At 41.6% G+C, this 121,896-nt stretch overlaps 5 protein-coding genes across 6 annotated transcripts in view; 4 read left to right on the top strand and 1 right to left on the bottom strand.

The window, feature by feature from the left end:
* The first annotated feature begins 960 nt into the window (after window positions 1–960).
* Window positions 961–33,741, top strand: LOC308114516 (growth factor receptor-bound protein 10-like). The gene is made up of 4 exons (XM_080471445.1): window positions 961–1,257; window positions 14,741–14,848; window positions 22,633–22,729; window positions 32,075–33,741. Exons 2-4 carry the CDS (start codon window positions 14,798–14,800, stop codon window positions 32,395–32,397), a joined length of 471 nt encoding a protein of 156 aa, XP_080327571.1. The 5' UTR covers window positions 961–1,257; window positions 14,741–14,797; the 3' UTR covers window positions 32,398–33,741.
* Window positions 33,742–51,008: 17,267 nt separating this feature from the next.
* LOC308114515 (growth factor receptor-bound protein 10-like) lies at window positions 51,009–65,416 on the top strand. The gene is made up of 13 exons (XM_080471444.1): window positions 51,009–51,492; window positions 53,178–53,334; window positions 58,670–58,785; window positions 59,269–59,343; window positions 60,935–61,072; window positions 61,220–61,330; window positions 61,580–61,678; window positions 62,232–62,309; window positions 62,503–62,619; window positions 63,286–63,352; window positions 63,482–63,569; window positions 63,663–63,756; window positions 64,250–65,416. The coding sequence occupies exons 1-13, from the start codon at window positions 51,448–51,450 to the stop codon at window positions 64,394–64,396; spliced, it is 1,332 nt and encodes a 443-aa protein (XP_080327570.1). The 5' UTR covers window positions 51,009–51,447; the 3' UTR covers window positions 64,397–65,416.
* Window positions 65,417–80,574: 15,158 nt separating this feature from the next.
* On the top strand, window positions 80,575–96,949 carry ddc (dopa decarboxylase). Its single transcript, XM_080472388.1, has 14 exons — window positions 80,575–80,719; window positions 83,293–83,500; window positions 83,669–83,782; window positions 83,861–83,980; window positions 86,618–86,752; window positions 87,392–87,535; window positions 87,915–87,981; window positions 88,509–88,603; window positions 89,970–90,037; window positions 91,182–91,258; window positions 92,081–92,100; window positions 92,196–92,294; window positions 95,040–95,141; window positions 95,791–96,949. The coding sequence occupies exons 2-14, from the start codon at window positions 83,300–83,302 to the stop codon at window positions 95,989–95,991; spliced, it is 1,443 nt and encodes a 480-aa protein (XP_080328514.1). The 5' UTR covers window positions 80,575–80,719; window positions 83,293–83,299; the 3' UTR covers window positions 95,992–96,949.
* A 7,546-nt stretch (window positions 96,950–104,495) lies between these two features.
* entpd3 (ectonucleoside triphosphate diphosphohydrolase 3) lies at window positions 104,496–116,830 on the top strand. The gene is made up of 11 exons (XM_080470776.1): window positions 104,496–104,698; window positions 108,864–108,928; window positions 109,310–109,447; window positions 110,358–110,475; window positions 110,561–110,720; window positions 111,405–111,564; window positions 112,341–112,568; window positions 113,040–113,303; window positions 113,380–113,490; window positions 114,007–114,144; window positions 114,923–116,830. The coding sequence occupies exons 3-11, from the start codon at window positions 109,313–109,315 to the stop codon at window positions 115,109–115,111; spliced, it is 1,503 nt and encodes a 500-aa protein (XP_080326902.1). The 5' UTR covers window positions 104,496–104,698; window positions 108,864–108,928; window positions 109,310–109,312; the 3' UTR covers window positions 115,112–116,830.
* Window positions 116,831–119,622: 2,792 nt separating this feature from the next.
* The window catches only part of LOC308114564 (RNA-binding motif, single-stranded-interacting protein 3-like), a 120,752-nt gene continuing 118,478 nt past the window's right edge, over window positions 119,623–121,896 (bottom strand). For both annotated transcript variants that reach the window (XM_080471554.1, XM_080471555.1), the window contains one exon: window positions 119,623–120,641. In XM_080471554.1, coding sequence (XP_080327680.1) covers window positions 120,638–120,641 — 4 coding nt within the window. In that variant the 3' untranslated portion in view covers window positions 119,623–120,637. The remainder of the gene's footprint in view (window positions 120,642–121,896) is intronic.

Below are 121,896 nucleotides of genomic sequence, written 5' to 3'. Positions count from 1 at the left end.
TTTTCCCCCCATCTGCTGTGATCTCTGGCAGCCCCCTACCTTTAAAACCATAAAGGGTGATATGATGAAATGATTGTTTTTCCTTTTGCTTTTGTGCATCTATCCCTATCTATAATGAAACATATCTTAGGTTTTTTCCAAAACAACCAACTTCAACCCGTACTTAATCTTTTAGAATTATGCAACACAACAGGCTAATTGTATTGACTTTGGAGAATCTTGAATGTTGTAACAGCAATCCTAAACTTGCCATTGACTATATTGGGTAACTCCTATATTTCTTCTTGTTTTGTTTATTTTTTTTCCGAAAAAACTTGCACTAATTTAGAGACGGTCCCAGAATACAGGGAGGAAATAAATGAACTGCGGCGATGGCTGCTTCTGGGTCGCTGGTACTTGTGAGTTCTAAGAATTGTAGTATGTGAGAGTTCTTGGATGTTTCACAATCCTGAATTATGTCACAATTCCAGAGTCAGAGTTTGAAGATGTGTCAGTGTTGCAGAATGTGAGAGTCCTACAATATATCAGAGTGGTACAATGTACTGTATGAGAGTTCTCGGGGACTACCTGTTCAAATTCTAGAAAGTGCAACAGTCCTAGAATGTCTGACTTCTCGAATGTGTCAGAATTGTAGAATGCCTGAGAGTTTCAGAGACTTCTGGGACATGCTACAGTGCTACAATAACTGGGTGTACTAGAATGATTCAGAGATCTGGAAAGAAACTAATTGAAACAAAACCCCAGAACAGAAATGCTCATCCTCAGACCATTAGATGAGTACCCCGATCAAGACATTACTTAATCTATTTTTTTACAGGAAGAAAGAAAGCAAGAAAACCAGCAGAATCTTCTCTGAACACGCCCTTTCCCCATAAGGCCTGAAGGGCGCATTAATCGGGCCCCTCGTGTGGGCGTGGCCTCCTCAAAAGGGGAGGAGTCGTTCCGCGTGTGTTTGCATGCGCGCGTGTGTGTATGTGTGTGTCCTCCACAGCCGCATGAGATGAGCTGCCTGCAGTCTTTGCAGCCACTGTTTTCGCCTCACCCTCCTCCTCCTCCTCCTTCTCCTCCTCCTCCTCTTTCTCCTTCACCTCCTCTCTTCGCCTCTATCTTGCTTCTGTCCAGTTCGGGAATGTTGACCACCGCGTCCTGATCCAGACGCTGCAGAGCGCCGCTTCGTCTCCAGCCTGCCACGCTTCCCCCTTCTTTTTGTTTTCTTTATTCTGAGAGAGTCCACACTCTGCCTGATCGGGCTGAAAGGTGAGTGCATGTTACCGGGATGAAGAGGGTGCTCCTCTATGTGCTGCCCGTGAAAGTGTGTGGAGGTGGAGAGAGAGAGAGCGAGAGAGAAAGAGAGAGAGAGAGAGGGAGAGAGAGAGAGAGCTATTAAAGGGAAAAAGAAGTCGGTGCGCGCGGCGGCAGTAAAAGTTTAACGCGCTGCTGTTGATGGCACATGCTGCGTGCGGGACCTGCCGCCCTTCCTGACAACGTCCAAACGTCCAGTCATTGAACTTTAGGAACAAGTTTCTCCACCGCGGCGGGGCTGTTGCACGCAGCTATATTTATCTTGACTGTATTCCTACTGGCGGAGAGCTTCCGCTGGAGAGGAGACACCCTCCTCTCTGTTCCGGGGTCTGGACGCATGCCGATAAGCTGTGTGCGCCTTTCTGCACCCTCCTCAACATATACCGTGGCTCGAGCCTCTCCCGGGACTATTTTAATCCCAATGCCCTGCTTTGTTTACAGTTGTTTCACAGCAGTCCACAGTGGCCCCGGAGCTTACTTTCTTCGTGTTGCGCCCCCCCCGTTCCTCCTCCTCCTCCTCCTCCTCCCCGCACCTCGATTCTGTGAGAGTTTCGCCAGTCTCGCCTTATCGCCTTATCCTTTTGGCAGCATTTGCTTTGGGGGTGGGGAAGGGGGAGAGCCAAGCGGGGTTTTTAACCCCCCCAGGAATACTCGGTAGCCTCTGCTGCAGTGGTTCCCAAAGCGGGCTCCGGGGACCCACAGCAGGCCTTTGGGTGGCTTCCCCCACCCCCAATAAATCGAGGTGTACTGTTGAAATTGAATTGGCTCTTGAGCCTCCACAGTCAACAAACTAGAAATGGTTTTTATCACTGTTGTGCAAAAACAGAAATAGTGTAAAAGTCGTATCATCCATAAAATGAGTGAGTCCACGTGAGCATCCTTAAAGACAAGCTGATCCTGAATGCTCCCATCTTTATGACACAGTACTTTCTGAGTTTGGTGTTTAGAAGTCTATTGTAACACAGGTATCACCAAGTCAATAGTTTGTGGTACAATTCTTCCTGAATGTGCTTACTCATGGTAAAACCAGGAGCTCGGCCATTAACTAATTTAAATTTATGTGCAAACATCTTGACAGAGCAAGTCTTCATAGATCATCTAATCTGTCCTGTCATTTGGGCACTCCTCCAAATCAATTTCTTTATTGGCTACATGTGGCCTCTGCAGAAAGTTGCATAGCCACGCAAATGTATGATTCTAATTGCATTTATCATATCATATGGCGACTGGCTTATGTCACATTTATTACCAATAAACGCATTCGATTGCCTGAAGTGTAACTTCAGCTTTTGAATATAGGCAAGCAGAGCAAAGTCAGCAACTCATGAGTCATGCTTAACCAGTGCTGTTTCTCCCAGCTTTCTCGCACCGAGCACATCTGCACCTTTCTCTCTCTGTGCCTGGTGGAATATGAAGTAGTTTGATCTCGTGCTCGCAGCCACACCAACAGGCTGTATTTGTTTCTCTTCAAGCACATGCTTGTTGTTGAGACTCTCCCATTCCTCACCAAAGAGGGCTTCTCCTTCCCCTGCCCCTGCCTATTATTTCCTGCTTTCTCTCATTTAATTATGTTGTGGTCACATCACTGTGCACATGACAACCGCTCGGGCTGCAGTCTCCTCCACCCCCACCCCGCCCCTCCAGTCCTGCTATTTCAAGTCCATGCTAAGTAAGCACAGGCATGATGGGGCATGAACTCTGCAAGACTACAGGTTGCCAAAAGGGGTGCTGACTGCACATATTGCAGACAATTGTACGATAAACTGTACTCGCTCTACGATTCAGACACGTGTCACTTGGGAATGTGAAGTATGCTCACTCTGCTGCATTTGGCCCTCAAATATTGTATGCTCACCTGGAATCTCTCCGAGAATTGGCTCCACAAACAAAACCTGAACCTTGTTTTCAATGATATTAGTTGTTATCTATACTTATTTGCGTATGTCCACTTGTCCTGTTTGTCTGCGTATAGTTTCAGCTGCTATCCACGGGGAAATGTGGCCGAGATATCCTATTAGCTGGTATTGGTGGTATAAGAGCTTGTGGTCGTGCTCGAGGCAGCATTCCATCGGGTCTTGCGTCAGCCAGCAGTCATTCAGCACTGGTTAGTCTAGGCTTATACACTGTTAATACCCTCTCCCTAATGTCATGACACCATTAACCCAAGCCTGCCGGGGGACCGCAGCACAGTTCATGTCATTTCACGGACTCTGCCTGGACGGAAAAGCAAGAGTAAATTCACTTCCCTGAAGTTATACGTTGTAGGGGAATGAATTTCTGAAAGTCAGATACGAAAGAAATTCTCTCAGGTTAAAATTGGCTGGGTTTCCATTTACCTGAGCTTAAAAAAAACAAAACCATTCTAATTCCTAGAACTTGTGCTTTCAGGTTAGCAGCTCCTAAGGCATGTTGTTGACATTAGAGCTCAACTGAAGTGTTATGTGTTTCACATCGCAATTGAAGCTGCCGAGTAATCATGATGGGCTTCGTGAAAAGTCATTTCTAAGAATCCAAACTCTTGCCCAAATGAAAAAAAAAAAAAAAAAAGTAGTATTATTCCTCCCCTTTCTCCTTGTCCATATTGAAAATATAGGCTTATACAACTTGATTCTCACCACTTTCCACTTGTGACCTAAGCCGATTTAATTCTTGTTTGTCTGAGGACAGTGGATTAAGTTTCTCGCTGTCTGGTGTTGGTCCAAATGTTGGTGAGAGCCTACGTGAGAGGCAAGAATGTTGCTTTTATTCTGAAGGTAACTGAACACCTGAGGGAGCGCAGGATCGGGTGGGTATAGGTAATGTGGCGTGGATGCACAGTGACGATAAAATGATCTCCCATATGCAGAAGTACACTGTATCCCCCCCCCCCCCCCCCCCCCCCTTGTCTCCCAGTGGTCCTTTTGAGGAAAAAGACAGACGAACAGACAGCGCCTCTCTCCTGGTTTCGCCATCTATATCAGTGTCTCTCTCCAGTGAGCTGTGTCACACTGCACCAGATCAAATCTGCATTGCAAAATCAAAACAAACCACGGTTTGTTGACTTTGCTCGATGTTCCATACGATTTTTTGTATTTTGTCTTTTTCTTTTTCTTTTTTAACTAGTATGAAATCTCGGAGCAGTACAAGTATTTTCTTTGTTCTTGAGCTATCAGGCCTTTCTCTCTCGCTCATGACTGTTGAGCATTTTTGCCTTTGTTTCTTCTGTTTATGATGACATTTTCTGCTTCAGGTCAACTGGCATTATCCTCAAACTTAGAGGCAAATGGGGATTAATGTTAGTGTACGTAGTTATTTATGACAAGTCCTTGTTAATATGATGTTTGTTAGCATTCCTAAGCGAAAGTAGGTTTAATAAATCTTGTTCCCTTTCACCCTCAATTAGTCACAATACTGGAGCGCCACTCTTGACAGGAATGAGTTGTTTTGTTTTAAAGGTCAGTTTTATTTTGGGTTTCCGTTTGCACAAGGTTGATAAATGGTTTAATCAGCATTTACATTTGGTTTCTAATGTGACAGTTCTGAGTATTTTCCACCATTTCGCAAGAAAAGATGTTATGCGCTTCCAGATAAGACAGTGTCATGAGACAGCGACTCTATCTAATGTCCCTCCCCGGGAACCAACAGCCAACTGGTGCTGAAGCATCACTGCTCCCAAGCCTCGGACCATTCATCTGAGCCATTGCATGAGACCAGTTCTCCCAAGCAGCCAAATGAAATCCTCATCCAATTAGGCACTGTCCACGTTTCCAAAAGGCCTTTCTCTCATGGACTGGTGCTATTCAGCCTCCCCCGGCATGACATCAGGCCCTCTCTTATAGCCCCACTTTACGCTGCTGCTCACAAATAATGAAAGCTGCCAATTAATGACTAATCAACATGTGCAACAAGCACATCCAGTGAGTGACTACCATCTAATCTGCTGATTAAAACAGAAGACAGAGATGCTCTGTTCGAATCTAGCTTCCCGTCTTTCAGTGGTGGATCGCTGCAGAAACGACCAAGTGCTGACGACCCGACTGGAGATGTTTTCAAAGTCGACCATTGAGTGTTATTGCACTTTTAATTTAGAATTTTTGGTCGGGGTAAAGCAAAACCTTTTAACAGTTTTTGGTGTTCATGTGAGATCGTTAATCCCTGCAGGAGATTGGAATTGCTTAACTCATTTCAAAATTTGTTGTAAAATAAGTTACTATATATATATATATATATATATCATTTTTTTTAATATATATATATTTTTTTTAAATGCATAGATTTTTCAGAGTTGCAGAGATATTGAGTGGTGAGAACCAGAGGGGGAATCTCCAGCTTACGTCAGTACACTACAGTAGCAGTGGACCACTGGGCTCCCGTCCTGTACCACCCTCTGTCTGGCAAACAGCACATTTTTATGAGTTGCTCCATTGCTGGAAGTTTTGATAACACTCAGCGTCAGGCTAAATATTAGCCCTTCAGGTGCCTGGCTAGTTTAAACATATACAGTGGAATAATTGACCTCCTCTCTGTAGGGGATGGGTCACTGTCAGTACATTCACAATAATGTCTCCTCCGCAAGTCCCCAGACACAGAGTTGGAGCTGTGCCATTTCTTGAATTAAGACGCTGTTTATGTTCTGGACTGGAGCGCAGCAGGTTAAGAGGAGGGGTTTGGTGGTGTGTGATTGGGGCGGAGGGCTGGGGCTCTGGCTGGAGGGGAGTCTGGAGGAAGGGGGAGGTTGCTGGTGCGTCACAGTGCAGCATTGGTTGATAGAGGGGGACAGGGTGAATAGTAGGCTTGGCTGCGTTTGGTGGGTGTGGCACTTGTAAAAAAGGGTGGGACGAGGGTTTTTCGGCTTCATTTCTGAATGTCAGGGACCTTCCACATTTCTTTGTCCCTCCAGTGTTCATTTAGAAATCTGAGTTTAACATAAAGCATTCGGTGTCAAGATCTGAAAGTGTGAAGGAAATTATATTCTACAGGGAAATGGACATTAGTATTAGCACCAACAAATGCATTCATGTTCTGGTTTTGATTTCTATATTTTTGGCATATCCTTGTCCAAACATAAAAATCTCATTCTGGTGTCTGGTACCTGCACAATGACTTGTGGGTGGAGGCAATGCGGCATACAAATGATATCTGGGAGATGATCTAAAGCTGCTCAACATGATATACAGTAAGTTACCTCATTGCATGATCCTATTGAGTCACTACTGACTTAGATCATTGTTTAGAGCAAGGGAGGGTAATAAATATTTGCAGAGGAAGCCACATGAAAGCTAGGATTGCTTACGGTTACATTTTGAAGATATCTCCGGTTAAAAAGCAGATTGTTACAATCTATGTGGTGTTGCTGCTCCGCTTCTGTCAAGTTCTTCAAAATCTTTGGCATGTAATGCTCGTTCACATTTAAAAAGGTTCAGATTTTACACCACAGTGTGGGTAAAGCTAGTCTCACAAGCATGAACAATATTCATTATATAAATCAGGCTGCCACAGTCAAAATGAAAGCAAATCAGTTGGATTTCATGCGTCATGTGTACTTCTTGTTATTGGATTTAACAATGTTTAGTCAGGGACAACCAAAGGACCACACGATGCTGAGGTTTGGAGCAATGGCTGGTGTTACGAGAAACAACACAACGGTTAAAAAGGGAGAAGTTGACAAACACTGCTCTGTTCTGTCACAAGACAGTGCTGAACCATACTTTACATCTCGTTCCTCCCTTTGACTGGTCTGTCAAGATTTTAGGACAGAGTGTGTGTATGTTTGCACATGCGAGTGTGTGCGTGTGTCTAAAAAAATATAATCTAATTCGTAGTTAAGAGTCGCTGTGCACCTAAAGCGCCAGCTGCCAGCCAAATCGCCATCTGCCTAATTGCGATACATTTACCTCGGCCCCTGTAAATCAAAACAACCTTCTCTTTTTTTGTGAAGTTTTGCAGTTGAACTCCGTCATTACAATCTCTCCGAGCTTCTCCTTGTTATTTCTCTTGAGCTCTACTTTTTGCCACAGGCGTTCTTTAACCAGCTACTTTTCTCTGTGCACCGGGTGCAGTAAGCTGCGTCTGTTCAGGCCCCTAACACTGATTTAAATTTAAGTCATGTCAAGCTTATACCAGCCGTGCAGTCTGTGTTGGTGATGCCCCGGGGCTGCTGCAGGACTCCCCAGATCACGAGGGACACTAACATAAGAGCTGAGGCTGCGAGACATTACAGTGAATATTCTTGTACAGCTTCATAATCACAAGATTAATCATCATATGGTAAATTAGGAGGAGCAGTTTTTTTTTTTTTAAAGGAACATTGGTTTCACCTTGCATGATAATTCAGTGGCGGACAGACTGCACGCAGCCTTTTGTCTTCAAACATCCTAATATGTTTCATAAGGTGGTGTGATTTTTTTTTTTTCATTACTTTTATCTTAGGAAACTGAAATGTGTCAGTGAGTTCATTCATCTATCCATCTTTCATCCCGCTTATGATCCCCAGAAGCTGGAGGTGATCCGAGAAGGCTCTGAGCAAAAGACTTGGGGGGGGGGGGGGGGGGGGGGGGGGTGCAGGTAAACTCCTCACAAAAAAGTCAAATCAAACTATGGGATGGGCGGCGAGAGAGTTAACCACTATATTGCTGTGCAGCCCTAATTTGTTTTCTATATCATTTATATCTTGCTATTTACAATAATGCCATCCAACACTTTTCGCCCAGTCGTAGCAACTATTCTTATGGGCAACACAAATGTTCCCAGAATGACCAAGCAGAGAAATATTTTTGCCGCACAGCGCGATCAAGGAGTGGTCGATGACTGACCGGATTCTTTACAGCGGCTGCTGTAATGGCGAGTGAGAGGTGACGGTCGGAAAATCTGCAGGAACAGTTTGGTGTCTGATGGACAAAGAGGTCCTGTGCAGACCTCTGCACCACAGTGTTGAAAATAAAGCACTTTGTTCCTTGACACTTCGTGACCCCTGAAAGCATAAAATCTCCCCTTTTGACCTCATGATACCTAAGAAGGAAGCTTACTGTGTGCGTGCGTGTGTGTGTGTGTGTGTGTATGTGTGTGTGCGTGCGTGGGGCGGTGCTTTATGTATGTGTTTTCTCATTCTTCACATTTTTCGTAGCCGTTCACTCGTGTCCCGAGCTGGCCCACAAATCAGTGTGCACTGTTTGGTGGGTTCAGAGTTCACTGTATTGCATGTGTTTTTTCACTCACTAGTCTATATGGAAAGAATGTGCTCTCTGCGTTCCAAAGATGACTGAGCGCAGCTAAACAGCGTCCTGTTAAGCTGTGTCCAGTCCAATCAGCTGAAAGCAAGCTGACTGAGGTGAACACATTTTACAATTATATACACAGGAAGAAGTAGTTGACACAGCTGAACGCACAGATCCCAAAACTGAACACTCTGCTTTTGGTCTATGTCTCTTGGACAACGTGGCGTTGCGGGTCCATTTGTGGGAGAGACGTAATTAATTCCAAACGTTAAACCTGGAAGGCTGTTTGCTGGCTTGTTGGTTTGATGTTTGATAATTAATGAGTTTTCCTTTAGCTGTTTTTGCCAAAAGGCTGAGAAGGAGGACTGGTGCTGTGATTTAGCATATGCTACAGTGTATTTGAAGCCCTCATTTGTTAATTACTTTTACTAGTATTCCACTGGCATGATGTAGATAATGCAATCCAGCCTTTCTATGGCCTCTGGGGAATATTCTTCGTTAGTTCAGTAGTTCAGTTTATATACTGCTTTTCATTTGCCTTCGATATTGAGGATTAATCATTTAGAAGGATGTCACTTCCTTGGAAAAGCGTGGTTGTAGCATCCAGGTTAGGGCGTTACACGTCCAGTCAAACTGTTTTTGTGCAAGCTCTTCCCGAAGTATCAGTATAAATGTTATATTGTATTTCAGAAAAATGTAGCTTCACGCACACACAAGCAACACTGTAGCAGAGCCATTTATATATACGAGTCATTAAAATGGGTGAAGGACTACCATAAGCTGTAAAAACAACATTCAACTGGTCACACTAGTATTTTGTTACTCTGGAAATGTTTTGGAATTATGAACCCTTCTGCAACTCTAAAGCAGCATTGGCTTTAACATGGCCAAAAAACACTGAAACAATCCTACAACCTCAGTGTTGTCATGTATTAGATATCTATTCTATTTATATGATAACCTGGTCCTCTGTAGGAGGTATGATTAATAATCCTCAACAGGCAGAATGTATGTCAATTTGTCTATTTTATGTCCATGTGTAGCTATGAGCAGCCAGCCAAATATGCTCCCATGGGACATCTTTCCAGCCCATCGTGCTCTGTTGAGTGTGAGGTACGAGTAAAGCTGGTCCAGAACAGTGACCATGATTGGCTGTGACCAGCCAGGACAGTTGAGAGACACATTAATGCGACACATCTATGAGTTGCGGCTGCTGCTGATATACCATGGATCTATTTCATACAGACGTGCCCTAAAGGATGGCATTTAACTAGTTTGAGTATTTATTTTGGTTGCTTTTATGAATGATGTGCAATTTCTCCCCATAAGACAATGATTTGCTATTTTCCACTCTCATCATTCCAACTGTTATCATCGCAGAGGAAGCATCAGGAAGGCTTCGACCAGACGAGTGAAAGAGATGGAGCACGTAGGCAGAGATGCTGACAAAGAGCCAAGCAGGAAAGGCAGCAAAGCAGGAACACAACCTGCACAGACAGTTTGACAGTTATTATAGACAAAACAGACCAACTGACAGGAAGGCAGGTTTGTAGTAGAAAAAGAAAAAAAAACAAGCTGTCTTAGTATTTAACAAGGCAGGTTTAGTGGTTTTGACTCATTCATTGGACATCAATATACTTTTATTTCTGTTTGGGTTTTTCTTCCGCAGTTGCATTTCAAATGTTCTGTAACATCCGACATATATAACATATATAGGTTCTCACACTAATCCAGGTAAAAAAAAAACTAACTTTCGAGTTAAGCGCATTGACGTATAACATCGAGCGTCAAACCTCATTAGCAATAAATCACATACTTGCTGCACTGCTGCTGTTTATCTAAAACATACACTGCGATGTTGGAGTATTTTCTGTAATAACTAACTTAAGACACTGGCTACTGCACAGTCATAGTAAATCATTCTGCACGTGCACAAGTAGATCGATCACAACAGTGAAGGAATCCAGGCGCTGTCTGTGCTGAATATAATGGCGCCTTTCCAGTAACGGTTCCATTTACCAATTTGTCATCTGGATTGCATGTGGAGACACATTTCTTTCATACAACAGATACTGTGAGGGTCTATACGACGAAGAAAGCCAGTTTAAAGGAGCTTGAATATTTAGTGTGACATGCCAACTACAGCAGTTCTGTACAGTTATCGTTTCAAAATTGTTGCACTCATAAACTATTGTATATAGCCGATACAATGCTCCCTGGGACTTCCATTGTTTGACTGTTTAATTCCAGACAGTATTCGTAACATTAGCTTTTGAGTACCGTCAAAAACACACAGCAATAGTGAAGAACAATCAGACCACAGCACATCACACACACACTTGTTTTCCTGAGAGGTCTTGCAAAAGACAGATGTAGGATTCACAATAGGTATTATGGGATCCATTTGTTTAAAGTCCATCAGCTGACAATCTCCCTCAAGTTGGAGCGAAAATCTCTTTAATTAATCCAGATGTGGTGACCTCACTGCTGGGTACAGCAGCAGCACCCGATTATAATGCACCCGATCCCCCATTTTAATGCAATGGTAATTGTGCATCAGGGTCCTGGATGGTTAGGTTTCAGTTCACTGTTCAAGTGGAAGGAATTGAATCAAAGGGCTCTGAGAGGGTCTAATCCCTGCACTGGAATGGCTTTGATTATGTCAAGGGGCAATTAAGCCTAGGTGCATGTATGTTTAGTCAATATATCAGTCACAGAGAGTCGACGTGTCACATATGAGCACTTTGATACTTGGTTTGTGAGGTATTTTAATGCTACATGGAACGCCTGAGCTTTTTCCCATGTTTTATCACGCACAGCTGAAACAGAAGTCACAGGCTATACCTGCGACTTTGTAAGGCAGAGTGTGGCTTTAATGAAGTGGGATTAAATATTTAATATTTAAGCCTCACCAAATCAAAGTGGCTGTTTTGATTAGGGTTTAAGCATCCACGGGGCACATCCACTTTGTTTAGAGTTGAAGGCAGGTAGCTGAGGCTCACACCACCTTTGTTGCGCCATAGAAAAATATGAATCACACAGTTTGGCCACTGAAAGTCAGAAGGATTGTGGCGCTTAATGAGGGGCCGCTCGGAGGGTTTAGACCAATGTTAATTTGTTTTGTTTTTGTTGTAAACTGTGTATCTGTAAATAATGTGTAAATGACGAGTTGCCCTTGCATGCCAGCTGGCCGGGCCACACACATGGACTAACACAGCCATATGCACGCACGCACACACGCATGCATGCACGCATATAGACACTCGCTTACAAGGAAGCCCTCTCAGCGGTCCGAGTGATGGCGGTGCCAAGCTCTTTGTTTAGAGCGCATTCACAGTGCGGTCATTATTTGCAAGCCCAATTTTGGTGGGACAGAAAAACCTCTTTCATTTTTAGTTCTTCAATAAATTCTGGACCGGCAGGCCGTTTGAGTGACAGCTCTGAGTCTCCTCAGCTGATGTGGTTTCAAAATAACCCATTGTGGTGAAGGAGAACAGCAAAATAATATTACAGGAGTTGTGTGATTCTGACTCGTTTCCCAGAATTCGCTTTTGTTTTTACTATTACACAACAGTATATTTAAATTTAGTAGTAATGTGTGGTAGAAATGACAGTCATCCGTTGTTAATAAATCACAAAGTGTGCTGTGAAACAACAGTATTCACTGTGAGTAGGCAGGTTTGACCAGGTTGGGGTTTCATCTGAATTTAAAGGCAGTCAAGGAGTCAATGCTTATGTTTGCTCTGCTTTTAGCAGTGTCACGATGCTTCACAGTGTCAGTCTCCCATCCACATACGCATTAACACATCAACCATGCCACATAAGGTGCCCGAGGTCAAAACACCAATCACAGGATCGGAGGACAACCTGCTCCACCATCTGAGCCACAGCTGCTCATGAATATAAACCTTTAAGTTTTCCGAGTGCTTCACCAAGTTTGGTTGGCTCAAGGGGATCAAAGTGAACCATTAGCAAAGATTTTATTATCTTTCTTATGTCTATTTTATTATTAGTTCCAAACTGCTTTCTTGAGCTAACAACCCTGTAAAATAGCACAACTATTTCCCAAGACTGTCTGATTTATTATATCTCATTTTTTATTTGCTATGGCAAATGGCCTTTTGCTGTGAATTCACATTCAGCGTCCTGGAACTACTATATGTACTCTTACCTCCTGACCTGTTTGGACAACCACCTCATAAGAATCTAATCTTTTTAGGATTAACTCAGGCCCCATTTAATACGAATACAAATGTAACTTTCTTCACTTTTGGGGGGTCCGTTTACACGACACCAGTGTGCGAATCCACTGTATCCGCAAATTTTCTATCCTGGCTCCCAAGGTGGAAAGATTCTTTCATGGTTGCTATTCCCTCCTGCAGAGACTGCCGGAGGCTATGAGCGCTCTTGCTGCGCATGCACATTTCTCCCGCTCCCTCCCCTTCTTTTTGCTTGTCCACTTGTAAACAAACATTTGCGGACCCGTAGTGGTATGACTCGCGGGCCATGTTCTAGTCATCAGTCAATACGGATGTCGGGTTCGCTCCATTTTCTCCACGTTTATAGCGTATTGTTCTCTGCACACGTCGGTGTGGTTTCATTACAAAATCAAGCAACAGCGCCCTCCTGTGGCCCGACATACAAACTGCACCGTTGTCGGTGTGTCCGCTGCTGCAGTGTAAACACACTCGGATTAGGTGTTGTCACGTGACACGTTGGCGTGTAAACGGGGCCTCAGACAGTCCATGCCATTCCGTTATTTGAGAAAAATGTATTCATCTTACATCTGCAACCCTTCTAGTCAACAGTTTGTCTTTGATGGAGTCAGTTATCACCCAGAGTTCTTACATGTCTGTATGGCAGTTGTTCCAAGACAGCAAAATACACAACTACAGCTTCTTAGAGACCCTGAAAACCTCTAAAAACAAAGTTACCACACACCTACGCATAACCACACGTGCTGCATACTGTATGTAAACATCCACACATAGCCACATGCAGTACACGTATGCATGCAAAAGCACATGTACAAGCAGAAACGGTCACATGTAAACACTGAACAGCCACAAGGGCAGCCGTCTCTCCACCGCCAATGCAAACATGAGATAATATTAGCTGTCCATAAAATGGCAAGGCATATTTTTAAAGCACACACTGGGGGTCATGAACTGCTGCATTAAAGACCATCATAGAAGTGAGCCGAGCTGCCTGACTCCAAATATACCTCAGGGGCTATCTTTGGACCTGGATTTGTGCCTGTGGGGTATTTTTGGGGTCGATGTTTACAGGTGTTTGTTCAGCAGCAGCGGTGCCAAGAGGTTAGTAGGATACCCACTTTAAGAAGTTCAAATAGACTGAAGTCCATGTTGTTGAAGTTATGGTTATTCTGACCAAGGGTGGCCGTGAGGGACGCTTGCTAAAACAGAACATCTATTGCCGTTCAGCCTCACCACATTGTTCAGTCACTTCTTCGCGTGAAGCATTGCAAGCTTGCTAGTTGACGCATGTGCACACAGCCAGAATAAACAAAAACAGTAGTCAAGATGACAAGGCCTGCAAAATGATGCACCTTCATAATTGAGACTTGCATACTGTGAGGTGCAAATCCTCATGGCAGTCCACTGTGTACTGTTTAGTGTATTGCAGTGATCACAGGTTTTAATCATTCATATAAAAGATATAAGGGTTTACTGGCTCCAGTTAATGCACTTTTACTCTCAACAATGAATCAAACACTATCAATCAGAGCACAACCTTTCGAATGTGGGATTTTTGCAAATGTAAACCTTGGAATTCCAAAGATTGGTCTACAATTTTTGTCAAGAATTAACAAAGATGTTTAAATTGTACAAATTTGTACTGCTCAAATGAACTAATCTTGGCTCAATGTGGATTTTTCAGAATTGAAAAGTTACCTTCCAACCAACATTACGGGATCGTGGCAGCTACCGGAGTACTACAGTAGATTTTGAACAATATGCAGTTTTCTTACTTTTAGATTTTTTAACCAACCCTGATGGTTCCCTGTCCCATGTAGTTTGTGACGTTGTTTACTGCTGGCCTATGTGGCTTAAGGAGTGCCCTTTGCTATATCTCTCCTCTCAGAAGTCGACTTCATCTTCCGACAGTCATCCTCCTCCCTTTCCTCCAGCCTCCCTTCTTGGAAGTTTTCACCATTTTCTTCTTCCTTTTGTAGTTGCTGATTAATCACCATTTGTTTTCTCTTTCCTGATTCTCATTGACAGGTTCTGCCACCCGTCTCATACTGAAGCAGACCCCAAAAAAGCTGAGAAACTCAAGCCATGGCTGTGGCCGGGTGTCCGGATTATTTCCTGCATCATCCAAATTATCAGGTAGATGGGAGTTTATTATGTGTGATATTCAAACATGTCCAATGCACTTTAATAACATTTTACCAGCGTGTAGGGTTTGTAGTGGTTGGAGTGTAGAGCTGAACTTTGAAGTCAAGTCTGAAGTATTTAAATTGAGTCAGACATGCAGGATATAAACTTCAGATTTCAAACCTAGAGTAATTTAGGAGCTATGCCTTTGTGTGCCTATGAAGTACTAGTTAGAGTGAATTTCATAGGTTTTAGTCAATCCATGTCATACTGGAGACATTGAATTTTAACTGTGTTCTTGTGCAAATTAAAGTTCTTCAATAATTATTTAGAATAAATCACTAATAGTCAATCATACAAGAAATACCGTAAAATGTGCTTCCAAGACTTTGAAATAACAGTTTGGGAATGTGTTCATGTGGCTACGTCTACCATCGACTCTTCTTACTCAGCTTGTCAACCTTTTCATTATGCATTTGATTTATCAGTTTTTATGCTATCTAAAGTGCAGTGACTGAGACGTGTATAGAAACACATTGTTCTGTTTTTCCCGGCTTGTGAATTCTGTCAATGAATGGTTGACTTCACAAAGAGCTGCATAGGGATGCACGGTTGTGCCATTATCGGAACAAATGTGTCCACATTTGGCTGAAACACATCAACGTACTGGTTGCTTAGATTTTAAGAACAGGTGAACATGAATCCTTTGTACTGAATATATAAAGTGTGACCATAATGTTTAAGATATAAAGGATATTAAAAAAAAAAACAAGCCACTAAGTCGTCACCTTGTGCAACAATCGGCGGCTCCCGGTGCTTCTGTGACACATAACACACTTCCTCCAAGTCACCTTGCTCAAGGATGTCAACCACCATCTGCCGTGTACACTGTGCCAAAACAGCAACACTTAAACATGGAGTTCATTTGTGAATAGCAAAATAATTACTAATGGAGAAAGAGAGTGCTATGGGGATCCGTGATCATCAACAGACCAAACAGCCTCATGAGTGGCACTCAGTTGGAATCTTGCCGAAACACAGGTTTGTGAACTGAGTGATCCTTCTCAGATCCTTTAGAAAACCTGGTGTTGACAGTTTGATGCCGGGGGGCAAATTCACTCCTCACAATCCTGCAAACACAGTGCTTTGGGGTGCACCCCTGACCCGACGCAACTTCAGTTGGCTTTGAGAGTGGAGGCTCTTCTGCTGCAAACAACTCCTGTGTGGTCTCCAGGCCCTCATCGCCAATGCATTTTGAGGTTAATAGTAAAATCTTAAATCTGCACAAGTGGTCCCAAAAACACGTTTGACTCAGGTTCAGTGACATGTCAAAGTTCTTTGCATTCAGTTTTAATGGTTGAAATGAAAAAAATTATAGAATTAACATCTGTTTCTCTCATGATACAAACTATATTTGAGTTGTTTGAGATTTGATTTATCTTGTGTAGTTACGTTCACACTCGCCTCCACGGCACAAAGGTAACTCTGTCCAAATATTTGGACTAGTGCCGTGGCACCATCAGCCCCAACCAAATCTATCCTGCTGTCAGCTCGTCAGCTGGGTCGTAGCTTTATCTTTGACCTTTGAACTGAGAACTTGAGGATTGGGAGTTCAGCCTACTGGGCTCACCTCAAGTTCCACAACAAGACAGAAATTATTAGCCCGAGAGTTTTAACCCTCTTATGATTCAGGGACAATTATTTGTTTTGACTCTAATGGTGTAGGATTGTAAAATGTGCAATAGGTGTGTGCTTTCATCTTTTTTTAGAGATAAATAATATCTGGCTCTTATTCCAAATAATTAGGATTAAGTTGAGTTCTGTGTGTTACTACAATGGTGAATCTAGTCTGTGATTGGACGGTACTGACTACTGTTGAAGCGGGAGTTGCAGGGTTGATTGGCTTTTTGGGTCCAGGACTGATATTTGATATACCGGAGAGTACTCTTATCTATTGTTTCCAATGAAAGGGGTTGTTCAGATATCTTTATGCCCTTATGTAATTCCAACCTATGTTTGTCAAGTGTACAACAGATTCCTGTCGAACACCTCCTCAATGTTGACTGAAAAAAATGAAAAAACGAAAAGAGACTGTAAGCATCTCATGCTGGGAGAGACGCCAGCACACATGCACACACACGCACGTGCACACACAAAGCTGCACTTGTACAGATACTCTCACCCAGCTGTTTGCAAACCATTGAGTTATCACAGATGTACCTTGACTTGCTGAATGAGAAAACCCATTCACTGTGAAATTCCAGGGCTATGGAAGATTTTCCCTGATAAACCTGGAGCTGCGATTCAAAACGGATTCAACTGAAGATAACATTCATCCTAAACTTGCAGGATCATATTACCACTTAAATCAGGTTTCAGCTATATAATCATGACTCGTGGGTAAATGACGTCTATGTACAGTGCGAGGCCACGCTGATAAAGAGAAAAAAACCCTGCCGGAGCAGTGGTTAGCACTCTCGCCTCACAGCAAGAAGGTCTGGGTTCAAATAGCGAGGCCTTTCTGTGTGGACCTTGCATGTTCTCCTCTTGTGTGCTCAGGTTTCCTCTCACAGTCCAAAAACATACACGTGGGGTTAATTGGTGACTCTAAATTGCCCTTAAGTGCTCCTTGAATGTGAGTGTGTGTGTGTGTGGTTGTCTGTCTCTCTGTGTTTGCCCTGTGCTGGACTGGTGACCTATCCAGGGTGTATCCTGCCCTCACTCTTAGTAAGCTGGGATTGGCTTTAGTGCCCTGCGACCCTGCACAGGATTAAATTGTATGGAAGGTGGATGGAGGACGTTTTGTATTGAGGTCCAATTACTCTGTGTTGTATGTTATTGTTGTTATTCTGAAAGAGTAAATAACCAGGGATCATTTCTATTCAGAAACCAATCCGATAGTGCCCTTAATGTTTATGGATACGTTAAATAATGGCGGCATTGTCATGAAAAGCTTACAATAATAACAAGATTAATTGTAGTAATCTTGAAAGTGTTCATTTGACACAAATATGGCATAACCCAGCTTGTTAGGGTCTTTTCTGGCTTTGACCACAGCTGAGTTTCCCCAGTATAAACAAATGGTTAAACAAAGCGCTGGAGCAGACACTGTGTGACCCCCTGATCTCATTCTGGCTAATTATGTAAGAAGGGATTTCCACTGGCTACTGAGTGCTCATGTATTTTGTAACAGGACTATTTCAGTTCATGCTATTGCTGTCAGTAGGTGTGATCACACCTGAAGCTTTGATGTCCCCATTTCTAAGCTTTCTGAGAATATTGAGTCACAGCTAAATGTATCACAGAAAGTGAAAGGTTATACAGTCAGACGTGTGAGTCCTGCAGTGGGCCAGAGTGCTTTTCTCACTTGGTTATTTGGAAGTCAGACACACCTGGTATCCCTGTGGCACATTTTATTTTTTTTCCTGAAAATGTTCATTCAGCCAGTTGTGGCATATAACATATTAGTCTACTGACGTATGTTTGTCTGGAGTTTCAAAGCAGTTAATAAAGTAGCTGCTGTGACTTTACATCACTGGACTCAAATGTAGGACTCAAAAGTTTCCACTAGTGTATTGCATGGCAGTGATGTGTGCTGAGTTTTCGTCAGATGAGGAACGACTCTCTTCAAAGACAGATTTATAAATATACGACCCCAAATAAAGAAGCTTAAAATTTTCAATTAAATTCCCAGCTTGCACACCTAGTTTTGGTTGAGTGGTTGAGCTACTATTGCTGTATGAACAACACACACACACACACACACACACACACGGTAATAACAAAACACATGAAAACATGCCGCTACAGTTTTCAGCAGTTTTAATGCAGCCTCCCAGACAAGTGCATCACAAGTCACTAGGGATGGGTACCTTTCATATTTGAACTGACATGGTACCAATGTCCGGTACTTGGGAATCAGTACCGGTGCTCAATGGTACCATTTTGCGTCGTAATAAATTTGTGGTAATAAATCTTAATTTGTTTAATAATAATGAAAAATAAAAAAATTTGACATTTATTTCTCAATATATAAATTTCAACAATCATATCAAAACAACATCCTACTGGTTTCATTCTAACATTGCAGTTGTTTTACACATTTCTTCAACATGACAACCCTTAACTGCAACTATGCAGTTTTTTTTTTTAATAGTGCACAAACTAAAATCCAGCTCCCCGTGCTCCTATTCCTTTCCTTTCCCCTATGGGAAATGTGTGATAAGGTCCATAGAGGACAAATAAGTTTAAAACAATTGAGCAAAAGAGGATGGAGTGAAAATAAAAAAAGGTATAATATTTTACAAAATTAAAGTAAATTTATTTACTCTCTGGTGTCACAAAGCCGGGGCGACGTTTGCTCTCATGGAACCAACACGGAGGTTGCAGCTGCAGCTCTGTGGCTGCAAAAAATAAAAATAAAATAACTAAAAGCGGAGTATGGAAACAACGACAGAGGATTCATAAGGTCCAGATCAGCCACTCTGGCTGAGATTACTGCTGCAACGTCACACATATGCGGAGCTCTAAACCCCGCGGCTGTGTTGTCGCTCCTCCTCACAAACCCGTTCCTCGGTACTAGGTACCTCAACGGAGGGGTAGCGGAAAATCGTAGACGCTGGTTGCGGTTTCTTTCCATACCATCCACAACTTTTTCAGTGGGGCCACGTGAAAACCCGCGACGCCCCGGCACAGAAAGTGCTCTGGAACCGCAGCTTTGATTTTACGTGAAATGTTACTCGGTGGTTTCTACAGAATTCAATCGGTACCTATAAAAGTACCGAATTCGATACCCATCCCTACAACTCACAGAGAAAGCGCCACACACGGTATTCCACTGTAAAATACCAATTTTCTAACATTGCATTCTCAGCTCTGCCTGAAGTATTGTTATAGTCCCCATTCACCTGTTCCTGCTTAGCCTCTGAGCAAGTCTAATATTGATCCATATCCAATATCTGAACAGAACATTTAACTTTCTTCTGACCTCTCACGGTGAAGCTCTGACATGCATCTCAGCCATTTTTTGCTCCCGTTGTTTCAGCCCTGACCTCCAGCCCTTTGTGTCTGTCCTTCTTTCAGTGCCTTAACCTTGTGTCTGGCCTTCCACTGACCCCTTTTAAAAGGCTGAACCCTGAACCCTGTAACTCCCTGTTTGGAGCTCCTTCAAACTTCATCATTATGAAAAGGCTCTTATACGCTCCTTGTCAAAACTTGGCCTGCCCGCAGTCCCGTTTTGACCCCTCTTTAAGGACCTAAGCAACACGTGTGTGTGTGTGTGTGTGTGTGTGTGTGTGTGTGTGTGTGTGTGTGTGTGTGTGTGTGTGTGTGTGTGTGTGTGTGTGTGTGTGTGTGTGTGTGTGTGTGTGTGTGTGTGTGTGTGTGTGTGTGTGTGTGTGTGTGTGTGTGTGTGTGTGTGTGTGTGTCTTCACCAGTGCTTTTGTGCTTGAGTGTGAAAAGAGAAGTAGGAGAGAGACTGAGGAGTAGGATGACACAATGCCAGGGAACTAACTGCATTTTTTTCTCCTAAGTATACCAAAAAAAAAGAAAAGAGTGGTAGCTTTTAAGAGTTACCCTATTCTGTCTGTACTTTTTCAGTCTCGCCTTATAGGCTAAATGCTAAATGGTCACCATCTATAGGATTAAATTCACGAGTTACCATTCTGTCAATTGTCTATCGAAAAATCAAAGGCTGCCTGGGTTTTGGCTTTTTGTTGGTGAGGACCACTAGAGAGATCAATTTGTGCTCTTTAGTAGCCCATGTGTGTGTGTGTGTGTGTGCGCGCGCGCGCGCGTGCGTGCGTGTGCACACACACACACACACACAGGCTTGCGAACCATGCAAAGGAGCATGTAAGGCTTGAAATATGAAAGGCTTGAAATATGGTTTGAAAGAATCCTTATGGTTTTGGTCAGTAGAGCGCAACCATGACCATCCTGTCCGAAACACACACACACACACACACACACACACACACACACACACACACACACACACACACACACACACACACACACACACACACACGCACGAACCTTCTGCTGTACCATCCCACTAACCAAACAGTGTCCCAGTGCTGTTTGGGTGACTGGGTAGGGATCAGTCACAGTCTGGTAGCTGGACTCCCAGACGGTGTGGGTTGATGACAAGGTTCGCTATGTCACAGGAACAAATAGAGTGATGGTTAATTTAACTTTTTTTTTCTTTCGTTTTTTTTCTCTTCTTCTTCTTCTTCTTCTTTTTTTTTTAAATTCGCGAGCAGGTTAGTCCCGTTAAAAGCCAAAATCTCCTTATTGGTTCACAGAGACAGCTGGAATTCAAGACAATACAAAGACGGAACAATGCAACATAATGATTGGATGCGGTTGGGTTAGTTGGTATAGAAGAGGGGTGAGAGGGTGGTGGTGGTGGACTGGGCAATATACTGACGTGCATCCAGTTATACTCAGTTTAGCCGGACCATAGCTATCAGTACACCAGTGAGGAGCACAGGCTTTCTTTCCGCTGAGGACCAGGAACTACACCTTTTGTGTTTACTTGATTGGAACGGATGGAGACAGGGTGGAACTGTACGTCAAGCTTTATTCCCACAGTGAGTCGCCTTTCGTTGATCTGCTCATTATTATTAAATGTTGTTTTGTAACTTAAAATGTCTCATTTGCTACTGAGAGTTTGAACATTTGTCCTGAAAGTGGATAATTCAGGACGATTGTTTAGCAGCTTGTGGGCAGGAAATATAAAATTGGAAAAAAGTTCTAAATGTCTGATTTGAGCTAAAAGTCTTCTCTTCATGAACATTTCTTCGGTTGTTGTGTAAATGGTGATAAAATTAGTGCTTGGGCAACTTTGCGAATGTCCAAATACAAAGTGCATTTCCAGAATAACATGATGGGTTTCCCTGGTGTTCAAGTGTTCAGGAGTGCTTTATTATCCCACAAGGGGCAACATTTTGTGCAGCAAATTTGAAAGAATAGTTCATATCGGTCGCAACTATATTGAAAGGAAAAAGAAAAAGAAGAGAACAAAAAAATCCAGTTCTTCCTGTGTCACTGCTATAAATGAGGCAGAACAAGTAACGGCTTTTATTACAGCATCAGAGGACGTCTGCTGTGTGAGACACAGAGACGGAGTCAGTGGTGATGTTGTTCTGAACACAGTGGTCCGCCAGAGTACGTCCTGTTCCCACTCTAGCTGTCCCGCGCGGGATGCCAGTCACACGCACACGCACACACACACACACACACACACACACACACACACACACACACACACACACACACACACACACACACACACACACACACACACACACACACACACAATGATAAGTAGTCAGCAGTGCCAGAGCAAATTAAGGTTAGATATGATTATACGTGTATATAAACATGCTTAGTTGTTTGCAGTGATTTCTCTCTTTTGGAGCAGTTTTGCCGTGACTGGAATGTGCTGAGGCTGCACTGCACAGGTCAAATCAGGACATCCCCGCCCTTCCTGCTGCTTCTCATCCTCTCCCCTCAAACACACCTGATCATGTTCACACTCTGTTCATGTTTAGCGTTGCTTTTGTATCAGCACTGTAGAAAGAGTGAAGTTCATAAGTTGTATTTAGGATTTTGTATTTTTTTATTTAAATCATGCAGATTCTGATGTTCGCTCTGTTGATTTTAAATGGTACAATAAAGCAATTTTTATCATGAGCAAAAAAATGTTTTAGATAACCTCTGGTAAGTAATGTGTTGCTTCATTTTTTTTCTTATTTGTTTTCCTTTTTTTGTTTTTCTTTTCTACTCTTCAGCAGGACAATATAGACCGAGCCTCCAGTCATAGGCAGACTGACCTCATTGGGCCAAGCTTCCAGCAATCAGCCAATCAGAGCTCTCCCAACCATCAAGGTCGGCCTTCACATACTTAATGTACGTGTGAGTGTGAGTGTGTGTGTGCGTGCATGTGTGCGTGGGTGCGTGTGTGTGTTCGACGTCTAAATTATGTATGTCTTTCCATTTGTTGTGGAACTAAGTGTTTTTTTTTTTTTTTAAATATATTTTCTGTATATTTCTATTCTCACTTTAATTTATAAGCAAATAATTAACAGAAGTAAGTAAGTAATAGAAACTAATGTAGTAGCGAGAGATTTGTGCGTTTGTATCTTGTTTTATGGCAGCGTGAAGGGCAGCTTGCTTTCCATTCTCCTCTATTGGGCAAGGGGTGGGTTACAGGGTATGATATATATTTGGGTCTCTTCCGCTGTAAACACTTCAGCTGTTCAAAGGGTGATCTGCACGGACACAGGGTGCCATTATAATTACGCTGTCTATCTAATTGTGCCATACAGGGTTCATCCATGACAATCGGAGCATGAGATTTAAGCACAATATTGGCTCAGCATGGGAGGTGAGGGTGGGGAGTTCGCCAGGACTCAACCAGTGAATAAAATGCTTGGCCCTGGCATGGGAAATAAATGGAGCAGAAATTACATTGTCATTTTTCAGGATCAGTCAGGGTGGAGGGAAATCAGGAGGACTCCAGAGCCACATGAATTAAGATGACTTTGACCAAGCAACACTTTGTCCCCCTTGCCTGAATAAATTGCATTTTAAATGGATACTGAGATTTGTTTTGGTTTTTTCCTCCATTCTTTTTTGGGTTTTTTTTAGACGCATGTTGTGTGGCTGAGTTATGAGCACTGACTCCATCACACCAGAATTCCTACGCTTTGGTCTTACTCCAGCTTGTTTAATAATCTATTAAGCAGTTACTAACATTTTGCAGCCAGCATGTCATCACTTTAATACATTTTGCCAGTTCAGCAGATCTCTTCGTCCATATGAGATTTTCTGCTCAGTCTGCATCTCCCTGCTAGATGTTGTGAATGTACTTCTGTACCCCGGGTGCCATTAGTGGGATGATCATCGAGCGGGACATTAACTTGTGATGATTAAAGAAAAGAATTACACACCTTCAACATGTAGTCCATCAAATATTTATCCATATTATACTGCATTATAATGTTTACTTCTAAATATGTACAACAAAGTTTAAAGCATACTGATGTTTCTTTGTCTTCTTTTTTTTTAAACTGCTTGATTGTCCCATGCATTCGCATCAACTTTCATATAGATGATTTATTGTGGATTTTTACTTGGCAGAACTTTCCTCCTCATTATGCCTCCCATCCAACTGCATGCAAAAGAGTAAATTCTGCAAGTATTTGAGCTACATCTCATTGAGTTATAAAAGTTATATTATCCACAATCATCATATAAAGTTGAAATATTCAGACTTCATTTGAGTACCTTTATTTAGTACCTTTTGAGTCCTTTTTTTCAGGAAACAAACTTTTTTTTCTGCCATGTTTTGAGAAAAAATAAAGACAACAAATGGCATTGAAGATGGTTTGAGTCTGAGTTTTAGCTGCTCCACCATCTCCGACTTCAATGATAAGATATCCAGGCTCTGTCTCTGCTAAAGAAGTACAGTACTCACACGTGATTGGCTTGCTGAACGTGCAGTTATGGCGTCACCGAGATTTGAGCGTCATACAGTGTCAGTGGTGACTTCATTGCCAAAATCTCTGAATGTGGTGTACCGTGATATCAGAAGTCCCGGCCTGTTCCAAACTGTAACAGAGCCAATAATAATACAGCATCACAGAGGAGTAGGTTCAGACTCCGTTTGTGATCTATAGGTGAACAGTGTGGCAAAACCTCAATTTACCAGCTTGTTTTAAAACTGTTCACTCTCTAACAAGCAGCGTTATGTACTTGCAGGGCAGAGTAAGTCCACCAACATGCCTCACACCCTCACTTGTAACATGGATGGGGCCATTGTTCCTGGAGAGCGTTTTAGGGTAGAGTGGAGCATCTCAGAATGATATGCAGCTGCTAGGCAACAAATCCCATCAATGGTACCAATGCAGTGGGGTAACCTAATGGCGTGGCTCTAGAGGGGTTATCCAGTCACGATCTCAAGCCTGGAAATGATGCCTTTCGACGAGAGAGTGGCAAACGCAAGGGCCCACATGTTCAGGTGCATTACAGGCACAATCCCCACAAACATGAAATGGCATTGCTGTGGTCAATTACTGAACGAAAGTGTGTATATACGCATGTGAGAGATGTGGGGAATCTGAAACTCGGATAAGGAGAGTGTTCAACTCAGCACCAACAGGTGTCATTTTTATGCTGCTGATGAATTGCTTCACGGGGACAGGTCAGGTGACTGAATTGAGCCTGGTTCTGCAGAAGTTTCTTCCTGTTAAAGTGGAGGGTTTTTTTCCTTTCCACAGTCGCTTATGCTTGCTCATGTGGAATGTGTTTCTTTTCTCTGTAAAAGTGCCTAGAAATTATTGTTGTGTTTGGCACAATATAGATAAAGTTGAATTGACTTGAATATAATTGAATATTGGAGGTTACAGAGGAGAAGGTGGAAATTCTTGCCTCATAGTGGGATCGTAGTTTGAATCTGGGTTGGGCCAAGGGGCCTTTTTGTGGGGATTTTGTTTGTTCTCGCTGTGTGTGCATAGGTTTGCTCTAGGTACTCAGCTATCCTCCCACAGTCGAAAGCCTGCATCTGAGGCTAATTGCTGACTCTAACTTGCCCCTGGGTGTTCATGTGATGGTCTGTCTCTGTGTTTACCCTGTGATGGAAGTGCAGCCTGTACAGGATGTAGCTGTATAAAGGTTCAAAAGTGCCTCTGTTTGTGTATATTTTTAAAACATACTTCCAGTTTGGGCATAAAGCAGTGCATCAGACAGACTTCAGACCAAGATCTGGACTAGGAAAATATTCGCCCACTCTTTCTTTTACCCTTCACGAGCTCTTTCGTTTGCTGCCCATGTGTCTCCCGCCCTCTCGCCTCCCATTTCCCCCTGTCCCTCCCTATCAGGAGGCTCGGCCCTCGGTGGGTGTGTGCCCTGTCACCAGAGGTATTGTACTCCCCAGTGCAGGGCCACGCTTTACTGTTTAGACTTGCTCTGTCTACACTCACACTGATCCCTTTGAATGGAAACCCCTCTGCTCGGCCTGTATTCAGAGGCACTTTATCCCCCGTGTGTGTCTTTTGCGTGTGTATTTTGTGTTCGGTCCATGTACTGTATATGTGTGCCCCTTACAGGAGGGTAGCCCCTCCTATGTGTTTTTTCCTAGCAGAAATGAATAAAAATGCATAGACTACATTCCTGGGTTAAGAGGAGCCATATGGATTTGTCATGAGTACAATAGTCTTGTTTTTGCCTCGTCTCGCTCACTAATGATGAGAAACAACCAAAACAGCTTTTATGCAGATTCTTACCAGACTTTGCATGTTTACAGATTGTTATCAGCGTATTTAACGTGGCTCAGACAATAGAAGCAGCTTAGTCTATTTTTAACCCTAATTCAACCGGTGGTATGTTTTTCGAAGAGGAGGGAGGGGGGCAAACATGTCACAGGAGAAGAACAACAAATGAATGACACTTCATGGGAGGCATGAAACAATAAAGTCAGTGTTGTATTATGACCCATTGGGATTTTATAATGGAGACTGACTTCTATAGTTTGGTTGTAACTGGCCTTTAATGAACAGAATGAAGGCTTCTTTCTTTAAAGATATTTGTATTTGTTCTTTTATTTTTCTGTCAGCTGTTTACTTTTAGTTGCTACACTTGAACACACATATCTGTACTTCGACCCTGTTCATATATTAAAAAAAACCCAAAAAACTGCACCATTACATCTTTTAACATTGCTTTGTTTCTGTAAAAGTAAAAGTATTTTCAAATTACAATTTTGGAATTCATTGTGTTCTATGCAAAGCTCAGACCTTTTTTCATTCAGTAAATTATGTAGTTTCTGTCTCCAATGATCATTTCTCATGATTGAGTTGGTGTATTCACACCGATATGCATGGTTTTACACCACAGCCACCAAAAAAGTTTTTTTACATCAACTCAAACTGTATTCATACTTTTGCAAATCAGTATTATTACAGACTGCACCTTTTTTTTTACTTTTGCTTGAGCAAAGAATTTGAATCAGTATTTTCTAGTATCGTTACTTATTTGTAACTGAAGAATGGGAATACTTTTTCTACCTCTGAGTCTTAAAGGGTATCACAGGTTTTGATTTTCATCTGCTGAAGCTTTAACAGAGTTCATAGATATTGTTGTCACTGTTGGCACCTTGTCAACCACCATTTTCCTCCTCTCTTATCTGTTGAGGCCTGACGCCAGGTTGGTTTACTTGCTGTAAGGCCAAAGCCTGCTCTTCCAAGTTGAACATACCCCACCATGTCGTTGTGCTCAGACACTGTTGGTTTTGGGTCGTCGCCAATATAGTACTTCACATTTGAACTATTGAGATGCATCATGACTTGTTCAGCTTGACTGTCATCCTGGCCCATTTGATGTTCTCCTGCAGTTTTGCCAGGAGCTGCCTGGTGCATATTGCGGTAGCGGTCAGAGTGGTCATGTCATCCATGTATGCTCAAATAGGTCGAAGCCGGATCTCATTCTTAGTTCGCTCATACTTCACCACTCATTTTGAGGCCCTGTTGATGACCTTCATGGTCATTGTGAAGGCCAATGAGATCGTCCAGTCTGCCACGATGCCTATTTCTACATGGTGCCACGATGTTGCAAAGTCTGCTGTTGTAAAGCAGTAGAGAAGCAGGTCTTCGAAATAGGCTTCCACTAGCGTGGTGAGGGATAGTGGAACATGGAACAATGTGAAGGATCCCCAGAGGAGGCTATGGAAAACTGATCCAAAGGCTTTGGCAAGGTCGGGGAAGATAACCTGGAGGTCTCTTTTATCCTTCTTTGCCGCTTGGATTTGGTGCCAGATCATAGTGGTAAGGTCCAAGCAATCAGAGAATCCAGGAATCTCCAGGTCGGTTTGACAACCTTTGTGCTATCACACTGAAAAAGATGTTCCCTCAACATTGAGAAGACAGATTGGCCGGAATTGGCTGATCGGTGATTGGTTGTCATATCCTTCTGCTTAGGAATTGGCACACCTCCAGCACTTTGTCACACTTTAGGTATTACTCTCTTCTGCCACACTATCCTCATGAGCCATCACAAAGTAGAACATCTGGTTCATTCTTGTAGAGCTTATACGTTACTTCATTTGGCCCATGGGCCGAATGGACACCTGCAACGTGACGCCGGCTGATTTGCCGGAGCCAGATTGTGCTCCGGTGGTGTGCATTCAGGTGTCACATCGTGACATCACAAAATTTTTTTATAAAAAATGGGCTAACAAAACAACCACTGCAAAGCCGAGTATGTAAATAACAGAGGATTCATACAGCCTATGAGATATTTAGATATCGCAGGCGTGTTGAGAGGGATGTAAATCACTGACCAATCAGCTGACGGCTTCTCATAATCGGAGCCCTTCAGTTGTGCTGGGTACCCTAATGGAAGCGTGACGAAAAAGCGTAACCCTTTGTTATGGTTATTTTGGTACCATCCACAACTTTTGCAGTGGAAAGGCATGAAAACCCGAAGCGTCCTGCTCCATCATGGCACATTTTGTGCAGTGGAAATGGGCCTTAAATATCTTACAGAAACAACAGCAACAATAATTAAAACAAAAGAAAAAAAGAAAACGCATGAAAAGTAATAAACTGTGTAAATAATACAGAAAAAAGTAACATGAACTAAAAGAGTAAATAAAATTGAAACTGAACCACTCAAAGTCCACTCGTTGCCAACTTTATGAATGATTAAAGACCACATATAACTGTGTATCTGAAAAACCTGGTATTGTTAATACTGATTGATTGCGGTAAGAAACATGTATTTAAACATCCAAAAATATTGTCAGTTTAATTTATGATTATATTGTAAATATCTTACTTGAGGGATTTTAAATAAATTGGAGACTTTGTTCAAAATCACACCCGTTACACTTTTATATATAATTCATTGCTTAGGTAATATTTTTGCAGGAAGTCAATAACAATACTTTATACAAATCTTGTTGTTTGTGAATATCTCTGTTCTTAGAGAATATGACCAACAGGTGAATGTTGGCACCGGTTTGCCACTCTTGATTTGGAAATTTGGAATTGTGTACGTGCCTGCATGCAATCTGTGTCATCAACCTGCCAGCCTGACTCATAACTGTGTTTGCCCGATTGCAACATGCATTGGTGGTAGCGATCCTGTGACTGACAGTGACGCACAAATCCGCCGCGTATGCGTGAGTTCATGTGTTGTGTTTCTTTGTATTTCAAACGGCCCTGCCAATCCCTATTCAAAGGCCAAACTAGGTCACATTTCCTTGGAAACTTATTTTCTCTCACTTGCTTCAGGCTGCATGGCTCACCGAGTGAGAATGACAAATGATTGGAGGTAAACATAATATTTAAGTTGAATCACTTTTGATGCAGCTTTGAAAGGCATCCTTTTATCCCTCATCTTCCATTTATTAATCACAGTTGCTTCTTGCTGGTTACTCGGCTTATTTTTATTTTATTTTTTTACAATTGCAGTTGTCTTCCTCCGTCTTAGCCTTGCGTTTGGACTTTACCCTGTGTCCTACTGTACAGTATATAGCTCTTTAGCTCTCCGGGCTATCTATAAGTAGCTGCTCCAGCTTAACTCTCACTATTAATACCTACAGATTAACCACCCGTGATTCACAGGCACCTGTGATACAGGTACCTGACACGTTTTCCGGAAACGCTTCTCAAAGGTGACAATCTACTGACCTGTGGTGGCTGTGGCTAATGCCATTGTTCAAGCAAGATACTTTTCTTTTCTTTTTCTTTTTTTTGTCTTGGAAACATAAAACTTCCACAGGAAGCTGATTCTTTTCCAAGCCGAGGGGCTCTCTTTTGAAGCCAGCTCTTTTAAAAGTTCCCATCAATCAGCTCGCTGTTTTCCAGTACCAGCTTTCTGCTGAGCCGCAGGACTTTTAGCCACTTTAGACACCCGCATCACCTCACATGATCCAGCTGTCAGCTGTCCTGCACCCTGAGCTCGGCGGGGACGCTGCGGGAAGCATATGTGGCACACTCTCAGCAGGGGAGATCTGACAGCAAAGCCTACATAAGACAAGTGGACCAGGTCGTGTCTGATAAGTCATCTGCATGCCGTCCAGTAAAAAAAACTTTCCGTAGATGTGCAGAGGATCATAAAATAGAACATTTTCATTTTATAAAGCAATCAAATCCTAGTTTTACTGCACAGACTGCAATTGTTAATCTATTGGAGTTATTTGGCACTTGACTACAATGGTCATCAAATTGTCTAAAATAAAATTAATGGAAACTAGGATGTATTTATTTCATTACTGAATGAACGTTATATAAATAGGTTCTTCGAGAGAGGCGTATTAAAAAAAGAAAGAGGGAAAGTGTTTTATAATTATAATATCAAGAGCACAATACATCAGTTATTTAAATGAAGCATGGGTGTGTATCTATATCTATCTAAATAATATCCACACTCTGATTAAATTGCACCAAATTACAATTAAAAGAACTGTTTAAAGAGATAGTCAAGTAACCTCATTTGATGGCATTGTTACTAGCAGCCATTTGTTAGTTTTACCTTTATCGGATATTTCGGTTCAAACACATATGTCAGACAAATGTAAAGTATGTAGAAGTATATGTAATGTCATGCTGTCAATCTTTGCCGTTGGATTATACTAACCTGCTTGAAAAATGCTGGAAAAATAACGTTTGATTGCTGAAATACACGATGGTAAACAACAAATGAAAGCAGCACTTTTTTCTATTAGTAGAATAAACATGTTGAATACAAACATGCAGATCAAAATTCTTGGCTTACTCAAGTAGTAACTTCAGATTTTGAAATTAGCAGAGTAGATTACATGATGTGAATTGTACATAAGGAAAAAAGTAAGATTTACAAAATGCTATTTGAAATAGAATTTTCTAAAATATTCAATGTAATATACTGTATCTGCAAACTATAATTTCCTTTCTTGGTATTATTTTGTATACTTTATATTATGAAGGCTTTATATTACATTGCTTTTTTTTATTGCTGTTAAGATTGCTAATTAAAAACACTCACAAGGTTGAATTTTATTTTATTCAATCATCAATGTCATGTCATTCTACTAATCATGAATTACTAATTTATTTAACTAATACTATAACCATAGTTCACATTGCACATGGCAATATTTCTAACACATTTCTACATTAACTGGGTAGGATTCAAAGTTGTACTTGATCAAAAAAATTAATAAATAAGCTAAATTGAGTTTCAAAGCAGCAGTAATGGTGATGTCTTAAGATCTGGTCTAGGTTTCTTCACTTGAGACTTCATATAATTAGACATTGTCTCCCCCTGGTGGTTCACTTGTACACAACAGTGTAGTTGTGAACTCCAGAATATAGGCATCTGATGTTGAATTCATGAAATGAATTTCACTTTCATAATGAAGAATTATTAACCATAAGCAGAGTCTCCACTGCAGATCATAATTTAAAAAGGCCAAGTGAGGCATCTGGTCCACCCACATGATAAAACTTTCACAGCATCAAGCAATTAGACCAGAGTTTCTCCTCAGTTGGGCTCAGTTCAGACTTTGATACAACACGCTCCTGGAGTCAGTCGATAAAACTCACTTCATGAATTTAAAGGCGCTCAGAAGTTTTCACAAAGGCTTTGAGGCATGGGTGCCTCCACATCTCGCTTTTTAAGACATTTAAAAGCTGAATGTTGGAAAGCATGCAGTGGATGTGGTGCAGATGCTGCTTACAGAGAGGCTGCTGAGAGCTGAAAAGTGTTGCGGGCAGGTTCATGCTTGTACCTGATATCCCTGAAGATTTGGCTCTCTTGGCTGCACAGCTTATGTAGCCAAGATAGTCGTGCTGATTGAGCGTTCTGGTTAAAACTGGTTATTAATCCATATCTGAGCTTGTTGTATGTTGTCCAGTCACTGTTTTTGTCTGCATTACTTTGATTTTAAAGTACAGTGAAGTGAGGTGAAGGGTTCAAATCCTGGCCATGATAAAATGAGAGGAAAACTGAAACAGGACAGAAGAGTCCCTGAATAACCAGGGATTTCACCTCTTTATTTGTGTGACTTAACTATGTCCAACCACATCAGATTGCCCGCATGGCTTAATTTTATTTATTTTTTTTGTGATTTATTGCAAATAGTTATTCTCTTCAGCTTTCTTAAAACCATCTGATTGTTTTCTCCTCCTCAAAGAAAGTATCTGCACCATGTTTCTCTCTCCATCTTAATTTGTTCTCCCTCTGTTTCAGAGGATGACGTCGACTTAGAGGCCCTAGTGAATGATATGAACTCTTCGCTGGAGAGCCTGTACTCCTCCTGCAGTGGTCAGCAGAACGAGTCCACGCCACTACTCCACAACGGACAGACCTCCTCCTCACACCACCACCACCACCTCCTCCACCATCATCACCACCATCATAACCACACACAACACAACCAGCCACGGCAGGGTCAGCACGCACACGTGCTAAGCCACGTCTCTCCAGAGCCTCCCTCCTCCTCCTTGTCTACGGATTTGCCCCAAACCAGCCTCAGACGGTCTCAGCCCATGCACATCCTCGCTGTCCGGTAGGAATTTTCACTGGTTCGTTGTTGGAAAGTGTACTGAAGTTTGAATCTTGAAATTTTGTTCACCATTTACCCATCAAACACAGAACTGCCACTTGGTGGATTAACCAATAATCTGTTAATGATGACAGCCATTTGATTAACCATCATCAAAGGGAATACACGTATGTGTGCTGTCACCACTTCCCTCATACATGCCGACAAATAAAATACAGATATCTGCCGGCCAATAAATCAAACTTCATTCATATAGCACCTTTGAACAAGGTTGGTGCAATTCAAAGTGCTTCACAAATAATTGACAGTGATAAGGCAAGGCAAATAAGGGCAAACATGGGCAGGGAGACGGCAAATGGTAAGAATTTGTTATCCTAACAGTCAATATTTAAATTATTGAATTAAAATGAAAATGAATTTGCTTTTTAGAAGGAAAAACAGAAGAGAAACTGATAATAAAACATATCACACACAAATGACAAAGCATCGATGTGAAAAACCGAAAAAGCAACAAATGTAATGAAGGTACGGTGGTGTCGCGGTTTGCACTGAAGATGAAATAAAATCAGGATCCTATTCCAGGAGTGGGATTACAAACTTATTAAATCCCACCTCTTCTAAATCAGCAAGTAATATGGTCTGAATTCATGTCATTTACAATTGGTCCCATATTTAAGCTTAACAATGTTTTCAATATATTCCATAATTGCACACAGCCTCACAACAAGAATATCCCTGGTTCGATTCCAGGATGTTGAGTGTTTTTGTGTAGAATGTACATATTCTCTTGCAATTGATTTGTTCATTGTTCATTCTGTTTTGTCCCTGACCGTATAGATGTGATTATGGATGTTTCCCCCTCCCTACCCACAGTCAGCTGTGATTACCTCCAGCCCCCACGGCACTGAGTTCAATAGTACAGGAGATCGGCTGTAAAATATATTTGAACGTGAATATAAATGAAGTAAAGTATAGGGTGCTTCCACCAAAAGTTAAATAAAAGAGATTAAACCTAAAAAAAAAAAAAAGATTAGATTTGGACTTCAGCTGTACCTGTGCAGTCACACAGCGGGGACAAAAGCATGGCACCGCACCTTGAGCACGTCGTTCATTAGAATTCTGTGAACTCACACTTCTATAGCCATGCGCCTGTGTGGAGCTCAACCCTCTTTTTTTTTTTTTCCTCTCCACATTTGAAAAGGAACCTTTTTCTGCACACATCATCCCTCCACACCCTTTCGATAATTGGGCATAACGTTTTCTTGCTGTTCCCAGCCCGTAGCCCTTCAATGACCCGCACCTCCTTGTCACTCCTCCTTTGCTTCAGACAGCACCAGCAGGGGGAAAGAGTAAAAAAAAAAAAATCTGATTTTTCTGCTGCATACGTCTCTCCCAATTTAAAGCATACTAAACCATATCCTCCTAGGGCTGCATTGGGGAAAAAGTGGGTGTGCTCGTTCCCTAATACACACTCAGGCAACAGTGGAGCTGCACACATGCAGCGCGCACACGTTCAAAGCGGAGCTGGTGTCAGCTCCCATTATTTGCCTTTGCACCGCATGACAGAAACAGAAGCTGGATGAGCAGGTTATGGAGTATTCTGTCTTATGAGCCCTCTCGAACACACACTCACACAGACACGGGCCCTGAAGTTCTTATTATTCAGGACTGACCTCTGGATAACCCTGTTCTCCGGCTCAGATGGGATGACATCAAAAGGCCCGCTCCCTTTTGAACTCGCCGGGTTCTACACAGAGGCTGAGTTTTGACAGAGAAAAAGAGACTAAGAGAAAGAGCCTTCCAACATTGACGCCGTTGAGCTAGAATTTCGCAAACTGACCCGCACATATTTTTTTTCTCATGATAAAAATCCCTGAAAGGTTTATGATCTGCTGTCAAATCAAGATTTGAGACTTCGGCTGCATGCGGCTCATTCAGAAACTGCTTTAAAGTAATGTCTTGATTTAATATTGATGCTTGATAAATATTGCAAAAAATTTGCCAGTATGCTGTGGGTTGTGTGATTTCCACTTCCTGAGAGACTTTTCATTATGGGCAGATCAGACAGAAACAGACATGAGCCCGAGCTTTATTAATCTCGTTTTCCCTGCACATATTTCACATATGTCAGCAGCTCCCAATTTAAAGTTCGCTCATTTCACTTTTTAAGAGGCTTCCCCGGGTCACAATGTTTGATTTAACTTCACTTTTCAGCAAGAATAACAAGTAAATAAAACCTAGCGAGCAGGCTGAGTTCTTCCCGTGGGTCAATTTCTAATTGCAGGGTTTGCAGCTGGAGCCATAAGCCAGCACCCGTGTGACTTTTTCTGCATTGTCTATTTTCAGGAGATTGCAGGAGGAGGAGCAGCAGCTGAGGACATCTTCTCTCCCGGCCATCCCAAATCCCTTTCCTGAGCTCTGCAGTCCAGCCGGCTCACCTGTCCTCAGTCCAGGGTCTCTACCTCCTGAAGAGTCCTCTTCAGGCATATATGTGAGTGATAACCCCACAGACTGTGACCCTACTTTGTAATTCAGTCCGGTTGCATTACCTGCAAAACATTTTCTGCATTTGGTTTGCCTTATGTCAGATGCTTGATCCCCTTTTCAAAATCAGGGTACGAGGCACTGGCTAATTTAGATTTATTTACATGTTGAAGAAGTGTGACTCATCTTGGTTCTTTTGAAGGAGGCAGAGGTTGAGCATTGTAAATCAGCTGAATGGAGCAGTCAGCTGTAAGTTGAACATGTGGGAATTTTTCCTGCCTTAAATCTGCTCCGAGTTACTCTCATGTGAGGCATGTTGATTGCTTACATATGATAGCAGCATATTGCACAGTGCCCATGTGAGTTTTTTTTTTTTTTTTTTAGAGCGAAAAAGAAAAAAAACTAAGTGAAGAGTAGATAAGCTGCGTGCGTGTTTGTGTGTGTGTGTGTGTGCGTGCGCGCATTTTGTGTAACCGCACACGTGACCACATTTTCTGTGCGCCTATTTGTATTTGTGTGCTGACAAAGATTCAGAGACTGGTCTGTCGATTCCTGGAAGTCAAAGTCCTTCCATCATCACTCTTAATGGTCTTCATATGGAACCAGCCAATACTGGTTACAGTAACATACCAGTTTACAGTAATGTGAGGGCGGACTATTTCTCATAAATACTCTCCCTGGCTACGGTCCTGGTCTGTTGGGGTCGTGGCTCCTATGGTGCGGGATCATAGACTACGGTTCCAGTTAGATCATTTCGAATGAAAACACACGGGTCCGACTTTCAAGTGACCTGCTTTGCTTCTCGAAAGTCCCATGAGTCACTTAATTAATTGATAAACCAGTAAATGCTTAAAAAGTTTGCAAGTTTTGGCTTTGAATTGCCATCTGGGACATAAAGCTTTAAATGGATAATGTTTTGATAAGCCTGAAAAGCTCAAGTTTCTTCCCACTCAGCACAAGGAGGAGACTTGTTTCTTTCTCTGTGGGAATGATGCTGGCTTGAATTACTCGCTGTTGGCATGAATTCAAACTGCATGGTAAATAATTTGGTAAAAAGGTCAAGGATTGAGACTATGGCATTGAATCACTGGTTTTTAGTCGTGTTCAAGGAAAGCAGGCATTTCCTGCTAAATCTTGCGCAATATATTTATTAGAGTGGGATAGACAGGCTGCTGCCTTTTTGAATTCCCAGACGGGCTATTGAGGCTGCACTGAACACCAGAAAGTGGAGCTGGGGACTGAAGGAGGTTCAGAGAGGCTGAGATTAGTCAGAGAGGTTTATTATGACTATGGTATTACTGTAACTACAAAATGAAAGTGAGATTTGATGATTTATTCACACTGACTCAGGTCTGACCACCATTGCTGTTTGGGGCCACTCCACTGAATCTGGCACCACTATCGCATCATGTCACAAAGAGCCTCTTTCAGATTCTTTATTTTTTGTGTGTGTGTGGTGACAAGAAAAGAGAGGGAATATGGATTTTTTTTTTGATGCAACACCAAGAAGTGTCTGCAGTGACATTAAACTTTTATTTAATCGTTCACTGAGATGTTTTCTTTCAGGTCATTCAGAAAAGACATAGAAAAAAAGGGGTTTATTCAAGCATGAACCCTGTTTTTTCATTTGAAAATGTTTACTATTTCTGATAGTTTCCAGTGAGTTTAATGAAATCATGCACACTTTACAACTGTGTATCATTTGATACGAAGCAAATCCAAGTGGATCACATGTCGAAGTGTTGCCACACATGCATAGAAAATGTACAAAGGCGAAGTGTTCCTAAAAATATGTTTTTACTGGTTTTTATTATGCATAGATTAACAAACATCTGTGGAGCACAATGCTGAGTAAGCCACAGGAAATTGCTGTGTGTGTGTGTGTCTGTGTGTGTGTGCGTGCGTGCGTGCGTGCGTGCGTGCATACGAGTCTCTCCTTCTCCTTCACATGCATGTGTGTTTGTGTGTTTGTGCACGTGTCTGCATGTTTGTTTTTGTGAGTTCTGTAAACTATTTACCTCATTGGCAGTGTGTGTGTGCATTGTTGATGGCAGTGGAAAGTATGTCTCATTGTACTTGTTCCTCAGTGGAAATTCTATTCAGCACATTTCCTCCGAAAAAAAACTCTCCCATGGAGCCATCGCATCGCTCACATGTGCCTCTGGGGTCCGACTTTGGAGGCATAAGGAACAGCAGTAACACGACTTTCCTGCAAACATGCATTGTGTTGTTGAGTGGTTCAAATCAATAAAGGAGTAGGTGATTTGTTCTTGGTTGGACAAGTGGGATGCAAGGCACGTAAATTGTTGCACCCACTCTCTGTGACCTCTAACCTTTATCATTTGAACCACATGTGCTCAGTTTTGTGCCATTTTTTTTTCTTTTTTTTCCTCCCACTGACTTTTTCTCTACTGCAGCGTTGTGCAGTGTTGTCAGTGTTTTCTCTATCTGCCCGTCTGCCTACCCTCCAAATATCCCGTACAGGCAGCCAGCCTGCTGCGGAGAAGTTTCTCTGTTTAGTTTACTGAATTTTCCATCCTCCAGGCACTTTCTAAAAGACTCTCATCGTGCCTCTTTTTCTTTGCGCCTCCTTTACCTCATTCCCTGGCCTCTTTGCAGGAGGCAGGAGGCAGAGCTGTCAGAAATCACCGGCCAAACTGTTTGACATGGCTATATGATTTTCTGTTACCTCACTTTATTCCACCACCCCCCACCCACTGCAATTTTCCTCCTTTTGTCCAATTTCAGCTAGTCTTTCCATGCATGAACCGACAGTCGTGAGTGATTTTAAATGAATAGACATGAAAGGTCAATTGCAACGTACTCTAGTTCTGGGAGCATTTCCAGCAAACTTATGTATTGATATTAAGGTTTAAAGTTTGACTTTGTTCTCCAAGAAGCAATGAAATATAGGAAGACAACATCCAAGTGGTTTCATTTGGTTAGTTGGACACAGGGGGCGGAGCTTTGGGGGAGCAGTCATCCCCCCTGGTCTGGGGCTGCTGGAGGCCCCGGTCGGATTGCACGGGGGCTGGACTCTTTCGTTATTACAGACCTTGATGCTGCTAAACATGTGTTTAGTGACAATCAGTGTTGCACACGCAAACTACCATTGTTTAGCTGACCTGTTTCAACAGCCGTTGTCCTAGTCGGTGGTAACTTGAGTTATTGATTGACAAAACATTAACAAACGCCAGAATAGCTTGTTTGGAGGGTTTGTTGAAGGGCTGCCTGGCCTGGCCTGACCTTAACTCGCTCTGCTAATGGCTTGTTTAAGAGATGAGAACTGTTTGAGAACATTCAATGACATTACATGCAGCGAATAACACATGACTACGTGTGATGGCGCTGCAGTGGTTATTTGTTCCTAGGATGAAAAAAGGTGCATAAGTTCTTTTGTTGAACATAGAACTGGAGAGTTGTAGAACTGCAGAGTTCTTTTGTCGGCCACGGCAAGCAGCTATGTTACTAGTTCATCGAGCTCCTGTTTGCTGAAGGAGAACTTATCTAATCCTGATCTAACTCTGTCTGCCATGGAGGATGTTTGACTAAAAGTCAGGTGACTCTCACAGAAATTGTGACATATAGGCAGTCTCCAGTATCTTCCTCCAATTAGCTAATCTGACTTGAGGTGAACTTAATGAACGAATCTTAAAATCACACTTGACCCGCACTATGCTGACAACACACAGATGTATCACAGCAGCTGCTCTGTGCACATTATTAAGACTATTGATGCAACTCTTTCAAAAACTTTCATAACAGCAAAGAGCATTAACTTCCTAATAGTGTGTGAAAACATGTGCGTTTGTGTGTGCACATAATAATAAAACCTGGAATTTCTGTACATCCTTCTCACAGACAACCAAGCGGTCATAAAGCAAGTATTGCAACCACGCTACTCCTTCCATGAGCTTGGCCTGCAAAATCTAGAATGTGTAATGGAAAAAGCTTATAAGAAGCCTCAAGTGCAACACACTTATCTGAGATATCTGTACATTTTTATTAGTTTGCATTCTCAACAGTGTGTTCTCAGCGGTTCCACAGAGAGTGATATTTTTTACTTTCTTGGACACTGTGTTCCCAGTGCTGCCCCACTCATTCTACGGTGGGAACACTGTTTTGATCACTGGGTTACTAGATTTTGTTGGATTTAGTGTACTCGGACTGGATGTCCTGTAGCCAGCTTTGCGCTATGGTATGGCAGAATCCCCATGCCCTGCCCCTGCCTCTGTAGTCTGTGTTTCATTATCTCTGTAATGGCCAGACTATCTCTGTGTCTTAGACTCAGTGTTTATCTTTCTCAGCTTCTCTGTCATCGCTACATGTTGTGGGCTTCTACTCCAAAGTTTCAGTCCTTTCAAATTTAACTGGTCTGGAGAACCGTCCCTTTAACAATCTCATTTTCTAGAAACATGATTATTTACACATGATGAAGTAAGATACCTAAAATAGATGAGGGTGCCAGACAAGCCTGGGTTGGCAATAATAATTTTAGCAAACGGGCTTTTGGTGCACTTTGCCAGCGCCATAGTCCTGTTGAAACACTTTCTAATAAAATAGTCGTGCTACTTTCTGAGTGTTCGGCAGGTTTATTGGAATATTTTTAGCATTGTCAGGAATGCTTTTACACATTCCCAAAATAATAACCCATTCAAACTAGTGCAGATATCAGGAATTGAGGATACCAAATGTGCTTTTCAACCATTCCTGAGAGAACGTTTTTAGCATTATCAACTTAGTGTTGCAGTGCATTTGTTGCATTTAGTGTGCTCATTCAGTCGTCAGTGTTTCTCAAATATATATTTTCAAAATGTGTTTTGTTTTGTTTTTAGGCTATGCGTGAGAGGTGTGAGAGATGTGCTGTGTCCTCAGTTTTCTTTTCTGTCTTTCTTGTATCTAAATTGGCAACTGCAGCATTACAGTGTCCCAGAAGGGATCATTAACATTTGCTCTGATGATGGTGGTACTGATCACATTTCCACAGCCCTCTCTGTCTTTGCTCTTTATGTCTCTCTTTCTCTTTCTCTTTCTCATTTTGTTTTTCTCTCTCTTTCTTTAATTCGCTTTACATACTTTCTCTTCCTCACTCATTTTCCTTTTTGGATCTTTGCTTTCTTCTTTTACTTTCTCTTATTTGATAAGTTACAGAACTTGTGAACTGTTCTGAAAGGACAGAAAATATTAGGTTTGCTATAGATTAAACACTCAGGCTCACTAATGTAATTGAATGAATGAGGATTATTAGGACTACATAGCAATGTGAGTTTGGTATGTGAGTCTGCCAGATTTCAACTACTTCACCTCTGATGTGCGTGGATATTGTATTTGTCATGGTCTCCACTCTGAAGTCATGTCACATTCTCCTACTTGCTGGAAGTACAACATTCAAACCTTTCAGCTCTGTTTTGCACTCCACCATAACAAACAAGTCTCTTTTTGCAAGTAGTCATTTTTCCTATTGGTAACCCTTTCGTTTCTATCCTGTCACAACTGACAGGATTTTGCAGGCATATTGTTTATAAGTGTAACTTGTAGACCATTTGTGATATCCAGAAAACAAATAAATAGTGCTTTGAATTCACATATTATTCATATACATTATGGTCGCCCCCTGGACTTCTGCAGTCTGTCCGTGCAATCAAAGATATTTGCCAGCATGTCACACAGTTGGACATGCACAGCCAGAAACACTCGGTGGGAACTGCCGGATCTCGGAAAAATGTGCAACAGTATTGACTCAATGAAGACTTTTGACAGTTCCACAGCCCTAAAATAAAGTAAATCCAAACTATTGATCAAAGCGTCTCTCAAACTATAAAGTGACTCTGTTGCCCATTAATGTCTGTCTAAGTGCAAATGGATTGCCAATGTGGCAGAGCAGCTTTTACACAGTGAATCCTTACAGCATCCATTGTGCAGTTGCTACAGCATGCAGAGCAGCCTTTAATTAGAAACACCACATATATAAATAATGGGCATTGATCCATCTCTTGTCTCACTCTCTTAGCAGTGAAACATGGCATTCCCTGGCTGCTGCTTTCCTGAATGTTGGAAATACTCTGGGTCAGAGGGCAGATTTTTCCACTGTAAAAGCAGAGTGGAATGCTGTTGATGCCCAAACTGTTGGCCTCAACATGTGGGAATGTCTGTGGCCATGTGCAGAACTGTGTGCATTTAAAAGTAAGTGTGTGTGTGTGTGTGTGTGTGTGTGTGTGTGTGTGTGTGTGTGTGTGTGTGTGTGTGTGTGTGTGTGTGTGTGTGTGTGTGTGTGTGTGTGTGTGTGTGTGTGTGTGTGTGTGTGTGTGTGTGTGTGTGTGTGTGTGTGTGTGTGTGTGTGTGTGTGCGCGCGTGCGTGTGGGCTCGGTTTTTGTGTGCGGGGCGTGTGTCTAATGTATGTATGCTTGCCTTTACGAGTGGTATTACTTGTGCATCTGCAGGAGTGTTCGGCGGTATGTTTATGTGTGTTGCTCTGCTGCTCTGGCGTTGATGTGTTCTGCAAGCTGCACTGTGCAGAGCTCAAAGGTGACACAGCGCCAGAAATCTGCTGGTTCACTCTTCCAGCAGCTGACCTGTTTTTAAATGGATCTTAAATTGGATCAAGGAACACACACACACACACATGCGGACACCCATTTATATATTTCTGATGTACGTGTGTGTTATTTGTATATAATTTGTATTATCTTCTGTATTCAAATTGGATACTTACATCAAGTTTATGCATGCATGTATTATTGTGTGTGTATTTAACCTGCTGTCATTATTCCTAACATAACATCAAGTCTCTGAGCTCGAGTCGTACACGCACGCTCAAACCACAGTTGTCTGTTAACTGATGCTCTTTATGGCAGAGGTAAAGAGAGCATGCAGGCAGTACAGTAACCCTTTGTCAGCACAGATATCGCTGCTCTCTCTCTCTCAAGTAGACACACACACAAACACACACACACACGCACGCACACACGATCCAACATATATACAAAGCATTGAGTGACTGAGTGGATTTGCAGCAGTCAGTGCTGTGAAATACAAATTGTTTGGCTGCTGTTGAACAAATGCAACCTGGAGGAGAGCCAGGCAGGTTGTGATTTGACTCTGGAACATCTCATGTGTCGGCTCCATATTTATCCCAAGCTGCTAAATGGAAACGTGCCTCAACCTGCTAGCTAGCCCCGCTACTGCCACAATGCCAAAGACACACACAAACACAAACAGGCACACAGATACTCGTGGCCTGTTGTAATGGGATGATTAGTCGGAGTAATGGTTTAGCCGAAAGAAATCCAACTACAGGATTGGCTTTCAATAAATCTAAGTAAGACCAGAGTAATAGCATTTTATAGCTTGTGCACCTTGAGCGAAACTCATCCCGATCACAAAAATCCCACCTGGAGTACCGAGAGTTAAAGTTTATAGCACCTGAAAGTCATAAAAACAATGACTCCTACTGATGCCTGCCTCTCTTTACAAATTATGCTACTAAGTGAAAAAAAACACATTTTAATTGTTTAGTTAGTGTGTTTATTTCTTGATCTCGCTTGTTGTTGATAAGTCAATTCATTCTGTGCATTTCCACTGCAGATGACTTATGCATTCTTCACTGTCAGCGAGGAACCCTATCATCAGTCTAGTGTAAATTTCATCCCCATAGGATGGATCAAGATGTCAAACCATTAAAATCAGTGTAGATAAACACCCCCATTTACCACATTTAGATAATACTGTACTTTCCGGACTATTGCGCGTGCCGGAGTATAAGCCACACCCATCAAATTTTAAAAGAAAAACAGATTCACAAAAACAAATGACGGAGTTACATAATGCACCTGAACGCATCACACATGCTCGTTTACCCGCATCATAGTTTTAGCCTCAGGGTTCAAATTATGTAAAAAGAAATAGCAGCCTATAGTTCGGAAGTTGAAAACTTGTCCATGGATATCTGTATAAGATTAGTTACGTAGCTTTACATAGAAGAAACAGAAACAAATTTAATCAAAGTAATCATCAAACTGTTCCTTAGCTTTGTCCCTTATCACATAATGTTAGCCCCACACTTCCTCACGAGGTTCGGTTCAGCTTTGAGTTGTATTTCTTTTTTACAGTATGAATATGGTGGCAGTATCATATAATGATTAACATCACTTTAAACAGATGAAACTCGGGGTGGGTGGGGGCGCTTGTGGGGTTGCCAGGGTTGCTGTCATTTCTATTAAATTGCCTCCATTGCAGTAAAAAGCTGCATGAGTATTTGATGAAATAGACACTGCTGATGCTCTAAATAACTAATAGGAGTCTGAAATGGATTTTATCTGCAGACCGCAGTCATACAGATAAGAACTAACAGTGGAGACGTTGTTCTTTCAGTTCACTGTTTCGACAAAATATGCAGTTTATCAGTGGTCAAACTTGGGCGTCTCAACAAACCAGTGTAAATGTGTGCACTGTGCACTTTGTGACGGAAGTAAATACAACACCTCTGGTCTCCTGCCCATGTGCACACTGCAATTTTAACCTCGTCCAAAAAAACCAGTAAGAGCAATAAAGAGACCTGAGCAAGCACTAATAATGCCATGCATGCAATCAATTCACAGACTGCAAACTTACTTAGATCCCTTTCATCTGAGCATTAAAGCATATTAGCTCAGTTAGGTTGCAGTGTTTTAACGCCTGAGGAGATTCAGGATTTTTGTAGTTCATTGATGGAATGGTGCAAAGGACTTAAACATTAAACAATGGTGAACAATTAAAGCGGTCTTTAATCTTATATCTTCTTACTGTATTTAATTGAGAAAGATGTCTTTCCACAGGAGCGTAACGGGACCACCCAGGCGCAGGGGGATGATGCACCTTTAATGGTCCATCCTTCACTCCTTGTCCCAGAAGGCAGGCTGTGTAAGATTAGAAGCCACAAATTTCTCCCAGCTAAAAGGGCAAGATCACATTACTTGCACAACTAATGGGAATCCCTGAAAGTGTTTGCTCTCTGCTCCGCTGCTGACTCTGTATTCTATCGTTAGTATCAGATGTGTGTGTGCAAATACTCCTTCACTCATTAATCCGTGATGAGACACTTGTAACCTTTTAGTTTATGACACTTACACTGTGCAGTTTCATGACGTGTGGCCTTTGTTCGTGCGAGATTTTTCGGAGTACTCTCTTTTCTAAAGATTTGGAATACAGGTGTGTATATGCATGTGGCTGCATTTGTTTGTGTCCATGTGTTGCATAGAGAGAGCTATGTGTTGCTGCCTGCAGGCATTTCATCTGGCCGAAGCTGAACAGCGTTGTTTGGACTCATGTAGGTCATGGAGACTGCATTTCCCTCTCTCTTTGCCTTCCGCGTGTTCTCTCTCTCACTCTCTCTCTCTCTCTCTCTCTCTCTTTCTGTCTGGGGAAAGTAGGACAGCTCAGATTTCCGAAGCTGCTGCTGAAAAGGAGGGGAAGAAACGGGGGCTATGCAGAAGCGGGTGAAATTAAAAGGTGCTACAAACAGGGAGGATTTAACCAAGTACTGTTGTAAAAGTTTTTGTTTTTTTTAAGCAGCTGTTCATTACACCGTGGAATTCTATTAGAATATTTTGGTCCGACATTATGTATTTAGAGGGCAGGAAACCGTTTATTATCTCCATAAGCTGTAATATATTAATGAGATTACTAGAGAAATAATCACATCAGCCATTACAGGATGTCACATCAAGGAGACAGCTGAGTCTAAAAAGCCATGAGACGAGTAGAAATGAATGCCAGCAATTTGTACGTCTACCTAGTTTATCTAATTGAATAGTCATAATATTTAAGCACTGTCTTTTTTTTCAAAGGAAAAAAAATGTATTTCTGTTGAAATAGAGTCTGTGACCCTTACACTTCAGGTTTTATTTTGTGGACCAAGTTTCATGTCTGAGAGGTTCCCCATCAAAGATATTAAACAGAGAAGGGCCCCTCTCAAAGAGCTGGCAATGGGATTTGTGTCAGCAGATTGAGAGAGAAAGAGAAGACAGAGAGAGAAAGAGAGACTGGCACACAGAAGACACTATGATCTTGACGTCTCCAGAGAAAACTCCACGTTATTGAGGACAGTTTGTACAGAACTGACTAAAGCACATGCTGTGATTCATCTGAATGAGAAATGATTGTTTGTGCTCGCCTGTGATGCTGTTAGTCCTTTTGTTATCACACCGCGTAAAAACCTGCCGATATTCTCCTCTCATGCTCCCCCTTTTGAGTAGCACAGTGATCACAACTGCTATTTGTTTTGTCGATTCGGAATGAATTTGAACAGGAAAATATATGGTCATGGTGGATGATGGTTAAAAATGTCCACTTGTCCGATAGTGGACAAACTTGCAATACAACGAACAGACCATTTCCATTTTCCTGCTAGAATCACGCCAGTGATGTCAGCCTTTGTTTTCAGAATTACAATTTCGCTGTCACCACTACCCCCTTCTTTTGCCCTCCTGCTGTAATTGGACAATAGCTCCAAATCAGCCGTGGTCTGAAAGTACACTTGCGGTCCAGGGTTTGCTGGCAATCATCCTCAGTGCACAATTAGGCATCCGCTCCCACTGTGGCTCCTGTTGGTAAAATATTTTGCTTCCTGCCGGGCGCTTCCCACCAGGTAGTCACAGTGAGTGACATAACTTTGTCGAAATTAAGTTTAAAAGACAGATGATAGAGAGATAAACACTACGTTGATCCTGAAGTAAATTCAAATTTCCAGCTGCTTCACAAAAATAAATACAACAAAATACAAAGATGTGTTTACAAATATGCTAAATAACTCCTTCGAAAGTTTAAAACACAAAAACGTAACCCCAACTGACACATATAACCTAACTACTTACAAATGATTAGGAACAAATGAAAGAAGGGATCGAGAGATGGGTGGATGAAAGTATTTGATGATGACATGTATATTATTTATTCATTTAATTCAGTTTTCTTTGCATAGCACCAATTGTAGTATAGCCACCAGTGTGCAATACGGTGTCCCAGCAGTCTAAACCTATAGCAGCTTAACTAGAAAATGTTCCAGGGTGACGTAAGCTAGCCCTAACTAAACTGTATCAAATCGGGAAAGAAAGATGATTATACTTGAAAAGTATTGTTGTTGGATGAACGAAAACTTGTTACATGGTATGCCTGGGACTAACTGTATTCTTCAAAATGCATACAATTGGATATGTGCGCACCCAGAGGTCCTACTGTTTTTTGGGATTTTATTCTGTGTTTTCTATGTCCTCTTGTCTGATCATCAGCCTGGAGATTGCTAATCTCTTCCTATTGTGATAAATACATTGACATGATGTTCATATGGCTTGTCCAAATGTGTGACCTAAATTCAGCAATGTGACCTGTGTCGTCTTTTTTAAATTTGACTAGGCACAGTTCCCAAATCTGCTAAGCTCTAAGTTTATGGGTCTGAGTGGGTATTAAGACTCCATTATGTGCAGACAGACCCGCCTCTGTGGCCTAACGAACTACCCAATACCTAGTGTACAGTCAGATTCATGGCTGCACAGTGGCAGAGATGGCGACCGGCCACCTTACATGACTCTATTGTCAGAGTGCACTGGGAGTCTTTTCCTCCAGCGTTTCTCTCCATACATTTTCTTTATATATCATCATCCCTCTTTCTCTCCCTTTCCTACCCCTCCAACCACCCTCCACCCTCCCTTCGTTCAGTCCCCTACCCACTAAATCCCTTTCTGCCTTCTTTTGCTTCGCTGAGCCCATATCTTGGGTCTTAATTTGATGCGGTAATTAGATGACAAGGGACAGTTCACTGTCCCTTCTTCATGAGTCAGCAGAGTTTTCTTGGCTGCTGCCTCCCACTCCTGCTGACTACGGGCGCTGAGCGTAGGACAGCCAATTGTCCGAGGCTCATTCAGATTTTTGTGTCTCCATCTCATCAACGGACGTCAGTTTCCAGAATCAGCCCAGACCACACACAGCACCGCATTACAGTCAGAGGGCCTTTATAGAGGGTACTTGTTAGTGGGAATATGGGTGGGTTGTGTGAGCCAAATCAGTCTATCAATGGCTCCAGTTCTTTTCTGGAGACCTGTAGGGCTTTTATAAAACTAAGACTGCAGATAAAGCCTTGATAGTCTGACACTGGATTTCACTATTGCAAAAAATACGTTTGCGAAAGCAATAATTGTCCCTCGCCTGAAGAGTTATTTCAATGCTACAAAGTTTCTGAGCATGGAAATCATAAAAACTTTTCTTCTTAAGTCAGTACTCTGGGTAGATCTGACATGGGAAATGGCAACCGGGTTGAATTTGCAGTTGCCTGTGTGACATGACAGCATAAAGTATCAAGACAAAGTATGGATTTCTTTAGTTTAATTGGAAACAGAAAGGGTTTGCATTGCTGAGTCTCAAACACACACACACACACACACACACACACACACACACACACACACACACACACACACACACACACGCACACACACACACAAAGTGCTTAACCTAATACCGCACAGATACTGCCGCCCTATTTTATGGAACATATCCATGCACACTGCTGGTGGAAAAAAGAAAGTGAAATTATTAGGTGGAAGTGGTCACAAAGCCCTCTCAAAGATTTTCGATATTCACAGCTACATCTCAACGTGTCTATGCTTGTGGCTGAGATGTAGCTCGGATCACATTTTATGGCCAATTAATGCAGAAAACTAGCAATTTCCAAAAGGTTTCACTTACTTTTTCTTACCACTGTATTTACGAACATCCATTGCAGTGGCTTGAATTTTTTCATGATACTTCCATCTGTTATTTAAGCAAGCCAGCCCCACTGTGTTGTGGGCTGCCCATTTATTTCTGAGGCTTCACAATGCCACCTGTATGTAATCTACCCTAATGTATACAGGCTTATATGCCTCATAGCTGTTAGTCTTTTAGAAACTCCTGTCTGATGTAATGGCCTGTAATGTGTACGTAATACCAGTGGAGCTATTTATAGCAGAGCAGCCAATTCTCAAACAGATTGATGTGTGTATTAGCCACTGGGCGTGCACACACAAGTCTGTGTACACACAGTTTCTCTTTGTGTGCGTGCGTGTATTTACATAGGCACACATATCTGGGTGCTTGCATTGTGTGTGTGTGTGTGTGTGTGTGTGTGTGTGTGTGTGTGTGTGTGTGTGTGTGTGTGTGTGTGTGTGTGTGTGTGTGTGTGTGTGTGTGTGTGTGTGTGTGTGTGTGTGTGTGTGTGTGTGTGTGTGTGTGTGTGTGTGTGTGTGTGTGTGTGTGTGTGTGTGTGTGTGTGCGTGTGTGTGTGTTGCCTGAAGCTTTCAGTCTTTCCCTGAAGGATTACGTCACAGAGCAGCTATCAGAGCTGAGTCATCAGAGAGGTTGGGAGGCCCTGCTCTCTTATTCCATTTGAATGAGTACTTATGTAAAAGTATTAAAGGATTTCTTTTTCTTTCTTTCACTCTCTCTTTGCCTGATTTCTTACTTGACAGCTTCATTATCCATCCCTGCTTCACAGTTCTAGTTGTTCTTCTACGATCCAACAGAAGTACAGATGGTTACTTGTAACATTCCAATTTTTATATAGTTTGAATAAATATTAATTAAAAGATTAATATGTTGGAAATATTTTCTTCAGTGGTAATGCAGCTTGAAGTCATTCTCTACTCTGCCTGTTCAAGTAACTAAGAGATGTCCAAGACGTCTGACCAAGTGCCTGATTATCACTTGTAGTGCTCATTCTTCTAAAATGCTTACTATCTGAATAACCTCTGTGTTAGGTTTTTTTTATTTTTTTTGCTTTGTTGATTCGCCCCACATTGCAGTGGAACTAGATTTTGAACTAAGCTTTTCTAGCATGTGAAGGTCTATGGGTTTAAAAGGACTGTGCATTTGTCACCTCTTGCATATCCTCTTGGAGCTGTTGACTATGATGATGGTGATTCACTGAGGAAGAACACACAGGTCAATATCTGACATGGTAGCATTTGAGCAATGGGTATTAGAAACAGTCATTTAAAAACCTTCAAAGATCTGTGTGAAGTGTATGACTTGGATCTTGAATGAGGCATTAGTTGTCATGTAATCTGATAGAAGGCCTTTTAATTTAATGCAGAAACGCTGCCGGTCAGCCTCCCATGCATCCTTCTGTTGAATCTGTGCAGCCTTGGCTGAAACAATATATTTTGTGGATTTACGATCACGTCATTGATGCTTGTAATACTAAAGGGGCACCTTGCAGAATCTGAACTGCAGTGAGTGGCAGTGTTTAGTCTTTTTTTTTTTTTTTTTTACAGTTTTTGCCCTTCATTTTGGTTCTTAGGTACAGTGGTGCAGATTAGGTGTTTTAAGTCTTATGTATCTGCTCATTATCATCCAATGTTGAATTACCTAATCCTTCTGCTTCTTCCTTGACTCAGCCCACCATGGTTCATCAAAACTGTTTCATTTACTGCACCATTTTTGTGCTGGCTTGAGTAAGAACTACTGGTTGGTGGTAATACAGTTGCCTTTAATGGAGACCTAATGTTTCAAATTGGGGCTTTATCTTTGGATTTGTCTGCTAACACATCAATCTTTGTATTGGCAAAACAAAGCCCTGATGCCACCTCTGTATTAGGCTAATCTTGTTGTTATAACGTTGGAAGGGACCCATGTTAAACCTGTTTAACTAATCTAACCAAACCAGGTCAATGTATTACGTTGTCCCAGTTCATTGTTCTGAAATGATGAAGACAGAGACCAAGCTGGTAGAATATTTTTTATAACTAGGTGACTTATTTATATAGTTATGGCATCATATGTTTTAAAAAAAAAACCTCCACTGCGCAGTGACTTATGTGTGAAGCCTTCTTGGGGCTTTCCCCTTTGGCTGACAAACCGTGACGTAAGCATGGGAGTGTGTCTTGCTCTGTGCAAATGGGTGGGTGGGAAAGACAGCTGTGCAGGCTAGATATGTAGTTAACAGTAGAAAGCATTCATACTCCACATTCTGCTGCAGTGTGTCACCAGACAGTGTCTCTCGCTCTTGCTCTCTCACTTCCTTCTGCTTCCCACTCTTTTTCCTTCACTTCTCACATCCGTCTGTCTCCAGTTTCTCCCAATCCTACACACACCCACATACAGTGCATGTGCAATCACGCATGCACTCTCTCTCTCTCTCTCTCTCTCTCTCTCTCTCTGTCTTTCCCAGTGTAGTAAATGAAGTTGTATCTCATTTACTGCTACCACTTTTACCACGCTTTCTTCCCATGTTCTGTAGAGCTATGCTTTTCCCTGGATTACTTTTCACCCACACACCTACAATTGCACACACACACACCTACACACACGCACATGCGCATGCACACACACAAACGTCTGCTCAGAAGTAGAGAAGAAGTTGCATCAGGGACAATGTAAAGCTCCCCTTGTCTCTCCCAGACAGGGTGTGTCAAAGCCTTTGTTCATCTCATGCTATATTAAATATCATAGTCAAAAGAACGAGTGGGGGGCTGTGTCTACAAATCTGTGTATGTGTGCAAGAATCTCAAGGTTTTTCAGGCTGTTTTTTTGTTGTTGTTTTTTTTTGAGAAAGGATGTTGGCACTAAGCTCACCGCCAGGAGAGAAGTCGAAGGTTTGATTGTTCAAATGCGGCTCCAGGTTTGTTTCATTTCGTTTGCTCTGTAATGAGTCTTGTTACTGCTGAATGAGGCTGAGAAATCTGACTGGGAGTTCAAAGTTAAGCCACAGGAAGGGAATATGGGGGGAGGAAGAGACGATGGGGGGGAGGGCGGTAGTCCCATTCCAGCCAATGTACCCTTTCTTCTAAACCCCTCGTAGCTTTTTGGAGGCAGTAGAAACAAACTTTCTTCCTCCTTGCTTTATTTTCTCTCTCTCTTTGCTCCACACCCTTGTTAAACCTTCTCACATCGGGCTCTGACGAGAAACTGAAGCAGGGAGCTTTGAGAGGTCTGAAAAAGTTGGCTGTGTCTGTGCATGACTGTGCGTCTGTGTGTCGACTGGAGTGCGTGTGTGTGCGTCTGTGTGTGCGCTTAGGTCTGTGTGGGAATGATTACATCAGCCCTCTGCAGCTTTATGATTGGTTGGTGAGCGTGTGGTTTGATTCAGTGTGCCTCGGAGCCGTAGCTGAGGCTGTAACCCTTTGTGAGAGCGAGAGAGAGAGAGAGAGAGAGAGAGAGAGAGAGAGAGAGAGAGAGAGAGAAGGATAGTTGTCAGACTCAGCCGGCACTGGAAGCACTGTACTGTACCTGCTGCCATCTGATCGCTGCCTGTGTCTCTGTCCTGTGTGCTGTTATACACACATCGACTTCAGGTCACATAGACAGTTCTCGACTGTCCTTTTTTCTTTTTCGGTTTGCCTTTTTTTTTTTTTTTTTTTTTCCTTTGAAAGACACGGTGGCCTACAGATAGACTGAAGGATTATTCCTATGACAGGTAGAACAACTGCAACTGTCAGCGGTTGGCATTCAAATTTGTATCTTTCTTCCTGGAGGGTGACAGGACAGCGAGGTTTTCTGTCTAAGGGACTGTGTGCAAGTGAGTGTGTATATGTGAGTGCTAGGAAGAACCAGACTCTCTCCAAAAATGCCTTCGTGTTCCCCGGACTGTTGCCTATTGCCGGCCGTGGAGGTAAGACAGCTCTCTTTCTGTGCCTCTTATCTCCCCTTGTGTGTGTGTCTGCTTCACTGTGCCTCCTTCACTCTTTCTCTGTTTTACAATTTAGTACTGTTCCTCTTTGAAGTGCTGCCATATTTAACCAGAGGCAAGAAATGGAACGTGTAAATACCTTGAAGGCCAAAGACAATTTGTCTTTTTCAAGATGTCAGCAGAGCAAAGAGGGGGGGGAAAAAAAGAGTCAAATACGTCAGCAGCTTTGAATGACTGAGGCTTCCTTTGCGTTTTTGTCTCGGACGTTTTTGAATTGTGGGGAGCTTCAGGCCTGGTTTGTCCAAACTGTGATATTGTAAGATGGGTCTTTTCTTCGCTCGAGAACAGCATTTCTTTGTCGTGATATATGATGTGGGAAGCATGCATACATTACATGTGAAAGCTTACTCGGCTGGATTCTTCTGAAGGCTAAGTAGGCTGCTCTAGTTTTTCTGAGTCCTTACAAACGTGTGTATCCCCTGCTTGTTCGAGCATTACATCCTGTGGAAATCAACCTGTGGACATTTAGTAGAAGGAAATTTAAAGCAATCAAGCTCAATCAGCTTGGCAGTGTTATTCCCTGGAAGGGGGGGGGGATATGCAGCACCTTATTGAGTATTATTGTTATACAGCATATTCATCTGTGGAGTACCTGTCAGAAATTATTGTCAATGGAAGCAAAGTGAAACTGGACTTTTCCCAAATCATACTTTAAACAACCAGTCTAAGACATTTTAAAGAGAGTGTGTTTGTAAAACTGTGTTTGGAAGTGTGGTCCACAGTCACTTCATATCTCCGGATACTTGCGTAATTTTCCTTGAGAAGCCATAGTTGGAAAAAAAAAATCTGTCTTGTTTCCCTTTATAGTATAGTATATTCCCATTTGTGTAAACAAGAGTGGAGTCTTGTCATCCCCTGCAGAATATTTGCTTATATATCACACCAACAAGTTGCTTTAAGAAACGCTTGTCTGTGATTTTTAACACCACAATTACTAGATGCTCTTGAATGTCTTCTTCCTCTTCTTCTTCTTCTTCTTCTTCTTCTTCTTCTTCTTCTTCTCCTTCTTCTTCTTCTTCTTCTTCTTCTTCTTCTTCTTCTTCTTCTTCTTCTTCTTCTTCTTCTTCTTCTTCTTCTTCTTCTTCTTCTTCTTCTTCTTCTTCTTCTTCTTCTTCTTCTTCTTCTTCTTCTTCTTCTTCTTCTTCTTCTTCTTCTTCTTCTTCTTCTTCTTCTTCTTCTTCTTCTTCTTCTTCTTCTCCTTCTTCTTCTCCTTCTTCTTCTTCTTCTCCTTCTTCTTCTTCTTCTTCTTCTTCTTCTTCTATTGTGAGTGCTATAATTACAGGCCGGTATATGCTATAGTGCATGTATAGCCATATGATAAATACTGTGCGAGTGTTTGAAGAAAATTGCTGGCTTCACCCACTTATTAAGCTGAGTTTTGTAAAAGGATTTGTCCTAAATGACTTGATTACAAGTAGCATTCATGTTTAAGCTGTCATATTATCTTCAGTTAAAATTGTGCAAATGTCTTTCTAAGGTAAAAAAAAAAAAAAGCCGGGCGTAACCTTTTTTGTCTATTCCCGACTTCTTTTATTGATACTTCGAAATGGGCTCTCTTTGTTTTAACCTTGGTTTTTTATGTTGTTGTTTTTTTCCCTCTCTTCCAGATTGTGAAGATCTTCAGTGAAGACGGCATGGGTAAAGTTGTGGAGATCCCAGCCGACATGACTGCCAGGGACCTGTGCCAGCTCCTGGTTTATAAAAGCCATTGTGTGGATGACAACAGTTGGGCACTTGTTGAACACCACCCGCTGCTAGGACTAGGTAAGGGACAAAGCCGTGCAGGCACACATGCACACACACGTGCACACACTTGCTCACTGAAACAATCCAAACACACATGACTCACATATGCTCATTTTGCCCACACAGAAACTTACTGGCTTTTGGGTGGGCTGAGACATGCAATACAATCACTCACTTACACAGGTGCATTCACATGTATGCATGCATGCATGCATACATGTGATGATATGCATGCGTGCCTGAATTCTTGGGCAGGCATTCGAGGCACATATTCTCACGCAGCCATGTTTTCAAGCATGAGAGCATGCACATACTACACATCATATGAGTGCACAGAGCCATGATGTCCAGTGATCTAATCAGGTAGAACACAGTCGCTGTGTGATGGGTTGCAGCAGCACACAGTGGAGTTACTTTCAGGTCGAATATTTTCTGATTCAATAGTGAAGAGACAATTGAAAGAAGATTTCATCTTGGAGAGATGGAGTAATATCTACTATAATTAACTATGTTTAGTTTGAATTGCTATGGAGCTGATTTTATTTCATTTTTGTGTATGGGCATTATGAAAAAAAACGATCAAATTTAAGTTCAGGTTTTTTTCCTAAAGTCTTTCTTAATGCTGTTCAATACTTCTTAACCGTTTCAGGACCTGTACTTGCAGAAACTCCCTTCTGTCTTATTTTGTTTAAATGAAACAAACACTAATGTGCTACATTTTACAGTTTGATGTCTCCATGCCTGGGTTCATTTGAGCATTTCTGAGCAAATTAACATACTGTTGCATATCTAAGTTGAGATCTTGATATTCTGTAACTCTGGGAGGTTGACTCAAGGTTACTGTTGGACATTTCTATAACTCAAAATCAGATAAAAATTCATCATAATTATGGACAAAGAATCCAGGACAGTTCCACCCTTCATTAAAATATACCCTGAGCAACTTGTTAAGGAAGATTTTCCGCAGTCGTTACTGAAAAGGGAATTGCATGAGGGGTTTCCGAGTGGATGTTAGAGGATGAGACGCTAAATGAAGAGAGGATGATTAATGACGCTTACGGATTAGGAGATGTAGTGATGTAAGTGATGAACTCAGGAACAAAATCGTTTTCAACTTTCTCTCGTCTCAGCATATCAGAGCTGCTGCAACATCACATGAATCCAAAGCTGTGACTGTGGCATGATGTCAGAGAAGTGGTGGCGATGATTGATGCAGGGTTTTCTTTCAGGTTAGAGGTTCTGATGTTCAGTAATGCAGACCCCACCGCCACCACCCCTCTGAAAAATACAACCACTCACTGAACCAGAAACCTACAACCAGCATTGTGTGAAAAGGTCAAAATGATGACTGCAATCAAAAAATGTGGAAGGAGTAGTTTTTCTTGTGGAACACCGATTCCAATGGTGATGATGTAAATCATGTTGGTTTTCAAACGGTTGATCATTGGCAGTTGGAGCAGGGATGTCTCACTTTCAGCCCAGCAGAGGGTCCACTGCTCTTTCTGGATTATTTCCCTGGGCTGACGTGGTTTTAAAGAAAAGTCTCAGTTATAAAAACTGTCTCTCCTATTGCACACAACGGAGCATCAGTGTACTGTTAGTGTGAAAATCAACAACAATAACAACAACAAAAACATGTCTTGCCGATCGTGAGAAGCTTCAGATTTTTGTCAACATTAGCCCTATTTTTTTTTTTTTTTTTTTACATTTCTAAAGAAACAAACATTTGGAGTTGTGCCCGTCTATAGATTTATATGTTTTCATTTCCTTCATTCAAAAGATCAGCTTGCTACATACAGTAGTTCAGGGATTGCAAAGTGTACAGATATGTTAATATGACTCTTCTCACCGAACTACAACCAGATTTTGACTTCTTGATGTTTCTCAAATTATTTTATTCTGAAAGGATCCGAATGCAGTAAGAAGTACAACACTTCTTGTGCTAGTTAGAGACTTTTGATTACAAATATCAACCAGACTGCAACGGTCATAACTGTTTTCAAGCTTATTTTATAAAATTAATTCATCTGTATTATTTTGGGGGGCTAAAATTATATTTTTTTCACTTCCACTTATGTCTTTTTTTCTAGAAGGTCTTCTTCCAAAATTAAATGAAAGAAAAGCCAACCCCCCCACCACATATTTTTCCTTCTGCTGCACAAAGCTCTCTGGTGCCCCTACATGGGAGGACCACCCCAGAAAGTTATACATGGATTATTGATCAACATTTGAGAAAAGGTATTACTCTGAAAATAAGGTGCCATAAAAGGGCCACTTTGAAAACTGTAAATGGTGGAAAACCAGAAGCTAATCAAGGTGTTTTTTCCCTTATATTAAAAAAGAAAAAAAGTCAAAGCCGTGTATCTTTGTTGAGGTGATTTTGTGTTAAGACTTGGAAGTGTAACAGTAGCTTTGGAAAGTTGTGGCCAGCTGAGCGGTGAAAAGCTCAGCCTCCCCCTCAGGAAACCGCGATTATAAAGCACTTATGGAAGACAAGTTGAGCCTTTGCTCTCTGCTCATGTCAGTATAGTTAAACAGATGTGGGAGAGAAGTGGGTGTAATTTCATATAGAGCTGTGGTACTGAAACAAACTGCAGAAAGAGACATGCTGAGAAACACATGTAAAAACATTTAGTTTCTGCTGTTTTAACTGACAACCTGTGTGTGTAATTAGGTTTTCTGCTGGCTGTTAGGCTGTCAGGTGAGGAAACTTTTTGGAAATACTTTATTATTCTAAGTTCTGGTCCCATGGCTCTAATCTAATATTTCACCATCCATCTTGGTCTGCTTGCATTTCTCATCACTGCTGCCAACGCAATGCTGCCAAATACAGTTAGGCTCTCTCATTGTGAATGACATCATTTTTGGCCTGGAGTAGCTGTACGACTATTATAGCCCATCTTCTATTTTGGTGCACCTGACCTGCAACTGTACTCTTTTCAGGTCTGGAATAACTATTTTCACTTATTTAATGTTTGGAGAGCCCAGTAAATGAGATGTCATGAAGCAGCAGCTTTCAGAAAAGTAACCCTCTCATGAAGTGTGTGTGGATGTGTGCCCTTAAGCTTGTTTTACTGTCTTTGTGAGGCTGTAACCTGGGAGCTCACGACACTCAAGGGGTCCTGTTTAGCTGTTTTTTAATGTTTTACCCATTTATGAAATCTGATTTGATTAAATTATGTTAAGATCACAGTCCTGAGTCAAGATCAGGGGGAGTGGAGTTAGGAAATGATTTTGATGGTTGAGGTTTGCGTTTGTACAGAGTTGTTTATTTTTTTCCTACCGACTTGAAAGCTGAGAACGGCAAGAGTTTTTGGATCAAAACGACAACATTTTACATATATTCAGACGTGGTTTCAGGTTTCGGGTTCCAGCTACGTTGTATAGTTAAAGTTCAGTTAAGATAAGGGAATGCAATATGTTAATGACTATGCGCCACAAGCAATGCTGTAATAATGTGTGCACGTACTGCAGTTTGCAGTAGAAAACTTCAAGTTTGGTCATGATCACACAGCAATAAACAATAATCTAAATTTAATTGTGTTATCCCTCTATGCTCTGTATACATCCTCTGATATTTTATATTACAGTAATTAGGATATCATTGAGTTGTGTAATTTAACTAAGCTTTTCCTGCTCTGTTGTTGACATTGCTTCTTTTTTCTTTTGTAATTGCTTTTCAATCACAGGCTGTTATAAAAATTGTGTTTAAACCACTTTTGACTTTATTTCTCGTAGTCTTTCATCGATGTTTGATTAAACAGAAACCCATACTTGTGTGCTTCGCGAGTCATTTGAAACAAGTTGGCAAACCCAATTTGACTCTACAGGTACATTTTGTATCATGTCAGGAGTAAAAAACCTGAAATGTATATTTAAAAAAAAAAAAAAAAAAAAAAAACATTTATTAAGAGCGCTGTGTTCGTGTGTATGTGTGACGCCGCACATACATGCCCCATAATCCTTCATGTGTGCACATGCGGTTGAGTGGGAGACGAGAATAGAAGTCTCAGAGAGTCCAGAACAATAGTGTGTTTGAACAGAGAGGCCTATTCCTGTACGGCTGTCCCACTCCTGGTGCACTGCTGAATGGGATGAAATAGCCCTTTGAGATAAGTACCATTGACCTCTACTTGTAAGCCCCAAACTGTTAACAGCTCTGGGACAGTGCGGTGGTGCTGCCGGGGTGAGTCATGGTCACGGACGTGAGTGACTCATCAGGCAGGCGACGGGATGAAACGGAGAGAGAAAGATGAGTCGTGACAGTGTGAAGAGATTGTGACGGAGGGGGATAAAGGGGGGAGGGGGACACATGAAGTGAGATAATGATGTGAGATAAAGTTAGATTTTTATTTCCACGTCAAATCATCCTCTGGTTTTGGAAACAACAGGCAACGTAATAAAGTCTAATAGGAATAAAAAGGAGGGTTTTAATTAAGTGCTTGACAGGACCTGTTCGGCTTTACCTCTGACTCGGGTCTGGTTTCACTTTCACAATCAAAAGTATAAATCACAGCTACGTCTGACCGCACTCACACGCTAAACACTTTTTTTTTTTCCCCTTCCAAGGCCTGTGTTTCATCATCAAGCACAGCTGTTTTTGAGGCTAAACCGATGAAACTGTAGCCGTCGTGCTTGCCGTTGTACTGTGCCACAAGTAAACCAGAATCAGTCCAAAGTTTTATAAATCTTTGTTTATGCTTCTTTTTTCAAAATGTATCATACAAATATTTAAAGTGAAGGGTGAGCTCACACTATACTTTCAATGATGCTGTGCTGGAGCAGCACAACGAAGTGTGAGCCTCATCTTGCTCTAAAATTCAGGGCTGCGGGTCACTAGATCAGTGAGCGAGTGCAGGGTACACCCTGAACAAACCACCAGTCCATTACAGGACAAATAAAGTGACACGGACAATCACACACACTCACAGTCACACCTACGCACGGTATGAAATGTCTTAACTGCTGTGGGAGGGTGGAGAACTAACTCCGCAGAGAGAGACCCCCAAGTCTGGACTGGGACAGCTATCAGGCGGGAGTGTTAACCTTCACAGCACATTGTGGTGAACTTCATTGTATTACTGGTACTTAGGACCTGTAAAAGGAACATTTCTGACTTAAAATAGCTTCTTGAATTGTCAATTTGTATTTTCATTGCATTGGTAAGCTGTCATGACTGTAACCTCAAAAATTACTTTTACAAGTTATCCTCAAAATTTTCTTTTGCCTTATTATGTTGCATGTTATTGAGATTTTGTTTTAAAAATCAACCTACAACAAGTGTTTTTGATGGGAATTGTGTAATAATATGAAATGCACAAACCTCTCTCCCTATTTACTTGTGTCCTTTCAGAGCGTTGTCTAGAAGACCATGAGCTGGTGGTTCAGGTGCAAGCCTCCATGAACAGCGACAGTAGATTCCTCTTCAGGAAGAACTATGCCAAATATGAGTTCTTCAGAAACCCCCTGGTAATTGTTTTTTCCCCAACAATTCTTAACCTGCCGCGTCACTCTTGACATGCTCTTGTTGAAATATGTTATAGCCAGTACAAGACAAACCTGGGGGCAATTGTGCTTGCAAGTTTTCTTTTTACAGTTTTGTGACGTATTCCTCATCATAGTTCCTTTTTTCTTTTCTTTTTTAGTTTGTCAATTTACAGCTGCTGAAAGGATAGCTATGTTACGTCACGTTCTATTTAATATAATTAATTAATATATCAAAGTTTTTGCAGTATTTAAGTATATGAAATCCCCATATTGTGTGACGACTGTTTTGACGAGCACGTCCCGTGACAAGGTGTCTATTTACATTTTATGTTCTTGTGAAATATTATGACAGCTGACTGCACTAATGAAATTTGCGTGACCTCTCTTTCTGTCACACACTCCCACCCTATAATTATTGTCAGAGTTGCTGACATTCTCTGTCTCACCACGTTCTTCCTCTACCAGACATTTTTCCCCGAGCACATGGTCGCGTGGTGCCAGGAGGCCAATCACACAATCCCACCATCTCAACTCCTGCAGGTACGCTCGACGCACATTCGTTTTGTCTTTCATTGTCACTGCCGTTGCTGACACGCACACAGTTTAGTTTATGTTGGAGTCAGCACCTGCTGCATACTGTACAATCAGGCTGGCATACCTCACCTCTGACCCTGAGACAGTGTGTCTCGTCAGAGCCTGCAGTAATGACTACTGTTGATCCTCTGTTGACACATAACTGTCTCGGTGCACGCACCGCATGCCCAACTCTTGTGGGTGGTTGGAATTAGGCAATATCAGAAATAGAACATAGAGTTCCTAATTTTTTTTTTCCTTAAAATTTGCACAGGGCAAATTCATGCACTTTTGTCACATGTGTACATAAATGTCCCTTACAGGCTCCTCCAGGGGCCATATGATCTTCAAGAATGAGGAAAAGAAAAAAATGTGCCAGGAAACATACAAAAAGATTCTTGGGATTTACAGGTTGTTGTTTTTTTCCCTATTGGATGGAGGGTTTACATGCAGTCTGGTTCTCTTCTGTATTAGTGCTGTCAGAGACGGGACCACAAGTGGAATCCATCCCTTCATCCTCTCCACTCACAAAAAGCTTTTAACTCCCCTGCTGATCATGGAGACGTTATGCTCGGTTATGCTCGGTTATGCTCTACATGCTGTAGGAATCAATAAATGAAAGGGGATCGGCTGAGCTCGGTGTCGTGTCAGGAATTCCCAGTGTTTGACTTCTTTTAAACACAAATTCTTCGCACTCAATTGGAGTGCTGTCCAGACTTTGGCACCTCCCAAGCCCGGATCATCCAGGTGTTTGCAATATTCAGGCATGATCCAAGAAGCGTATGTCAACACAAAGCAGTGAGGTGTAGCGCCTCAGAGAGAGAGCTTTTTGAATTAACTTTGCGTGTCGATGTGCGCTCCACAAATGTTGGAAAAATGTTCATGCATGAGGCCCATTGTGAGATGTTTCCAAAACACTGGGAAACATGTGCTTTGAATATTGAAGAGTCCTCTGGAACAGTTACTCTTTCAGCCACAAGCCGCAGATTCCAAAAAGGCCTCAATGACTTAACCTGCCACTTCATGGTGTGATATTTTAGTAAAACATGAAAACCACAAGCTAAAAATATTCCAAATATCTATAAGACAGTATAGGCTTTAAGAGTACCAAAACAGAATGTACTCTATATGTAGTGTATGCTCATTGAACTGTATTTGTCAAAGTAGGAACATTACTTAACATGACACTTTCTGTTCTGATGTTTTTATGCTCTTACTAAAAATGGCAATAAAAGCTAATTACAGAGCTGGAAACATGAATAAACTCCACCATTCACATGTATCCGCACACAGTAGTGTACTGTCTGGCCCTGTCACGCCTGCTCTTCAGGCAAGATACCCAGATGACACAGTTCCTTGACAAAAAGCAATTGCCTCCTGTCTTTAAAGTCTCTCCAGACTGTGTCTGCTGCAGCTCTCAGTGTCTGGCTGTGGCAGTGACGGAGCGCTTAAAAGCTACAGATGTCACCCAGTGCTGTCTTCTGAGACAGAGCGTCCTTGGCGGAAGACATCACAGAGCAAATAAATTCAGCGTTGTTTGTCCCGTGTCTCCTTTCAGAACTTCCTTGCAACCAGTAGTTGTCCAGAAATCCAGGGGCATCTGTACATGAAGGACGTGGGCAGGAAGTCGTGGAAAAAAGTTTATATGTTCCTGCGGCGCTCAGGACTCTACTGTTCTACAAAAGGAACCTCAAAGGTAACCGCAACTCAAGAGGCAATATATATACGGTGGTTTAAAAGTAGATATCTTCAAAGAATGTGCCTGTCTGTCTCTGTCTGGCGGTCTACCTCCAGGCCGTGTCTCTTTGTGATGCATTGACACGTTCATTCTTTCTGTCTCCAGGAGCCCAGACATCTACAGTTACTAGCAGACCTAGAGGACAGCAACGTCTTTATGGTCATCACAGGCAGAAAACAGCACTCCGCACCCACAGACTACGAATTCTGTATCAAGGTGAGTCTCCGATGGCAGATGAAACACTGAATTAATGGGATACTATATATAATGATTCACATCCGGTGCAGTTTTCCATGTCAGCAGAGGAATGTTTGAACCCTAATGCATAGTCACATTTTTAGTTTAGCGGTGTATTGGTAAGATAAGAAACATTTCAATAATTCCTTTTAGTGATGATCCTAAGTGATAACAGCAGTCAAGCAGCACCCTGTATTATCTGTGTTGTGACACTGTGTTGATTGGCAGCCCAATAAAGGACGAGGGGAGATGAAGGAGTTGAGGATGCTTTGTGCTGAGGATGAGCAGAGCAGGACCTGTTGGATGACCGCCTTCCGACTCTTTAAGGTAAAACCGCAAATGAATACATCGACCAGCGTAACATTCCCTAATGGTATATCTCCTTCAGCAAGTGAGCCTTTTGTACTCCGAGGTGATGCGTTAGAAGCAGAAAAAATGAGCACGCCGAACGTTTTGAGTGAGTTTGACAAGAGCAAATAGTGATGACATGATGACTGGATCAGAGCATCTCCAAAACCGCAGCTCCAGTCTGCTGCGGTCAGTATTTATCAGAAGTGGATAAAGGAAGAACAAATTGTGATGACAGAGTCAGGAGGAGTGACGGCTGGCCTGTGGTCCTAACAGACGAGCCACTGTAGCTCGAACTGCGGTAGAAGTCAAAGGTGGTTCTTATCGAAGAGTCAGAATACCCAATGCATTACAGTTTGCTGTATATGAAGAGCTAAAGGTTGACAGGAAAGGACATCATTTCTAGACAGTCATCAAGAATGTGTCATAAGATTGATGAAGTTGTGAGGCACTGTATGGGAAACCATCAGTGTCCACTACACACGCTTTGTTTGAAATCGTTGACTGACCAGCGTGTCCTTTCTCTTCACAGTATGGGATTGTATTGTACCAGAACTATAAGATTCCTCAACAAAGAAAAACCTTACTGTCACACTTTTCAGCTCCGGTGGTAAGTTTAGTTTGTCATTTAAAACCCGACAAATTCAAGTGTCACCTTCACAACATGTTCACTTTTTGAAAAGAAAACTTGATTGTGCAGGAGCATCAATGTGATCTGCGTGTCTGTATTCAAGTACAATCGTAGACGACAGTTTGTTTTCTGTGGCGACATTTTGACAATCGTGTGTCTCGTCTCCTCCCAGCGGAGTGTATCGGAGAACTCCCTCGTGGCAATGGATTTCTCAGGGAGGATAGGCAGGGTGATCGATAACCCCGTCGAAGCTCAGAGTGCTGCCATGGAGGAGGGCCTCGCGTGGAGGGTGAGACATCAGCTCGGGTTTTACGTCGTCACTGTCAACTCTGCAAAGAACACACCTCCAAACATCTTGTCAGATTGATACATTTCTAAGTCGCTCCAGAAGCTCTAACATCATGCGCCAAAAACTTTGATTATTGTGAGCGCCCCAAAAACCTCTTCCACCATCAGGAGGCCAAACTGTGGCTGAGCACCTCAAAAACAGAAATATATGGAAACCGTGGCTACAAATGTACTTAGAAGACCGAACAAGCACTAACTCTATGTTCCTAAATCAAGTTCAACAAATCAACATGCTTGTATGTTTCACCAAACATTCCACTCAGTAAGTACAGATTGACAAATGAGGTTCGTCTAAATGTAGTTAAAATGCTCTTCTTAGTCCCATTGGCTGTAAATCCATTTTTTTAAAAATAAGTTATTAGGCTGTAAATAATGGAAAGGGACCTCGCGTGCCACCGGTTGCCAAGATCAGAGCTGTATATTTAAAAACAATAGTCAACGTATAATTCGGTTCCCATTCTCTTCATGTTTTGGATTATAGCTTTTTGTTTCCATTACTGTCAAAACATACAAAAATACAGAGCTAAAAATGTTGACTTTGATCGGTCACGTGACTAAATCATGAACTAATCCCCATTGTGTTGTTTCTTTGTGGCATCTCTCTCAGAAGAGGAGTCAACGAATGACCATATTAGGTTCCCACAGTCCACTACACCACTCCTCACTAAACTCAGGTAAACTACAGCTTAGACAAATCTTGTTGTTGATTTTGAATTTTTTTATTTTTTTGCATAGTTTATATAATAATTTTTTATTCAAGTATATTTGCATGACTGTATGCTGTTTGTTTGTTTTTTCCCCAGTCATCCACATAACTCAGCTGTGGTTCCATGGCAGGATAACGAGAGAAGAGTCTCATCGCATTATCCAACAGCAGGGACAAGTAGACGGGTACGTGCAGGATAGCAGCCTTCTATTTCTGTCAAGTATTATGAGATAAAGTCCACAGTTCCTCACGGGCATCTTTCCTCTCATGTCGTCCAGTTTGTTTCTCCTGCGAGTCAGTCAGAGTAACCCCAAGGCGTTTGTGCTCACGTTATGCCATCACCAGAAAATCAAACATTTCCAGATACTACCGGTGAGTAATGTGTGATACTTGACATGCTTGGCGTCGAAGTTCCTAGATATTCAAAATGATATTGTGCAGGTTGTATTTGTTGTATATTTTAGTCCATTACTTCACATTTTTGCTGACCTTCATTGAATTTTACATTTTCTAGCCTTCTAAGGATAAAGCACATGAACAGATGCAGTAAATCTGGTCTTACATGTTTATATTCTTTTTATCATTTAAAGTTACCAAAATGATCACCAGTAATAAGGAATATGTTTGTTGTGTATTGTTGTCCACACAATATTTATTAGTCCTTAAAGAGAAAGTTCACTGTGGTCTCTCTTTTTCTTTATTTTTTTCCTCTCTCTCCTTTGCCGTGCACGTGTGTGTGTGTGTGTGTGTGTGTGTGTGTGTGTGTGTGTGTGTGTGTGTGTGTGTGTGTGTGTGTGTGTGTGTGTGTGTGTGTGTGTGTGTGTGTGTGTGTGCGTGTGTCACCCGGATACTTCGATGCCTCCAGTGTGAAGAGGACGGACAAATCTTCTTCAGCCTTGATGACGGCGCCACCAAATTCACTGACCTGATTCAGCTGGTGGAGTTTTACCAGCTAAACAGAGGAGTGCTGCCTTGTAAACTCAAACACCCGTGCACCGTCGTGGCCTTATGACATCTGCGGATCATGTGACCCTGTGACCCCCTAACACTTGACCTGACTGCCTAAAAACCAACAAAAGGAATCTCTCTGTTGGATGGTTCTTTTTGTTGTTTTGTTTTGTTTTTGTTTTAAGAAGCTGGTGAATTGACTGATGTTTTATTGTTGTTCTCTTTTCCTTTTTTTTTTTTAACTGTTGTAAGTCTGCTGGAGACTGCTGACTTGTTTGATATCTTCTGGCTTGCATGGAGGTCTGTGGAGTCGGATGCACAACAGCTCACGAGGTTCCTCGTCTGAGGGAAGATAATAGAAATGAACACTGCCACTTTGTGTCAATGCTGTTGCAAACTCTTTCACACTCCTGCTCTCTATAGTCATCAATAAGCATGGACCCCTCCCACAGTCAAGTGAAGACTGTCTCTTTAACTGGACAATCGGTGGTACAATTCAAGCCTGTTTGTGGACCGCTCGGCTTTCTGTGAACAAACTCAGTGAAACGTTTCGATCACACATCCTCAAAGGGTCGACAAAAGATGGAGAGTGTTTTGTCTCGCAATTTTGTGCTCAGTCAAGTGGGTGTGCCCTTTGTTGGTGCATGACCTCTCCGCCACCATAAATGTGAGAGACCTCTACTGCCCTCTAGTGTCACGAGAGCGCATGGACATGTCCGACTTCAGCGTGGATGAGATTTAAAAGCACCGAAATGTTTTGATTTCTAATCCGTTTGAGGTCTCGGGGAGGGAAAAAATTACACCTGAAGCTTTATAAAAAGAAGTATTTTCATCTCTTACCACACAGGATTTCTTTTCGCAGTGCGCCTTCAGGTGCTGTTATGTATTGTTCTGCAATTCTGTTATTTTGTGTCCACATTGTGCATTTTGATCATTTGCTATTTTTAATCCTTCAAATAAGCTACAAAAAGGTTATTCTGTACTTGTTACTCGGTTACTCACTGCAGTTTTTAATGTAAACCTGAATGAAATGCCACAAAAAAAACAAACCGAAAGAATGGAATCAAAAAGTTTGCGCACCATTCATGGCGAATTATGCTCACTGATTGAAATATTAGATCCAGCGCAGGACATTGGCTAACGGAATAACTGATACAGGCCGGGACGACTGAGTATATTGGTTTATATGCCTGAGTCACATGGTTGAGGTACAGAAAGATAACCACGAGCGTTTCCTTCAAGAGCTTTATTTGCCAGGGTAGCCGTCATCAAACTAAGCAACGCTGTTTATTGGAATAGATCTTGTGTTGGAGCAGTATTCAGCGGCGCCGTCTCAGATGTTCCACAACTTATCACTCAACTGTTGTAAATCACTGACATGATGTCCATTATAGTTGTGGCAAGGCGAACGGCCTGGTGTGCTCTGGCTGAAACAGCAGACTGTGTGCATTACATTCCAAAGGCAGTGAGGCCATCAGGGTTTGATACTGTTTTTCTTAAACTTACCTTTGAATGTGGAGCTCCAGCTCTAACGCACTCACTGTTTAATCAGGTCTACGTCATCCCGCTCGTTTCTTCCTGATGTCTTCCTTAAAGGTTGAGATGAAATTCTTAATATTTAGAAACACGTTGGGAACTTGACGAGCGTCGGCTCATCTCACCGTCCTTTGAGAGTTTTTTTTTTTTTTAGCTTTTGATTGAATCAGAGCAGATTTCATCCTACTGTTTCTGTCAACAGCAACTTCACAGTATGAACTATTATGGTGTCACACTGGTTTCATATTTCCAGAGGAATTAGTTCCAGAACAAGCACATTTTTTTGTCTTAATTCTTCCCAGACATAGCTCACTTTTTTTTCTTTTTTTTTTTTTTTTAATTCCCCATTTTAAATTCAAAAACCAGATTATTTCAACACGTGTGAAATAACTCATTGATTAACAACGCGGTTGTTTTGAGCCTACAATATATGACACAAAATGTATTGTAAATTCAACCATACGTAGAATTATAAAAACTGGGGACAATGTCACCTGTGTGTACAGAGAAACTGTCCACAAAAGACAGAGCAAACTCCCGATGCCCTTCTTCCTTATTAATTTCCCTAGGGTAAATAGAAACACCCATCACGGGCGACAGAAGCCTGGAAACTGGAGAACACAAACACATCTTTGTTCCTTCGTTTAGGTTTGCAGGTTTGAGTGAGAATAATAGGAGCTACAGACTGAGAACAGGCAGCAAACAAGCAACTGAATGTGACGTTTGTCCCAGACGGTGCAGTTTGAGCATAAATCTAATGTTTTGTTACTGGGGAAGAAAAAAAAAAGTCTTTTTCTGTAAGTACATAGCAGAGTTCCTGTAATTAACTATAGAATGGAGGGTTTCACTGCAGTATCTCTGGGCCGGCTTTCTCTTTGAATAAGAAGGGACACTGTTTTACTCACAGATGTTAGTCGATGCCGGGTTGGATTGTTATCCTCCTTTGCCACCTCACACAAGCAACCTATAGTGAATTAGACTCAGGGTCACCTCCTGCAGCACAAACAGCAACATTTTTATTTTTATTTTTTTACTTCCTTTGTTCCTTTGCTTGTTCCATATGTACACCTGAAAGTTCTCTTAGGGGGGTAGCTTTGTTTAGTGTACAAATGTGCATCAGCAGCCATGTTTTCTTTGCCAGCCAGGTTGTCTTAAAACATCCAAGATGCAGAATAAGCGGCACTATGACGACACTCTGTGCATGGTCACCATTATTTATCTAAGATGCAATGACTTTTTTTTTTTTGTCTGTTTTTATTGTTGCAGCAAAATGTATTTATTTATCTGGATGAGACTGATTACTTGAAAATTTTAGATTTCTTTTTTCTGTGCTGTTCTGTACTGGTTTTTTTTTTGTTGTTTTTTTTTATTTGTCATTACCATGAAATGATTGACCAGTGTGATTATTATTATAATTCTAATGGCATAGCCTTTATTGATTTTTTTTTATTTTTTTTTTATTTTTTTAGTTTGGATTATTCCAAAACAATTTTTTGTCATCCAACATATATCCTGAAGTGATGTTTAAAGCACACTGGTAGATTTAACTCCAGTAGTCATTCCAGTAATCGACAAATGGAATGTTGTGAAATTGGAATATACCAGTCTCCCAAAACATTGGTAACTCCTATTTCTTTTTTGTTTGTTTGTTTGTTTAACTCTGTAGAGACAGCCTGGCAGTCTCACAACGAAAAACGGGCTCGTAATTCAATCTTTATTGACATATTTTGATCAATTTGTTTACAAAAATGTAGACATGAACTTCATTAAAGTTGCCAGTGTTTTGGGAAAAACTGTCAAGAAAGCAGAAATTTGACCACGATTCACTGTTTAATTGCCTTGCCTTGGAAAAAAAAAAAAAAAAGAATTGTAGAAGTTTAGATTAGCACAAAACCCTCACATTCGAGATGAATCAGTAAAACAAAAATCGTAAATGCATAGATTAGATAGTTATTCAAATGTGTAACAATAGTTTTGGTAAAGCATTCTACTCATTATTAATTTTCATCCTTGAATCAAAAAGCAAATATCTCCAGTTTTCTTTAATTCAAAGCATATCAGAGTATTGGTGGAGGAGTTAAGATCAAACATGGATACAAAGTTTACCATGTAGGATTTATTTCACTAATATTAACAGTGCAGATATTTTATACAGCAATACACATATTAAGCTACAGGTGCTGAAATTCATGTCGAAAATCAGCGAAACATCGGTGACGTGTTGATGCCGGATGTTTCGAAATATTCGTCAAAGTCCCACTGAGATTCAGTCTCATGCACTCATCCACAAAACTACCTACATTATCTTTTTTCTGAGTCGTGTGTAAAGTTGCAGACGTTCTCCACATGAGGGATTAGTCAGGTTGCCTTGCAAGGTGTGAAGTATGTATTCGCATAAGATCTTGCTTAGTTGTACACGCTGCGATGCAAAAGGCAGGATTCCGTAAGTGTCCACATGTTTTACACTTAATAGACATGAATGTAACTGGTTGCTCAGGGCTGACTTGGAGCATATTGGAAAAAAACTACTGGTCCATCAAAACACTTCAAGTACGGGATGATGGTGGTAATGATGATGATGATTTTGATGATGATGATGATGGACTCCATGTACAGGACGATACTATTTTAGTTTTTATGAAGCTGGGACTTGTAAACGTTTCTCAATTAAATGTGCACCAATCGTCTTCTAGTTGTGATTACTTGAAAAGAATACATAAAGAAAATTGAGTAGACCAGGTACTATTTAAAAGAAACATCGAGTTTATTAGCGGTTTTAATGTAATTCTTTAGGATTTTTTTTTTATTTATTTTTTTTAAACATGATTAAAAACAACGCTCACCTGGCTACCTGAGTTGATTCAAAGCTCTGACGCTGATGCTTCCTAATGAAGTAACCTAATCTCATTCTTTATTTTGTGTGTGCTATAGTTTTAAGCTTTGTTCATTTTAAGCAGGTAGACACTCCGATGTGTAAATAAAAGGACAGACAGTGGAGCACAGCGTCAGTTTTTGTAGCCAGGTCACTTGCAACCGCAGACGGTGCCTCTGTTGATCCCTTTTCCCCGTGCACAACGCAGGAGCAACATGGAACCGGATGGCAAAGCTATGCCGTTGCAATTTAACAAATACTTGATCAATTTAAGTCAATAGTGTAAGAAGGAAAAAAAACTGCACTCTTGCAGTATGGCTGAAGCTGTTTGGAATGAATGCTTGTCTTGTTTCAGTAGACGTTTGGAGCTCAAAGTGAATCGGCCCAGATCCTGCAAAGATGAAATGATCTGTTCTCCTCTGATCCTTGTGCATTTTCATAACATTGTCAACATACAAGATACCATGGCTGTACAAATGAGTAATGAAAAAAAAAAATCTCTATATAAGAATATATACTATTATGTATTTCAGGGAATGCAAAAAAGAAAACAGGAACTTATCTCTTATTGTAAGAGAGCGCTCCTGTATTCATAATGTGCTTTGCTTCAATCTGTATATAGTTGAATGGCGTTATAAATCTTACTTGTAACCTTTTCAGGTATTTTTGTACAAATAAGGGACTGATATATTCTGTTTATTGTAATTAGAATAAAACATAAAACATTGTTATAAAAGGAAAAAAAAAAAACCTCCTGTGTTTGTCTTTATAGAGAAACCTTCCTTGGAAGATCTTCTCTACACAAACGTTCTGCATTCACAGTTGTCATTAAGTCAATAAGTTAATAATCACAATTCCCCTATTCCCAAAAATAGTCACCCCATTCCCCCCCCCCACTAGATGGCGCAGTGTCACAAAGACAAAAATGTAGCTGAAATACTTCCAAACAATTGGTTTAGCCACATCCAGATCAAACATCACACGCACAGTAGATGCGAAACCATTTGATTCGCTTTTCAAAGCGTTCTACGGTGCATGCACGCTGACACAATGAAGAAAGCCAGATTAACTTGCGATCTATAACAAAAACACCGAGATCTGAGCGTCTGACGCCATCTGCCCGTCACACACTTGGGATTATCAGTCATGCAAAAGTAGTGAGACTTCGAGGATTAAAGTTTTGTTGTGGGCACAGAAACAGATTAACATGTCTGCAGCTTTGCCGTCAACTGCCAAAGTGACTTTTGTTCAAGCTTTTGCACAAACATCCCCAATCAAATACAGTTCATCACTTTCACCCTGAATGCTGCACTTCACACTGCAAGGCATAAAATGGTGACGTTAAAATGATTTTTGCTATTTTGTTCGATATTTTTTCTTTCTTTTTTTTTCCCCCAATTTCTCATTATATGGATATCTGTATGCTGGGAGTTTGCACTTTAAACTTCCGACACTGATCTCATCTCATGCACACATTTCTATCACAACGAAGCATATTTCTTTTCAGTGCAATCTGGTGAGGGAATAGCAATAAATTCACCCTACATTAGTCACCTGAGTGTTGTCCATACGTAAATATAACTACAAAATGCTTTGAAAAAAAAAAGTCAACTTCAATAATTGAAGTAATTCCAAAATTAAAATGTATTGTGTATTTTGTATGAAATTATAACAGTCATTAATCTCAACAGGATCAAAGAATATTAACAAAAATACCTTTAATTCTTACAGTACTTAAACATAATTACTACTTGACAATGATGATCATAACAGAAAAATCTAAATCACAAGTGACTTTTAAACAATAAAAACAAGACACTAAAAATAATGTAAAATTGATTTAAACTACAGTGTGTCTAAAGATAAACAAGGTGGCTGTGGATGATTTCTTAAAGTGGGCCGATGAATCTGATGTGGAAAGTGGATGGATAAACGTACATGTGTTGGTCCAGAGATGACATTAAACAATGACAAAGTGTATTAATGGACTTAAGGATAATCCTCTAAAGCAGGGATGTGATTCAAATGAAAGGAAATCAAGCAGGAAACTACTCGGTATCAGAGGTGAGCAACCACATTTTTAATTTGAATCGAGTTGCTGAGTCAACTAAAGCACATTATGCAATATATCACTTAAACACATACCCACACACACTTTATCAGACAAGAGCGAGTTTTTAAGAAATGTGCCTTCTTTCTAATATCACAAATAAAAACAGGCAATATTTTCATGGATACTCATCAGCTGTTTACACCATAAGCAAACCATCATGTTTTCCTGTTTATGCAGCTCCAATATGACACAAGTTCAACAATAATGATCATTATGTTCAATGCATCTACACTGTTTGATGCAAGTTATCACTCACTGGCTGTGATAATTGCTAAGTCCGTTTAATAAGAAGAGCTTCAAGGCCCTTATCAACTTAACATCTATCGTTTCAGGATCTTGTCTTCATGAGGATATTTATTTTGGTTTGACTGTTACACTTGCTCGGCAGTGTGTGAAGGAAGTCATTTGCTGTCACCATAAATCAAAAGTAAAGGTCCTGTATTCAACCGTTCATTTTGTACTAAGTATACTGTGTGCACGGTTCCGGATCCAGCTACTGAAATACAAATGGACTAAATCATTATTAAAAACAAACAAGCCTCTAAAGAAGACAGTGAAGTTTCTTTGTCTATTCATTCTGACTTCTTAACACAGCATACACCTTGAATCCTCAGCAAATAAGGCACATGGAACCCTCTCAATAATTTCACAGTAAAACTTTGCTTGCAATCTGGTTAAGCCACGTCAACAGTTTTAAACAAACTCTCTGTCATTCAATATTGACCTGCCGAGTCTGTCCGGCCTCCTTCCCCTCCAGCGCATCCAACTCACCACAGGGTGATGATCAGTTGACAGCTCTGCCCCTCTCTTCACCCGAGTGTCCAAGACACGTGGCCGGAGAGCGGATGACGTGCCCACAAAGTCTATCATCTACCTCCGGCCTAGGGTGTCCTGGTGCCACGTGCTCTTATGGACACCCCTGTGCTGGTGGTGTTTGTTATGGCCAAACTGTGACGAGCATTGAAGGCCAATAACAGAACACTGCTCAGGTTCATATCGGGGAGGCCGTTCCTCCCAATCACCACCTTCCAAGTCTCACTGTTGCTGCCCACGTGAGCGTTAAAGTCCCCCAGTAGAACAACGGAGTCCCCAGTTGGAGCACTATCCAGCACCCCTCCCAGGGACTCCAACAAGGTCGGGTACTGCGTACTGCTGTTCGGTCTATATGCCAAGACAACAGTCAGAGACCTGTCCCCTACCCAAAGGCGTAGGGACGCGACCCTCTCGTTCACCGGGGTGAACTCCAACACATGGCGGCAAGCCCATGCCAGCCCGCCCGCCTCTCACCGCGGGCAACTCCAGAAAAGTGGAGTATCCAGCCCCTGTTGAGGAGCTGGGTTCCAGAGTCCAAGCTGTGCGTTGGACGTGAGCCCGACTATATCCAGACGTTATCTCTCAACCTCCCGCACAAGCCCAGCGAGGTCACGTTCCATGCCCCAAAAGCCAGATTCTGTGTCTGGGGATCGGGTCGTTGAGGCCCGTGCCGTCGACTGCCACCCAATCCACACTGCACCCGACCCCTACGGTGGCCTCTGTGGGTGGTGGGCTCACAGGAGGAAGAAGAGGGGCCCGTGTCATCCCTTTGGGCTGGGCCCAGCCGGGCCCCGCGGGCAAAGGCCCGGCCACCAGGCGCTCGCATACGAGCCCCAACCCCGGGCCTGGGTCCAGGCCGGGGCCCCGGCTGCTCCTTACTGGGCAACATCACGCTTCTCTTTGGTTTATCCATGGGGGCTTTTTGAACTGCTTCCAGTCTGACTCGTCACCTTAGAGTGTGTGTGTGTGTGTGTGTGTGTGTGTGTGTGTGTGTGTGTGTGTGTGTGTGTGTGTGTGTGTGTGTGTGTGTGTGCGTGTGCGTATGCGTGTGCGTGTGTGTGTGTGTGCGTGTGCGTGTTTCTCCTTTATTCTCTTTTCCCAGTGTGGAATGGCATTTACGTATGATCCCTCAGCAATGCACAATGGGTAGGTGGATAAAAAAATTCAAATTTTCAAAAATGTCAACAATTTAAAACATCTGAAATCTGCAGAATATTTTTTGTAACATGGAATCCTATCTCAGTGTTTTAAGCAATCGTTTTTAGTCCTGCCCCACCAAATAAAAGTGCATAGGATCAATTGCATGTTACAAAAGTGTCACAAGACCTGGTTAATAAAAATAAACCACTAAAATGCTATAAAGGGGTCCACAGCGTTCATACACATAATGCATGCTTGGTACAGAAGACGATTTCTGACGGAGATAGTCCATCCATCCTTTAAGTTCCTTTTTTCCGCCCCTCAATGTAGAGAAGACCGGGTATGGTTGTAACACTTTTTGCTTCAGCACTTGTAACTCACTGAATGTTTGAACTAGAGTTCTCAAACGTTCATACAAAGTACCCACATTTGTTTGCTGCAAATGGCACCAATTCAAACCTCTGCAAGAATATCACAGACAGCCTGAGTTGATGTCAAATACACGGTGTTCCTTTGTTACAACCTACCCCACTACCGGGGTAGGTTGTAAAATATGCTGGGGTAAGTTGTAACAATTAGACAAAAGAAGCAAAAACAGAAGACAGGCCATGTAATAAGCTTCAAAAAGGAGGTTTATTGAAATACAAGAACAATCCAGAACAATGTCTCTCTCTCTCTCTCTCTCTGTAACTGACAATAACTCAGTCACTCAAATCCACCTTGTTTGACAGAGTGTGTGCATGTGTGTGGAAATTAGTGACATTAGTGACATGTCAGAACAAACATTTACTGTCTGTCTGTGTGTGTGTGTGTGTGTGTGTGTGTGTGTGTGTGTGTGTGTGTGTGTGTGTGTGTGTGTGTGTGTGTGTGTGTGTGTGTGGGTGTGGGTGTGGGTGTGGGTGTGGGTGTGTGTGCGTGTGCGTGTGCGTGTGCGTGTGCGGGTGTGTGTGTGTGTGTGTGTGTGTGTGTGTGTGTGTGCGTGTGTGTGTGTTCTAATTAAGGCAACAGCAACAATACCGTGTCACATTTTTAAAAAAAGAGATAGAATCTAAAAACTAGTTTAATAAGTACAATATTAAATGAGGATAAACTTTTACAAGTTGACTAAAACACAGAAAAGAGATTGATGAACAACAGTGGAGAACAACCTGTTCCTTTTCTTGGCGATAGCATGGATGGAAAAACACCTCAAGACACTTTACAACACCAGCACAAACACAATATCACAATACAAGCTGTACAAAGGTAGTGCGGAGCTGAGAAAGCAACCATTTCCTCCTGTTCTGGGACTGTCCATCCATTGGCAGCTGCAGCTGAGGTCAGTGATGGCAAACGGAGATCTGCGGCATCTGCACGTACCTGTTTCCAGACAATCATGATGTGGGATCCGGGAGGAAGTGAGTAAACACTGATATCGTCATATGACTCCTATCTTATCCCTGTTTGGTGGAAGTGGTGGTGTTACAACTCTCCCCATGTAACAACCATACCCGGTCTCCCCTATTTAAAAAAAAAAAAAAATAAAATAAAAATAAAAATAATATAAAAAAAAAAAAAAATAAAAAAAAATAAAAAAATATATATATATATATATTGTGGCGAGCCGAGAAGAAGAAGGACGATTCAGGCTTCCTTCCGCACGCTGTACAGACAGGCGCTTTTATTGTGAAAAATCAGAACGAACACATTTGAAGAAAACGGACCAGAGCACATCAAACACAGTACAACTCTCGTACTTGGTGCTAAAATAACAATAAATTAAATTGGGTCAACTGATAAAACAGTAAAAGCATGACAACACAAACACCAACACTACAGCCAAAACTAATTAGAACAACATTAATTGAAGTTTAAAGCCCATATTCCCCAAACACCCAAGATGCATTGCTGCATACACAGCGATCAGCTCCCTGATCGCTACACAGCCCCCACCTGAGGGGTCAGTCGTCCTCGGCGACCCCATCACCCAGGACAAAGTCTCTCAAGCGTCCAGGCCGCCTCCGCTGGCGATCAGGCCGTCCAGAGCAGCCAGCAGCCGGACCTGGCGGAGTGTCAGTCTGGTTGGAGCCTGGGGGGTTGCCATCACCCCCTCCGACAACTGCTGGTGGAGCAAGGGGGCGATATGGTGAAAGTCTGTCCTGGTGCAGCACCACAATGCGGCGTTTACCAGGCATCCGCACCCGATACACCACTTCAGACAGACGGCCCACCACCTCGCCAGGCCCCTGCCAGTGGCTGCAAAGCTTGGGGGAGATCCCCTTTTTGCGGACAGGGCAGTATATCCACACCAGGTCCCCTGGCCCAAAAGCTTGTCCTCTGCACCGGGTGTCGTATGCCCTCTTCTGCCGAACGTTGGAATTAGCTTGGGCCTGACGGGTGTAGTCATGCACAACCTGCAGTCGCTCTTTCAGTCTGCGGAGGTAATCCATCTCCTTTCCTCCGGCAATCTCCGGTTCTGGCGGAGCACCAAACACCAACTCCACCGGTGTCCGGAGCTCTCTCCCAAACATGAGAGCTGCAGGTGTGCATTGGCTGGACTCCTGCACAGCCGATCGGTAGGACCACAGAACCAGTGGAAGGTGGCGGTCCCAGTCCCTCTGATGCTGGCTGGTGAGGATGGCAAGCTGGGTAGCCAGAGTGCGATTGAATCGCTCCACCAAACCATCACTCTGAGGATGAAGGGGGGTTGTCCTCGTCTTACTCACCCCCAACCGGCGGCAGATCTCACCAAAGACCTGGGATTCAAAGTTCCGCCCTTGGTCGCTATGGAGCTCCTCAGGAACCCCGAAACGGGCGAACATCTCCTCCACCAACCTCTCTGCTGTGGTAGCGGCGGTCTGATCTGGGACTGCATAGGCCTCTGGCCACTTTGTGAAGTAGTCCATAGCCACCAGCACATAGCGGTTGCCAGAGTCTGTGATCGGGAAGGGCCCGAGGATGTCCACCCCTATCCTCTCCATCGGGGCCCCCACCAGATACTGCTGCAGAGGAGCGTGGGAGCGCTGAGTTGGACCCTTCTGGGCGGTGCAGCTGTCGCAGCAGTGCACATGCAACTCCACATCTTGCCGACAGCCAGGCCAGTAGAAGCGTCCCCGCAGGCGACGAAGGGTCTTCGCAACCCCGTAGTGCCCCGCCCCTGCTGAGCCATGGACAACCTGTAGGACTTGGGGACGCAGAGCATGGGGCACCAGCAGCTGCAAGAGGTCACTCCCTCGTCCGGGCGCCAGCCACCTACGGTACACCACCCCATCACGGGCCTCCAGATTGCCCCACTGGGAATGAAAGGCCTTGACCTCAGGTCCCAGGGCCGACACCTCAGCCCACTTAGGGCGCTGCCCCGCGTCCATCCAGCCTCTCACCACTGACAGGGTTATGTCAGCCTCTTGCTGCTGCTTCAGTTGCTCAGTGGTGAGGGGGAGCCATCCCTCAGTGTCGTAAGTCGGGCAGGCGGCCGCCACCTGCTCTGTCTCCTGACTCCGCTCTTCTTGTCGCCAGCAGTAGCGACACTCCTCTGCCTCACACGGACGACGTGAGAGGGCATCGGCATTGCAATGAAGCCGCCCTGCCCGATGCTGGATCTCAAAGTCGTACCCTTGAAGAGCCTCCAACCAGCGAGCCACCTGGCCTTCAGGGTTCTTGAAGTTCAGGAGCCAGGTCAGTGAGGCGTGGTCGGTGCGGAGGAGGAAGCGACTCCCATGCAGGTATGGCCGGAACTGCCGGAGGGCCAGGATAACCGCCAACAGCTCACGGCGGGTGACGCAGTAGTTCCTCTCTGCTCTGCTTAAACCTCGACTGAAGTAGGCCACCACATGTTCCCCATCTTTTCCTTGCTGTGAGAGGACGGCACCAACGCCCACGTTGCTGGCATCGGTGTCCACGATGAAGGGCTGTTGCGGATTGGGGTACGCCAGGACAGGGGCTTCAGTGAGGGCTGTCTTGAGCTGAGCATAGGCCGCCGCACAGTTGTCGTCCCAGTTGAATGGTTTACCCTTGTCAGTGAGGCGATGCAGTGGACTGGCGGTGGTGGCGAAGCCACGGACGAAGCGCCGGTAGTAGGAAGCCAGTCCCAGGAAGCTCCGCAGTTCACTGACGTTTGCAGGGGTTGGCCAATCTCGAACTGCAGCCACCTTTGCCGGGTTAGTAGCAACACCCTGAGCACTGACGACATGGCCCAGGAACTCCGTCTCCCTGGACAGTAGGCGACACTTGGCAGGGTTCAGCCGCAGCCCTGCTCGGCGGATGGCTGCAAAAACCTCACTCAGATTGGACAGAGCCCTGTCAAAGTTATTGGCGTGCACCAACAGGTCGTCAAGATACACCACGCAGTGGCTCCGGGGAACGTTGGCCAGCACCCTCTCCATCAGTCGCTCGAACGTAGCTGGGGCATTGCAGAGTCCGAATGGCATGACCCGGAACTGCCACAGTCCCTGGCCAAGGGTAAAAGCGGTCTTTGGTCTTGCCTCGGGGGCCAGCTCCACCTGCCAGTAGCCACTGCGGAGGTCAAGGGAGCTGAACCAGCTGGACCCAGCAATGTGGTCTAGGGCGTCATCGATGCGTGGGAGAGGGTAAGAGTCTTTCCTGGTGACTGCATTGAGGCGACGGTAATCCACACAAAACCGCCAGGTGGCATTTTTCTTCTTCACCAAAACGACTGGGGCGGCCCATGGGCTGTCTGAGGGCTCAATCACCCCAGCTGCGAGCATCTCGTGGATCTTTTCCTCTGCCGCCTGCCGCTTGGAGAGGGCCAGCCGATGGGGGCGTAGACGAATTGGTTGGGCATTCCCAGTGTCAATGGTGTGCTGGACTAGGGAAGTCTGCTTACAGTCCTCATCTCTGGCAGCAAAAATGTCCCTGTAGTCATCGAGGAGGCATTTCAACTTGTGGCACTGCTGAGAGTCGAGACCGCTGCTACTGCTGCGCTGCCAGAGTTGATGTATAGCTTCAGCTGTCTCAGCAGATGGAATGACTGTTAGCCCTATGGGTGGTGCTCCAACAGATTGTGGTGGTGTGTTGCTAGTGTTGGGTGTTGGCACCTGCTCCGCTGCGGCTGCTCGACGGTGCTCTCTCCCCTGGTTCTTTCCTTCCCGACCAGACTGGAGCCTTACTATCTCATCACGGAGGGTGACAGTCTTACTCACCACATCAATTTGAGCTCCCCAACGGCTCAGCAGGTCTAGCCCGATGATACATGGGTCCTGGATATTGGCAAGCCAGAATTCGTGCACCACCTCCTGGTCTCCCGCTCGGACTGTCAGCAGCCTCTTCCCCTCCATTCCAACCTTTTCCCCAGTCACTGTCATCAGTTGCGTATCAGTTGGAGCCCACGCCATGGAAGGGGTGCCTGTGGTGTCAGGGAGAGTACCCGGTCGTACTAAGGAGATTGTGGATCCTGTGTCTACCAGAGCACGGCAGTGATGACTATCAAGTTGGCAATTCAGATAGAGTCCTTTAGAGTGGCCGCAACGGCCCACCAACGTGCATCTGCCTTGGAGGGGGAGTGGAGGTTGGAGTGGCGGTCCCCTCATTGAGCCACTCCTCTGTCGTTTCCCTCTGTCTTGATAATCGGGGCAGGAGCTGGGCAGTTGCGTGCCATGTGACCAGGCTCATCACACCGGTAGCAGCGGCCAGGTGAACGGGATGGTTTGCTGAAGCGCGCCGGCCTCTCCTGGGATGACAGCACTTGGCGTGGCGTGGCTTGGCGGGTCTCTTCAGCCTCCTCTTCCTCACCGTAGTCAGCCATCCTGACAAGTGGTCGTGGAGCAGGGGCCATTTGCCGCATTGGCTGAGAAGAGAGCACTACTTCAGCCCGTTCAGCTTCATACAGCGCCTCGGAGAGGGATTGAGGCAAGGCTAGGCGGACATGTTGCCGCAGCCTCTCAGGCGCGAGGCCCCGTAGGAAGGCGTGAAGGGCGAGCTCTTCTTGGGCAGCAGCGTCAAAATGTGGGTAGCCTTGCTGGGCATATAACTGTACATCTGCTGCAAAGGTACCCAAGTTCTCCCCCTCCTTCCGACGCCGATCAGCTAACTGCTCCCTACTGTGGTCGGTGAATCGCCGTAGTCCAAACCGCCTCTGCAGTGCTGTAGTCAGGCTGGAAAGGTCTCGCTGTTCTGCTGGAGCAAGGTCAAGAAGCACTTGCACCGCCTCCCCCTCTAATGCAAGGGCCAGATGTGTGGCAGTAACCTCATCACTCCAGCCGCTGTGCTGTGCTGCTAGTTGGACTTGGGCTAGGTATGGTGTTAATGGCGTTGCGCCATTGTATTTAGGCAGTTTGACTGGCAATCTGGGCATCATCATTGGTTGTGGGTTTGACAAAACCATCAGTGGCAAAGAGTTATCTGAGGCAGCAGCAGGAACGCTCTCTGATGAACTGTGGCCGACAGCTCCAACGGCATCTGCTGTAGTAATCCTCTCGGCATCCAGGGGGCGATGAAGCCGCGGTGCACTGGAGCCGTCTGCTGCAGTACCTCTCCCGGCCTCCAGGGGGCGATGAAGCCACGGTGCACTGGAGCCATCTGCTGCAGTACCTCTCCCGGCCTCCAGGGGGCGATGAAAACGCGGTGCACTGGAGCCGTCTGCTGCAGTACCCCTCCCGGCCTCCAGGGGGCAATGAAGCCGCGGTGCACTGGAGCCGTCTGCTGTAGTACCCCTCCCGGCCTCCAGGGGGCGATGAGGTTGTGGCGAGCTGAGGCCGTCTTGCCGATCACCGGCCTCCAGGGGACGTCGAGGTCTCGACGCTTCGCTCCCCTCTCCGCTGGGCTCTTTCGTCTGTTTCATCATCTCCCGTAGGGAAGCCATGCATTCTTCGACAGCTCGCTCGAGTTCGTGGACCTCCATCTCCATTCTTCTGACGGAAGATCCCACTTCTGACACCAATGTGGCGAGCCGAGAAGAAGAAGGACGATTCAGGCTTCCTTCCGCACGCTGTACAGACAGGCGCTTTTATTGTGAAAAATCAGAACGAACACATTTGAAGAAAACGGACCAGAGCACATCAAACACAGTACAACTCTCGTACTTGGTGCTAAAATAACAATAAATTAAATTGGGTCAACTGATAAAACAGTAAAAGCATGACAACACAAACACCAACACTACAGCCAAAACTAATTAGAACAACATTAATTGAAGTTTAAAGCCCATATTCCCCAAACACCCAAGATGCATTGCTGCATACACAGCGATCAGCTCCCTGATCGCTACAATATATATATATATATATATATATATATATATATATATATATATTTGGATTCTGTTTGGATAGTAGTCAAAACATTTCCGTCATCTATTTTTTTTCTCACATCAGAAACACAAAAATAGTTGAAACTCTGAAACATAATCTGACACACTACATTGCCTACCTCTGAAAATGTATCTTTACGCCAATGCATTAAAATCTTCTTCATGGCATGATGAATAAACCACTTCCAAATTCCAACTTTTTAAATGATGAAAAATAAACGCAATCCAGTAAAAAAAAAACAAAAGCGCCGCTTCTTTTTCCCTCTACAAATATATATATATATTTTTTTACATTTTGGGTTATTTTTTGCTCGTTTCTTTTTTAACCTTGTCTTTATTTGTGTGCACCTCGAGCACAAAAGGTCTATTCATTCACATCTTAAAGTGCGTGTGATTTAAAGGTCGCAGCTTCGGGAACTTCTCGTGAATCCTTCTTTATTGCGTTGGCTGTGCGCCCTGCTCCCATTGGCTGGGCCGGTGGGACGGGAGGTGTGAGTGGCAAGATAAAAGGAGCAAATTTCTCTTGTACAGAATACACGCACACATACACACGCACAAACACACTCCCCACGTGCCTGACCGCGTCTGGTCCCTGTGCAGGGTGAGAGAGGAACGAGGAGGAGGAAGATCTCTGTGCAAACACCGCTGCGAGGAGCGCTCACCTGAAACTGTGAGTATCCACATGCACACACATCCATACAGCATGTCTAATCCTATTTGAGATGAGGATAAGGATAAGGGCTCTGCTTCTTAACAAAGGAAAGGGATCTGTAGGGTGAAACACTTGTTGAATGATTAGGTGTTGGTGCAGAGCAAGGGGGCAATGTTCATGGACTGTCACTCTTTGAGCAAATAATACTCTCTTCAGCTGCTACAAATCATTTATTTTGTGTGGTGGGTTATTTTTCATTTTTTCATTTAATTGTTTTCGTCCATCCTTTCATTTCAGCAACAGATTATGGCTGAATAGAAAGAGTCAGTTCATGCTGTGTGTCAACCAGATTTCAACCACTGTCAAAGCGTCAGACAAAGTTTTTTCTCAGCATATGCATGCATTCTGTCACCTTTCCTCTAGCCCTCAGCAAACCAGTCACTAAAGAGCAAACTGAACCACTCAGTGGATTTAAATAATTGTGACTGATCTAACATGATCCATGCAGCCACCTGAGGTCAGATGAGATTTACCGACACATTTATTTCTCCCTCATAAAGCCCGCAGAGATATTGGATGCTATAAATTCAAACACTTATTAACTCATATCCTCTGACTTTTCCACCTTCAAACAAAATAACCTTTTACATACGTAAAGGCCAGATGCTGCCGGTAAGCTGTTTGCTTCTTCATCAAACCCGCCGCACCCACCTGCTCTCCTCCATGTATGTGTGGTATTCCTGTCAGGCCAGAGTGTACACCTCACATATACCATATTATTTCAGCTTAAAAGGGTCAGGCTGTCTGGAAATGCGTTAGAATTATTTTAGTCTTATCTTAAAGATAGTGTCTTGTCAGTGGAGCGGAACATTTTTCTGATAAATATATTGCACTTTATGGGAGGGGTGTAAAATCCCATTCCTGGAGGGGCCGCCATGCATCATCCTGCATGTTTTAGGTCTCTCCCAGTTGCAGCACACCTGGTGGCAATGAGAGGCTCCTTATTGGACTTTTAAAAAAACTTGATATATTACTTAGACATTCGATTCTGGTGTGCTGAAGCAGGGAAACGTCTAAAACATTTAGGACGGCAGCCCTCCAGGACTGGGTGTGGTTTTTCTTAAAGCTCTATATGCAGTCCATCACTGTTTTCATTGTGCATGCTTCCTCCTGGCCACGCTTACCCCGACGGCACTCGGTTCTATAGAATAGAGTGATACAGATGTAATAAATAAATATGTCTGGGTGACATAATGGACTGGATGGGTTATGGAGGTGACAGAAAAAGGTCTAGATCAAATTTTGAGTTACACATGCACATCACCAAAATGGCATTTGTTCACCTAAGAAACCCGAATCAGACCATGTTTGAACCAGCGACAAACTGGCTTTTGCTCTTACTTGATGAGGGTTTACTCGCTGGATTATCTTAAACCACAATTGAAAGTCAAGTTGTTCAAAATTATGTAGCTCAGGTTCTCACACGTATGAACGAATCATAATGATACCCATATATTCATCTCGACAGAAACCGCCTGTCTTTTTAGAATATTTTTAATCACTTTATGCATCAGCACCTTCATCCATTCCTGACGGACAGAAAATGTTCTAAAACTTGCATTCTACTAATGCAGCTATTCTATTCTTTATTAAATATTCTTACCATGAAACGTATACAAACTAGGGAAGCTGCTTTCTGTTTTTATGCAACAAAAATGTGCAATTCTTTATCAATTATATTCCCCAGAGAAGATCAATTGTCAGCTTTATTAAAAAAAAACTGCTTTAGACTTTTTTATTTAGACTTGCATTCTCATAAACTGTTATCTTGACTTTTTATATTGTTTTGAACCCTTTTAAATCTCAATCTTAACTTATTCTGGATATTATCGTATGTTTGATAATGCCATTTGTTTTAGTCCACTTTTTAAAAAATTTTTTTATTGAACTTTATTACAGACTTGGGTATACAATGGATTTATTTGTTTTGTTTCCAAAGTGTTAAGCAAATCAAAAGTTAGATCTTTGACGAAGATATCACTGTCTGTATATTCCTTCATCCCTTTCGCTCCCATTTACTTCTGATGATAATATATATATATGCATACTAATATATCATACACGCCCCTATTCATACATGTCCAGACACTCAAATGCTCCCCCACTCTCAAGTACATATACTGTATGTACACACACCTCTACATACCTGCACTTTCATATAGCCTTCAACACACACACACACACACACACACACACACACACACGCACACACACACACACACACACACACACACACACACACACACACACACACACACACACACACACACACACACACACACACACACACACACACACACACACACACACACATTAATTCACCATTGTCACTTATCTAGACATATTATGCATGTGTATTTGTAAATGGAACTATGAATGAAACCACAATAAACATTATCTATACCTCTACAGGTACAGGAATGAAAATATGTTCAAGATAGTGTTCCAAACTTTTGACCTAATAAACCAAATCATGTTACCAATGCTACCAAAACCTTCTTTAAGGATGAAATGTGTCTGCTTTATTCCAGTCAGATCATGGACGCCGAGGAATTTCGCCGCAGAGGAAAGGAGATGGTGGACTATGTGGCCGACTACCTGGAAAACATAGAAAAGAGACACGTCTACCCAGATGTGGAACCAGGGTATCTTCGTTCCCTGATTCCCTCCGAGGCGCCAGAGGAGCCAGAGACTTATGAAGACGTTTTGAAAGATGTGGAGCGGGTCATAATGCCCGGCGTGAGCTGAACTTTGATCTGTTGTTAATTACAAAGTAGATGCATCGACTCACTTTGTGTCAGATGTGAGAACGTTTGAGAAAGAAAGTAATTGGTACAAACCCTTAACTAGAACCAGTTCCACGGTTGGGAGATTGAGTGAAGCTGGGTGTTTTTTTTTTTTTCCCAGGTCACCCACTGGCATAGCCCAAACTTCTTTGCTTACTTCCCAACGGCTTCCTCTTACCCTGCCATGTTGGCCGACATGCTATGTGGAGCCATTGGCTGTATTGGATTCTCCTGGGTAACAAACACTTTGCTCTGTAACGGCATCTCAAAACAATTTCTTTGACAATGTCTTTGACTGGGATCTTTGTTTCAGGCTGCCAGCCCAGCGTGCACGGAGCTGGAGACGGTGATGTTGGACTGGCTGGGAAAGATGCTCCACCTGCCCGAGTCCTTTATAGCTGGAACAAGTGGCCAAGGAGGAGGCGTCATCCAGGTGAGAGTGCAAACATGTCACACAACTTCATTTAGAGTATTTGTATTGGGTTTACGGTTTCCTCTAGTGCAGGTTGCAGTTTACCTTTCACCTTGTTCATATCCACAAGCAGCTCTGATGTTCAGAAACCAGATTTATCATCCATTTGTGTGCTATTGATTGTCTTCTCTCACACTGGGTGAAAATTACCCAGGAAATTGCCTTTTAATATGTCATCCACAGGCGGGCAGAGGTGACAGTGATGGTGTTGGAATTGCTTTCGTGTGGAAAAAGGCTGAGCATTAGTTTAGCGATCCATTGACAGAAACGGAAACTGAAGCAGACGATACATTGTGTGTGTGTGTGTGTGTGTGTGTGTGTGTGTGTGTGTGTGTGTGTGTGTGTGTGTGTGTGTGTGTGTGTGTGTGTGTGTGTGTGTGTGTGTGTGTGTGTGTGTGTGTGTGTGTGTGTGTGTGTGTGTGTGTGTGTGTGTGTGTGTGTGTGTGTGTGTGTGTGTGTGTGCGTGTGTGTGGTGAAGCATGAGAGTGCACTCTGATGACAGCTCATTTCATGCCTCTTCTATTGTGACCACCTGAGTGTGTGTCTGCGCGTGTGTTCGTATGGCTCATCGTGCTTTTGTTTCTGCTTTGCCAATCTCCTTTTTTTAGTTCGGCTTACCAGTTCACTATGGCAACAAATGGGGCTCTGGCACTGCGGCAGGGCTAATGAGTGGAGTGACAGCAGATTGCCAGCCTGTTATTATAAACCTTGTTACTACACAAAGAGGGAATGGGATGGCTCCAAAAACCCTTTAGTAAAGTGAGCCATCTATGGATAAAAAGCAGACTTAAAGGTGACTAAACAAACCACTTCAGTTGCGATTAAGATAAGCTTTATTTTCCATTATATATAATATCCATTATATATAATGAAATTACAGACTCGGCTCCCTCGTGCAACAATAAGAAAGTGTTCAAAAGTACTCCTAACATATATAATACACGTAATATAAAAGCACAACTAATGTAAAAATACAAGTAGAAAGTTTAAAAGTGTAAAAGTGAAATGGCTGAACATGCAGACACTTTATAAAAGCATTATGAGCAGCAGTGCAGTGAGATTAAAAGGGCTAAGAATAAGGATCTAAGGATCTGATAGCCCAATGATAAAAACTGTTGTTGGATGTGTGCTCTTTCATTGGCCACATTCAAACATGTGATGAGCTGGGTGGGAGGGGTCTTTGAGGATGACGGTGGTCCTTCTCATGCATCTGCAGCTGGCAATATCCTCGCAGAGAGGCCAGAGGGCAGCCGGTGATTTTCTGGGCTGCATTTATGAGCCTCTGCAGGGCTTTCCAGTCCACAGCCGAGAGCAGTACATGAGTATGCTTTCGATGGTGGGTCGCTAGAAGGTCACCAGCCGCCCGTTGTTGTTCACTCTGCATATAAACTCAAATACACTGAAGACTTCAAGGAAAACCCAGCGTGTGTGGTTACATTACAGTATAATTATAACTGAACTTTATTTGAAGTTTACCAGATTGGTTACCATCACTGATGGTTACAATATATTTCCAGGCTCTTGTCTAATGTGCTTTTGTAAGCAGGTAAAAGACCAAGAAGTACAGTTTGAGTATGAAAGATTTGTGGTTTTCATCTGAAATCGTACGGTACATCTATAAAATAAATGAAGTCCCTGTGCATTAGAACTGTGTCTCAATCTTCATAAAACACATTTGGAATGTTACCCACATTTTACTATGTGGGATGAATAAATAACCAAAGGTAAATTAAATGGAATCATCTTTTGCTAAAAGAAAATGGATCGCTGCTCTCTTGTTATCTCTGATTTCAAAAGCAGCATCTGGCTGCTTCACATGTTCTTCTTATATTACTGTTGGTTAAAGTAAAGTCAGCTGCGTGAAGATAAAGGCAGGATGATACTTGCACTGTTGTAGGCATTTGCCCGTTTTTATTCGGTATTTTGTTGTCGTCAAGACATTGACATGTCTTTGGCCTTAAGTATGTTGGTCTGGTGATTTGTGCTATATCGATTGTTCTATTTAAATTTTATTGACTGTCCTGTAATATTGTCCTCAGACATCTCGGAAACCACCCTTCACTTCATTACGCAGCCTCAAACGATCTGCACTGCATCAGACAGGCTGATGGCTTCTCACACTGCCCACAGTTTTTCTATTGTGACATTACTTATTGTTACTTACTTATTATTGTCACATCAAAGAGGATATCCAACTTTTTATTTTCTTAAGTACTGTTCCTACAAAAAAACACGGGCACTTCAGATTGGAATCAAACTCATCACTGATGACAGTAACAGGAACATCATTTGAGGTTAATTCTGCATTTGTGTGTAACATTTCTTCTTTGATTGATGCCGTAATGTTTGACCTTTGTTTTCCCTTTGCTGATACGTACATATAAATGACACTCCCAAGTATGAAAGTGGAAATATCCTACAATAATCTAAAAATATTCAATATCAAGAAAGGTTATGCAGCATAGTCTTTACCAGCCAAGTGACCAATATAGTTTGTAATAAAGTTGCTGGTTGCTCGTCAGGGTTGTCGTGTTGACTGGCTCCTCACAACCGATCCACACCAGGTTTCATGTCTTCAACTCTTCCTCCCTCCAACAGAGCACAGCCAGTGAGGCGACGCTGATGGCTTTGCTTGCTGCTCGCTGTAAGATGGTCAGACAGGTCCAAACAATGCAGCCAGAAAAATCAGAGTCTGACATAATCTCCAAACTAGTGGCCTATACGTCTGAGCAAGTAAGAGCAAGAGCTACTTTCCCTTCTCTTGTTGATATTGTAATTGCTGTCTGTTGTTTTTTTTTCAAATATTATCACTATCTGCAGAGGTCACCTGTGAGCTTTCACCCGCACTAAACAAAGCGTTTAAGATGGCCGCACTTATATGAAATTCCCCCTAACACTGGAAACTTGTGAGGTCCATATTGGTTACCATAGTAACCGTAGCATAGGTTTTTAGCCCCTGAAGAAGGCAGAGGTCCGGTCAGGGAGCAATGAGGTCTGATCAGCTTTAATACAAGGCTGGCACTGTGATTGGGTTAGGGAGCAGCCTCAGGGCCACACAAACCTTTTCAGGGGAACCACCTTTTATTCACTGCTCAGAAGCAGTACTAAATTAATCTGACAGTACGTTCTTTAGATTATTTCATTTAGATGAAAGGTTTCAAATAATGAAGATGGTTGTGTGTGAGTGTTGGGCCTTTAAAGTAATTTTGGCCATGACATTAAAATAACTGATTTGCATTAAAAACCCAAAGTAAAGATTTAGCATACTCTGCAGCATTGATTGTACACACCGACGACTTCACAAAGTGGATCAAACCCTTTGTGTCTTGCAGCTTGTTCGCCTTGCTGAAGTTGCTTCTTTTTTCTTGTCAGGCTCATTCCTCCGTCGAGCGTGCTGCTCTGATCGGAGGTGTGATGATGAGGAAAATCCCCACCGACAACAGCTACTCTGTCAGAGAGGACGTATTCAAACAGATGCTCGAGGAGGACAAGGCAAAAGGACTCATCCCCTTCTACGTAAGAAATGAACGATATCCATTGGTTTTTCCGAACAGATCCACTTGTTCAACTCGCCACTAAACTGACAGCGGCATTGAAACATGTAGCAGTGCACACCCCGAGGCTTCCGCAGAAGGATAATGTTATTTCTGTTAGACATAATGTATGTGTATCAAGTTAGGGATGACGATCCGTGTCTCATCTGGGCCTACAGATCTCTATCGGATGAATTAGTGCTGCGTCCTCAGTGCTGTGCACGGTGTTCTTTCCTAGTCCGCATCTAAGAAACCTGTTGAAGTAGCTGCGAAGACTGCGCTGACTTGCGTTTGGTTGTCGTGTTTAAATTCTAGAGCAAAGCACAAACAATGCAAATGATTTTGTTGCGTGTTTGTTTCAGTTATGTGCGACTCTTGGCACCACAGCATCCTGTGCGTTTGATCACCTCACATACCTGGGACCATTGTGTGAGTGAAAAAAACCCCCAAAAAACAATAAAACAACTTTATGTATGTATGTTAAGGAAGATTTGATATTAAAAAAAATCCCTTTCCATTTATAACTAGTAACAATAACTTGCCATAAATGTAAGGATATAGTTGATCCATTGTAATAACGTTTTGCCAATTTATTTGATTAAATGTATGCATGCATCCATTAAAAAATCAATTTCAAAATGTCATAACTGCAGCCAATAATGTACTAATATATAGATGCATACACAGATATTTTTTAAAATGTATGCCTTTTTTAGAGGTTTTTGTGCAGTTTAAAAATTATTATAGTGGCTGGCATAGTTTGAATATTCATTGTTTGAGGATAGAAATGCTACGTCATTCTCAATCATGGCAGTAAAAAATCTTTTACTATTTCATTACATTTCAGGCATTATTATTAATTGTCAGGTATTGTGTTATTGGTTGTTAGAACATGTTTGTAGTACTTTAGATCCACGGAAACTACTTTGACGGTTTTCTTTTTAAATCTTTTGCAGGTACTTCGGAAAACATGTGGTTGCATGTTGACGCTGCTTACGCTGGGAGTGCATTTATCTGTCCTGAATTCAGACCTCTGTTGAATGGCATCGAGGTGCGTAAACAAATGAATTTACACATTCATTGGTATACGACGCTGCAAAAACGAAAATGGAATTTAAATGAAGGCTGACTTGCTCATATGATGCATTATCTTTCATATAACGCATATTATTTAACATAGGAAGCATATTCCATGTTCAGGTTCAAGCTGAGAATCCCTGTTATAAAACTGGCAATGATTTTAACCTTGATCATCTCAATATGTCCAAAAAGATTAATGTGCAAGACGTAAGTGGGCAGACAATGGTGCTGAATATCAAGTGAACCTATTTCTGTTCAATTGCATGTGAAATATCAGTCATTACATCTATGGATGGAAATAAAAAGTGTGTAGTGTTTGAAAAGGGCACGGCGTTAATGTCGAGGAGGAAGCATGCAAGACTGAGTAATGGGCCAAACAATCGGAGTAAGACGTGGGAGCATCAATCCGCCTTTTGAGGCTGCCGAGGCAGCTGCTGCTCCCCAAGCTGTGCAGAGACGCAGAGATAAGGACAGCGTAATTTCCTGAGGCAGTGTTAGACCTTTATATATCACTGTTTATTAGACACACCAGTTCAAACAATGTTGGTGGGGAGATGGAGAAAGCCGTCTTGACAGCGCAAGGACCAACTGTTGTTTAATCTTTAGTCTCAGATTTAACAATTACCGACTTCCGCTTTATATTTGTTTGCTTTTAATGGTACAATTAGATTTGGAGTCCTACTTTGATGGTGCAGGTGAACTGTGCCCCTGACACTGGTTTATATATTAGTTATATTGAATGAATTTGCATACAGTGCATCAGTTTCAGGACTTAACTCTTGAAAGGTCAGTGAAAACGTTTGGACGAGAACATGCAGAGGAAAGCCAGTCCTTTTTGGATGAGACTGCCGCCCTGCTTGAGGGTCGGTTGCTAGGATATGAATGATGGGCAAGCAGGCGACCAGCCCGCCTTTGAATCAGTCAGCATGGCAACTGTCAGCCAGGAGTCTGTCTCGCATTGTTTCTCGACTGCCTTATTGCGTTTGTGGAGATAGAGGAAAGGATATTATAAAAGATAGGAAACAAAAAGATGGAGGCAGATTGTACACAGTTTGTCTCTTCTTGAATAAACCCTGTCTTGAAATGGTTATTTCTCAGAGTGTGCTACAAGCTGTTGGCTGGATGGATGGTCCTCTTTTGCATTTCAAATAAATGGTGGCTCCTTGTGACGAGGCTCTCTCTGTGTCAGTGATAATGAGCAAAGGCATAATATGCTGAGTGCTGTATGAATAATAAAAATCATAAATTTGGGCACATTTCAATTAATAATGTATCGTGTTATTTTTTTTGCTGTTTATTGTGGCTTTATCACTATTTTGCTTTTCTTTTTTGTAAAGTTTGCAGACTCGCTCAACTTCAACCCACACAAGTGGCTCCTGATCAACTTTGACTGTTCTACAATGTGGTAAGCTCTCCACTGTCCCCACAACAACAACAACAACAACAAACAAACAAAAGCCACAATATTGCTTTTCTTGTCTTCTTATATTTATGCACTCATCCCTGGTGGTTACTAATCATTACAGTAATGACACAATTTTCACGTTTGTGTTTCAAACAGGTTTTATTGCACTGACATATTAACAAACAGGTTAACAATTTTAGCATCTGGTCCTATTCCTGCCTTATAATTACTAGTTGAACTCGGTGGTGACTGATTGTCCCGTAAAATAACAATGAACGCTGATATCCATCTGCACCTCAGTCATCTGTGCAGTGAAAATAAGAGTGTGTCTTCCCTTCCACCTGTCCCATCTGTCAGCAATGGCAAAACAAGACACATGCTGCACAAAGAGGGAACCTATTTATTCCCCAAAGTGTGGTAAAGAAAAGACCTTCCTTACAACTTTTTCCATGAGGCTGGGTCGACTCCCTGAAGCTTGCTGTGGACGTGTGTGGGTGTTTAACAGAGTCACCACCATGACTTGCTGATGTCATTTATGATAAGTTATACCTTGACTTCATAATGCAGTTTTATTTTCAGGTTATGATTTTTATAACATCCAATCGGTTAGAACAACAACCCGCCGCTTGTTTGGAAAAATGTTTCTGTATCTGCGATATACTGGAACTATAGTTTCTCTTTTCCCAGGAAATTTTTTTTATCCAGCCAGCCACACTCTTTTATCATGAAGGCTTTTCTGCTTGGCACATTTACTATTGGTAAATGTCTGAAGCCATTTTTAACGCAGTCAGTATGTTTTGCCAAGTTGTATGCCAATAATCAAAACACACACAGACAGATCCAGAAACATTGTAATTTAATTAGTATTATAAGTGTCTGTAAAGGAGATGATAGACATGACGTTGAATTAATTCCAGTTTGAATCACCTGGTAGTAACTGAGTTGTAGAAAGAACAAATACCAGACCCTTTCAAATCATGCTTATGTTGCACAAACCTATGGTGTCACTCTGAATCTGTAATATCAATTAATACTAGATGTGTCTGTGAAACTGATACTAGAAGACCATGATTATATTTCATGAACCTACAATTTTCCATTGATTAATGGCAGGATTTTAAGACTTGTGAAAACATGTCAACAGGGTGAAGAAGAGAGCAGACATAATTGGAGCCTTTAAGATGGAGCCACTCTATCTGAAGCACGAAAACCAGGAATCGGGTGAGTTGTTTTCACTAAAATCTCCCAGATCAGTGATCACAGGTCTAATCAGATTGTGAAACAAATATTTACCAAGGCGTGATTTTTGCTATTTATATGTATCGGTTCACCAAACATGAATGTGAGCAATGTTTCTTTTGAATTTTTTTTAAAAGACAAACTGTAGTTGCTCAACAAGGTTATGTATCAAAGTGTGTGTGTGGTTTTTTTTTTTTTTAATGGCAACTATTTTTTGTGAGCATTACAAAGTCTCATGATGTCAAACTACAAAAATTCAAACAAAAATGACGCAGAGATATAAATCTGAATCTGTGTGAATACACCGTCGCTGTGCTGGTGAACGTTACCCGAAGCTGCAGATGGGCTTAGATTTGCACTATAATTTGCTTGACAGACAAAGCAGGCAGAGAGAAAGCCAGAGCGCCACCTCCCATCAAACATGGACACCTTACAAAAGCCTTTACCCATACAATCTGGACTCTTCAATCTAATTAGTAGTTATTAGCACAAGCCAACACGAGCCTTCATTCTGTAAAGATGAGCTACCTGCAGCCGGCGTGGGCTGACGGTGCCGGGACTACTGAGACATCCTGGACAATGAACGAGAAGTCCAAGAGAACAACAAGAAACTGAACCTTTTTAGAGGAGATTCATATGTTTTTATACTCAGAAAAGGCTGTGTATGTCTTTAAAGTGGAATAAGGTATTTAATCATATAAAGGAACACAGAGTTTCCCTGAAGGCGTTTTAATGCACAACATAGTATAAACAGACAATGCTAGATTTTAATGGACAGCACTGTTTGTTTTATTTATCTAACAGGTCTGGTCACAGATTACAGGGTAGGTTTTTATTACTATTTAACTTCATCATAACACCAGTCGTTGATGCTGCAGCATTAATAGCTCTCCTGTTCTTTTCCTCTTCCACCTGAAAGCACTGGCAGATTCCTCTTGGAAGAAGATTCCGCTCGTTGAAGATGTGGTTTGTCTTTCGGATGTACGGAGTCAGTGGCTTGCAAGCTTATATTCGCAAGGTGGGTGAGCAAATTATTGGTCTACGTCACTCAGATTATCTGTTCGTGGTGAAAATAAAGGCGTTCAACAGGTGAAGGCATTCCTGTGTTAAATAGTCCAAAGCAGATGATAAATTGATTTACATTTAAAAGTGTCTTTGTTATTGACAGTGTTTTTATGTAATTGTATTTATCTACATTATTAAAAAATAAAAGAAAGACATTGCATTCTGTGACAGTAGCAGCATCCTGGGTTTGCTTTTCTCTATTTTTGTCTTTTCTTTTTCCACCTTCTGAGCAAAAAAAACCTCTTCTGATAGTTGCTTATGCCTCTGTGCTAAATGTCATTGCCTCCCTCCCTCCCTCCCTCCCACACCTCACCCCTCCTAATCCTTCTTACTGCTAAAATCTCTTTATTGTCCTCCCCCCTAGACTCTCTCCATCCGCTCACTCCATCCACATACGTTTGACCCATGTCTTCCTTTTCAGAGGCACTTTGTATATTCTTTTCCACCCATGCATGCGCTTTTCTTTGCCTATCTCACTTCCTCCTCATCGTCATCTCCCAGTCTCCAGTCTGCTCTGTCAATCAAGTGAGCCTGTTTTGTGTCTACTCTGTTTCAAATGAAATGGCAGGGAGCATCCTGTGGATAGAACCCATAATGCACCATTCTAATGGTATATTAGTAGTCGAGCTGCTTTTTGCCTGGGAATTTATTACTGCCCAAAACATGTAATGCAAATAAAAAAAAATTTCCCCAACGCAAGTGTTTTAACTTGTATACTTTTTGATCCACAAAACTTGTAAAATGTAGTACTACAAGGGTATATATTGTATTAAACATGTTTCTCTTTCACTGAAAATGCATCCAGCCACACCCAGTCAGTTGAATCCTTTGTCGACTACATATCATAAATAAATAAAATAAAAATAAATGCATAGCTGTCAACATTGCCAGTGGAGAAAGTTATCAAACATATCCCAAGATTAAAGCAATTTTTTGAATTTGGGGGGATAAAAATGGGAGATGAACAAGGAGAACAGAAAATATGTTCAAACTTCTTAATTATCAGGATGGAAACATGTAATTATGATCAACTCTCCGCTGGAAATAAAAATAAGGTTGTGCTAAACCAGCTGTTGGTGATTTAGGGCCAGTCTTGTGCTGCGATGAGAGAGGCACTTAGAACAACTATAAAAAGATGCAGCAAACATTGTCCAGAATATTGTGATTACGCGCCCTGATGTTTAGTAGACGGCACTGATTTATTACATGGCACTGGATCAAACAAGGTGACATAACAGGTTTGCTGTGTGTATAATTTGATGGAGGTTTTTACATGGTGATTGAAAACTGAGCAGTCATAATGGAATTAATATCAAATTGGGGACTTGTATATCAGACGTGTTTATTGTGGATTTCAGCAATAACATCAAGTGGTTAGGCTCTTACACAATACAAACGACGTGGGTTGTTTTTTTTAAGAAGGAAAATCCAATGACCTGAATGGTTTTCAGCACACTTATACAACACTGCCATCTAGTGGAGATCATGCAAAAATGTCTGGACTACAGTAAACATGGCTTTCAACTGGGTTCACTCAAACATAATGGGCAATATCAGATTGGATAGAACGACAAGCTACCCTTAAAAATAGCCTGAATGTGCAAAATGTAAGTGAACACATGGGCAAGGCAAATTTATTTATATAGCAGCATTCAGACACAAGACAATTCAGTGCATTGGAAAGAAAAATGCACACAAAGCGAGGCGATTAACAAAGGCATAAAAAGGTGAATAAAGTGAAAGCTTTATTAAGATAAAGTTAATAAGTCTATTGTTTGGAAAGCCCATGCGAATCTTTTAAGATTTAAAAGAGTGTCAGCAGTCTTCATGTGTTCAGGAAGTTTGTTCCACAGGTGAGAAGCGTACAAACTAAAAGCTGCTTCCTTGTTTCTTCTGATTCTGGGAAGGCTTAGTAAACCTCTTCCTTATTCTACAAGTAAATCTTAGATATATTTGTGCCCAAGACCATTCAAAACTTTACAGCCCAGAAGTAAGATTTTGAAGTCAATTGTTTGACTGACAGGAAGCCAGTGCAGAGATTTAAGCTCAGGTGTGATGCGCTCCAGCCTCTTTTTGTTATTTGTTGTGTTATCAACACCGTATGAATTCGTCACGCCACAATTGTGCTGTGGTTATTCCTGTCAACGGCTTTGAATATGCTGGCCTTCTTATGTACAGTTTGCATATGCTCCCTGTGCATCAAATGAGTTTCTTTTTTTTTCTCTCATAATCCAAATATATGCTTTGTGACTTCAAGTTGGATGTACACCAATCTTCCACAGAGAATCTCCACACTTATTTGATCTCATCAGGCATGGACTCCTGAAAGTTTTCCAAAATGTTGGCAATGTGTTTTGGGCCTGTTAAATTTGCAAGCTGTGGCATTCATGGGACCATGTGCATCATGAGCCTTAACTACCCCTAAACCCTGCCACTGCTTTTCCTTCCTTGTAACACTTGTGTTAAGTTCTGACCAGTGCAGAATGGAAACGCTCCACAAAAGCTGCAGTTAAGGAGATTTAAGCTTTAAAAAAAGGCAGGCTGAGGATTTGAGTGTCATATTACACGATCAGGGTATTTCTCCTCAACTGTCAGTGATCAAAATGTTGTGGTTGATTGATGTTGGGGTGATGGGATGACCGTGTGGATTAAGTGTGTATTAAGGATGAATTTACAAATGGGTGTGTTCATTTTACAGCATGTGGCCTTGGCGAAAGAGTTTGAAAGTCTGGTGCGAGCAGACAAGAGATTTGAGATCTGTGCCGAAGTTGTCCTGGGACTCGTCTGCTTCAGGCTCAAGGTAAGTTCACGTTCATTACTTCACAATAAATTTGAATAAAATGAAATAAATGTATTATTGTGACTCTTTCACTTATATATATATATATATATATATATATATATATATATATATATATATATATCTGGGGAAGGGGGTCTTATTTGTAGGTATTGTGCCATCTGTAAATTAAAGTCTACCTCCAAGTCACTGTCTTTATTCCCAAAGCACAATTTTAAAGGAGGAAAATGTAACATACAAGCTCAAACATGAAGAAAAACACCTCGAAAATTCTTGACTTTAGTGCACAAAAAAAAGACATAAATCAAATTTTAGTATTTTGTGGTTTGAAGCAGTTACTGAAAGGAAAACAAAAAAACAAAACATCAAGCTAATACCAGATAATCAAGTTTTGAAGTGACAAAGGTGATCATAATTAACATATACACTAGTAATTATATATAAATGTGTTGTTTTTTTTTTTTTTCATTTATGTGCAATTTAGCAAAATTTAATTTTGGATTTGTTCTGTTTCTTGAAATCAATTTTTAATGGTTGTCAGAAATAATTTTACCCGCGTTGTGACTTATAGACAAACTTCGTCCATTAGGAACAGAATCAGGCAGTTGTGAATAAAAATGCTTTTGCGTCTCCTTGCCGCTCCTTTCAGGGAACCAATGAGCTGAACGAGGCCTTACTGAAAAGAATCACCAAGAGCAGGGAGATCCACCTGGTGCCTTGCCAGCTCTCGGGTCGCTTTGTCCTGCGCTTCGCCATCTGTGCACGCTCTACTGAGTCGCATCACATCCATCAGGCCTGGCGACACATAACGCAGCTTACCTTCGAGCTCCTGCAGGAGCCCTGCCATTGACCAAAAGGTCAGGAAGGAGTGGTCCGCTTTGTCCCAATGGATGGTGTCAAACATTGATTTCTATGTTGCAAATGTACAATGTCTTTAAGGGAATTAAGATAACCAAAAAGAAAAACCCCAAACAAACTTGAGATGGTTCAGTTGTGTGTATGTTTTGGTCAATGGTCACTTATCCAATGTGGTGAAGTTTGTGAAAATAATTCAAAAATATTTGTATTGAAACAAAAAGCTTTAAAAGTTTGGAAAAAAAAGATGCAAGTTCCAGCATTACATTGTATGTCTGCAACTTCTCCTGCTGATAATCATATCATACTGCTCTGCTTGTCTGTTCGGTTTGTGTTCAGGGTGGCGGTTTTAAGGTGGATCGGGTTCAAAGTTTGGTGCAAAAACAGTGATTTTGTTTGCGTTGCAATGAATGTATTGCCCTTTTGTGATTGCACGTTGAACTCTGTGTGTGATACGGTCTTGTAATTTTTTGTGAGACGCTCATACACACTGGGACAATTATTAACTTATGTCTTTTTACATGTAGGACAATACAGTTTATTGGTTCAGAGTATATTTTACACTGCAGGCTAACACTTCCCAAACACAAAAAAAGCACTTGATTTCAAGAAAAATGTATTGCAGCTAAATGATTCCACTTTATAGAAATAGACGGTCTGTCTGGCATTGATCTGACGCTTGAATATTCATTCAAATGTAATAGTTTCTTTAAGAAAATTTTTTTTTATCTAGGATCCTTCTCACTGGTGTCCCATCATGTTGTAAGCCTGTGGATGACTTTCATGGTTTGTAGATTCCTGATCTGTTATGCTTGTTGTGGTTTTGTCACACAATCCTGGTGAAGGGGGGGGGGGGGGGGGGGGGGGGGGGGGGGCTGCAGTCACTGATCCAAAATTGGTTGTGGGTTGCTTGTTATAAAAGATTTATTTCAATAAAGACTGTTGCATTCAGCAATATGTGCTTGACTGTCATTAAAAGGAGTGAAAAAAAACACCCTCAGCTGAGGTGTGCTCAGTTAAAGATGAAAGACACGTATATGCCACAACATGCTGTGCCAATAGGCCTTCTGAGCATTAGAATCCCAGAGAACAAAGGCCGACATTCTATAAATACAGACTTGAATACTACGCCCCTGCTTACTGCACATTACTGGCCTTATCACGCCGAAATTAAATCAAACCTGCTCAGTCGGCAGATTTTGGACTCTGAATAGTTGTAGATGAGCAGAGCCAGTATTAAGTCCATCATGTTTCATTGTGGGAGAGCCAGTTAATAAAATGCCAAAGATAAGGTGAAATGGCCCGTTTGTGCTGACTAAGTGGTAAACTATGATGATGGGACACATGGGACAGAAGAATGTGACTATAGAAGTTCAAGCACCTACAATGGTATATTTGACCTCATCAACCTGAATGAATAAATGATGTGCTTTTGAGTATGCGTTGAGTCTGGAGCGAGACTTGTCCCCTCCTAAGTGCACACAGTAGGGCCAAGGCAACATAGCAATACAGGAAGATTAACTCAAGAAAAAAACTAAATGTTGGATTTAATTAGTTACGAAACAGACATGAAACCTTCACACAAGCGTGCACGACATTCTGGATTCATAATCAGAAACCAATGAATACAAATACTGAAGAGATTCTAACTTTAGAAATGACAGTGTACTGAAAGCTTATATCATGGATGGGTTTGACTCGTGTCGAAATGTTGTCCCATACTGGCTGAGAAACAGCTGATATTGTGCGTTGTTCTCCCTCAGTGGTTTGCCCCACTGTGCAGATGTAGGGCGCTTTTATGCTATCATTACCGAGTACTCAGTGATTGTCTCAGACATCGGATGCTTTCAGAATGACTGCAGCATCGCCAATTATAATGAAACATTTATTTCAGCTCTTTCAAATGGCGGGAGTGACAGAAAGCAATTGGAAGCACTCAAAACCCCATATGCAGCCGAACCACAGACATATTTTTCTGCCTTTGTGGATTTAGTCATGCAAGTTTGCAGTTTCCCGACAGTTTTAGTTCTCTCCTGCCCAGCGTACTGGTGTGTGAGTAGCTTTAATGCACATTCTTCTAAGAATCTGACTCAATGGGTGAAGTCGTGCTTTTGCACGTTTCCCACTAGAGGGTGCCGTTAAACGTTGTTGCGAGAAGAAAACAGACTGGTTGTCATCAAAGGCTACCCCACATCCAAAAATATGTTGCTGATACTGATACCGACATATATGAACTGGCTTTTGCACAGCCAGTAAGTCTCCGGGTCAAACATGCGAATGCCTTCTATAAAAAGACATGGTTGTGGTTGTGTGTTGACTTTACTATCAATAGTATGTCACACTGCACTTGTGAATAACAACAGTCGAAAGGACTAAACATTCAGTTTTACTGCTGATAAATACACTGAAATATCAGAAGGGACGACTTTCAGGTACTGAACTGAGGTATGGTTGTTTGGAAACTTGCCTGGCAATGGGAATACCCCTGGTTTACCATTGACTTCACCTGTAACTCAGCTCGGGTTGGCTTCAGCTCATTGCCACCCGAAGAGGGATGAAATGATGACAGTTTTTTTTTACTCTGAGACTCCACCACTGGCTGTACAGATGTCGAACAAACCATTCTGATCAGGGAGGATGTCACCTTTATACAGTTACAAATGCATCACTTTATGTGGATAACTGTTACTGTACAGTTAAAAATTATATAGTTTTCCGAATTGATATGTGGTGTTTGTTCTTCAAACACCACACTCTCCTTTAAGATAACCCCCTCATGGCTGCAGGTAGAAACTTTTATTTCTTGATATCATGCAGTACTCTACAGGTTCTGGATAATTCTTTCAAGTTAAATATCACTGTAACGCCAATGTTTATTACATCTAGTACACCAGGTTTTACTTTAGTTTATTTTCCCCTGAGGACTCCGGTGTCCTCTTTCAGCACAGAAAACAAATGTTTGAGGTTACTTGGTCACACTAAATCATTGAGGTGTCACTGTGAGCATCACTGCGTGATGAACTGGTGACCTGTTGACAGCCCATAGTCAGCTGGAATAAGCTCAAAGCCACGGAACCCTAATCCTGTGGTACACAATAACAATGATAGATGTAGTCAAGTCAACTAAACCGCAACTTTGAATTTAGTAGCACAGTTAAAATGATTGTATCTAAATTGCAAATACATTTTTCCTACCATTCTATCTATACTTGTTACTGTGGAGTTGCTGTGATATTGAAAATGTTTTTTTCTTCCCATCTCAACTGAGCGTCTATGACAGGCGGCTGTGCTAGGACCGGCCATGAAACAGTTCAGACATTGGTCTGGCCCCACAGTGGTGCAGTGGTTAGCACTCTTGCTTGACAGCCAAAATGCCCACAGCTTGTGTCTGTACGTTGCTTTCACCCATCCTCAGATTGGATTTCCTCCACCATCAAGTGATCCTGAGGTAGTTGGCCACATTGGCCACAATCCTCCTGGCAGCAACATGAAGATTGTCCAACATTAAAATGAGGCAACTGTTGCATTGGTTCATTTAACAAATCCTCATATATCATTTATCCTATAAAACGAGATTTTTGTCTTCAGAAACCACAATATAAAAGAAAAAAATATATAGCCTTGACATTTCCACACTCCTATTTCTTTTATTTACTGAATGACAAGAACAAATGCTATTGCACTGATTTCTGTTTGCGACCTACATCAACATTTAAGACTAGTTGCATCCACCAAAACACATCACAGATATTTCACAGTCCTTGAACAGGAAATTAAAACGTTGACATATTTACGGTTTGTGAGGAAAAAGGTCTGCTTGTTGCTCAGACACCAGGTTATCAGGCAGCTCCACTGGTTGCTTCACTCTGGGGGCAGCAGCTTTCAAACATCTGTTGTTTGAGGTTATTTGCTGAAAGCTTGTCCAAGTCACTTTTTCACTTGGGAGGCATCAGATGGGAAAACATTGCAATCTGGTTACCATCATCTGATCACAGTGTTGGAAATCACAACTCCTGCTGGGTCCTCAGGAATCGTATTACATGGCCAGCATTGAATGCTTCGTGCTGAACTGTACACTGATTGCTGTTAACACTGATACTCATAATTCTATTAGGAGGAGAGTTTCCTTTTTCATAATTCAATAGCAGCATGGTGAGTGTTTCACAGCTCGAGCACACAAGAGATCTGGGGTTGCGTTACATCTTTGGAGGGGACATGGCTCCATAGTGTCATCAGTGGAGGAAGATCTGCTATACTGTACCGTGTAAGCGCTTACCATAAAGACAGCTTTCCATAGTGGCTACCACAGGAGCTGAGTCCTGTGAGATCTACACTTGAGGTAAAAAGAGGGATGAGAGAGTGGGCCGGGCGCTGGTTTGAAAGTGCTTTGAAACCTGCACATTAGAGGCTTTCGGGGGGGGGGGATCAGCCAGTGTATCACAGCAGAATGTGCTTGTGTTCAGAGAATCTTTTCATAATAATGCATTAAAAGCTTCAGAACCGGACAAGAGCAATTAGTCCTACAACAGCTCCTGTCGGGCTTCTGAACTGTGAGTTGCTGTTTTCGTTTTATTCTGTAAAGCGAACATGCATGGAGTTCGATATCAATCGTGTGATGTTGAATATGAGTAAACAGATGATGTGGCTGCAGAAGACAATTTTATATGAGATCACAACAATATGAACTTCTACTAACTACATTGCATTTATTTTCCATGAAGGATGGATCGTTCATATGATGCTTTTTCGTATCAGTATAATTTATTGGGCAATTCAAATAATCACATCAGAATCTTTAAAGAAAATGCAGGCGAAGAAACACCAGAAGATGTTTTGAAAAAAGATATGTACACTTGCAGTCAAAAACACAAACTGTGACACATTTTTTCATTTTACATTTGCAGAACACCTATTAGTTTTTCAGTTTTATTTTAGTTAGTTTATTGAAAGGCTTCAGTGAGGCAATGTCGATGGGGATAACAACAACTGTACTGTTTATTATTGTACAATATTTGAAATAATAGAACACATTTCCCATAATAATTTGCATTTTTGCACTACTACCCCAGCTCATTTGAATTTGACACAAACTAAAAGTTGCATTAAAGACAGAGAAAACCTTTTTTTGTATGCAGCTGGGTCCAGGCAAAAAGGTTTGTTCACCCTTCTCAGTGAAAGCCACGCCCCCGAGCCAGAACAGGGACAAAAGTTTGAACCTGACAACATACCATCTGAAAGTGGAAAACAAAATTAGAAACTTGAAAACAGGAATTGAATGTGAAAAAAACAAGATCCTAATCTGAAAACATTAAACCTGTAACTGACTGCAAAAAATAACACCTACATTTGAAAAAATATATATTTAAGTGAAGAATGAAAATAAAGGATTTTATCAAAAAGAATTCCAGAGATGAATGCAAATTATATGTAAGGTGAAAAAAACTTTTCATACACTTATTTTTATTTTGAACACTGTTTTTAATTTTTTCAAGATTGAAGATCAACCCTTGAACATTCAGATTCACATTTTTTTTTTTCTCAAAATGAGCAAACCTTTCGGCCCGGATCTCGCTCCATAGGTTTGGGTCATTGCTAATGTTGAAAAAGCCACAGAGCTTTCTGCGGATTTGAAGTACATGTGTGGTTATGGTTCCGACCAAAGATACAGTATGTAGCGCAGCACGCCCGTGACACTTCCTCCATGACGTGGTAAAAATTCATCTTGTTTTTAGTGCTTTCTAAAACAGATGCACATACAATTAGCGAGGCAGCTCTCCAGATCTCAGCAGACTAATGACACCCTTAATGTATTACGGATCATAATGTGAAGCTGCCGGAGCATCCACTTACTGTAGTTGTTAAGAGAGCTGTACTCCACTGTACTTTAGCATGTGTTTTTTTGTCTGTGTTTTTCATACAACAAAAGTAAATATATAGTTTGAAAAAACCCTGAACAGGAAATTTATAATTTACTGTTCACCTGTGCAGGTCTTTAAAATTCAGCGCTTCATCAATGATTACAGTACTGAAAAGTCAAGGTAATATGGACATTGGAAATCAGATTAATCTGATTTAAAAAAAAAACACGAATAAAGAATCTAAATCAGTTGATGAATAATATATAATAAATTGACATTTAAAAATAATATGCATACTCATGATCTCATAACAACAACAACAACAACAACAACAACAACAACAACAACAACAACAACAACAACAACAACAATAGACTTTATTCTATGGTAATTTTAAAGACTGTGACAAACAGAATTCTTCTCACGCTAGATTTATGCTTTGAAAGTCTTTATACATAATGTTCAACTGTTGTAACTGTCACAATTATGATTTAGCACTAATGCATATTGAATAAATATAATTGGTCTAAATTCCAATAAGTTTTGTTTTAAAATGTGCATGTAAATGTGTTGTGGTAACACAGGCACAATTCATTTGTCTTACTGGTACTCGCATTGTTTTTTTTCACAAGAAAAGTTTCCACATTGAAAAGGCAATCAGGGAGTGGACCTCTGTGACACTTCACATCTGAGTTGCATTAGCATTGGATGGTTATGACCTTTGGAAGCAGTAAAATCTGTGTAAAACAAGTCCAGCTCTGAAGTGGTCACATCATTGCGTCTACAGCACGATCGCTATGAGAAACGTGTGTGCCAGACTTCTTCTTATGTTTCCTCTCTAGGTGCTAATCTAATTTTTGGCATTCTGTCTTTCTGCCTCAGTCAGATCTCTAGGTTTCAGGTCTCACAGTGTGCAGCTAAAAATACATTATATACATTCACTATGTGCGAATCAGACATGTGATTCACTTGGACACACCCAGTCATCAGTCATCAGTGTGTGTTATTGATGGACAGCTCATCCTAACTGTTTATATGGGAACTGAGTATGTATGGTGATGTGGCATCCAAGAAAGAGACTTCACTTTAATGTCACTTATTTCTGCAAAGAAAACATGTAAGAGACAGTGATTGCAATACACAATTAATTAATAATTACTTAATTATTTGACGAATTAACAGGTACTCAAATCATTTCATATTGCATATGGAGGAAGCAATTATACACGCATGCATAAATACATTAATACATACAGACATACATGCACTACTGACATAAAGTTAAGGATATTTGGTTTTCAGATCAAATTTATGGATAATGTAAACCGTTTATAGTACAGTGATACTATATCATGAAAGTAGGGCATTCATGTAGAAGTATGCAATAGTGATTATGTCACCTCAAGCAATCTACAACTATACATTCTACCGCAACAAAAAATGGCAATGTCTCTAACTTGTCATATGCCCTTGAGCTTCAATTACAGCTTGACGCTGACGTCTCATGCTGTTCACAAGTCGATGTATTGTCTGCTGAGGCTTGGCATCCCACTTGACTTGAAGGGCCCTCAGGTCATTGAAATTAGGCTTGTGTTGTTCATGCAGGGGCACAATGACTGGATTAATGATGTTAAGATAGTATTGGGTTGTCACTGTATCATTCACAAAATTTAGGGCAGTTCTGTATTGATGAGACACTCCTGCCGACACTATGACACCTCCACCACCAAAAGCTTTTCTGATGTTCAACGCTTTCCTTGATGTATGTATGTATGTATGTATGTATGTATGGATGGATGGATGGATGGATGGATGGATGTATGTATGTATGTATGTATGTATGTATGTATGTATGTATGTATGTATGTATGTATGTATGTATGTATGTATGTATGTATGTATGTATGTATGTATGTATGTATGTATGTATGTATGTATGTATGTATGTATGGACAACTATTGTTTGATAACTTAAAAGACAATAGAAAAGAACAAAGCAATGAACTTTTAAAGTCCCGTCCTAAAGTGATATTATACAGACTGATACTCACACAGTGTACATGCAACTTGGTGTCATGTTTCCAGAAAGTGCTAGGAAATACAAACGTGTATTCATACAAAAACACTCTGCTGTTCGGTCAACCACAATTCCAGTTATGCCTTCAGCTCCTTAATGTCTGCCCTGAAAGCAAAACAAACATACTGGAGTACTAACATCCATCAGTAAAGAAAAGTAGTTTGGCAGCTCCAATAGGGTTTTTCACAGGAGTGACTCATAATTTTCACAGTGAGAAAATATATTCAAAGGAGTGGAATCGAGCAGGTATCAACACATATTTGATTGTTGATACGACATCCGTGGCTTTTGCTTTTCACGGTATTCATCAGCTTTGAGTTCAGCGAGATCGCACGAGAGCGGACTTCAGGATAAACACTCAGCAGATTGCACATTCTACTTTATTATGTTGATGCTATAACTTTTTAACCACTAACCCCATCTATTCATATTGTCTCACAGACACTTTTATCTGTATTTAAAGATTAAACACAAGCCTGTCTGTGCAGGCGGCTCTGGTGTGATGGGAGTGGTACGAACTGGAGTCAGTAGGCTTTGCTCCTCCCATGCTCCCCCCTCACTCCCACTCTAAGTTGTGTTAGGGTGCACCACTCATGTTACTGTCGGCTAGTCTCTCTCAAGAGTCCATATCGCTCTCGCTCACTGCACACTTCATTGCTCTCTCCTTTCCTTTGCTGCTACCCCATTTCCTGCTCTGTTTCCTCATCTCTCCTTGAGAGACATCTCACTCCCACTCCCAAGCAGGATCTGCTGCCAATCCCTTCAAGGTAAGCAACATATGTACTACCTTTTTCTCCAGTGCTTTTATTTGTCTTATCAAACCAGCATAAAGACAACCATTGCATGTGACAACAGTGTAACTTACCACATATAAGGGCAGTTTCATTGTATTACTGTGTTGTAATGTTACAGTCTGCTTGATGCGTTTGTTTGCACTTTAGTCCATGCCTCGCCTGAGGACCAGTCCCCACAAGCAACGGGAAGAAATTGTGCAAACATCGCTTGAATGAGTCATATGAGGATGTGTTTATGGGGTGAAAAAACATGGCTATGTTTGCAAAGTATTACTTCAACTGGTTAAGTGTTGTTGAAGACTACAAGGTTCTGGTGTGCAATGTAGGACAACATTCCAATAATCAACTTCACTCAAAAAAAATTTCACCTGCCTTTTCAATGTCATTTTGAAACTGCACAACATCAGATTCATAGAAATTAATTAAAAAAAACAAAGACTGTCAAAACTTGCCTGTGAATGAATGGCACAAAATTACTTTTATGATAAGTGAAGAATGTCTGGAATCATTCTCACGTATTTCCATATATATATATATATATATATATATATATATTTTTTTTTTTTTTTTTTCCTTAACTAGATTTGACGCTGCTGCCACTGAATCCACTCACACTCACTGGCACTTCACCAAAGCTGCTTGGACACTGACCAGATGAGCCAGATGAGCCAAACCAGCCAGTAGAGCCAGAGATTAATGAGCTCCCGTCTCTTTGTTTTTAGATTTCTATCCTATATGATTGATGAATATTTGTATTTAAATCATAGTACAACAGGTGGACTACAGTCTGTTGTTGCCATAATTTGTCTATGATAAATGTGAAAAAAACAAAACTTTTTCGGCCTTTGGCAGGCTCATGCAATCTGATACCACAGTCACATAGTGAGTAAACATGAGCCAAACAGATAAAGAGAAGCTTTGATCCATTTTCATTATTTTGACTCCTCTTGGCTCAAAATCCCAAACTTTTTATTTCTTTGAGTGGTGGACAAAATAAATAAAAAGATAGAGGACTTAAATGCACTGGGAATTCAAACCCATCAGAATTATCTTGCTTAAAAGCAGGTCGATACACGTGCAACAATATAAGCAAGCAAAGGTCCCGAGACGATGCATCAGTAAAAATCAGAACTGCAAGAAGAATCAACCGCGATGTAGCAAGAAGAAATCCTAAGGAGGGCAGACAAACCCATCACAGTGGTGGAAAATTAAATGGAAACAATTAATAGATTAGAAATTGTCAGGGTTGTGTAGGGTGGACCCAAACGCGGACTCAGCCAGTTCCGTGAAAAAAACAGGTTTATTGAAAACAAAGTCCAGGGAACACGAGGAGACGCAGGGGACACAAGGGTGATGAGACCAGAAGAGCGACGGGCTGACCAGAGGCAAGACAAGTAGCGAGGAGACATGACATGCTGACGAGACGATCCGACAAGGACAACAGAGGGAGAGGAGTTTAAATACACAAGGAAGGGGTGGACGCAAGTGGAACATTGTTTAATTGGAAACATGAGGTGAGAAACACAGAGGCAGACACAGAGACCTGACAGAAATGATGATAACCTTGGCCAATTAGGAGGGAGGGTTGTGGTTCTTGTCAATAATCTGATGTGGATAAAGGAAGACAAACTATATCAGGGATAAGAGTAGAATTTCAACTATGTTACACACGTGTCTGTTGTGTGTTAAGTCGACATAAGGGGACATCTGTCAGAAACATCAGGCATGCTTGTTGACATGCTTTGTAATCACAGCTTCCAACACTTTTGAAGTACTTGTTTCCTCTGTGTTTCCAGTGGAAACTTCCAAGAGCTCAACTTAAAGGATTGTCAAGTGATATGATTTCAGTGTTACAGTGAGCAGCTCTAGCAGGAGTCAAATAATTATCCTTGGTTTTCAAACTGTTTTGGAACAGGAAACACTTTAATAGATACCAAATAAAGTGGGTGAAAGAAGAAGAGCGGTGGATCTCTTTAGTCTACAAAGTGAGTAGACAAAGTGATAATGACACCTCAGAAGAGGCTGAGACTGTACTTACAAATATGTCAGGTTGACTGACATCAGACTGTCATTAGAGTGATGCAATGATGGCAAGCCAGGGCTTGAGGCACGTCGTGATGCTGCAGTTTTATTTTAGAACACCTTCACAGAGCAACAAGAGAACAAACATTTAAACGTCATACATCTGAAGAGGAAAAAACATTAAAATGGTCATGGTCATGGTCATGGTCATGGTCATGGTCATGGTGTGTGTGTGTGTGTGTGTGTGTGTGTGTGTGTGTGTGTGTGTGTGTGTGTGTGTGTGTGTGTGTGTGTGTGTGTGTGTGTGTGTGTGTGTGTGTGTGTGTGTGTGTGTGTGTGTGTGTGTGTGTGTGTGTGTGTTACAATTAAGGAGACTGAAATCTAATGACACTTATATTGTCTTTTTGAGGTGAAATAAATTCAGGCTCATGAGAAGAATCATTCAATTTGTGGGTAGAGACATGTTTTCAGTTTGGATATGGCAAGGGTTCAGGTAAGGTTGGAAGGCAGGCTGCATTTCTGACTTTAACAGTTTGCTTTATCTGTTTAAGACAAGTCACTTAAATGTCATCAGAAAGCATGTTCAGTGTATGTATATAGTATGTATATAGGGGGCCAGCATGAAGTGGTGAGGAGATCCGGATCTTTGATGGAAACCACATGCGTGTCTTCCCAATACAATGTGAATCACCCAAACATTGCCTTGGAAGGTTTTTTTTTTCTTTTTTCTTTCTTTTCTTTTTTCAGTTTAATACCACCCACACATTGACATGGAATGTCAATGTGTGGGTGCATGTGTGTGTGTATGCATGTGACACTTGTATGGATTTGTGTGTGTGTTTCTGTGTGTGTACAGCCAAGGAGCCACATCTCATGTTCAAGTGTTTGCATGTGACCTCTAATTGCAACCATCCTGTGCGTCTTTGTGATGACATAACATAACCAGCACTGTTGATCATCAATGAGTATAAACAGACCAAATGGAACAGTTTCAGTCCCACCTTAATTACAAACCATCAAACTTGACTGATTAAGTGTTTCTAATGTTGAAAGATTTTCCCCAGCTTGCAACTTGGCAAGACGTAAAGTAGGATTGAGTATCGCAATGCATATTCCTCTCTCTTGATGGATAGTTCAGCATCCAGTGGGATTAACATAGACAATGCACCATCTAGCTTTTTGAGAAAAGTACTGTTTATAGCACCAAGATGTTCTTCTGGCCTCTTCTCACTTCTTAAATGACAATTCGAATGACAAATCGATCCTACCTGGCGAAGCAAGTGTTGTCAGGAAACAACAGATTTCATCTTTCGTGGCTATGCAGTCCTGTATCTGACTGAGTTGTTGTCTTTCGATGGAGTTAAAGAGAGCTCATACAAAGTTGGTTTGGTGGATTGTTCTTTTAACAAGGATGAATGTCACCAATGTTACATTTTTCTGTAGCAGGATGTGAATCTTTAATTAATAGCTGCCTTCATTTCCAGTTATCACCGACCAGTTGGCACAGAAAAAGTTGTTTCCCACCCCTCCTTAGAAAACAGCTTCAACTCTGAGTTGTTCTTGACCTTTGCCAATAAAGTGCTTTCATGAGTTACGTATTTCCACAGAATTCAAACAGGAATTAATTCAACATTTGGACTTGACCATGTGAAGACATTCTCTAGACTGTTGCCTTCTATTCTCAATATGTGTAATAGACCAAGTATGTTTTTGTTCAACTAGATTCTAATTACCTCCTTTTTCGACATGGGGGGATAAAAGAGACTATGATAACTTACAGGCAATGTCCAATGGAGTCACATAGTTTTTGTGCACTGCAATGTTTACGAGTGCAGTGCACACTAACTTGTGAGTCCTATGTTTTCATAAAAATAGTCATGTGTGAGTCTTATAAAGCACATATTTCTAGGAGACTCAAAGTGCTTTACATTGTATTATTCATTCACTCCATACTCGATGGTGGTAAGCTACGTATGTAGCCACAGCTGCCCCGGGGTAGACTGACGGAGACGAGGCTGCCAAGGTGTGCCATCGGCGCCTCCGATCACCACCAACCACTCACTCTCACACTACATTCACTCAAGCTTCCTGCGTTCCCTCACTGTCTCCCATCCAGGTACTGACCAGGCCCTACCTCGCTTAGCTTCCAAGATCTGACGGGGACCGGGACTCCACAAGGCGGTATGGCCTATTCATCAGAGTGTGTTTTCCTTGACCTAACTGTTTGATGTGCAGAGTCAACCAGCTTGATAGTGCTGCCAGTGCTTTTGTAAATACAGATTGCTGTTATTGTTCTTCATCACTTCTCAAACTTCTAACATGTCAATACTTTGAGAGGTGAAAAGCTCTTAGTGAAAACCACACTTCTTGGGTAGACCGATGAGGCCAGCCCCAAACCCTGAATGTCTTTCTTTGAGTGAATGAGTGAATGAGTGAATGAGTGACTCGACTGAATGCTTTGCAACTGCATTTTCGAAATAAACAGCCGTGTTGCAAATTAAAAGCCCGACAGTCTTCCACATTGTCTAACTATTTACACAATGCTCAATATCATGCCCACAGGAAATGGCTTCCAAACAGAAAATGGGTTACAAGTGTCGAATAGCCTCAGTCTTTCTTCTTCTGTTGGCCAGCATCGCTGCCCTTGTTGCAGTTGCTGTCATCCAAGACACCCGGAAAACTAAAGAGTACGGCATGCAGGTGAAAACATACAGACACGTGCACAAATGTCCTTTGACTCAGAGATAAACATGGAGGCACTTACACATTCTAAAAACTGATAATGGGGAAAAAAAAAAGATTGAAAATGTATAATTATTAAAAAGTAGCATGTTTCATCATTTGGCTTAGTGATATCCCGTGTTGGGAATAATGTGTTATAAATAAATGCATCACTTGTCATTTTATTGGGATTCTATAGTTTGTTATGCAGGTAAAAACAAAGGTTGAGCTGTCTCTCATGCTCACAGATCAGATTGTTGGAAAATAGCACTATGCAAAGCTATGTCTGTGGAAGAGCTGCTCTATTATTATTCTAATAAACTCCTGTTTACTGGAGGAGATGTGCCATAGTAATCCTCTGTCATCCTTACATACAGCAAACATGTAAATGATGTGTTTCTTATACCTGTGATACAATAAAAGCCCTAAAAGATTTATCTAACATCCAGTTCATAGAACATCTTCCTCCAAGTAACAGTTCTAACCAAAACTTCATGGGTGAGATGAACCCACACAATGACGACAGCTATGGTAGTGAGCCAAAGCAGCACAAACACATTACATGACTACTACAATATTGACAAAGGCTTAACTGTGGGAGACAAATACAAGTGAAAAATGAACTTCCCTGAGTGTGTATTTAATTTTCCGAAGTGTTTAATCAACTAATACTACAATGTGCAACAGTTACTTACACAACACTGGTGATGAGTGATGAGCCACGAGCGCTCTTTTGTAACTGGTCGGAGCAACAACAGCCTCTCTGCAGTTCAGTGCCCCTACAACAAATTACAATAGCATCATTTTGGGATGTTATTGATGAGAGCAGGTCAATCTGATTAAAATGTGTTCCTGTGACATGATATCTTCTCTTTTTGTTATATTTCAGTATGGCATAGTGATAGACTCGGGTTCATCTCGTTCCAATGTGTACGTGTATGAGTGGCCGGGGGATAAGCAGAATGAAACTGGAGTAGTAAAAGAACTGATGAACTGCAAAGTTAATGGTAAACAATTGTCTCCAAAATGTCTCAGAAATCTTCACAGCTGCCTACTTGAGGGTATGATATTAGCTTTGTTTTGTGCCCACAGGTACTCCCATCTCAGAAATGAAAGTTGACCGCCAGAAAGATGCTGAAACTTGGGAAGGATTCAGAATATGCATGAAGGAAGTCAGCAATATTATTCCAGCTGAGAAACATCGTACCACCATTCTCTTTCTGGGGTCTACTGCAGGAATGAGATTGCTACAGTAAGAAAGCTTTAGGAATTTTACTTAGCTTCATCACTGTATGAAACAAACTAATCTAAGTGAAATCAGACAGCATCCGCATTAGAAACATAACGATACTTATATATTATCATATTAAACAAATGCTGTTTTTTGCGACAAATAGAAGAACAGTTGATTCATGAATTAGTGATTGAATACATAAAATAAATAGATGAAATAAACCAGAGGTTTTGTGGCCCTCAAGGGTTTGGTCCCCAGTGTAGTAATCTTATGTGCCTGGTTTATTAAATCTGCCATTTTGTTTCCCCTCCAAGCACAATGAGTCCCCAGGAAGCCTCAGCAGTAACAACATGTTTGGACTACAGGCCGGGGGCCAAAGTCAGGAGCTCAGAGAAGCACTGATGCTGGGAAGTTCAATGTGGGGTTTTCTCACAGTAGTGGACATACAGGAGATGATTCAAAAAGCGAATAGAATTAATATAACCGGTCGACTGCTTCGGTTTTATAAAGCGCTATGCTCACTGTTGTGCATTCATTTTTGTATCGTCCTCTGTCTCTGGGTCACAGGGTCTATTTCACATTATTTTATTCATTTATTTTTCTTACTTGTGTTTCTGCAACATAAAGTCATTTTTGTTTCTGTTCTAACACCAAACTTCCTCTACAACCACTAACCTCACTCTCCTTCTACTATGCTATAAGGGAGAAAAATGAACAAAAGGCCAATGAAGTTCTGGCAAGTCTCAGTGAATACCTGGGTTCACTGCCCTTCATGTTCCAAAATGCCTCCATCATCAGTGGTCAGGAAGAAGGACTGTACGGATGGATCACTGTCAACTACCTGATGGGAAACTTGATCGAAGTAAGACAACATTCTAATTTGGCTTTGTCAGAAAAATAATGGCATGTCGCGCGGAGTACCTAAATGATTATGATTAATACAACCTCACAATCACACTGGACAAAATGCATGAAAAAAGAATAAGGATTATTACAGAATTAGAGTAGCTCCAGGGTAAGTCTGTTCGACCTGTGACCTGTTAGATCTGATCTATCCTTCTATCAAATAAAAAAAAAAAAAGAAAAATGACAAAGAAGGCCCCCAAACCACTGATCAGCCGCAAAATGAAGAAACAGTTACATTTTAGCACACAGACGGTCTCTTCACTTCTCTAACACTTCCAGATTTTACGCTGCTGGCACTAAGCGCAATCTAAACACTGTTTGGTAAATTACCTCCAATTGTCCATCTTGTATAGCACTTTGTTTAATTTAGGTTTGCAGCCGATCACGCCACAATTCAAAACAGAGCAAACAAAGACAATCCCACATACTCTCACACCCCAAGACAATTTCGATGCACCCGGTAGCCTTACATACATGTTTTTGGACTGTGAGATGAGCTGGGAGTACATGGAAGAAAAACCTACCAACAGGGAGAACATGCAAACTCCACACACAGAGACCAGATACACCATTGTGTGGCTTTGTTAAATTACATAACATAAAATAACAATCTATACACAATTTGTATTTAAACATTCTAATTTGTTTTTACATTACAGTGAATTTGTGTATTAAGGGGATCTTTTCCTCCCCCTTTCTTATTTAACTGACCCGTTTTCATCATCTTTGCAGGAAAACCTGTGGAACAAGTATGTACACCCAGAAGGATCGGAGACGGTTGGTTCCATGGATCTTGGTGGAGCATCTACACAGATTGCCTTTGCAATCCCAGAGGATCAGAACGGGAGCGACTACATGCCTATCAAATTGTATGGTTATAATTACATCGTCTACACACACAGTTACCTCTGCTATGGCAAAAATGAGGCTGAGAAGAAGGTGCTGGATAAGATTGTTCAGGTTTGTATATCTATACAGAACCCCCCCCTCAACACACACACACACACACACCCCATATATGAAAATATATGTATTTCTGCATACATACGCAAGCCAAAGTCCATTAATGCCCAGTTAAGAATTCTATTAGTGAACTGCCATCCCTCACTAGCAAACAGGCGAAGGGAAACCAGCCCAGGATGCATTATGTCATTAAGAATATTGATTGAACTATAAATGTTGTCAGACAAGCCTGTGATGCATTATTTCTGGTAGCTGACTACTTCAATCTGAGCTTAAAAGTAATTCTCGATGAAGAAATATGCGAAGCTGAGAGAACATATAATGGGCATTAACTAGCTGTGGCGTCCCAGTAAGAAGGAATCAACTTTTTACATTTTTATCTGTCAAAGAATTTGGAAGTGGTAATGTTGCCTGTAACTCTGACATGTTATCTCATTTACCATGACTCTTCCTGTTCCTCCCCTGCAGGGATCATCTGACCCGGCCTACATAGAGAACCCCTGCTACCCTGAAGGTTTCAATATTACAATGAAGGCCTCGTCGATTTACGACACAGAATGCACAAAGAAACCAAAAAACTACAACCCAGATCAAGAGTTCTTCCTGATCGGCACCCCCAACTCTGACGTCTGCGGAGACATAGTAAAGTCCATATTTGACTTCAAGACTTGTTCGTCATCACAGTGCGGCTTCAACGGCGTCGAGCAGCCGCCAGTCAACGGAAATTTTATGGTAACACAAGGAAAATGTAAGACAAGCAAGGATCCAAGACACAATACAATGTTTTTGTTTGTGCTTTTCTCCTCAGGCCTATGCTGGATTTTACTTCACTGCCAGGGCTGTGCTTAACGAAGGCGGAGCAGACTTTAATGACTTCAACGCCTCAGTTCGGACTTTCTGTCACACACACTGGGCAACGGTAAGTTGGTCCAAATGTTGGCGCCTAAAGAATTTCACACCATTAAAGGTTCAGTTTGTAAAGTGTAATTCATGCCTCGGTTATAGATTGGGCTGAATTGAGCCACATTTACATCCAAATGTTCTTCACCCGATACTGTCGTTTCTTTCTTTTTTGGGGGGTTGGGAGATGCCGTGTTCCTGACTGGTTAAAGTCAGTAAATAATAAACAAGCTGTTACCACTGTATTTTAGCCAAGACCTTGAGCTTTTTTTGTTTCAACGTTACCCCAAGCTGCATCTTTGCATGACTAAATACACCACCTAGTGGTTTAAATGTATACTGCAAGAATAAACAGGCTAAAGCAGGTTGGAAAACTTGCTGTCAAGATAGTTTTGATCCGAGATGTGAAGTGAAGTCTAGACTATACCATGATAAATTCCTGTCTTTTTGTTTCTATTAAATAACATAACGTTGCCATTTTATCATTGTTCTCATAATCAAAGGCTAAACTGTTGTTTGTTTCTCTTCACTTCAGCTGAAAATACAAAAGAAGCAGATATCTGACAGATACCTCAGGACTTACTGCTTCGCAGCACACTATGTCTTCACTTTGCTGGCTGACGGATACAAATTTGATGAAGAGACCTGGAAAAATATAATCTTTTCAAAAGAGGTTAGTTTTACAAGGCAATAAAAGAGCCAACAATCTTAATTCACATTTCTCTCTGGAAACTTCTTACTTCTTATTTCTTACATCATGTTGAATCATTTCTGGTGTAAATTCAGAAAGTTATTCACAGTTTTTGTGATTGGAGTCCCTGTAACTGAGCTGTTACCGAGCACTGGCGTGTAGAGACAGAACGACATTCAAGGGTATGAAATGAGGCCACCCACTCGGCCCTAAAAATTGATGGCTGACATACAAATCATCTGTTGGCAAAAAGTCCGAAAGCCAGAATGAAAGGCATGCAATGTATTTTTTTTCCACAAAGGAACTCCCTGAGCAGAGGGGGATTCCTCATGTGTGGCTCTCGTTACATTTCTCATGCCTCAATAAGAAAGATAGCAGCGCCCAGAAAAGGCGCTCACTGCAATCACTCTTTCCTAATTGTACATAATTTGGCCTTTGGACTTGATACAAAGCTGCTCCTCAACAGCTTTCCAACAAAATGGTTAGTATTGTTTGACTGCAGCTTTCAGCGTCTGCTCGGTTCCTGTGAAAGCAGCTTCAAATGTCACGCTGGGTTATTTACAGGGATTTTCTTTGAGTGTTATGACTCATCTTTTGCCCCGGAGCTCCAATTGTACAACTTCATGACAGGACTGCTCCATATTTCTAACTTCTCCAGACATGCAAAGGGATGTCCTGGCAGTTTGTGGCATGGAAAATATTCAGTGTGTGCACAATGTGTGTGTATGCACGCTAAACGACATTCTCTTGTTCTCCTCAGGTAAAATCAACCAATATAGGCTGGAGCTTGGGCTACATGCTCAGCATGTCCAACATGCTCCCGTCTGAGGTGAAAGAAATAGCCCCCATGACAAATGTCGTCTTCGCTGGCCTCATCTTTCTATTCTCAGCTTTAACCATCATGACTGTTGTTTTTGTTTTCATCGTCCTCATTCGCGCCTGCTACTGAGTGTGGACGTCGCAAAGTCAAAGGTCGCCCTTTGTGAGCAGCAAGTGGCTGGGAATCACTATGAAAGCATGTTCAGGCACATATTTCTTAAAGTACTGATGGAAATGTGTCTTTTTTTTCTTCTTCGGCATGAGCCATTAACTGCCTTCTATCTCAGAAACTAGTGACAGATTTGACATTTGAGCTACATTCAGATTTAACATTGGAAAAAGTACAGGCATGATTCAAAACTCTACAATACAGTGGGAGAGTTTGTCTAATTCAAACGGTCAAACTTCCATATTTTTTGGGATTTGTGCTATAAAAAAAAAATTGGGTCTTTCTTTTGTTTTTTTTAATCTTGATCATTTTAGGTTATAATTGAAAGAGAATCCAAAATACACTATCTCGATATATCTGTTAATATTTATGAGTTTTTCCTGTTTTCTAATGTGATTCCATTATTTTGAATTACTAAATTTGAATGATTCATTTTTCTATGATATTCAAGTTTTTTGAGATGCACATGTAAAATACACATCTTTTTCACGAGTCGCACATGCCCATGTGCTTGTAGTGGCGTAATCAGAAATGTTTCTTTTTAATCTCAAAATTGAGATTCTACTGTATACGTGAATTCACTCAAGCGCTCACATGCGTCCGAAGCATGAGTTGTTTACTCACCAAGTGATTATGTTTTTCTCCATGCATTATACATGTAATAACGACAGAATGCATCTTTCATGTGGTGTCATCTGACCCGTGAACTCATTTGGTTCATAACACTTGTTTTTAATGACACGTCCCCTCTTCTTTGTTATGACTGTGTGGTCTAAATACACGGTGAAGTAACTCGCATTATTCGACTAGAACAAACTGTAATGAGCCTGTATAGTCGACTGATTATTAACTGGCCACATTGTGTGATTTTAGTGGGAAGGCTTTCATACAAGGCAGAGCACTCCGGGATAAATAGCGGCTATTCAATTGAATAATGTCCGTATTTTACTTGAGAAAACGGCACCAGAGGATGAAATATGCCGTCAACATTGGTCATCCTCGCACAAACTATTTTCAGAGACAGTATTGTCCCATGTCAGATCAAATACATGAAGCATGAATAAAGAACAACCAACTTCAGGCCCACCATACTCATTATTGACTCCCTTGTAATGTCTCAGTTATTTCAGTTTTGAAAATTTTGCAGAAACCGCTGAAGTACATTCCAGGAAAAGCTTTGGCCAAAAAGGGAGATAAAGTCGAACTTCTAAATATAACCTAAATGTAAAAGTTTACAAATACACTGCACAGACAGTGCTCAGGTTTAAGAACATTTTTTATTGTTTACCACAGACTAATCTGCTTTGCTTATGATTATTGTAGTTTACCTTCAGATGGACTAAAGTGCTGCTCGAATCTCGGAAACCGGGTCACCAGAGAGCTTCAGGGGAAGAAATTGTTTTCCCACACTATTTAAAAAAGAAAAAAAAAGCAGGGTTGAATTATACATTCCCGTATGAGCCAACTAGAAACAGAAAACAAAAAAGGCATGAGAATGATTGCTCACTTTTATGTATGTGTTTGTGTGTTGTTGTTTTTTTTTTACTTTCTCCTTACAGCACACTCAATTAAAGAAATGTTTTCAATGATGCTGATGTCAATGTCATGGTGAAATCTATGCACGGGTGTTTGATACACTGACTGTACCCATCTCTTCAAATAAAGTTATACACTGACTGCATCATGTGTTGCTTGTTGATCTCACAGATACATTTCCCTGAGCGCAGCTTGTTTTTAATTTGATGCTAAAATCACACGTGCATACTTCTTCAAATCTGCTCTATTAATTAGTGGAGGTATTATGGAAGAACAAACCTGCCCGTTTGAATAGGAATGTTTCTTTTATCTGTGTCAGTTGGCCAACTTGAATTTCTCTGGAGACATGTTAAAAACAAACCAAAAAAAAAAAGAAGCCCCACAGCCCCCCCCCCATCTCAAATCAAACCAGTGGCGCCCTCTAGTGGGGAAAAGTGGCAGCTGCAGAATATTCATGGATGAACATGGACGTTTAGATTTTTTTATTGAAAGTTTTGTCTAAAAAGAAAAAGAAAAAAAAAAAAATTCAAACGAAAGACATATTTCAAACTACAGCAATATCCACTGGTTCTACAGACACTCTCGAAATCACAAATTTGAAAGACATGGGAGGCATGTGACCAAGCAAATAAAAAAATAGCATCATCAAAGTTATTTCTGTTGCATCTTCTTTTACACACCTGTACAAAAAAAAGATCTCATAAATAGTACTTTTGTTCTTGCTTTCTCTACTCTTTCTCTCTCCTCTCAATAATTTATTTTTCCACTAGAGGTTTGTTGAATCTGTGTTAATTTTGGTTGAACCAGACTCTTTCCATGTCCGCCTCTTCCTGCCCGCCCATTAGCTCCTGCTCCTTGGTGGAGGGTCGGTGTGCGAAGTGGGTACATGAGGGTGGGACCCCAGAAACAGTGCAAGCCAGCTAGAGTCCATGTAGAGTTTTTTATTTTGTTATTGTCTGCTAAAGACATGAGCTCACGTGTTCTCTGGCCTCAAATGGTCTGTTACTGTTATTTATTCTGGAGGTTGCGCCTCTTCCACAGACCCCCCTCCCCCCTAACACCAGACAGCCTCAATCCTCAATACTGAAAAGTGTATAGCAGCTCACACATCATAATCAATTCTCAGAAAAAGACCCCCGAAGATAAAGGTAATAAAGTAAAGCACACAAAAAAAAGAATCTCCTCATCATTTTTAGGAGATGATTCATAAGCAGAAATGATTTTTGTTTAACAGAAATGCCCTTTCCTTACACACACATCATTAACCTGCTCACATTTTCAGTGGCATGTGTTTGGCAAGACAGCGACATAAAGCATGTTTGTTGGACCGAGACTTCGCATTTCAACATCTGATGATTCCGTCTAAACATTTCTGGAAGCAGTCATTGTGAGTTACAGCATCTCAGCATCTACAGGTGCATTTTAAAACATTAGAATATCATTCAGTAATCTTTATCAGTTATTTCTACACTTTTAAAACATTTCATTGTGGTAATTATAGCCTTGAATTATTTTTTTTTTTAAATTTTATTTCACGTGTCAATATTTCCTTAAAAATAAAAAAAAAAAACATAAAAATTTGACTGTCCTTCCATCCACACTGTAGATCAGGAGTGTCAAACATAAGGCCCGTGAGCCAAAAACGGCCAGCAGCATGACACTGTAAATTGTGAAAATTACAAATGAAACATGAAGAACTTTTCCAACACTAAACTGAAACCAAGAGCTGATGTGCAGGTAGCATCGCTGTTGCAGTGAAAGCTTACAAAACTTTATTGCTCGCGGAATAGCATTAAATTATAAATGGATTTCATTTAAAAAGCACTTTTCTACCTCTTGAGCAGTCCCCAAAGTACTGTACGCCGTTAATCACATTCACCCATTCACACACGCCAATGGAGGCGGCCGCCATGCAGGGAGCTCAGTCCGTCCGTTGAGAGCAGTTTCAGGGTCTTGCTCAAGGACCCTTTGACATGAGGACCAACGGGGACTCAAACTTGCGACCTTCTGATTCAAACTTGCGACCTTCTGATTGAGAGACGGCCCGCTCCACCAAACGAGAGGGTGACTTTTTGAAAAACATGCAGACTGAAAGTGTTTAGAATTCAACTTGTACTTCTTTAATTGAATACAAAGAAAACATTAAGACAGAATCGTTGTACTGGTTCATCCCCATTGAGCTCGAGCTGGGCTGCATGTGGCCCCACAGAGAGAAACAACCTCTCGCACCCGCACTCACACGTGTTTTCAGTTGCTTTGAATGAAATATCTTCCCACCGTATTCTAATGGTTTGCGACGCACCTGTACGATGTGAGGTCAGCCAATGCAGCCTGAGAGGATGTAACTCATGGGAACTAGATGCAAGCGTAAGAGAAGTCTCCAGTCTTAAAGTATTCCTCGAGGTGGCGGACCCTTCAGTCCATCATGACTTCAGATCACTCTTGGCCACACAATATTAAAAAAACAAAAAAAAACAAAAAAACCAAAACAACCTATCTCGTCTGGTCGAGGCAATTGTGTTGAAGACGTCCTGCATGTTCTCATTCACCGATAAAATCATCTCACGCAACCAAACAGCATGACAGGCAGGGAAAAGATCCCGGTTGGGAAAGGGAAAAAATTAAAAACAACAACAACAACAACAAAAAAAAAAAAAGAAGCAAGACGAGGAAGATCTCTTCACAACCTAGTTTCTTCATCTTTGGTATAAAATCTGCCACCTGGAGGCTGCGTTTGTTCAACAGTTAAGAAATACTCAAGAAACTGTCAACAGTTTTACTAAAACTATTGCTTTTTGCACATTTAAAAATCCTAGCGGTTTTTCTGCTTCTTCTTTTGTTGAAGTCAGAAATGTTCCTTTTTTTTTTTTTCCCGTTACTTTTTGCAGTGAGACAAGCAAAGCAGACAAAGCAAACATCTTTTTTTTTTTTTTTTTAAAACACTGCAGTAAAAAAAAAAAAATCAACAACCCAATAGAACAGAAAATTACAAATGTGGTGGAGAAAAATCAAAGTTTGTCCCATGATTATACTCAACTGCATTTTCCAGGAAGCAGTGGATTGGCCGTTTCAAAAAAGTCGCATTAAAGATGATTTTTTTATTTCTTTTTTTCCCTAATCACTCAACATCAGCTGCACTGCACCACATAATTTAAAAATCATCTTTAAACAAATACAACCTAATTCATTTTCATCCTGTACAGATAGCTTTGTAGATCTCGTGTCTCTGAAGCTCTCAGAAACACAAAGAATCTCTCAGATCGTTCAACCACACCTTTTTTTTTCTTTTTTTTTACTTTTTCTTTTATATTCACCACTATGGAAACTTTGTTTTTCCCAAAGTTTGAGAAAATTAAGGCAATAAAGATTTACGAAAACACTGATACTCTAGAAAACTACTCAAATAATAAAAAGAATGAAAATAATGTAGCTTAATATCAAAGGAAGACAGCCTGTTGTTTTTTTGTTTTTTTTTCATCTTGACTTTTCTTCCTTCTTTTTTTTCGATATAAAAGTCTGAAAATCTACCTGCACATTCAAATGTTCTTCTTTTTTCCTTTTTCTTTTCTCTTTTAACTGTACAGTTGGTTTCTGTCTTTTTCTGTTGGAGGCAAAGTCCAGTCTGAAGGTGAAAAATGATGAACTCAAAGTTGCAGACTGTGATTGTTTTCATTGTCCTCTCGTTCAGCAAACCATTGGGTTTTTTTTTCTTCTGTCGCTCTGCCTCAAACAGGTAAGAAAAAAGATTTTTTTTTCGTCTTCTTTTTTTTTTTTTTTTTTTCCTCCCGTCTTTTATTTGGTGCCTGTGCACAGTGGAAGCATTCTCTCCTCGGTCTTGTCCACATCGCCTCGGTTTGTGTGTCCTTGTTTCATTTTGATTCTGTCCGTGTCTCCAGTGCCTCAGTGCAGTCCTTCTGAAGGCAATGCAGCAAAGATTTCCTACCGATCTTGTTATCTGAAAGAGACAGAAAAGTCAGTGGAGAAAAAAAAATGAAAAAAAAACAAGAGGATGAGTGAGGAAACCACGGACAATGTCACTCGTTTCTGAAGCAGGCACAGCGGCTTTTGTGAGACCACCTCGTGAAAGAGAAACCACCAGCAGGTTATCTCAAAAGGCAGGGAAAACACAGGCCGCGGACGTAGCACATAAAGTAAAGCGTGACACAGCATTTTTGACTGCAGGCCTCCGTAGATACTACACATGTGTGCACACACAAGATTAGACTGATCTGGGGAAAAGAAAAGAAACGAAGAAAAAGATAAGCATCCTGACACAGGACTGCTTTGATTACAAATGCAGAGCTGAAGCCGAGAGGAATATGTCGTATTGACAATGTGGACGGCTCCCTGTCAGAAGGCGACAGAGATGAATCACGTCTAAAGTGACAAATGAAACTCCTGAAGTACATTTTAACAGAAAATCTGAAGAATCAAAACAAGCAAATGCAAAGTAGGAAATCTCTCCCTCACTCACTGTTCAACCTCATTTTATGTAGTATGTAGGGAGCTCAATGTCAAAATAACAAGTAACTAAACTAATGCGCTGTTGTGTTTCGTTCTTCATGCCGGGGGCACCAGGATTAGATTTTCACATGTCAAACATGACAAAGCTCTGCCAGTGTTCGGCTGTTTTGGCAAAGCAGATATCAGTGCGCAATAAAAAGTACAATAGACTAAAAGCTGCACAATATTGGGCAAACATGGGATGTGTGATTATTGCGACAATGGCATGATTTGCAATAATAACACTTAAATAGACCATATGAATGTCTATGTGTTCTGAGATGTGTTGTTTCAAATAACAGTGCTCTTTCTCTTGCCTCCCGCTGTGACTGCGCCTGGCTTTTTTTTGTAATCTTTTGTCCCGATTCAATCACATGTGCGTCAGCAGTTCCCATCAGCAGCATTTCACAAGCGTTAAGGATCGTCTGTGGAGTTTATGGTGCACGTATGCTAAATTAAACGCAGAAGCATCTAAGAGGCATTTGGCGGAAATTTTTTTTTGATTTTCTGCATGAATAGTCATTTAAACACCATATAATACCTATGATATATTACATTTACAGGCCTTGCTAAATTATGGTATTTTGTACTAATAAAGGCAGAACTTTGACCTGTGTATTACTGCATTTTAGCATAAAAAATGGTTTTTACTAGGAACAGGCAACTTTAAACCCTGCGAGAGCAACATAAATGTCGTCCTCATTCTA

This window comes from Lipophrys pholis (genome assembly GCF_963383615.2).
Source record: "Lipophrys pholis genome assembly, chromosome: 9".
Classification (NCBI taxonomy): Eukaryota; Metazoa; Chordata; class Actinopteri; order Blenniiformes; family Blenniidae; genus Lipophrys; species Lipophrys pholis.
Note: the sequence above shows the minus strand (reverse complement) of the source record. Positions and strands in the feature narration are given on the sequence as shown.

Coding starts and splice junctions, on each gene's coding strand:
- LOC308114516 (XM_080471445.1), top strand. CDS start 14,798: ATGGCTGTGGCCGGGTGTCCGGATTATTTCCTGCATCATCCAAATTAT. Junction 14,849..22,632: donor TGCATCATCCAAATTATCAG/GTAGATGGGAGT, acceptor TCTACTCTTCAG/CAGGACAATATAGACCGAGC. Junction 22,730..32,074: donor GAGCTCTCCCAACCATCAAG/GTCGGCCTTCAC, acceptor CCTCTGTTTCAG/AGGATGACGTCGACTTAGAG.
- LOC308114515 (XM_080471444.1), top strand. CDS start 51,448: ATGCCTTCGTGTTCCCCGGACTGTTGCCTATTGCCGGCCGTGGAG. Junction 61,073..61,219: donor CTACAAAAGGAACCTCAAAG/GTAACCGCAACT, acceptor TTCTGTCTCCAG/GAGCCCAGACATCTACAGTT. Junction 62,620..63,285: donor AGGAGGGCCTCGCGTGGAGG/GTGAGACATCAG, acceptor CATCTCTCTCAG/AAGAGGAGTCAACGAATGAC.
- ddc (XM_080472388.1), top strand. CDS start 83,300: ATGGACGCCGAGGAATTTCGCCGCAGAGGAAAGGAGATGGTGGACTAT. Junction 83,783..83,860: donor GCTGTATTGGATTCTCCTGG/GTAACAAACACT, acceptor TCTTTGTTTCAG/GCTGCCAGCCCAGCGTGCAC. Junction 92,295..95,039: donor TGCAAGCTTATATTCGCAAG/GTGGGTGAGCAA, acceptor TTCATTTTACAG/CATGTGGCCTTGGCGAAAGA.
- entpd3 (XM_080470776.1), top strand. CDS start 109,313: ATGGCTTCCAAACAGAAAATGGGTTACAAGTGTCGAATAGCCTCAGTC. Junction 112,569..113,039: donor TGCTGGATAAGATTGTTCAG/GTTTGTATATCT, acceptor CCTCCCCTGCAG/GGATCATCTGACCCGGCCTA. Junction 114,145..114,922: donor ATATAATCTTTTCAAAAGAG/GTTAGTTTTACA, acceptor TGTTCTCCTCAG/GTAAAATCAACCAATATAGG.